Source organism: Paralichthys olivaceus, chromosome 12 (genome assembly GCF_024713975.1).
Source record: "Paralichthys olivaceus isolate ysfri-2021 chromosome 12, ASM2471397v2, whole genome shotgun sequence".
Lineage (NCBI taxonomy): Eukaryota > Metazoa > Chordata > Actinopteri > Pleuronectiformes > Paralichthyidae > Paralichthys > Paralichthys olivaceus.
Window position 1 is genome coordinate 20,282,156 of NC_091104.1, and position 142,723 is coordinate 20,424,878.

General features: G+C 39.9%; 10 protein-coding genes and 1 non-coding gene across 22 annotated transcripts in view; 6 read left to right on the plus strand and 5 right to left on the minus strand.

Annotated features, from left to right (window-relative positions):
• Positions 1-5,485, minus strand: part of mocs1 (molybdenum cofactor synthesis 1) — an 11,333-nt gene extending 5,848 nt beyond the window's left edge. Inside the window, exons 1-4 of one of the 2 annotated variants that reach the window (XM_020085180.2) lie at positions 5,168-5,485; positions 3,749-3,860; positions 2,177-2,344; positions 641-805 (exon numbers count right to left, since the gene is read on the minus strand). In XM_020085180.2, coding sequence (XP_019940739.2) covers positions 641-805; positions 2,177-2,344; positions 3,749-3,860; positions 5,168-5,377 — 655 coding nt within the window. In that variant the 5' untranslated portion in view covers positions 5,378-5,485. The remainder of the gene's footprint in view (positions 1-640; positions 806-2,176; positions 2,345-3,748; positions 3,861-5,167) is intronic. The other variant, XM_020085178.2, reaches the window with a different exon arrangement.
• Positions 5,486-24,334: 18,849 nt separating this feature from the next.
• On the minus strand, positions 24,335-27,594 carry kcnf1b (potassium voltage-gated channel, subfamily F, member 1b). Its single transcript, XM_020084846.2, has one exon. It carries the CDS (start codon positions 27,238-27,240, stop codon positions 25,921-25,923), a length of 1,320 nt encoding a protein of 439 aa, XP_019940405.2. The 5' UTR covers positions 27,241-27,594; the 3' UTR covers positions 24,335-25,920.
• Positions 27,595-28,045: 451 nt separating this feature from the next.
• atp6v1c2 (ATPase H+ transporting V1 subunit C2) lies at positions 28,046-35,244 on the minus strand. Its single transcript, XM_020084851.2, has 13 exons — positions 35,047-35,244; positions 34,205-34,272; positions 33,331-33,416; positions 33,033-33,095; positions 32,704-32,798; positions 32,290-32,381; positions 32,116-32,211; positions 31,967-32,035; positions 30,020-30,112; positions 29,840-29,927; positions 29,657-29,754; positions 29,436-29,565; positions 28,046-28,650 (listed from the first exon to the last, which is right to left on the minus strand). The coding sequence occupies exons 1-13, from the start codon at positions 35,173-35,175 to the stop codon at positions 28,561-28,563; spliced, it is 1,197 nt and encodes a 398-aa protein (XP_019940410.2). The 5' UTR covers positions 35,176-35,244; the 3' UTR covers positions 28,046-28,560.
• Positions 35,245-36,672: 1,428 nt separating this feature from the next.
• Positions 36,673-54,327, plus strand: nol10 (nucleolar protein 10). Its single transcript, XM_020085253.2, has 21 exons — positions 36,673-36,851; positions 37,700-37,745; positions 37,831-37,929; positions 38,023-38,100; positions 38,187-38,224; positions 39,185-39,321; positions 39,439-39,504; positions 39,715-39,775; positions 40,496-40,581; positions 41,762-41,840; positions 41,932-42,081; positions 42,737-42,803; positions 43,641-43,693; positions 45,998-46,124; positions 49,654-49,733; positions 49,894-49,992; positions 50,145-50,237; positions 50,602-50,778; positions 51,219-51,532; positions 51,808-51,910; positions 52,752-54,327. Exons 1-21 carry the CDS (start codon positions 36,786-36,788, stop codon positions 52,917-52,919), a joined length of 2,187 nt encoding a protein of 728 aa, XP_019940812.1. The 5' UTR covers positions 36,673-36,785; the 3' UTR covers positions 52,920-54,327.
• A 7,098-nt stretch (positions 54,328-61,425) lies between these two features.
• Positions 61,426-66,303, plus strand: odc1 (ornithine decarboxylase 1). Its single transcript, XM_020085101.2, has 11 exons — positions 61,426-61,592; positions 62,413-62,556; positions 62,721-62,858; positions 62,968-63,141; positions 63,262-63,434; positions 63,538-63,754; positions 63,838-63,921; positions 64,120-64,282; positions 64,391-64,506; positions 64,619-64,833; positions 64,947-66,303. Exons 3-11 carry the CDS (start codon positions 62,757-62,759, stop codon positions 65,083-65,085), a joined length of 1,383 nt encoding a protein of 460 aa, XP_019940660.2. The 5' UTR covers positions 61,426-61,592; positions 62,413-62,556; positions 62,721-62,756; the 3' UTR covers positions 65,086-66,303.
• Positions 66,304-71,865: 5,562 nt separating this feature from the next.
• LOC109627976 (ornithine decarboxylase-like) lies at positions 71,866-76,087 on the plus strand. The gene is made up of 10 exons (XM_069536236.1): positions 71,866-71,991; positions 72,327-72,461; positions 72,668-72,841; positions 72,923-73,095; positions 73,207-73,423; positions 73,509-73,590; positions 73,744-73,908; positions 74,706-74,833; positions 74,951-75,165; positions 75,243-76,087. The coding sequence occupies exons 2-10, from the start codon at positions 72,360-72,362 to the stop codon at positions 75,283-75,285; spliced, it is 1,299 nt and encodes a 432-aa protein (XP_069392337.1). The 5' UTR covers positions 71,866-71,991; positions 72,327-72,359; the 3' UTR covers positions 75,286-76,087.
• A 2,318-nt stretch (positions 76,088-78,405) lies between these two features.
• LOC109627876 (matrilin-2-like) lies at positions 78,406-94,568 on the plus strand. 4 transcript variants are annotated; one of them, XM_069536095.1, is made up of 23 exons: positions 78,406-78,758; positions 79,479-79,637; positions 80,703-81,392; positions 82,953-83,072; positions 85,467-85,586; positions 85,752-85,871; positions 86,427-86,546; positions 86,701-86,820; positions 87,257-87,376; positions 87,553-87,672; positions 87,836-87,955; positions 88,324-88,443; positions 88,597-88,716; positions 89,136-89,255; positions 89,390-89,509; positions 89,670-89,789; positions 90,303-90,422; positions 90,559-90,678; positions 90,925-91,044; positions 91,450-91,575; positions 91,743-91,862; positions 93,153-93,252; positions 93,533-94,568. In XM_069536095.1, exons 1-23 carry the CDS (start codon positions 78,425-78,427, stop codon positions 93,585-93,587), a joined length of 3,504 nt encoding a protein of 1,167 aa, XP_069392196.1. In that variant the 5' UTR covers positions 78,406-78,424; the 3' UTR covers positions 93,588-94,568. The 4 variants fall into 4 exon arrangements, with proteins under 4 accessions (XP_069392196.1, XP_069392198.1, XP_069392199.1 ...); XM_069536096.1 differs by having other exon boundaries at positions 78,408-78,758; positions 80,703-81,278; XM_069536097.1 differs by lacking the exon at positions 90,559-90,678.
• A 362-nt stretch (positions 94,569-94,930) lies between these two features.
• wdr35 (WD repeat domain 35) lies at positions 94,931-112,014 on the plus strand. 5 transcript variants are annotated; one of them, XM_069535978.1, is made up of 28 exons: positions 94,931-95,282; positions 95,389-95,506; positions 96,919-96,990; positions 97,140-97,232; positions 97,311-97,439; positions 97,607-97,740; positions 97,942-98,107; positions 98,209-98,354; positions 98,904-99,029; positions 99,840-100,025; positions 100,224-100,259; positions 100,366-100,426; positions 101,832-101,976; positions 102,473-102,542; positions 102,775-102,828; positions 103,597-103,706; positions 103,823-104,042; positions 104,132-104,212; positions 104,420-104,556; positions 104,985-105,188; positions 105,358-105,504; positions 105,986-106,118; positions 106,259-106,369; positions 107,771-107,935; positions 108,464-108,604; positions 108,749-108,905; positions 110,112-110,352; positions 111,095-112,014. In XM_069535978.1, the coding sequence occupies exons 1-28, from the start codon at positions 95,259-95,261 to the stop codon at positions 111,243-111,245; spliced, it is 3,558 nt and encodes a 1,185-aa protein (XP_069392079.1). In that variant the 5' UTR covers positions 94,931-95,258; the 3' UTR covers positions 111,246-112,014. The 5 variants fall into 5 exon arrangements, with proteins under 5 accessions (XP_069392079.1, XP_069392077.1, XP_069392076.1 ...); XM_069535976.1 differs by lacking the exon at positions 111,095-112,014 and adding an exon at positions 110,687-110,932 and having other exon boundaries at positions 100,227-100,259; XM_069535975.1 differs by lacking the exon at positions 111,095-112,014 and adding an exon at positions 110,687-110,931.
• Positions 112,015-112,781: 767 nt separating this feature from the next.
• On the plus strand, positions 112,782-120,722 carry kcns3a (potassium voltage-gated channel, delayed-rectifier, subfamily S, member 3a). Its single transcript, XM_020084826.2, has 2 exons — positions 112,782-113,521; positions 115,048-120,722. Exon 2 carries the CDS (start codon positions 115,101-115,103, stop codon positions 116,400-116,402), a length of 1,302 nt encoding a protein of 433 aa, XP_019940385.1. The 5' UTR covers positions 112,782-113,521; positions 115,048-115,100; the 3' UTR covers positions 116,403-120,722.
• Positions 120,723-122,693: 1,971 nt separating this feature from the next.
• fosl2 (FOS like 2, AP-1 transcription factor subunit) lies at positions 122,694-130,841 on the minus strand. 4 transcript variants are annotated; one of them, XM_069536427.1, is made up of 5 exons: positions 130,724-130,841; positions 130,153-130,275; positions 127,515-127,769; positions 127,112-127,219; positions 122,694-125,499 (listed from the first exon to the last, which is right to left on the minus strand). In XM_069536427.1, exons 3-5 carry the CDS (start codon positions 127,752-127,754, stop codon positions 124,921-124,923), a joined length of 927 nt encoding a protein of 308 aa, XP_069392528.1. In that variant the 5' UTR covers positions 127,755-127,769; positions 130,153-130,275; positions 130,724-130,841; the 3' UTR covers positions 122,694-124,920. The 4 variants fall into 4 exon arrangements, with proteins under 4 accessions (XP_069392528.1, XP_069392527.1, XP_069392526.1 ...); XM_069536426.1 differs by having other exon boundaries at positions 130,720-130,838; XM_069536425.1 differs by having other exon boundaries at positions 129,413-130,275; positions 130,720-130,826.
• A 968-nt stretch (positions 130,842-131,809) lies between these two features.
• On the minus strand, positions 131,810-131,883 carry trnai-aau (transfer RNA isoleucine (anticodon AAU)). Its single transcript has one exon. It is a non-coding gene; the product is annotated as a tRNA-Ile (tRNA).
• Between the last annotated feature and the right edge of the window lie 10,840 nt (positions 131,884-142,723).

Here is a 142,723-nt window from a genome sequence, read left to right on the forward strand (position 1 = left end):
GATTTTTTGCAAGTCGGGAAATTTAGTGGTAAGCTTTTTATTTTTGAGCATTGATTTTTTTTTCTTTTTGCTGGAGAAACTCAACCATCCAAACTAGGCAAACACAACTGATAAGCAAAAAAGTATTCCTGACAGTTTAGACAGACAGCTAAATATTATAGATCATGTGAGACATTTCTAGACCAAAAGTTACAAATGTTTATTAAAAGCAACATAAATGTATTTATAATCTCATATAAAGAATTAGCCATTAGCTGAAGTACGAAGAAGAAGTGACATTAAAGACTTCTGGAAAGCAAACTCACTGCATTCACAAATATTGATGGATTTGAATAATAATAATTTGCTTTAGATTTCCTTACTGTGGCTGTGCATTTGTTTCTAGAAAAATAAAAAATCAGGTGTTAGTGAAGAGGACTGGCTCAGAAGCTGCTTATTCTTTTTGCCAGTGTCACTCTGCTCTTTTTTTCTCTCCTTCATGTCCTAATCTCTGCCAGTCCATCTGTGTCTGCCTCCTACAAGCCAACCACCCAGCGCTCTGCCCTGCTGTTACCTCCACACCCTGAGTGTTCAGAGCTCACAGGCTCCTTCTGTAACCTAATGAAACTGAACCACAACTATAGCCACATAGTTTCATCACCTTTCCGCCTGACAATAAACTCAAATTTGGCGGGGACCAGTGAATCCAGGCTGATGTTGATAAGGTCAAGGCCGGCATCTTTCAGCTTAGGCAGAAGTCTGGCCAGGTTCATGCCATTGGTTGTTACTGCTACGGTTTTCAGGCCCTCCAGCTTCTTCAGTTCTGCTGTAGAGGCAAACATGGGAACAAGAAAGAGAGGAACAAGGGAGTGAGTGTGAGATCCAAAGAGAGTAAACTGTGGTGAAGCATGAGTAAAGAATTCCCCAGGTCAAACTTAACCTGATCACAATACAGGTTGAGATGAATGCAAATTGAAAATCACTGAACCATACATGAGAGTTCTGATGGTGTGTTCGGACCAAACGCAAAGCGTGATGAGATTGAATACAAAGTAAATGCAAATTAGATGCATCACTTCCTTGATTCGAAACATTTAGTAAAAGATTCACCTTGAGATTTTCCAGCCGTCACTAACATGTGTATCTGACATCCTTACGTTGTATTAGAAATGGAAGACAAAATTATTGTTGTTGTATGTGGTCAAACTGAGCTGTTAAATACAACCTGCTATTCAAAGGAAAAGAGGGCTTGGTAAAAAATGAGTGTGAAAGTGGGAAAACCTGTTAAGCTCTGAAAATATGTATCTGTTACTATACTCTGTTTTAATACTCTTTGTGTTTGCTAACCGGGAGGAAGAAGGAGAAGAGGAGAAAGAGGGGGTCAGCATCAGGAACAACAAAACAGTGGAAGTACTCATGTGAGTAACAAGAGTAAACACAAATGATCATGTGTGGCAAAACTCATGCGAGGAACGTAACGCGAAAATTTGCGTTACCTTTGGTCTGAACGTACCATTACAATTACCGTTTGCAGTTTAGGACTAACCTCGAAAGGGGTCTTTTTACCCTGAGAAGTTTGTTGTTATGTGGAAAAAGAAAACTTTTCAGAAACCAAACCCTAGCATTGAAAGAATGTCCTGGATGATCTCAAGATTCTCCGCATGGCTCTTTCCTTATTTCCAAGGAACAAAAACTGTGGTAGATGAACAATTGAGATACTGGCTCCACTTAATCAAAATGATCCACTCCACTAAACTTAATGTGGGTTATGTGAGGCCAGTCACATGACGATCATAAATGCTGAGCTCTAGAGGCCATGCTCCTCATTCTACAAACACATTGGCTACTGGTCACACTGCTTTGCTTTGGCTGAGACGTCCTCAATTCCTGCCTAAATCAGCCCGTTACAGCAAAATTAAGCGATAATAGGTCATTCGGCTAATCACATAGCTGTGGTGTGAAAAAGGATTTTCTCCAGCCACTCGTCTTAACACCAAGTCATGCATGGACAAATCGATCTTCTCTCTTGTTCTCTCCTTACGTCACTAAGAAAAGCTCTACTCTTGTCAAGAGACTAAAAATTTAATTGAATCTACAGTCTTGGAAACCAAACGCTGAATCCTGTCTCAAAGGACTTTGTTACTAAATCTGTGTAATGAAAAGTGTAAGTGTAAGAAAAATATTATTTGTTTCTTACCAATGATTTCCAGCACATCAGGTCTGATGAGGGGCTCCCCTCCAGTGAGGCGGATTTTGTCCACCCCCTCCTGGACAAAGAGGCGAGCCAGGGTCAGGACCTCCGAGGTGGACAGCAGCTGGCTCCGTGGTGTAAGCTTCACCCCCTCCTCTGGCATACAGTACTGACCTGAAGATAGGAAGAGGAGTAAAATATATTAACCAATGATGTAATTTCACACTCAACAGATACCTTTAACTCTTAGTATTAACACCATTCAACCAAACGTATTCTCTCATTTGTTGTCTTGCAGATGGTGTTTTAGAGCAATGACTAACAATCTGTCTATTCCCATCGTTTTCATACTCATGAGACAATTCTTTGGAGAATCCCCTCCTACTTCCCCTCCTCTCTCTTACCTGGCCTACTACTTCCTCCTGTGGCTCCACCTACAGAAGCCATATAAGAGGTCAGTTGACCTGTCTCTCTCTTGTTAGTGAACAAAGAGGCCAGGCTGGCCACATGGTGGAGGCCTCATCCTTTCAAGTTTGGACTGTGTACATGACCACTGTGAGTTTGCCTTGTTTGATGGTCCCATAGTGAACAGATTTGATTTGTATTTCTGATAATTGTGCTGATGTTAAAGAAATTGTAAAGTATTTTTAAAATAGTAGTAGAATCGATCACATTTAAGTTGGTATTTACGCTCTTTGTTTGTTAGCTAATTTCACTGAGGATGGATGTATATTGTTTAATATCAAGTTGCATGTTTTCTCCTTTTGTTCTAAAGCATTCCAAACTAATCCCAATAAAAATAATGAATTGGAAACCTTTAGTCCGTGCTCATCTGTTCCTGGAACTAGAATATGATATATATGGACAAAAGTACTCATCCTAAACTTTACATATTCAGTGTCCCCTTGACCCTATGGATGAAAGAAGTGTCCTGCTTCCTCACTTTACCTTTAATTTCTTACCTATCTATATTTTTTATATAGAGTACTAGTTAATCTATGTTAAGTACTTGTGGGATTTTAATGGTTAAAGGTGAAAGACTTCAGAGGTGGATCAACATGATTTGCAGGTAACATGTAGAAAAATATTAAACCAGAAATGTAAATGTTAACCCATCCTTAAAAAACTATTCATTTTCCAGGGTTTTTGTCATCACCATTTGCATTGATATTTGAGTACAAATAGAAAACAATGCAAGAATAGGGATATAAAAAATCTAAAATCAATCAAAGATAAAGATTACGTTGCAGTAATGGTGACATGGTTAATGCTTTAGTCACTCTCATTTCACCATATCTGAGAGGAGTTTCCATATCGGAAAGACGTCCTCTGTCTGTTGAGCAGGACTGAGACAGCAGTGTGTCACTGAATGTACTCTGCACTGTCAGTGTGCTGTGTAGGGGGTGGGCTCTATTGTCCACGATGTGAGGCTGCCACTCACTGAAGAATTTTTGACAACTGACACGTGTCTTCCCATGACAGTTACATGAGATGTGGATGTGGTGGTGGTTGTATAAGTAGCAGCAGCTGTAAAAACATTTGTCCTTTTAATACATCACAGCATGTACATGTACTCACAGCGCAGGTTGCATTTCTCTGTCAGGGAGATACGTAGGTAACTGTGCCTCCGGCCAAAGTTGTCGGTCAAGAATGCTGAGAAGGGAAGGAAATTGTCGTCTCTCAGTCGCTCCTGGAGATGACAACAAGGAAAATATAAAATGATCTGACACAGAAACCAATGGAAATGAGGGTACACTAGCACCACTATGTCTTGCTTTTGTTCTTTTCATCAACCAAAATCATTTTCCTGTTGACACATTAGTATGTTTGAATATCAATGCCTGATGCTGAATAATTTCCCTGCAGGGTAGGAAACACCAGTGCTGTATCGTGTGTGTGTGTTTAACATGGAACAGGGGACGATCCTGATTTTGAGACTTGAGGCTTGAGAGGATCAGCCACATGTGGAGTTGCACATGGCTTTGTGAACTGCTCCAGACCTTGGACCGTCAACAGTGGGCTGCTGTTGTGTAAGACGCACAAAGGCCGGCGTATGACTCAGCAGTAGGTTAGAAATTGTTCAGTGCATCCCTCTTGCTTCATTCCTGTGTGGGAAGCTAGTAGTAACAACAGTTTCATCATTATTTATTCAATTTTGTGTTTCTAAACTTTTAGTGCTGATGTTATATATTTTATCTTAACTTTTTATTATTGATCTTTGGCATGCATTAGTAACTGTATGTTTTTAACTACTTTTCAGTATTATTTTTTTTACATTCAGTGTTTGGCCAATGGAGCTCTGCTGGTTGTTCTATTGAGTTACCTATTGAGATAAGACAAGCTGGCTTCTATGAATGTTTGACATGTGTTTTCTTTTAGTGTGTACCTTTTATTCTTCTGTCTGTTATGAACTGATTACTCAGTTATTCAATTGCGGATATTCTTTTAATTTTCTCTTTCTCTCTCAGTTAAGCACCTTTAAACGTTGGCAGAGATGTGCTATATGAAGAATTATATATTCATCACATCACCCTGAAATGCAAAGGCTGTTATTTGTCATCATTCCTTGCTTGAACATAAAATACTTTTACGGCAATGCCCTGAGATCACATTATAAGAATATAATATAAGAACCACATTGACATTACAGTATCATACAATAGAAGTTAGTGACATCTGGAGGTTTAGTGGCTCTGAAAGAAATGCACACCTCGTTTCCCCACTTGAGTTCCAGGCGTGTGCTAGTGTTTGATATCTAGTTAACCAGCGGATGATCAGGACATGAGTGAAGCTGATGCTTTCACCACTTACAGTACGTCCACACAGGATTCACTTTACGCACTGACCTTTAATGGTGGAGAGAGTGAGCGGGTTGTGTCGCAGTCGTTCTCCTGCTGGTTTACAGAGTTCAGCCTGTGTTGGCCTGGAGACGACCTGAGCCCTGACGTTAGCTCGTGTGTCAAAGCACCGTGTTTAATGGGAGTTCAGCGTGTTTACCTGTCTCCGGTTGGTTTTCACCGCTGGGCTGAAGTTGGCGACAGCAGCAGCTGCTTCATGCGACTCTCCAAGTTCAACTTCGGTCTCCTGGTGCGAGTATGGCCGCCGCGCGCTGCTGCTGCTGCCCGCGAGCTGCAGGTAGAGTTTCCTCAGAGGAGAAGAGTTGTGTGTGTGTAACAAGCGACAGAAGACGCTGCTCGGGGCCGCCATGGTGTTTACCGGCTGTAATGTTCTCCGCAGCTCTGCAGGATCCTTCAGACCACTGAGTTAGCAGCGGAGCAGCCCAGTGTCAGGCGCGTGAGCACGTCAGCCAATAGATCCTGCGCACGCAGTGCCGCTGCATGCTGGGTAGTGTAGGAGGCTAAACGCAGCTTTATCTTCCCACAAGCTGTTTGTTAAGATGTATTTATGCACAGTCCCTTGGTTTTTTCACCTGTATGTTAATAAATATGTAATAATATAACAACTATAATAATTACAGACCAAACATTAAACTCCCTTCAGAGGCACAGACATCCTAGAATTACTTAATATGTAAACACAATAATAGTTCACTAAAGTATATACACGGATTAAGATTATGAAAAAACATTAAATGCAAACACAGGAATAATTTAAGTAAAACCATATGACATAGATTAAGTACAATACATAACAATACTAATAACAATATCATAACAGCTATCATAATTACCGACCAAACATTAAATCAATCCAGAGGCATACACTCTTATATTATTAAGTATTTAATTTAGCTTTTTTAGATCAATAGCCAGCTGCATATATGACACACATCCACAGTTGAATAGAACAATGAATGTTACAGTTTGCATTAATCATGACAAAGTGGGGCATCTGAGGCCTTCAATATGTTCTGATCAGTGGTGTAGTGGTCCCTGGAGAAGTGGGTATACTCTCAGTGTTTGCCCCTGTTTTAGAAACAGTGACATGAAAGACTACTCTATTTAGTTTACCCAAAAATGAATCAGTAGTAATTGTTGTAGTAGCTCATTGTCACATAATTTCTGCTGCTTGATCTCAGGGAGGAAGGATAATGAAATTACTAAACCAATACTGGCCCACAGACTAGTGAGAGACAACTATGCATTTTGAGTGAACTACTGAAACTTATTCTCTCACTTGGCAAGTCAGTAGTTTCTTTTGTAAACTGTCTCTTTGAACAGCTGATTTGCAACAGATAGCGTGGGCCAGAGTGTGCCACTATTATAAAATGAACATGATTTGATCAGGAGCAGCTTGTTGGTATTACTGGTCACACAGGCAGCCTGCATGAATGCAAAATATAGATGAGGCAAACATGGTGTCGACTAACTGTATCTCGGCTTGCGATAGTAAGCGAGTTAAAAAACACATTAGAGGCAGAGTAGCGTGGGTCATGGCTTCACCATCCTAAGAAAAAAATGGGTAAATTGGCTCGCAGATACTACTGTATGGTGCACATCAGGGGGGATTTAGAAGTGGGTATACGCAATGCTTACTGAAAAATAAGTGGGTATACGCCGTATACCCCTGTATACCCTGGACTACACCAGTGGTTCTGATGCTCTTGTGACAGTTGACCCAGTGTCCATCAATATCCTGTATACAACTCTCTGTTATCATGTGACAGATATATTAAGGTCACAGCATCAGCAATATAAAATCTCCCAAAATGCTTATAATTGAATCTTTGGGTTGAGATTGTTGTGACACATATCTTTCCCAAGTCGAAAACCTCACAACACTTTCCTATCCACACAAATCTCCACAAGGGCATTTCAAAAACATCTGCCTACACTGTTTGATGTATACATACAGTAAATCAGCGTTACAGGTGGGTACTTGGAAATACAGGAATCTATTCATCTACTGTTCCTGGTGCTCACTCAGACAACCCATGTGTTTTTTTTACAGAGCCCATCATTCACCTTGTCTAATTTCAGCAGCACAAAACAAGTGGTAACATGATCCTGACATCATGTGAATGAAATGTCACACTTAAGTCACACGTTACATTAAACCATTAACTAAATCATGTGGCTGAAAGCAACAAAAAATCTGCAGTCAACAAAGATTTTTTTTTTTGTCAAACAGCAAAATCAAAGCTCAAACGTCTCCACTCAGTGTGAAAGGGTTTGAAATGATCTCACAATGCATTGCTCTGATAAACAGAAGAAAAATAAGTTCACGTGACTGATTTTGGCCAAGTTTTGAAAGTGATCCATCAAAAATATACAGTGAGGAGAACAGAAAACATGTCTACATCATCACCTAACATTCTTGCCATGAGAGATCCTTATAAACGCTGCTTTCAGATATCTAGCAAAATACTGTGGTGCAGGTTGTATTGTCCTTAAATTGCGTCACTTATTTTAGTGTTGCACAAACTTTGCAATGTGCAGCTATATCAGGAGGGAAATTAAAAAAGATACAATAAAACACATTTCAGTTCAGATTTGGAATCACTGGTGTTTTATATCAAAGGGACATCCTTAATTTGATCGAGCCCTGTCAGTGCATGTCACAGACCAGTATAAAGGTGTTAATCAAACTAGTTTAAACAAACAAAAAATGTGTGATTTATCCATTAGATGGCAGTGTAATCCTGACATTTTGTCGGGAGTCGAAATAAATACAAAAAAGCTCTCTGCATAACCATCATGTATGAAATGACATCAAATGACAAACTGTATCTGTGTCTACGTGAACTAGAGGTGGGGTGAGTGTTTCTTATTCTAAAGTAAGAAATCTCATTTTTGATAATGATAATCTTCTATCCACCTGCAGCCCATGTAGATAAAAAGCAATGATTTCTCCCAAAGCTATAAATAGGACCTACGCGTCAGAGGGCCTGTGTTTTCTGATGAGGGAATTGTGTTCTAATCAACACACCTCTGTGACTGGAACACTGTTTGTCTGTCACGTGTATTTTGCAGCAGCCCTTCTGAGTTCAGCCCTGCCAGTACAGATCTGTTTCTACATTATGTACTTTTTTTTAAACTTACCTTATTTGCAAATAAGTCTGGAAAATGGTGTCTGCAAGCCCTTTAAACCTAAAAGGAGTATGAAAACTACAGAGCCCCTTATGTCTTGGATTGTGGGATATTTCTTGTATCTCCTGTGCATGAGGTGATAACTTGAGCACATGTGATAAAAAACATATCACCTTCCAAGACTGTAGGTGTAAAACATGGCATAGCCTGGAATGATAATCTGCCAAATAAAAAATGTTGCACAAGTACAAAACATTCGGAAAATATTCAGACCCTCCACCTTTTCACATTTTGTTGTGGTGCAGCCATTTGCTAAAACTGTTTACATTTTCTTCCACATTTATTAGAATTTTATCATATTTATTTATTTGAATATCACATTAACATTTGAAGCACATTTTGCATTGATTGAAATTGGGTGTTGACCATCAGTGCACAAACATTTTAAGGTTATTCCAAAGATTGGGTAGCAGATTCATCTTTAAACCTATTTTCTAAATCATATTTTGCTTCACATTTCTCACAGGTTGAAATCATGTTTTACATGCTGCTCAGTTAACTCATCTGTGGCACATTAAGACTTTCTTATGATGGAAAGTAAGGAGGTTCTGTTTTTTTATATAGCTCTCAAAAAATAGAAATAAACTCCACAGGGATTATTATAGATCTCACTGAATCTTTCCTGCTCACTAACACAAGGCCAAAGCACAGTGACCACATATAAGGAAGCTAATATATGGTTCCTTATGACCAGAGGAAACTGCAATAAGCCTTTAATCGCCTTTGTGTATAGGTGCACAGGTTATTGATTATACAGGTTATTGACTACATAGTTATCGACCAGGTTTTGTCTCCACGCTGCACAGCACAGTCACAAATCCTTCTCTTATCACTTATGTCTTTTCTGTTCCCTTTCTCCTCCATAGCTTCTGAAATGCATCCAGCTCCTCCAATCGCTTCAGCTTGGCAAGAAAATCACAGCTAAGAATCTTGTGAAATGTACTCTGTTTACCTTGCTTTCACTTTATTAATTGAATTTATCCATTTAGCATGATTTTATTATATCTCTTTATATCCATGAAACTATCTAATGTCTTTTTGTGTCTTTTCCGATGAGTTGTCAGCCACGTGAGAGCAGCTCTGATGATGTCGATCTTATGAGCTCATGCTGAATGTCACCCTGTCTCAGCAATCACAGTTAAATGCAGGTTTGACACGCTGCATTTCTAATGCGTGCACGGTTGTTGTTTTTAATCTGCAGAGTCTCATGATAGCTGCAGCTGTGTGTTTGCCTCTGTCCACATCATGTAAAAGACTGCAGCTGAATGTCTGAGGCTGGAGTGAGATATTCTCGGTATAAATGAAAGATGATGATACACACTGAGGATTTATGTTGAGTTAAATTATGTTGCACAAGAAGAAAGAAGCCACATGTTAACACAAGTCTGGTTCTGTCTATGGCAGTCAATCATCACTGGTACATCTGTGTTAAAGTGTATTTATAGCCTGTAAACAAGCACACACACCCTTTTAGAAAAAACATTCTGTCCTTGAACACGTCTCACTGCTCACCCAGGAAAGGAAAAGATTCAGTCTTGGGAAGCTACAGTTCATAAAGTCAGAGCTCTACATCAATTAGTGACAATAATCAAAAATAAGTTTTTATTTATTGTTGAAAACATAAGATACAAATGTGTGACATCAATGCAAGACATAACATACAGACAGATATAAAACAAATATAGCAATAAACTACATTGGAACAGAGTAACTGACAGCTATTACCATCAGTGGTGAGGTACTAGAGAACATGGAGGACTTCCCGTATCTCAGCAGCCTAAAGAGCAGTGACAATGGTGCCCGAATGTCATGATTCTGCTCAACTTGAGCACCTTTGTGATACTTTTGTTGTTTCCTTGTGGACTTTGAATAGGCCACGGAGTTGTTCTTTTATTTGTAAAATAATATTTTGTTTAAAATTTGTCTTTGCATATTTTATTATGGGCTTTCTGCAAAAAGCATCAACACAGAGAGTCACAGGGATCTCAGTGTTGATTGAGAACAGCATCTTATATAGGAGAACTAAGGCTGCTTGTCTGAGCCAGTTCAGACTGGTTCTGTAGGCACAGTTTGAAACAGGACGCAGGAAACTTGTTTTTATATGTTTCCCAGAATTCCTTGCACAGTCAAGAGTACTAAAAAGGTCAAAAAGGTTTCAGGTCATAACAGTTACTTTTCAACTACAAAATCGTTAACCACCATACATAGTTTACTTTAGTGGACAGCCTATTTTACCTTCATTGTGACTGTTGAGTAACCTTTTGTAACCCCTCATGTCTCATTTCCTGTTTTATTTTGAAGTCACTCTTACTCTCTTACCTGTATTCAGTTATCTCTGCAGCCTCCCGTGTATAAAGTTCGTCTGCTCACTTCAGGCTCTGTTCAGGTCAATATTTGTTTCCTCGTGATGTTTGTTTTCCCAGTGTTTGTGTTTTTAACCTTGGTTTGGGTTACTAGATTGTTTTCCTGTGTTGATGCACTCAAAAAGTATTTGTGTATAACTGAAGTACCTCTGCTGGTCTTGGCGTCTGCACTTTGATCCGGAAAAGGCCATAAAATATAACACAAGTCAACAGACTCCAAATTAGCATCAAAACAAAGATTTGGCTATATAACAGTGATGGTGAGTCAGTGCTCCTTTAAAGCTCTGATTGGTGGAGAGCGGTGCAGAGAGTCAAAGGCTTCCACAACAGCAGTCTGAGAAAGATCATCTACTGGCCAAACAAAATATCCAATGAGGACCTGCACAATAAGAGATTTTAAGAATATGGTTGTTTCCCCCTATCTTTATTTAAGAGCATGTTCTTTCAATAAGCAAAACTTATTGGTTTCACATTTATAATGCCCTCAAAACCCTGCGTTCACAGGCAAATAGCTCCTGCTTGTGCTTAGATTTGCTCTGCTTGTACTTTTTTTGAGTGCAACACGTCAGTCAAAAACAAGATTGATGCTTCTTTCTTTTTTGCGCTTGTATTTCATGGCAACAGAACCAACAGCAAAAGTAACCAGCTAGACCGTAGAAAACACAAGTGCAACGAAGACACCTTAACGCTAACACATCCACAGGTTGGGACAATATAGTTTGTCAACAGACATACAGTGTGTCCGACGGGGCTCAATAAGTAAGTACATCTATAAACTAAATTTGAGTGTTAGTTTGAAAAGTTTTTTTTTCTGGCCATGGCAGAAGGCAGTTGGAGTGAGGGTGAAGGTTTTAACTCAAACCGAATATGGCAACTGTCAAAATCTGCGTTAAATCCCTGACGTCTGACACATGGATGGTGTTGCTGTGGTCGTGCGAGGTGTGAGGAGGACACATTAGCACAAATGAAAACACATCAACCAGAGGTGGAATTGAAGAGCTTAGAAGTCACACATATCTCCCTCTTCTGATGTTCACACTCACTAATCCTGACACGCACCTTTACTCTTATGTTAATTTCTCTTCTGCTGTTGTCTTGCTGCCAATGAGCCCCCACAATTCCCTGCAGAGCCATGCAAACAGGCGAAGAGCATTGGGTAGTGTGCGGGCGTGTCAGTCCCTGTGAATGGTTGGAATGACAGTGGTAATTATCCCATCATGACACAGCAATTAAGCAGAGGTATTTAAAGTCAGCGCCTGCCGATTGTGAGAGAGATTCCTCAAATGATAGGCTCGCTCCCACTCTTGTCCAGCAGTCCCCTCTCCCTTTCAGAGAGGGGGCGTGATTTACTATTGAAATGAAGGGAACATAAATTTGCATATGGAGAACTCTGTCACACTGTAACAGATCATCTCTGGAGTGGTTCTTCTGTGTAATTAATAGACTAAATATGTTCATCTCATCCTTTGACTCAAAACTTGCTCTTGAAACCTATCCTGCATTATTAATATGCGTCTTCTGTTATTGACATACCCACGTTTTGAGTTATTATTTAGGACAAAAGATGAGCTAGAAGACCATAAGAAGAGCATATAGACTCAATGCATAGAGAGATTTTAGCAATTTGTTCGCCAAAATGAACCAGAAGAACAAAGAGATTGTATTATCATCTACGTTGATGGCCCTAATAATTAAAAATGACCTTACACACACTCCTTTATTTAATATATGGTCTAGTACATTTGGTTAGGTTTAACTAGAATAATAATCAAAAAACTAAATCTCCTCAATAGAGTGCATACCATGGGCGAATCATGGCACATTAGATTCTTATTTATCAATATTCATGCATTCTTCATGGGAAATCAGTGAAAATGTAAAAAAAAAGATCTCACAATGTTGTATCTTTGCCCTGATTTGTGCAAAAATGTTATGTGTTCTTTCTCTGACCGTGGTCCTCCCTTCAAAGTTTTGTCAAATTCTGTTCAGAAGTTTTTTTGCGTAATCTTGTTGGCAAACCAACAAACAAACAGAGAGGCTTGAAAACATAGGATCCTGAGCAGAGGAGGCCTAATAAGTGAGTTTTATTACAGATAAAACATGGATTTGTTCTGTGGAAGCACTGCACTGAAAATTTGTCATGATATATATAGGATCTACAGATCAGGTTTATTCAAATCATTCCTACCCTCATGTGTCGTGTGTCGCTCAATAAGCAGGTTGTGCAGGTCCTTGAGGCTACTTAGTCATTAGTTACTAGCATTTGCCATGCAGTTTGGGATACATGGAACCTCCACGTTTGTTATGTCCCTGTGCTGGTTGTCTATCCGTCCATTCACCTATCGAAACCATTCCTGTGAAAGCGAAATCTCAGGAACACACTCAAGGATGAAGTGATATAATTTCACATTCTAATTCTGACAAAATATCACACCAAGATCTATGATGAAGAGATTTTTGTAGGGTCAAAGGTCAACCTCTCTGTGATATAACAATCTTCGGCAAAAATACTTTTCTCACCATGATTTAACACCACAACTCAGCAACAGAAGCAAAGGATGGGACCATATTTCTTGCAACTTGTCAGGTTGGTGGAGGCGGTGGTTGGGCATCCTCCTGCTCCCCTGCTGAGTGGAACCTCACAGCTTTGTAGTGTTAATGCATTTATCACATGTCTCAGTTATGGAGAATTAGTTTTTTAAAGGTGAGAATGTTGAATAATAATGCACACCTATAATATTGCTGTTCTTTCTGACAGTTTAAAGGACCATAGCTCTTTAACTCACTCTGTCATGGTGAACCAGTTTGATCCAGGGCATTAGGGCCTCTTTGTCTTCAGGTCAAATGCTCAGATGGCTCATGAAAATCCTTTAAATTAAAAATCATGTACTGCAAGATTAGGGGAATTGAGCGTGTAAATGATTTAGTTGAAAAAGTGGAGCGTAGGTTAACTTCATGCTAAATTTCTGGCATCTGTAGAAACTACCGAGAAACAAAATAGGATGTCCTCGCATGAAATCTGCAGAAAAAATCCAAGCCCCTTTGATTCATCATCGCAGTCTCTCTTTTATTATCTGTTTTTCCTGTTCAGAAAAATAGATTTGAAATGGGAAGGAAGATGTTCGGGTCATCATAATAGATGAATGAACCACCTGATGTTTTTGAAACAGTTTTTCTGACTAATGGAATATTGTTGCCTCCATAAACCTTACATGCCACAAAGTGTCTTAAATTCCTGTTTGTTGTGTTTTCTTCAGAGCTGGGAGCGACAACAGTGGACATTCACCATTTGCGGGCAACACCAGGAAAAAAGAGTTATGTATCCTCATTTTGAAGGGACTGACATTCCAACTATACTACTGTATTAACCACATATGAAAGGGACACTTAGGACAAGAGTGCAATGGAGAACCTTCTTAATCTGTACATGCCAAGGTCACTGGGACGGCACATCAGCAGTTGCTTCTGAAATATGTGAGGAGAGACTACAGCTGTAACCATGTGTGCAGTTACATGATATGATATGAATGATTGTTTAGAGATGTGCTGCTGCACAATACCTAGAAGGTGACTTTCATGTTTATGCATCTCAGTTACGTCTCAGGGAAGATGGCTATCACAGATAAAAACGTGGATGGTTCCTGCACTAGATTGGATACCACTCCCATTCTATATTTATTATACTCCTCCACATACTCTCACCTGCTAAGAGGCTATATTGTTAACATCATATCATTCAGATCATAATTATAAGCAGCTGAATGAAAAAAAAACAATCAATCAATTCCAAGACTAAGATATTGTTTGTTATGAATGAATTGTGGCTAAACACAAAGCCCTGGTTGCTGGCAGTGACACTAAAATAAATATTAAATATTAGTTTTAAGTCAGTTCATTAAAATTAGCTATAAATATTAATTTGTTCTTGTTTTCACTTGTTTACTAACTGTAACAAATACGAAGGCCTGACAACAAGGATAGCAATGGTCACCATCAAGAACATGGTACATAGAGAACATCTACATAAGATGAATCTCATCTTCTTCTGTCTAAATAACCTTTTTATTACCTGATAGAAAGCACAAGGTAAAACATGGAGTAACACAAGAGTCGTAAAGACGACTGGTAAAAACCTTTTGTATCAAGGCAGCTCAAGGGCCAGTCAGGAGCCAGTGCCTCATCTCAAACCATCTCTTTCGGTTAGGAAAAACCAAAGGGGCTGGAGACAGGATTATCATGAACAACAAGACCAATGAGAACAACCAAAACATTATGACCCCCATTTTAAAAAAAATACAGCTCGTCCTTTGTAGTCTCCAAAGAAGATTGAAGATTTTTAACTATAAATGTCAAAGCAAAGCATCAGGGGTCCATGGTCACTGTCCACTGTTTCCTGTCGCCACCTGAAGTGCAGACCAAACTGGAGGGAGCTTCATGAACAATGTCTGTGTTCAAGCACATACAACTAGAGACGTGTAGGCATACAGATTTATATACACAGTGACGCAATGACGTGGCTCCAGTCTTTGAGGCCATTGGCTATTGTCTGATGATGAATTAGCCTCTGGGGGCTATGGCCAATATTTTGAGGGCTTCTGGTGTAGACAGTTTGGGCCAAGTCTTCTGTTCACATATACTGTACAATCTGATTAGTTTCTATGATAACACAAGTCGAATGTTTCTTCACACAAAACACAAACTGTGACTTTTTGTAGATGTCTTAGTTCTGCATATTCTCATGCAGAATCTGTTTGTAGAGATTAGGGTGGCTCTAGCCTGTGGAAAAGTAACCTGGTTCTCAAAATGTTTGTAAGTTTAACCAACTCTGAGACGGGCAGCAGGTTCACCTTGGTTGTAAAAAGGCATTGGGGCCATCATGTCTTGGTACTGAAGATGATTCAAGCAGCTTGCCATTGTGTATCTTGATATTCTGCCTTTCTTTTACACTGGGCATTGTCCGCTGGCAAAAGGAATCTTTATTTAGCTTCATGCCTACTTGGTGGATTTTAAGAGCTTGGATAAACAGAACCCTCCAGGGAGATTCACTGACAATAATTAATATCCTCCATAGTGGGTTATCTGACATCCAGCGTCGCTTAGGGACAAAACACTGTCCTTTGTTGACTTCAGGGTTTTAGCTGAGGGACAAAGGGACCCTCCAGCACACGTGCTGCGTCTCTGAAGTTAATCCTCAAGCTGTTATCAATTCTCTTGCAGAATGGATGTTGGTCACAAGAGACTGCTCAGAAAACACTGGGTTAGCGTCAGATGTTCAGCAACAAGAGGAGGACAGCCTAAAAATAACTGAATATCAGATGATAGGAAGAACCTCTGTGGTATGGGACAAAGGATTTTCCCAATGATTCAGCCAGCACATACACATTGATTATAGCCATTGATTCTATAATCACAGTGTACCGATTCCCAGGCAGTGGGGAGGTTAATGAGATCAAGCCAATGAAGCGTTGAGGTCATTAAATATTGGGATTGTCCTCCATGTCAGAGGTGATATGTTCCTTCAGCTTTCCAAGACAATTTGCTCTTATGATGAGCAGCGGCTGTACTAAAACAGGTAACTGGCTTTAATCTATCTATGCAATCGTCAAAATAACTCCTTTTATTTATTTATTTTTCATTCTTTCTTATCCTTAGGCTGCAGTTTTGGTAAAAATAGTTGTAATTGTGTGATTGATGTATAGACTATAAACTTATTTTAGACCTAGTCCTTTTTATAACTTGAAGGGCGTAAGTTATCCACGGTCGGCAAAGAAATAACTTACAAATAAGCATTTCTATAAATTCTATTAAGTTATAATATAAAGAAAGTGAATGACGATTCCCTCAACAGCTCTTTGCACGGCTGAACTGCTGAGGCTTAACAATCTGAAATCCCAGTCCTCACATTATTATAGATTTATGTTTGTGTTCACAGTTGACATATGATCATAATCCTGATTTTTTTTCCTGCAAATTACAGAGTCGTGTCATGAAAATCTCACCAGCAGAATGAAAGATCCTGAGGAGATTTCAGCTGAAGGAGGAGAAAGTGTGAGGTAAAGAGGGCATGTGTCCGAGTTCAGCATGAATGAGGAGGACCAGCCTGAATTATTAATGTGCTGACTACCTTTTCATTAATCTCTGAAAGCCAGAAAGTGCTTCACCTCTGCAGGAAAGTTAATAATAGCTCCATTACACAAGTTAAAGAGAGGGACAAAGAACTGCTGCGGCTCAGGGTAATATCAGGATCAACCTTAAGATACCGCAAATGATCATCTTTGTGTATGAGGTTATTCAGGTGTCTGCTCTTTAAAGGCAATCCTGGTCGAATCACCGAATATCATAGTAGAACATTTTAACATCTTTTCTTCTCTGTGCCTCATCATCTAGATTTAATCTATGATCTTTAATACATTACATACAGAATAACTGTACCACTGGGTTCAAAGCTGTCTGTCCCTGCTGTCTCCTCACAGTCAGCCCTCTAATAAAAGTCATAATAAATACATTTAAAAGATATGTTTATGTATTGCGAGACATTTTCCCAAAAATGCTATTTGCAATTAATGTTGCAGGATTCCATTTTTCAATTATCTGAGAGCGCTTTAAAACTCTGATATGTGCTGATCTGCAACATTAAAACAGGTAACTGGTTTTAATTTTATGGTTTGATGAGTTTTGAGTTTTCTTGGCAGGGTTAGAGCTCCGCTGGATCCTGAGATATCGCTGTAGATACATCCACTCTAAAAACATGTGAATTGCATATTAGAATATATTTATTTATGTTCTCTTACCGAGAATTTGAGTAATCAGCCATTTATCTCTACAAGCTCTGTCCTAGTTATTCCTATTGTCTAAGTGAGACATGACAGAGGGACACCTGTGTTGTATTGAGACATGTCAAAATGTCTTCTGTGAGATAGATTCTATGCTGTGTTGGATTCTGTTAATTCTGTAATTTTAAAACCCTCTCACCTGTAAAATAACGGACAGGCTGAGATAGATGAGGTTTACCAGCCTGAGGACCTTATGTCCGACTACACCGTGTTGCGCGGCCAAACCTGAGTGAGTCAATCATATTACTTCCCAGCCAGTGTAGTCACTCTCAGGAGGGAAACAAGATCCATGTTTGGGCTCTGAGGTAGAAAAGATATTCGGTGGAAGGGAGAATATTATAAATAAGGAAATGAAAATATATTATATGATACGAATACACTCAATGTATGTAATTATATTATCATTTTATATGATTATTATTATTACTACATTGGTACTGAGTAGTTGCCAACTGAGGCTTTATATTCACTCTTATTGAACCTCAAAAGACCTTTAGCAGTAGAGAGGCCAGGATCCCAGGGATGGGGTGGTTGGTGTTCCCTTTTTCTTCTTTGGAAATTTTCCTCTGTTTGTTTTGTATAAGTGTATTTCTTTGTGTTTCTTTGAATGAATGAAAAAAAATTTAAAGAAAAAAGAGTATTAAATAGTCATTATAACATGAGCAATACATGAACACAGACACACACTCACACACACACACACACACACACACACACACACACAAACACACACACAAACAATGTTCTGTCAATACCAGCCATGCTGTCACATCTGGTATTGAAAGACGGTGATGTGACATTCACTCTCTCAGTCCTTCTGTTTTGAAGCACAGTAATGTTGGAAATAGAATATGTTGTATCTCAGTCAAAAAAAACAGCCATCATGTAAAGAACATGCTTCTCTTCTGGTCAGTTTTACATTTAGATGTTTGTCCCCCGGCATTCAGAGTCAGGCTGTCCATCCCTCCCTCCCTGCTGGAGTGAGCCTCTGCAGCCGGTGACATTTTAAAGAGCAAATTGGAAGAAATGAATGTGAATAAGGAGTGAGCTCAACCATATGATTGAGTTTCCCTCGTGTCCTGGATGATATTTACAAAAGCGTGCAGCCCAGAACAGAGTTATGAACACATTATCCCCAACTGAAATTTTTCCCAAGTTGCCCTGGCTGAAGGGAACCGATTTCTTACGGGACAATTAACAGTCTTATTTCATTTGTTTAACTATGTTTGATCAAATCCAAAAGGTTGTATTCGTTTCTAAACTGTATCATTCTGAGGATTACTTGTCAAAGAAATTGCCATGATTTACAAACCAGTTATTGTGTTTTCACTTACTTCTGGTGTCTTATTTTATAATGTGTGCAAGTTTTGACATTGGTGTGCCTCTGTCCAAATTCCTCTCCCATGGCCCTACCCAATATGAAATGCCCTTCAGTGGGAGCGTCCATCTCCAAACGGAGCCACAAGGGAGAGGGCTAGAAAATGTCACCATTCGCTACATCATTATAATAAGAACGGTTTAACAATCAACATTATAACAGTGACACATCTGGACAGGACAGACGGGGCAGATTGATCTATTGATCCATACACATTTCAGTGTAACGTTAGTCTTGTCCATATAACTTCTGCCCCCGATGAAAACTTGATGAATGTCTGTACAAACATTTGTTGCAGCTAAATGGTAAAATTAGTGGACTAGAGCAATACCACAAAAAAGGCTAAGGCCACTGTTAGTGGTCATAGTCCTCATGGGTTTCAGAGGAAGATGTTCCATTCTAATTGTTTCGCTTAATAAAAAAGTATGATATTGCTACAAATTATTTATAAAAAGTTTGACTTTTGACTTCTATTTTACTGGATAAGTTTATTGCCTTAAACACTTGCATATTACAATGTCTTATTATAAACCACCAATTTAATTCAGTATATTTAATTTATTTAGTTGTGTGTTTATATTTAACACACTACTTCATTGCATTTGAATGCATCCAATCAATGGACTATAAGGTCTGATCATATTGCAGCCACTGAGCTCTTATAGTCCGACTCTGTCTCACCTCCTTATACAGTTTGTACCATAAATTAGAACATACACATTGGTCAGTGCCCAACACGCCAAAGAAAACTCAGAACAACCCCCCCCCCCCCCCCTGCCAGTTTAGTGGCCTTTACAGGGGGAACATGCATTATTGACCAAGGAGTGCTTTACAAAACCTAAAAGTGAGACACAAAGAGTCTCCAGCGTTGCCATTTGAAAACACATTCTCTGAAAGAGGCGCGCTGCACTAAAAACCAGACGGGGTAACCAGCTGTGATCGTGTGGGGGCCCAGGAGGAGCACAAAGCAATCATGGAGCGGGCTGAGTGCTCGCCCTGCATCGGAGCGGCAGAATGAAAAAATACAAATGTCTGAAAGGACACCATCCTGCTGCTTTTACAGATTAATTGTCAAGATCAATAATTTAGCTGTCAGAGGGGCTGTCATATCTAAAATGAAGATACAAAAGCGTTTCTCCCTCTGCTCATCAAGATTTCCGTCTCACACTTTTTCAGATAAACTGGAGACTAAGTCTGAAGTGAAGTTGTTCGAGTGTTTTTCAGACACTGATGAGGCTGTGTCGGGTCATACTGAACAAGACGGCGCCAAGATGTCTCCAGCATCAGTCTAATGCAGAAAAAAAGAGAGTTTTTTGGTTTTTTCAATCGCAAAAGTCCAAATGGAAATCACAAAAATAACACACTCAGACTGTGTTTGTCAGACAGGAGCGGGCAGAAATACATTAACAGGCGCTGTCACTGCTCAAATCTTCCTTTGGAGAATCTCTCTCTTTTGCCTTGAAGCACATATCACATGAAAACACCAGATACATAACTTCACTTCACTTTGACAAACACAACTACACAAGTACAAGTACACCCCACAGGAAAAATAAATGTGAATTACAAAAAAGTCTTGACTGTGAACGAAATTGCAATCCAGTTTAAAGATAACATCCATTTCAGTTCAATTCTTTCAACTCAAGAAATTGTCAGAAAACAGGATGTGTTGGTGGGGAGTGTGTCCAAGGAGTGGAAGACTGACCCCTGTACTGTGATTAATATTTTACTCTTGGTGGCTCTAGAAAGTGGTTATGGTAATAATTTAATCTTTCAAAACAACAATGAAGAAATTTGTATTATCCAATTCAAATGAATGAGACAGCTTGTTTTTTTCAAGGAGGGCTTGAGAAAGTTCTGCACACATCCTAATACACCTCTTTATGCAAATCAATTACTCACTCATTAGTATGCATTGAAAAAGTAATGACATTACTCTATAGTCTAGCAGCAAAAGTAATATGTTTCATTACCTGTTGCTTTCATTATTCAGCAATCAGCTCCATGAAAGGTGCCTCTAAAACAATTGGCCTCCTTTGTATTTGACACATGTACCTCTAATGTAAACCCACACACTATTACTTACTGAAAAGGTAATCACATTACTGTAATGCTTTAATAAGTAATGAGTAAAAATGATTTTACATCACAAAACACAGAACTGTAACACTAACAGATCTGCTCTCTCACTTTCATCCTCTATCTGCATATTCAGTCTTTACACACAGCTTGTGCCTGAATGAAGCTGAGAGAAATGTCACTTTAACAGACTGATAAAACCTGTAAATGTATGTAGAAGTCCTAAAGAGGTTAATAAAATATAAAATATTCATCTTTACATGTAAATCAGGAGATAAATCACTCACCACTGTCCACAGTACCAGAGTCTGTGGGCGGAGTGTAAGCATTGCACTGAATCAGAAAATTACACATAAAAGAAATAGGTGTTGCTCTTCAGTCAGAAATCTATCCTCAGTGCACTGCTGATATATGTGGATGGAGTCTTATTACATAGGGATTTGATCAGATATCAGGTAACTCAACTCAGTAACACCTTAAAACATCAGTCATGGCTCTGACGTCTGACTTGCTTCGGATTACAAGAAAATACTGTGTTGCTCTATGAAATCTATTACAGTGAACTACAGCATGCATTCAATGTGGGAGTCCAGACTAACAGCAAAAAGGCTTCGTTGAGGCAGAATAATGAGAGAGACTGTTATTTAAAGACTGGAGCCATGACAACAGAGGACCACTGCTGGTGAGGGACATTAGCTGCATTCATTTGACACAGAATAAAAAGCTGAGCGGGCTATGTTGCTATAATGATACGTAATTCATGACTCTGATAGAGGAGAGATGATCTGACTGCACTTTGACTTACCGATGTTTTACTCTGAGCTATTTGCTGTGAACTCCAGACTGTCACCATTGTCTATTTTGAGAGACGGTTTAGTCTGGTAATGCAAACTGCACATACCTATTGTTTAAATCACATATACCACAGGGCTTAGAGTTTTATCTGTCCCGAGATGGAAACCTGTGCAGAAATATTGTACATTCACATACCGGTGACACGGTCTGACATCTGGGATGTAACTCTGCTGCCAGGAAATGCTTTTGTGCTTTAACTTCGCAAATCAAGAACCTGACAAGAAATTTTTAAGGAGACATGATTTTACTTTATGGAAAAGTTCTGCAAAGTTAAAAAGTCTGTTGTAAAAGGAGTTCCTTTTTTCCACAGATAACTCTGCCCCTGAAGCCCCTGAAACACCTCATCAGTAGTCCAGGGGCATTGTTATGTCATGTGACATCATGTGACACCTTTTGCATAATTCCCACCCAACAGCTACAGGTGGTCTGGCATGATCCCCCCCCTTTTGAACCCATATCTACTCTCCTCCCCGTTCTTCTATATTATTTGGCCACCCTGATTATTGTTATTATAATTATTATTGTTTGTGCTGCTCATTCATTACAAAAAAAGAATTGAATTCCATGTGAGTGATCTTTGTTTATATAAACTATGCGATTTGCAATTTGTCATTCCAGATATACTTTTTTTGTAAGGTATTTGTCTTTGTCATTGTTGTTTTTGTTGTTTTAGGTTCATCATTGCCGTCTTTGAATGTACATGTTTCTGTGCTTCTTTGTGACATTTCTCTGTCTATTAAAAAATAAAATAAAATCCAGTAAAGTTTTATCTCAGCAAAGTTTTATTTCTTTTCTTTACATTATTTATCACAATCATTTTTTTTCTCATTTGTTCTGTGGTGTGTTTACTAAAATAATTACTATTATAATCCAGCTAAAATAAGCCATTACACAAATGAATACCTCATCATCCAAGAGTACAGAGATCAGTCACTTAATCAGTTAGTCACTTAGCAACCACTCTGATTATCCATTACAGTGTTTATGTGATGTTTGAAACAAATACACCACATATTTGATGGTTTCAGCCTCTCAGATGTGACCATTTTAAGCTTTAAATCGTCTTAACACAATCTTAAATTTAATACCTTTTGGTTTGGGACTGTTCAATAGATTGTTAGGTTCGAAATGTCATTGTGTGTTTGCTGCAGAGTTGCTGCATCAGTACTAACGATACATCTCAAAATACCTGAAACAACTAAAGAAAAACAGGCTGAGTGTGTGTGTGTGTGTGTTTGCGTGCGTGTGTGTGTCTGTGTGTTTGCGTGCGCATGTGTGTGTGAAACTTACGTACCTAGACCCAAACCAACCTATTCACACGCCTACGCTACAATATCACTATTACCTGTGGGAACTAATTAAAAATGACTAATCACTAGTTTTAAATCTTCCTTCAATCAAAAGCTATTTACTGTCAAATCCTCTTCTGGGCGCTGATGTGCACTCTGGGACTAAAAGGATTGTGGGAGACGTCTTGTGTGAAGCATCAAAGCACACGTGGGGGAAGCAAGGTATTGACAAAGAGTCTCTTAATGTCTTTGATGCATCGGTTTACAGGTTGTCATTGATCAAACATTAGCAGGAGAGTCACAGAGAGAAGTGAATGGTCCTTTAGAGCGTTCACCTGTTCATACAGTAGCCGCACATTCTGAGCCCAGGTCAGTTGGTCGGTTTGGCTTTAATGTTCAGTACAACCTGTGGTCAGCAACATTTTATTTCAACCTGTGTTAGCCACAGGAGTGAGATTGAGTCATCTGTAATGATTGCTGATGCATAACATATGAAGTGCTATATTTGGTTGAAGTCAGTGTCAGATAATGTCACTCAATCCCCTCCTCATCCTCACACAGATCCGTCTCTCTTCCCTTTTTCTTTTCAGGGTGCTAACACAGTTTTCACATTTGAACATTTATATGTGAAGTTTTGCATCACGACACACCCTTAAAAAAAAAAATGACAGCACCAACGCTTTACATGTCGCTGCGTCTGATTGCTGCTCTCTCAGCTGACAGATCATCATCTGAGACTAGGGGGGCCAAGGAGGGGGAGAAGAGGCGAGGGAGTGAGAATTGAGAGGAGTAGGAACAGCGGGTGGGATGGAGGTGGGGGAGCCAGTGTTTTCTGAGTGTTCAGCGTGTGTGGGTGTGCACATAGCCTCACTTTGAAGTGTTTTCCCAAAGGGGCACAGCTCCACTTCTCACAGACCACCGACTCGGATCGTGTCACACACATGATTCACAGGCCCGGAGAAAACTAAAACTCATACGGCAACATGCAGGTATATACATGAAAATGTGTACAAACACACATACACACACCTCGACCAATTCATAATTCCAATTATATGGTTGAGTACCAACGATGCTGCATGTTTAGAAATAATTATTACAAAACCATTTTCTTTATCTTTGAATATAAATTTTCATTTTCTTGCAAGCACTGAACTGTGCAGCACTGTGGAAATTTGATTGAGGTGACAAAATATATAAAAGAGAATATTAAACAAATGTGTCACTGACATGCCCAGACAAAGACATGACGTAGAACTATAGGACAAGATGGAAAACATACATAAGAGATATTCTCTATGTTGTCCAAGGTTCCAAAATGTTAGGCCAACAATATTTTATTCATTACAGTATATTCATTATGTTTGGAGTCAATTTGACCCCAGACAGTTGTATCTGTCTGTCTGACAAACGTTTGTAAAACTCCAGGCGAACCCAGATGGATTATTTATCTTAGCTTCCCAACCACAAATATAGAGCATAATGGAAATCCATTGTATTTATCTGGCGGAGAACCCTAACTAAGCTAATGCATGTCATCAGTCTATAATCAAGGTAATTCTCAGAAAAATAAGGAAAAGTACACTAAGTGGCTATTTAATTTAACAATATCTACATTTGAACTGTTAAACTCAACCTCAGCTCTAACAATAATCTATCCTGAAGTTTCAAAGCAATTTTTAATGAACAAACAATTTAATGAATTTGAATGAACAATTGAAGCTGTGTCACAAAAAGTGAGGTAAATATCCTCTCTCCATAAGGACTGTAACTCAAGCTGGTCCTCACAAAATCAGTATTAGAACACACACACGCACACACACACGGTTCTGAGTCATACATCTAATAGAATTTCTTACAATTTACACACCCCTCAAAGAAATCATTTGGAATCACTGGAGGAGTGGGAGATGCAGTGTCTTCACTGGGTTAGATGTCTCCAGGGTCATAAAAGTGAGAAAGGTTTCCTCTTGAAAAAAGCTGAGAAAAATATAATGAAAGCACATGTGTTGTCATGGTCTTTGTTTATTTTCAAGCTTGATTTTTTTTTTTGTGGCATGCACATTCTCTGTCTGCCCCAATACGACTCATCAAAGTGCAACATTCCCCTCAAATCAATTCTGGAGTAATCTGATTAAAGACATTTATCTCTTTTATTTACATGCCTTTTTTTCTGGGGGCTGCATCATATGGCTCAGTTTTAGTTGTTCATATAAACAGTGAAATAGGTTTCTTTTGCTGAAATCACCTTTTTCCACATCTCTCTAATGTAAGTGATGAGGGAAAAAATCCACGGCTTTGAACTAATATGAGTCCTGTGTGATCCGAGTCAGAAAGTTATCTTTCAAATTCTGTTTCTCTTTTTACCCCTAACCCTCTATTATGCGGCTCAACAAGAAAAGGCTTCTGTAAACACAAATTAAACATTTTACTCAACATACTGTAGCTTTGGAAAAGCTCTAAAAGTTTATGCATCCATCATTTACCTATAAATACTTGAAATCAATGTTTCTTTACTTTACTCTCGTATGTAAGGACTTTATATGCACATTTCTTTTTTCATGCACAAGTTTTACTCCCATAATAACAGCAGTCTTCACAATGACAAGACATGTTAACTGGAACAGAGGCAGAAGCAGAACATCTCATATTTCCAGATGAAAGCGGAAGCAGAGTAAATACAACAATACAGCTATTTTATCAAGGCTCTATGTACACTGTGTTCGCAGGTCCCAAAGTCTGCATTCCAATTTTTACAGGTGAACTTTATCTTTAGAAGTTTCAAATTTGGTTAATTTGACAATGATTCTCCCTGTTTACTTTGGATATTAACTTGCTCTTACAAATATAAATTCCAGAATGTCTCAGCTTGTTCAAACTGTTGGTGCACACACAGTCTCCTCTTAATCCCTACTTTTCCTGCGCGCCTCCCTGCCAGACTTCAGCTCCATCAGCTCCACCTCATGTTTTGCTGCGGTCTCCAGCACCTTCTGCTTATTATAGAAAACCACAAAGTTATTAATGATGGGGTGGATGGGCAGAGCGATGGCTATCACCCCGCACAGAAAGCTCACGGCTGCGTTGCACTTGCCGAGCGTGGTCTTGGGGTAGATGTCTCCATAGCCCACGGTGGTCATGGTGATGATGGCCCACCAAAAGGACTGAGGGATGCTCTTGAAAAGAGTCTCCGGGTGGCTTTGCTCCATGGTGTAGGCCAGCGCAGAGAACACGAAGATCCCCACGCTCATGTACATGAGGAGCAGCCCCAGCTCTTTGAGGCTCCGCTTCAGCGCGTAGGTCAGAGTCTGCAGTCCGGAGGAGTGGCGCGCCAGCTTGAAAATGCGCGCGATACGCATGATGCGGAGCGCCTGCACAGCCTGCTGCACGTTCCCAAGCTCCATCATGGATGTGGTGCCGAGGTAGGTGAGGGACAGGACCACGTAAAAGGGTATGATGGCCATGAAGTCGATGACGTTCATGAAGGAGAGTGCGAAGTGCAGCTTGTTCGGAGAGGAGGCGAGACGCAGCAGGTACTCCGCCGTGAACCACAGCATGCACACGGTCTCTATCCCCTCAAATGTCGGATGCTCCACGAGTTTTCCCTCGGAGTCCATCACCTGCAGCTCCGGGATGGTTCCCATGCACATCACCACCGCCGACACCAGGATGGAGAGGAAGGATGAGATGGCGATGACGCGCGCCGCCAGCGAGGAACCCGGCTTCTCCATCAGCCGCCACAGGAACCTCTGGCACCGCTGGGCGCGCGTAATGCACTGGTCCACCTCCATATCCTCTAATATTACCTTCACCTTGTTTGAAATCTCCGTCAGCTCATCCTCCTTCTCACTCAGGTAACTTTTACAACACTCATCTAAAACGCTTTGGTCTATCTTCCAGAACTCCATCTCCTTGATGAAGCAGATGGGGCAGATGCCGTTTTTGATGTGGATTTCATCGAAGTAGTAAACGTCGATGATGCACTTGAATGCATCGGGGTCTCGGTCAAAGTAGAACTCCTTTCTACTCGGATCGAAGTCATCACACAGCGAGGAGATAACTTCGTGATTTTGAGTTGAACAGTTCACCAACTCCGCCAGTCTGCTCTCCGGGTAGCGGTTCAAAACATCCCCGAAAAGCACAACCCGGACTCCGCCGATGTTTACAGCAATCTCCCCCTCTGCGCAGAAACCCCTCCTGTAGTTGGGCTTCGGGATTGTCCACATTTTATTTTGTTTTTTTTCCTGCAACAATATCAGTCATTTAATTTTTTTAAAACTAAGCGTTGGCTCTTAACCAGAATGAATGTCCATTATTTCGGTGCGTAAAATGTTTCCTCTCCAGATTGTGCCATGCGCTGAATACCACATACAATTTGAGCGGCCAGCTTTTCTTATCACTTCCCACCCCTCTCTCTCTCTCTCTCTCTCTCTCTCTCTCCCTCTCTCTCTCTCTCTCTCTCGCCCTCTCTCTCTCAAACAGGCTTCTTCTTCGAACCTGACTGGAGCATATTTCCCACAGTACAACTCACTGCCCACACTTCAGATTGAGTTTTAGAGTTTTCAGCTATTTTGACATGTCACAGTAGGGAAGCATGTGTGTAAATGATCAAATGGATGATGATTGGTGGCTCCAGTGGTATACAGATGGATGGATGAATGGATTCCACTTAGCTGCTTCAGCTATTTTACACGCTGGCTCACTGTCACTCAGCCGTGTCTCACTGGGACACTTGAACTGAAGAGGAGACATTGTTTTATCATCTGTGCATTTTCATTTTAACTTGCCTATAGTATCACAGTCTAAGTAGCCTTGAGCAGCTACGCTCCAGCAGAGATGAGGGGCAGGCTAGTAAAGGTCCAGTAAATTCACTGCAATTTGGTGCAGATCCAAATAAAATCCAGATGTATTGGATTCAAGTGGGGTTTCCTAAGGGGACTGTTCAGCCTTAGCTGCAGTGCGCTCTCCTCTTATTTACAGTAACTTATTTAAGTCCTCTTCCTCATCTTCTTTTAATGATGTGCAACAGTGCATGCAGAAATCCACTTTATTACTGTGATGGTTCAAAAAGTTCTTGTGCGCTTACAGTACATGTTTGTCAAGGTAAACACTGACTGACATTTTTGTTCTATATATCCATGAGCAGGACATCACACAGTTTGTAGACTGTGTGTAGACAACACTGTAGCGAGGAGAAGCCAAATCCATCCACTGTTAACCTGACTGGATTATTTACATCTCTGTCTGAAGCAGCCACTTCCTTCTGCCTCAGAAATATTGAAAAAACATTCTTGGATGCATTCTTCACCCGATTAGTTTTATTTTAGTGTTGAGGGCATCCACACTCCTGGCTCTGAGAGTAAATGATTGGTACAAGTGTGTGAGCCACAGGGTCTCCCATTACTCATCATGGGTCCTCTCTTTGCTGTTAGCCAGCTGATATCCAGCACGTCGGTGTTGATGTCGAACTACGGAGCTCCTCCTTCCATGAGCGACGTGGCCCCTCATGTGCCTGGTCACTGTGTGGGACCTCTCTTTGCCAACTGCTAGCTGATCTCCAGCACGCTGGTGTTAATGTCGAAGCAGATGTAGGAGAAGTAGTCCTGCTGACAGAGTCCTGGGATGTCACAGTTCACCTGTTCGTCAGAGTTAGACACAGAAAACACATGAAAGAAAACCCTGCAGCGTTACACTTATCTAGTACAAATTAAAACCCCATTATGGTCCTGTGCTGGAGTGTCTGTGCACCATGCAAATTCTGTTCATTTCACAAGCTGTTCTGTCTTGTATGTTGTGCACCGCAGCTCCAGTGTCCTTATTTGCCTGCAGTGAATGTGTGTGTAGTGCAGCAGCCCACACAAATTCACTTTCCTCCCTGCAGTCTGGCAAGACCGTGGATACATTTGCATGAGACAGATGTCATTTCATGTAGGCCGGACAGCAGATGGCTGACAGTGCTCCTCTCCATTCCGACATTATCACGAAATCCGAATGAGCACTCAACTTGCCTGACTGTCAGTGCTTTTATGACAATGGAAAAACATTGCAACTTAATTATCCACGACAATCAGTTTCTGAAAAAATTTGATTTCAAATCAAACCTTGACATGTGTTTGACTCTGTATGAAATCTAAGCAGTTAATCTTTGAATGTGACAACTGGTCAGAAATTCCCTTAAGGCACATCTGAGATATCATGTTCAACAAACTGAAAAACGTGGTCATCTTGATCAGAGGAGCTGACAGTAAAAAACCATGAACTCCAGAGTGCATATGACCTGAATTGGGGTGACAGGGTCACTTTTCAGTATTACAGTGACAGACAGCGCTGGACTGGTTCAGAGAAAAGTCTCTGACTGTCAATAAGTGGCTCAGTCAAAGCCCCAGAGTGTGAATAAGTGAAGGTTAATGCGGCCTCTTACGTCTGTCTTGCTGGCAGTGGCGGTGGGATCCAGGTGCATGAAGAGTGAGGCGAGTTCTTCTCTGAGTTTCTTTGAGTGCTTGCTGTCGGTCTGCAGCAGAAGAGCCTGATAGTTTACAGGTAGTCCATACCTGGGAGTGGGATATCGTCATGAGTCTACACACACATGCTCCACATGTCAATTGTTCATTATAGTTGAGAGTACATGATATCAGCACTGACCTGAGGACTGATTCCACAAACACCCTCAACGCTTTCAAGTGGATCCAGGCTATAAACACCTCGCTGAAATTAACCTTCAGCCAGCGCACAAAGATTCCCTGTGGAGGAGCAGAGCAGAAATATCTACAAAACACAAACACTAGAATCCAACTCTACAGAAAGAATCCATGATGTTTGACTCACGTATTGTTCCTTCTTGTGAACGCTCAGCTGCTTCCTCTCCTGCTGCTTCTCCTCCTCCTGATCAAAGCTGTACTCACGCACAGTAAACCTGTGGATCAGAGGCTACGCTGTGGTAACTGACACAGACAACACGTCTTTGACCTGATGATGGAATGTTTACTGGATATCCTTCCTGCTTACTTGCTCTCCCGGGCTCTGACTTTAAATTCACTCACGGACCTTTTGAAAAGTGTGACTGAGAAAAGTCCCCCCTCTCCGTCCTCGTGCAGCTTCCTGATAGTCACCCAAAACCATGACAGAGAAAGAGAACGAAGAATTAGCTGTGTGATACTGATGCACTGCAATAATTATACTCTATATCAAGCATTGTGAAGATAATATTGTTTTCTATGATGTATAATAAGGGGAATAAACATCAATTTGTATTAATGATGCATGTTTTTGTTGTTTTTAGCTGTAAACCAGCTAACTGACATTTATTGTTTGTTCCGCTTTGGATGAATTGGAATAATTTGGGTGATCTGTTAATGAGGAAATCTTTCCTCTGGTCCTGAGAGTTTGTTGATCTAAAACATCCTTGAGGTGAGTTAAGAGAGGATGAATCACATGTTCTACTGTATTGCCCTTATTAAGAAGAGTTAAGAAGAATCTATATTACATGAAATGTCATGTTCAATATTCAAAATCCTGAAATGTTCTGATGTGCAGATGATGATAAAGTTGAATTATTGTTTCATTTAAATGTTAATAAGTTTGGAACCTTTTTTTCTAAACCTTGTTAGGTTTTGTTTTTGGTGCTGCTACTCTGCTTTCTTTCTTTCCTATTTTGTTCTTTTTATAAATAATGGACGTCTTGTAGGCTCGTTTTAGGCTGGGCACATAATGGCACGATAAGAAAATTTAATTTCTACGATAAGAAAAACAAAAACAATTTTCATCTTTATCGTTAAAAATCGTAAATGGATAATTATTTCACTTTTTGTCTGAAAGGTGAATGGATTGTTTTCACTGTGAAATGAATTTTTCAAACTCTGAATTTTAAACTCAGTGAGGAGAGGAGTCTTGCTTTTCCAAGTTGGCTCAGCAGAGGGCAGCAGAGATCTACCAATATTAAACCCATAACAGTGTTTCTTTAGTTTTCAAGAGTAGGTGTGATGATTCTTTTCTTCTTGTGAGATGGAGACGGACTGAAAATCGACCAACTGTCCATCACAACTTGGCTTCATCATCAGTGACAGGCTGAAGTGAGCAATGATGGCTTCTCACATCACAGTCTCCTGTGGAGACTGCAAAACATTTATTTTCTTGTATTTCACCCATCAATCCATTCATCAGTTCATTCATCCATCAGCTGTAGTGTTTATCCTTTGAGGGTTGTAGGGAGGCTGAAGACAATCCCAGCTGAAATTGGCAGAGATATTTTTTGTTGTTGTGCCTGGAACAACTCTGCAGTAACACTATAATATGTTATTGTCTTGTTTCTTTCCCAAGTGGAAACCAGCTGCGACGACACCCATTGGTTTGTGAGTTGCCGATTTGAAGCCTCAGGTTTGGCATTTCGATCAGAGCTCAAGAAAACCGCATGTCCACTAACACCTACACTCATTGGACGGTACTGTGAATCTGTCAATCACATAGTATCCATGCCCCAATGGAAATCATGATCTCATTTGTTTTACTCTAAATGGGATAATAATTTACTAAATGGACAAAATGCTGTATTGAAGAAGACTTGAAACATACAACAGACTTCTTTTTGCAACCAATGGAGTCGCCCTCTGCTGGTCATTCGAAACAATATAGGTTTCAGGCACTTCCGTATTGGCTTCACTTTGCCGACCCGAGTCTACGTCGTAATAGTGGCATTGCGATCTTGTTCATTTACTGAAACAGGTTTTTTATGGAAGACATTTTCACCTGTCGCATTAAGAGAAGCCCCTGGTGTAAGTAATAAGACTCGCCACGCAGAACTCTCACTTTCTGCAGGTAATAGAACACCGGTGGTTACTGAGCCTGACCCTGTGGATGTTGAGAGCAGTTACTCAGAGCTTAGCCAGTGCACCTGCACCTGGATCAAGTGGAGTGGTTTTCTCTTTTAAAGGCCAACAGTGTATACAGATGACTCACCTGCTCGACCGGGGAACCACAAACTGTGACAAAGACTCGTAGGTCCTCTCCCACTGCAGGTAGCTCCCTCTGGGACCAAAACACATTCAAACACATCAGGAATATCACAATATACATTTACACACTTACACTTCTGTTATATCACTGACCTGGGCACCACTACCAGTAGAGTGGTGAGGTATTCTGAGACCACCAGGTCTTCTCTCCTCACGATGTCATTCAGACTGCGAGTTTGCAAATTCCCCCTGGAAAGACAGACTTTAACATTTAGATAATATACACAGTCACGTGTTTCTACTTAATCGTAAATGGATGTTACTCACTCCAGTTTGTGCTTAAGGCTTTGCAAGCTCGTGTTCACACTGTTGTACGCCGCAGCTCGACATTTCAATTCCGTCTCCACCTGAGAAACTTCCTGGCACACATGGTGAGGAAGGTGTGAGCAGAAGTGAACAGTCCTATCTCTTTGCTTAGCCCACTTTTGAGAGGCACAATCACATTCGAAGACTATATATAAATTCCAGAAGAAACTTAATTGTTTCACTAAGTAATTTGCTCCATGACTGAAGCTCAAGACAATGTGATTTCTATTTCACTGACTTTCAATGTTTCTTTTCTGTCTTGCAACTTTGTGAAAGTGCAGTTATTCATTGCTGGAGATCTCCTGCAGCTGGTTCTGACTGTAATAAATATATTTATACAACACTTATTAAATCCTCATTTTCAGCAGTCTGTACCTTGTTGATGATATCTGCCAGGCTGGAGAGAGGCAGAGCTGTGGGATACTTGGCTTTGTCCCACTGAAACTTTGTCACATAGCTCATCAGGTCCACTGAGAAACACACACACCACACACCACACACACACACACACACACACGCACGCACACACAGAGTCATAGGTCGTGACCTGATTCCAAAACAAACATTTGCACAGTTGTAAAAAACATCACACCACCACACAGTGAAATGTGTTATTCAGGAAACAAAAGTGCTTTAAAAACATACACTTTGCACAAGAAGGGTCACACATCATTGCACTGCAGCTCAAAGAGCAGATTAAATACCTCTCACAGACTTGAGGTAAGCTTTCAGGGGCGACAGGACGGCTCTCTGAGGCTCCCCGTGGTCTGATGGAGGAATGTGACCGGAGACAGCGGTTAGCCTGGTTTATGTTCTCCTGCTGCCTCAGTGAGTTTGCATATGGAGCATGATTTAAGCAGCTCGTAGTGTCATTTGCAATATACATGAAACCCTGGGGTTTCTATGCACTTACTTGATGAGTTTGTAAACAATGTAATCAGCACCATCAGTGTGTGTGTGTGCGTGTGTGTGTGTGAGAGAGAGAGAGAGAGAGAGACTCACCTCCATTGGCTAAGGCGTTTTCCAGCACTTTGTCAGTAGAGTGCTCCATCACCTCCCTCATACACTGACATGTTTTTTTGATCACACTGAGCCGACAAAGGGAAGAATATACCATATCATATGATATTATATAATATACAATTTTAACAAGAATAGCTCAGGACCAATAATCTTTTTACACACACAGATATCCATGAATCCAAAGATACATTAATCATTTCCTGGGAATGTCGGCAAATCCCCGTATCTGGCAATGTTAAAAAAAGGATTCTTGGATCTGTCCTCTGATCCAGATCTGCACAATAATTTAGTAGGGTTTTCCCTGACCCATATCTCAGCCTACTAACAAGTTTAATGGAAATCTGCCTGTTTTTTTCCGAGTAATCTTCGTTAAAAACAAACTAATGGACAGGGTGAAAACATTACCTCCTTGGTGGAAGTATAATTTACAGCCTTAATCCCAGGAAATCTCATTTTCCCAAATTTGTCTTCTCAACACTCATAAACCTATTGAAATAAAAAAGTGGAACAGGGCTTTAATTTAAGTGAATAAAGACATACAACTGAGGACAGAGACAGAAAACAAATCAAACTTATTTCAAGATATTTTGACTAAACCATTAAATAAATCGGTCCGGTTTGATCTCGTCCGCTCACCAACAATGAATTTAAAATCAGGAGGGAAAACTAACCGTCAGCTGCCCCTGACCATCAATTAATCATGGCACAGACCGCACACAAGCTTAGAGTTACTGGTCTTAATTAAGGACAAACCTGCACATTAAGCTGCAAACGAGCAATGATCACTGGGATAAAACAGGATCCATGCTTGGGCAACATGTACAGTTTGGTTCAATCTTTTGCAGGTTTTTACCTTTCAGTCAGTGTGTCAAGTTTGGAAAGATCCTCTGACATAGTGAGCAGACTGTCCAGTATTCCCACCTGCGGTCACAGCATAGACAGCACAGTTAATGGTGGTAGTGTTACTGGGGCTGACGCATCATCCTTTCAACATCATCCAGAGCTCAAATCACAATACAGAAGCGACGTGAGCTTACTGGCTCCTAAGATGCAGCCTGGAGGTGTCCACATATGACATGAATAATATTAATAATAATCACCTTTTATACACAAGGTACTTTACAAGTTAAAATTACAAATTGAAGGCCAGCAATAGGAAACAGTCAAAAAACAATTTGAAGATCGCACAGGAATACAGAACAGAAATAAAACATGTTACAGATTAGAACAGAGTAAAACAAAATGAATTAAAACACTGCAAAATGATTTAAATAGTTGGTAAGATAAGTACACACAAAAATGTGTCTTTAATAGAGAATTAAAAGAGGATAAGTTTGCCTCACAGATCTACTCTGGGAGATTGTTTCAAAGAGTGGGAGCCCTGACAGAAACAAAACTACACTTCTAATGTGACCCCTGTCAGCTGAGGTGAACAGTGATCACGCTAAGTGAATGGGTCAGATGGAATTTTTGCCTCAAACTGTAGAGAGCAACCTGAGCCTTCATCCCTTCACCTGAGAAGGACACCAAACACCGTCATCCTCCTCAGCAGCGCTATACTGTACTGGAATAAACACATAACTAATACACACATTCTTCTCCTCTTTAGTTCCAACAACTTTCATGTCTGTTTATTTGTTCTGTATATTTTATAATATATAATGACTCCGTCAGGCAGATGACAGGCAGCCTCACCTTGAGATCTGGGATGGAGAACTTGAAGCAGGAGACCCGGCTGGTTTTGGCAATGGTACGCTTCAGTTGCTCTACACTGGTTAAACTGGTCTTATCCAGTGGGACAGAAATCAACCACAAGTCTGTCATGACTCCCCCGTTATTTCACATAGAGACCCTCAGTCAGAATCCTCCCCACCTGAACAGGATTTGGCACCAAACAGCCTGGGACCCAGAGCGAAAAAAAAAAAAACCACAGTAACATTAAAATCAGACAGTCTCTCATGCTAAGATTACATGCAAGTGTATATTTTCATATTTTATCACTTCTTTCACTAGATGACTGAATTATATAATGTCCTATTATCGTATTCATATTTTCTTTGGTTATGGCTACACACAGTTAAACAAAAGTTTTAAAAAAGGAAGCTAAATAAGGTGATAAAGCTTCTTACCGTCAGGTCATCCTCATGACTGTCCTGCGTCAGTCCCTCTGTTAGAATGTGAGCAGCAGCTCCACCTGAGACTGACTGACTCAGACGGTCCCTGACACGTCAAGTTATCAACACTAATTTCACCTGCTACTGTTTCATTTTCACTTTTTAAAACATGTGCATTAAAAGTCTACATGTGATCAATTTAAAATATCTTTTATACTGCCACACTTTGCAGAGTCAGGAAACAACACGTGATGATGTCAACTCCTTCTGGGTTGTTTCTATGCATTTATTAGTATTTATTTTGTAGTTGTATAGAGGTGTGGTCTTGATTTTTTTCCATCCCATTTAAGTGGTATTTTGTTTGAAACTCAAACAGCAACAGAAATACTTGTAGCTAGTTATAAATTACTAATTTATTATCATATTCAAAAGAGTATAAGAGCTTAATTTCAAAATTAATAACTGAGATTAAAAACTTCAAGAGAACTCATCGGACAAAGATTTTACTTTGATCTAAATAACTCTATTTTGTGTGATGAAGAAATCAACAGTACCGATCTTGTGTTTTACCTCGGGCTTTACAGCAACACGCATTGGTGTGACATGAACAATTGGCTGGAACTAAACTCCAATCTCTCTCACTTCACCAGGAATAAAGTCAAATTTAGAATCACAATGGAGGATGAAAATTCGGTTTGCTGTTGAACGCTTAACTTACTATGAAAAAGGTTTGAATCCATTAGTGTAAATGTATAAAAAAACAAAGCCTCTATTTACAGTTTTGTACAACAAATCTTTGATGTATATGAAGAAGAAAAAGGCCAAATTAATTCATAACTTTATAGCAGCCTGTGAATTATTAGAAGTCGCTTATCTATGACAATGCTATTTTATCTTATTTTATTTATCGTCTTGTGTGTATTGAAGTTGTATAGTTGTGTGCTCCATTCTATTTAGAGATCATCACACTATTTAACTTTCATATATTATTGTACAATTTAAATAGAGTTGCTTGGTAACTCGGATGACCTGATCATATAGAAACATAATAAGGCCATATTATTGACTTGTAACTTTCAATTTTGTAGATATATTGTTTGAATTACTGATTGATTATTTGAGAAATCATTTCTTGAACTTTAAACTAAAAATAACAGCGGAGAGGAACAGGACCGTGTGCGGTGAGTGTTGTTTCCACCCGGACACGTGTCACAGAACTCACCTCCACTTCCTGTTTTTGCGCCGTGGAAACAACGTGGATTCACCACAGTGTCGTGAGAGTGTGTGTGTGTGTGTCCGGAGTCTCTGTCACTGTCCACGATGCAGATATCAAGTGTGAACGATGTGAAGATTTATAACTTGAGTCACGGGAAGTCTCTTCCGGAGGTAAGAATCGACCCAACAAGTTTAACTGTAGCTAACAAGCTAACAAGCCCGGCTAACGTGTGAAGAGCAGCCCCAACATTACGTATGGAGAAAAAAAAAACACTCTTAACATGAACTCACCTCGTTAATGTCACATTCCATGTAACTGTAGCTGTACATGTGTTTGGTCATCGTTTAAGATGCCTCAGTTCAGCCTCCATCCCTCATTCTGTTCATTCATATCAGAAAATGCAGCACCAGTAATAGAATTGACCTAAACCAGAATAAACAACACGCATATTAGAGACGAGAGCCTTTCTGTAACCAAGCACTGTTTTATAATGGATCACCTCATTGTTCTCACAGGTGTCATGTCATACAAACTATTAATATCTCTTTATACTAATGCACATACACAGTTCACATCCTCCTCAGTCATCCTGTGCCTCTGCTCTATACAAATGATATCTCCATCTTATCCTGATACTTTGTGAAGTTTCATTACCTTTCTGTGCACAATCCTCTTCACATTGTTTTGTTGGATTGTGTATTTCCTTGTGTTCACAGCTCTCCTGTTTTTATATGTCTATCTTGTATGTTTAAATATTTTGTTCTATTTTCCCCTCTTACTTTTTTCGAGCCCCTTTGCTGCTGTAACATGGCAAATGTCCCCATTGTGTAAGACTAATTATGGAGGATCTTATCTGAATTTCCATATTTTTCTATGTGCAATCATCTTAAAATTTTATATAATATCGCTTTTGCCATGTCCCACATTTCTCCGGTGTTTATATGGTATGTTTACTGATTTATTCCTTTTTCTTAACTGATGCTTCTTTATGAGATTAACAGTGTCTTCTTTAATGCAGTGGCTGTCAGATCGGAAGAAAAGACAGCTACAAAAGAAAGATGCAGGTGAGTTCAGCATTACACAAAGGTTATTTATTTTCCCAAGATGCACATAATTATTTTTGACTTATTATTGTGTTTCTTTTTCCAGACATCCAGCGCAGGATCGAGCTCATCCAGGACTTTGAGATGCCCACAGTGTGCAACTCAATCAAAGTGTCTAGAGATGGGCAGTTCATCCTGGCAGTAGGTGAGATGAGCTGTGGATATAATCTTCCAATGCTCCAATTATGCTGGTGATTTCATATTTTTGACTTTTGACATTTTAATCTGTTAATATCAGGCACTTACAAGCCCAGGGTTCGCTGTTACGACACCTATCATCTGTCCCTGAAGTTTGAACGCTGTCTGGATTCAGAGGGTAAGTCAGTAGACGCACCCACTTGTTCATTGGCCTTCAAATCACTAATGACTAAATTTAACAAGATTCTTTTTTCTCCCTCAAAGTTTTGGCCTTTGACATCTTGTCTGATGACTACTCTAAGGTAAGACATCGGTGACCTGCTGTCCCAACACTTAAAAACAATGATGTTAGACTTGTTGGTTTTTATACATGATCTGTGTATAGCTGCTTTCAGACATGCACTGAACCCCAGGCACTCTCCAAATGGGCTCTATGTATGAGGGTAAATGACCAAGTGAGAGCCTCCGGACTTTCTGCAGAGTTTCTCCGCCCAATCCCCTTGTAAAAACCCAGGAGAATGTCAGAATAAGCCGGTGTGAGAAAACAGCAGATCCTCCGCAGGATTCACCGAGAGCAAGAAGATTTCTAATATGTGGCAGACACAAAAATCACAAAAATGTGTTGACTCACTTGTAACATCGTGAGAAGACATGCATCAAAATCAGCCATGTAACGATCCCTAGTTGTAAAATATCTTATTAAAAGGACAAATGTTTGTCGTTAGCCCCATATTGATTACGTTCATTGGCCACTTTATTAGGTAAAACCTTTGCAATCTAATAATATACATTTTCCATATGTCTACCAAGCACCTATTATGCAGCTTTGGTGACATTGTTGAAAATGAATACATTCAGAAATACATCTATTGCCGGGGTAAAGGTGGTGTTGTGGTGGACGACAATACATTTAGAGGTGTTACACATTTTTTTGTCCTTCCAATGTCTATGCTTACCAGGGAAATTGCTCATAAACATGGACTTCCTGGCAACAGAATACACGTTTACCAAAAAAATCGGATATTAATCTTAACAATGTTGCCAGACCAGTTATATATACTTCCACAGAGAAAACAGTTCCTGCTTACTATGATTCCACAGCATAGAACAGTCAAGGCTTTAATTTACTTATTTATCCTGTTATGTGAATATATTTTTATGTCTGTGTGAGTGTGTGTCACACCAAACTCCCAGATTTCCCTTGTGTTATTCAGCATTTTTGACGACACTCATTCTGTGATGTTTGCTTTGTGTCTGTGCAGTTGGTGTTTTTGCACTGTGACCGCTACGTAGAGATCCACTCTCAGCATGGACACTACTACAAGACGCGTATTCCAAAGTTTGGACGGGACTTTTCTTACCACTACCCTTCCTGTGACCTCTTCTTTGTGGGGACGAGGTGAATAAGTGATTGAATAATGGATGTTGAGGGCCTCTGTCATTCTTCATTCAAAATGCATCCTGAGCATGTCCCATAAACAAGCTTGTTGGGTGACACCGGAATTTTCTTTTACAGTTCAGAGGTTTTCAGGCTAAATCTGGAACAAGGGCGCTTTCTCAACTCACTCCAGACTGATGCTGTGTAAGTATTACCATGGGTAGTATGTGACTGTTGATGTGTGCAATAATATGCATATGATCCATTAATAGCAGTGGTTAAATGTAAATTCATCCGAGTGTAAATAATCAAATTGTTGTTCCACTCTACCACTGGTGCAGTTGGACAGAAACAATTTGCTGTGATTGCTCTCTGATGTTCACAATGCCTCTTTTTTCTTCACTTCTCCACCAGGGAGAACAATGTGTGTGACATCAACCCCGTCCATCATTTGCTTGCCACAGGGACCTCAGAGGTACGTGCCATGGCAGAATGTGTTTGAAGTGAGGCCACAGTTATTAGTAGACTCAAGTGAAACAGTATTTGGCTGTTTGCTGCTAAATGCATTTGAGACTAGGCAGTAGAGCAGCTACCTCTGCCACAGTCCCCTTAAAACCAAACTATCTTTATAGTATACTTATAGGTCACATTATGTTATTGCTGCAACTTGTTTGTGGTGACATACACAGCAGCTGAAACATCCTACCTCCTATGAACCATCTGCTGTTTCCAGATTTTCATTTGGACATGCACCAGATTGCACACAATCCTAAATATATCGCGGTCGAGATGTTTTGGGTTCATTTTACTGTCGTGTTCTCCATCTGTATATAGTCTACGGTCGAGCCTTCCTTGGTTTGCTTGCCCTGACAGCCTGTCTCTTTAAAAACTTTAGACTTCTATTTTATTGTAAAAAATGTTCAATATACGTACTATAAATTTCATATTCAATTCAACAATTTTGAACCATTACCTGGCACTTTTCACCAGGAAAGCAGCTCGTAATGTTCCATCACTTACATAGTGCACTTCTAGGCCTCCGGGGGGCACTGTGGCAATTAAAGACCCACCAGTCTACCTAATATAACTTAGTGCACGATCAAAGTCATATTGAACTGTTGCTTTGAATTGAGGTGTATGTTAAAAACCCACAGTCCCTGTATTTAACTGACTGGTTCATCTGTTGGGTCACCAGGGAAGGGTGGAATGCTGGGACCCTCGTGTGCGGAACAGAGTGGGCATACTGGACTGTGCACTGAGCAGCCTCACTGAGGGAACAGAGTAAGTACCAAACTGAATGGTTTCAGCTGATATCAGCCTGATGGTGCATATGAAGCTACATATCCTCTGTCCACTGTCTGTACAGGGCTCCAGACGGCGATCATATAGTCTCATTTTGCGACTTTTTTGGAGACAAATTTGCCCCCCGTTTATTGTCAAAATCATCATTGTATATACCATCACGCTAAATACCAGGAGCAAATAAAACATTTTGTGTGTGTGCTGGGAGCGAGGTGGAGTCTATACACACACACACACACAGGTCCCAGGGCCCTGCCCCCACTCACTCACACAATGATCAGAGCAGAGGCAGCAGTTGTATTTAAATCATAATCCTCCCATCCTGTTTACCAAGCTGGTTACACATACTCTGCCAAATGTTTAATATTTATCCAAGAGCAATTTCTGTTAACAGAGCCAGAGAGTCAATGTTATTTATTATTTTGGTTGTGTGTGGTTTATTTTATTTATGGTTTATTTATTTATTATGATCTAATATTATTATTTATTCAGGGGTATGAAAGTAATATAATTTATCACAATCATTTCTGGGACATTGGATATCGTCCAACAAAAGTTGTTATCATGACAGGCCTACCTTAATATTTATAAGAATGCACCAAGTGATAGGTTTCCTTTCACAGTTTACAGCTTTAGTTCTCTGATAAATTCTTTCATATCCAAGCAAAATTGGTATTGTAGACTGACATATCCCTAACTGAATCGATATTGATTCGAATGGACACCTTGTGAGTCGTAATCAAATCGATTTGGGAAATCAGTGGCGATACCCAGGCCTAATCAGCAGGTACTTAAAGTAAAAGTGCAAAATAGCCAGTTTCAGAATGATATGTGACAGGATTCTTAGCACAGAAGAGGAGGTGATGTCAGATGGTCCTTGCATGTAGAGACAGTGGAGCACCTCATAAGAATAAGTCTGTGCAGGCTGTACAGATAAAGTTCAAATTTTCAGTAAGGGGCTACATTCTGGAGCCCTGCTGTCTCTGAGCTGCATGAAGTGCAAGCTGTGCATCAGAATAGTGAAGTGTGGAAATATCCACCTCTTCTCAGATCACAGTTGTTTTTTTATTCTGTCTCAGCAAAGCTACAGTCTCTCTGTCATTATGATGTATGTCTCACTTTGACCTTTATTACTCTAATAATGTGTTTTTCTCAACAGAGTTCAAGGTTTGCCTTCAATCAGCGCTCTGAAGTTTAATGGCTCCCTCACCATGGCAGTTGGCACCAGCACAGGACAGGTGAGCTCAAGTTTGGTGGAATCTTGTATTCTCTCAGAATAAAATACATTTCTGAATGACATTGTTATCCACCCTGTGCTGTGTTCTGAAGGTTCTGCTGTACGACCTGCGCTCCAACCAACCGCTGCTGGTTAAAGACCACTTCTACAACCTGCCAATTAAGGCGCTCAACTTCCACGATCAGCTCGACCTGGTTGTGTCTGCTGACTCCAAGATTATAAAATTCTGGAACAAAGACAATGTAAGACCTGCTGCACATGAATGATGATGAAGTATATGAAGTTTGGTTTTCATATTTAAATATTAGCATCTTTAAGCATCCTTCCCCTAACATGAGAATATATGAAATCAGTGAAATCATAGTGTGTTTTGCCGTAACTACGCCATTCAAGTATATCGGCTCAAAGTTCACCAAAGTTAAACTCCACATGATTCCACACTGTGATTTCCTTCACCACAGAAAGCAAATGTTTGATTTGCCTCGGAGGTTGCGCTGATTGGGAGTGAACCAGGAGGAGTGGAAGTTTGCTGCTGATACATTTGCTTATGTGTGACAGGGCCAGATGAGAACGAACCCCCTCTGCCTCACTCTGAAAACGTATTGATAATACTGCATCCACACCGCGGCCAATTAGAAGAAGTTCCAGTTAACCGTCAGCTACCCTCCAAATTATTGATCGATTTAGTTTTGACTGAGATTAGTTAGCTCCATCACAGAGGAAGACATAGGGACTGTATATGCACACTTCAGTATCTGTTCAGAGATTCCTCTTCACGCTTGCTTTGCTCTTTCACAATGTGTTTTCAAAGGTACAACACAAACAGAACTGCCTCTTCATCGGTCTGGACTATTCTGACACCATTCATCTCTTACCTATTCTATCTGTCTTCCACAGGGCAAGGTGTTCTCCTCCATACAGCCTCAGGCCAACATTAATGATGTGTGCATGTATCCTAATTCAGGTGAGAATAACTTCAGCAAGATCACAAGATAAGATAAAGCTAATAGGTCCTATTGTAGAGAAACTACCATTGTCGCTCGCAGCAGCAGAAACATACAGATTAATCGAAACATGACTTTAAAATGAAAATTAAGTCAAATATTTAGATCACAATACTAAAACAAAATGATATTTAGAATCAAATCTAAATCTAAGTTTGCTGGCAGATTCAACATTTAAGTATAAACAAAGTCTAACAATCTTATATAGTGACTGAAAAGGTTCAGACAGGAGACAATGCTTATATATGTCCACCTATATTCTATTCTATATCAAAACAAATTTAAGCTACTCCTGAGTGTTGTAAATCAGTCTTTATGTTTATATTGGCATTCTTTCACAATTTCACTTCAACAATAGAAACACATAATCATTTTTTGGCTTTTACATTCACTGCTCAGATCCTATTTACTCCCCTGTATTGAAAAAATACATCATCATCTTGGAATTATTTTACACTGAAGATTATTGGCATTATTTTGTTATATGGTAAATTATTAAATTTCATAGCCTGGGATTTAAAATGGTCACTGAGAACTATTTCACATTTGCACCCTTGACACAACCTCTAGAATTCCTGCCCCTCTTTTCTACCAACAGGTGGCGCTGTCCCACAGTTGAGTTCACACGTGTTTGACTGCTGATTCCTGATAATACAAATCATTTAGTTTTTTCCTTTTCTGCCTTTCAGTTGCCTCATGGCTATTTTTTTTAAAACCCTCTGCTGTTGCCTGTCTAAATTGAAACTTGATTCGTACTAAATTCAATATTTAAATGTCAAATATCTTGTCATTGACAGGTATGCTCTTCACTGCCAATGAAGATCCCAAGATGAACACCTTCTACATCCCGGTGAGTATGTGGGCTTTTTTTCATCAGGTGCCTGGATCCCAGACTCATATCTAAGAAAAAAAAATGGTGCTCTAAAGGAGATTAGGTGCTGAACAGCTCATTAACAAGCCTCTCAGCCGATCATTTTGGACATGGGCGAGTCGGCAATAGAGGGTGTGGGCCGTCAAGTTTCTCTGTCAGTTATCTGATAATGTCAAAGCTGCCGCATGATGAGTTAAGGCTGTTGTCATCAGCATTTTTTGCACCGACTTTGAACTCAGTATGTCTGCCTGTTATGTGCAATCTGCTCAGTCCACAGAGATGATGACGTCATGCTGTGTTACACTGAGGACAAAGTCAACAGAATCCGACCTCTAGCACCTTTCATTGTTTAGCTTCATCAATGAGCTGATACCTGATACCGCTGAACTTTCCTACGCAGATAGTCTGTTATGTCAGAAGGTGACGTATAAGAGGGCGACTTAAGTGGCAGGGTCTTCAAACATTTCTGAATGTACATCCTGATTAGGGGTTTAATAGGAGGATTAGAAGTTTAGTTACTGGGGTATTATATAAAAAGTAGCTCCCAGAACAGCAAGTGCTCATACAAATCAGGACGTGCTCATTTCACAGCTATACTAAGGCTGCGATTCACCTAAAGTGGAGCCAACATTCACAAAACTGTCAACTTAGATCATGAAAATTTTCTCTAACTCATAAAAGTTTTGTGAAACACATATTTTCCTTCATAAAAATGGTCTTAAACCACTGATCAAAAGCAGGGCTGCTATTAACATTTATTATCATCATCCTTTTTGTTAATAGGAGTTCAGCCTGCTCTTCAAAACTTAAAGTGACCTCACCTGTTGATTCACAGTTTGGTGAAGCTCCACTCGCTTTGCAAAACAACAAACTGGAGAATCATTTGCTGTTGCTTTTGTGGTGATCGAATAATAGAACGGTTTGCGAGATGCACATTCCACATCCAGACAGACAGAGATCTTTTGCAATTAGTAGATGAAGTATAAGTAGATGTAATTAGTAGATGTTGAAGGGATTCATCTCAGACATCCTGATAAGGAACAAATAACACATGGTACTCATGGTATGTAGGTCCTCACTTTATTGTATTGCTTACTCTACCTGGGGTCCCCACGGGTTTATAGAGAATGCTTCAGCAACAGGATACGTTAATACACATCCATATCATTTATACTACTAAATGTCTGTCAACACATTGCAACCAACATCAAACAAAAATCTCACTAATCTAAGAGAATGAATCTACATCATAATATTACCGAGAAAACTCATATATCTTTATAAAACAAAAGAGATCCTACTTTTATGAGTGTGCCAGGCTGAGCATGATAAACAAAAATGCATTACAGCTACTGAGAGTGTTGTGTAGACTTTGATTAAAGGAAAGCCACTGGCACCTGATGTCTCTATGGGTTTTAACCAGCTCAACAATAAACTGATTATACTCCTCAGTATTTTTCATTTGAATGATTTAATAATGGATTAAGATATGAAATTATCCAGTAATTTACACAGATACCAAAGAGAGACAGAGTTGTTTAGTACTCAGTTTTTGGGGTTTTTTCTGCTGTGTGTTTTTGTGCTGATCTTATCCAGACCCCTCAGGTTCTTATTATTGAAAACACATCGGTGTCTGTGTGTTGTAAAGAGAATCACGTGATCTCTGCAGTGGAGTTAATACTTCCTGCCTCTGCCTGCTGCAACCGGCTACTCCACCTCTCTGAACTGTTTCAAATATCAGAAAGTTGTTAATGGCTTATTTGATCCAAACAGAGAGTCAAAAATCCAAAGATATTCTCTTTACTATCACTTACTGCAAAGAATAGAAGCAGATAGTCACAGTGGAGAAGCTGGAATGAGAGAATGCGGGGAATTTTGGAAAGTTTAATGATTAATTGTTTCTCAGAATGTTAAGATTAATTAGCTGTTAATAACTCTGTATGAGATGGTGACAGTGACATACTGAAATTCCTGGTTTGGACATTATATACAACTGTGTGTCTAAGCACAACACTTATGCAGAAGTGAGGATTTCAAGCACACAGTGTAGGGTGGCATGAAACTGTTAACGTGCACACTGTGAAAACGACTGCTCATCAACGATTGCAACACACTTTGCAGTTGCTTCTGCTCTGTCAACAGTTTTGAGTCCACAGAAGCATCTGAGTAATTTCTAACTGAAACATAATCTTTTACAGTAAAGACTATTTTTGTTTCGTCGAATACACAGCAGGTTTAGTACTTACTCAGTATTCTAAATATGAACCATGTGTGTGTGTTTAGGCTCTGGGCCCTGCACCTCGGTGGTGCTCCTTCCTCGACAACCTGACAGAGGAGCTGGAGGAGAGTCCAGAGAGCACAGTGTACGATGACTACAAGTTTGTCACCCGCAAGGACCTGGAAAATCTGGGTGAGACCTTGCTGCCTCCATTTCTCTTCACTCCATGTGCAAATCAATTTGCAAAAACACACAGAATTAGTTTAGTATTTTTCAAAGGCAGTCCATTTGGTTACGGATTTTACCAGCCATCTCGCTTTCACACATACACAATACAGCAGGAGGTTCTCTGCACAGACGCGTTCACGACAGCAACAAATCCTTTACATTATTCAGGCGAGAGTTGGAGCAGCAGGGTGCAGCAGACAGAGACAGGAAGTGACATCTTAACTCCATTGCGGGGATCACATGATTTTTATTTGCACCACAAAGACACTGTTGTCTTCATCTGTGTCTTCGGTCTTCACCGCTTTTTCACTAGGAGATAGTTATCTTTGCATCTGTCGGATGTTACAAGCCCCATCAACCCCCCTACTTGTGATGACTCCAGTGGAGGATCCCCCACTGTGATCACAACTGGATTTCTTAGGACTTAATACCAGGAGGCCAGGCAGAGAAAGTCTGCGGAGACTGTGGAGCATCTCACTTGAAACATTTGCTTTCACACATGCACGTCAGTCTGAACGTTTTTTCAAAGCACATAGCGTTTCAGCTTACATGATGATGTAGACATTACTCCACTAAGACTCAGAAGTTTGGAAACACTGCTTGTCCCATTTTAGTCCGAAAATATCCTGGCTGCATCATGATGACTTAGACATTGCCAACTGCTTGCTAGTTGGGTCTTTTCAGTCACGACGTAGCCATTGCTGATTGGTCTGGGTCCTGAAATGCATAGGATAATCAATAAGAAGCTTTGCTGACCCTGTTGTCTTTGCTAACAGCAGTTTTACATTGATACAACTGCTTACATGTGTAGGAGATGAGCTATTATTTGCAATTGCTGCTTCTCTTTTGCAGGCTAGCTCTTTCTGCAACAAACAAACAAAAGCTCTATGCATGCTTAGTGTACATGAGTGTCCATGTGAATTGCAGTAGACCAAACAGGATGAAACAAAAGCCTGAATAATTGTCTATGGCCCCATTTGTGAAATGGAAAAATCACCTACAGGTCAATGATTTGATATAATGTTCAAAGACCATCACTGATTATATATATCACCAGGATTTCTACGATTAGACTGCACAGGAGAAGAAAATCAACTAATATGTTGCGTAACTGGGGAAGCTGTCTGAATCAATAATGAGGACTAAAGTCTTTTTTGCATTTAGTTTGAAAAAATCTTTTTTCAGCACCCAGTCCATTATAATGAGTTTCATTAGGCTCATTGAGTCTGTGCAGAAATCTGAGAGCTGAAGTTTCACGTATGCACTGGGAGACATTTGTGCTGAAAAAAATATTTCTGATTGCAGAAAAAGCTCTGAAGAGGAATTGAGAAAATGTGTATGTGAGCAGAGGCTGTTTAAGAGGGAGGGGTGTGAGGGAAAGTTTTACAAATATGAAAGTATCAAGAAGTACTGCTCTCAAAATGAAAGTCCATACATACATAGATAGAGACAAAGTCCATTTTCTTATTGACACTGATGGACAGGTCTATTGCCCATGTGTTTGTATGTGTGTGAGAGAAAGAGAGCCCTAGCAGTTAGAAGTAAATCAATTTTTTATGTAAAGCTCGATTTTACTTATGTGAGATATTTATTTTAATGTAGGAAATTAACATGTGGCCCAGTTTTGATATGAAATAAATTAATGGATTGGAATCACTAGGAAGTGTAAAAATATTTTTGGTTCATTATGTAATTGTTGCTGGTCAGAGGACGTCATTTGAGTAGGCGGTCCTTCAATGTGGCCCAGACACAGACAGCTAAAAGAATTTGGCCGCATGTGTCGCAGACCACCTCAGAATGTTTGATCGAAATCTCAAACGTTTCCTCAATGTGTCTCTGGTGCCTTCATACCTGAACTGAAAGCTGTCCACTTGTGATCAGATCAGGACACGTATTAAAAAAACAGTCGTAGACAGTGCTCTAGGGAACGACTGAGAGGCTTTATGTAAGAACAGTAGCTTGTGGGGGTGGGAGAAAGAAGGGTCGGGGGAGTGGACACTTGAAGGGTTGAATGAACATTGGAATGCAGGCTCAGCAGTAAAGAGATCAAATGACAAGAAGCAGAAAGGTGGTTGGCTAATGTGGAATAAATGGAGAGAAGGGGGCAGGCAGGGGGGCAACCGCGGTGTTGATTTACAGGAACTGCATAGCGTGGCCCTGTTATGTAACCTGGAATAAGCCCGGGCTGACTCGTTTTAGGTCCTGGGAAGAGTATCTTACTCGTCACTACAACTGCACACTGCAGTTGTAGTTCACAGAGAGTTTGTGACTTCAGTATCAGTTTTTCTCAGCACTATTTTCTTAGAACTGATCTGTATATTATATAAATTAAAGGTTAATGAAACTGGTTTCCTCTCCCATTTTCATTCACAGACAAAATGCTGCTGAAAAATGAATGACACTAATTCTAGTTTCACATACCTTGGGGGCCATAAGTATTTGGACAGTGACACAATGTAGTTAATTTTGCCTCGTTGCACCACCACAATGGATTGAGTTGTAGATTTAGTTGAGATTTCACTTTGATTCAAGGGGGTTGATCAAAAAGATTGCACTTTTGTTTCAGAATTACAGCCATTTTTGATCATATTCTATTTCAGAGGCTCACAAGCATTTGGACAATTGGTTACATTTCTTGGCCACTTTCGAACTAGGTTCTCATCATTTCATCTTGAATTAAGCAAATAAAAGCTCCCGACGTGATTAGCTGTGTTAAATTTGCATTCAGTAGCTGGTAATGGAAACCTGAAAAATGAGTTCTTAGGAGAAATGATGATTCAAAAATAATTTTGCCTTTGTTCGACTGAAAAAAACTAAATAAACCAATCAGACAAAGTGCAGAAACTTAAGTGTGCAACAATTTCATAATTTTTTTAAAATACATAAAGCACTGGCAAGCTCAGCAAAAACAAAAGGCCTGAAAGAGCATGTAAGGCAAGGAAAGATAATGATTGTCAAGTTCGTTGGGAATAAATTATTTGAGCCATTGAGATTCATCCTCTGGGACCATAAATGTCTAAAAAAGATCTGTCAGTCGTCAAAATCAGAGTTTATACATAGGTTTTTTCTAAAGGTCTCGAAAAAAAAGAGGCAATGAACTCTTTCCTATTGCTATTAGAGGAGTTTGCTTTTGATTTTTTTTCCCTGATGCATCATGTTCGAAGTCACAATTGTAACAAAAACTGAGGGCCTCGCACCTCGCTGTCTCGTTCACCAGGGTATCATGTATCCATCACTGCCAATCTGAGCTGGAGTTGATAAAAACCTGTCAACTGCTGAGTCATTTGACCCAAGAGTGAATGCTGAATGTATTCATTCCCATTGCAGATAAAGGTCAGATGTTAGTGGGTGTTAGTGGGTTCTTGGACCAGTGGAAAATGGGCTTTACAGACCATCATTGCCTTCATAGAGCTATATTGCTTACACAATTAAAAATGATCTATCTCTGCCTCATGTTAATTTACTTTTCTTTCTCTTTACTACTTTGTATCAGGTTTGTCTCATCTGGTGGGGTCATCTCTCCTGAGAGCCTACATGCACGGCTATTTCATGGACATAAGGCTTTATCACAAGGTTTGGTGTTGCTGCTGTATTAATGTTTCTTTTACATATCTTGACTATTTAGCTGAGTTGTAGAGTTCAGGCTGAACTGACAAATCTTACTGTAAAAGTGTTGTTATTGTGGAAGCGGAATGTTCAGATTTCACAGTTTTGCTGTTTGGTTTGGCCGCAGGTCAAAAGCATGGCTAATCCTTTTGCATACGAGGAGTATCGCAAGGATAAGATCCGCCAGAAGATTGAGGAGTCCAGGACTCAGAGAGTGCAGGTTACGGTGAGTGTATCTTTCATTTGAAAAGTAAAAAACAGATAACCAAGTGACTGTTGTTAGTCGTCAGTAAAAACCTAATAATTCAAACTGGTTCGATCATGTTTCCTGCTTCCTGTGTGTTTAATGAAATATTCTACTGGCTCTGACCGAGACAGAAGCTGCCCAAGGTGAACAAGGAGCTGGCTCTCAAGCTTATGGAGGAGGGTGATGACGAAGCAGAGCTGGCTTCTAGGAAAAAGAAGGGCAAGGTAAGATAACAGAGGTTACAACTATAGCAAATAATGGTGTTTATGTGTTTGTTTCTATTTGTGCTTTATTGTTAAGATGCTGTCTCCAATGCTGGAATGCATTTTTGTTTATCGTGCTCAGTCTGGCACCCTCATAAACGTGTGATCTTTCTTATTTTATAAAATGGGACTCAGTTGAAAGTTTTATCAAGCAAATTGACTGAAATTAAGATAACGTTTTTTTTGTTTCAATCTGTACCTCATGAGCTGGATTTATTTCCCACCACAGCATCTTTTAAAAACACTTTGTATTCTCTGAATCTTTTTGCTCTTCTTATGCATTGGTCCTAACCAGTTCCACCATCTCAACTTTTCAAAACTGCAGGCTATCCCAAGCATCCTGGGCGACGACCGCTTCAAGATGATGTTCGAAAACCCAGAATACCAGGTAGACGAGCAGAGCGAGGAGTACCGCCTGCTCAACCCCATCGTCTCCAAGGTCGGACAGAAGAGGAAGAAGAAGCTGCGTCTACTGGCTCAGCAGGCTGCAGCTTCTGAACAGGTAATATTTTTAACACTGGTACAACTCCTGCTGTTTGACTCCAGGATTTTTAGGTAAGTATGAGTAAAGAACACTGGTGTTGAACTACTGCTTTTTAAACTGCTTCTATGTAACAAAGGAAGGAAGTCTTGTGAGGGGTTTTAATTAGTTTGAGCCAGAGGGAAGTGGCATAATAACTAAATCGTGGCTTTCCACATTCACTTCTTGTACTGGAAGTAGAGTATTAAGTGTGATACCAGCTTGCGGTGCTCCATAATCCTTCCAGACACGGTCATCTGTTTCCATCTCGTTCACAAGCCTCTGGGAGCATGCTATGTTTAGTCAAACTGTGTTTTCTAGACACGATTCGGGATGAATAGTCAGACCTGTGTCCAGAGCCCTGAAAGAATATTACAATATCTATATTAAATGTTTAAAAACTTTTCAATTTCTTTGTCCAGGCGGCTGATAATGAGGAGGAGCCTGAGGGGCGAGCCAGCTCCGAGGAGGAGAGCTCAGACGACGACAAGAGCTGGGTGGAGGAGGTGAGGGAACAGCGGAGGTTGCTGTGGCAGGAGGGCCGAGACCGCCGGCGGCAGGAGAGGAAGGATGCTGACCGCAACACCGTCTTGCTTGAAAGGGAACAGAACGGAGGAGAGAAAACCTCAAAGATGGCCGAGAGCAAGAAGACAAGTCAGCCTCAGTTTTATCAAATCAAAGCCGGGGAGGAGTTCAGAAGTTTTAACGACATGGCCCGCAAGCAGAAACTACAGAAGTACGTCTTTGGAAATGTATTAAATGGAACTCTTACACAAGTGCTGGTTTTTTTGTTTACTTTAGGGTTTGTAGCTGTTGATGGCAGATGTTCACTTTATTTTGTATCATGTAATAGAAGCATTGAGCTGCAGGTTTTTCTGAATGAATACATTTACAAACTTTAAGAAATAATACTAACAGCTGTAGGTCAGCTCATTGTAGAGCCTATTTCTGACGGTTCTCGTGGATGTATACTGTGTGTTATGTGGCATCAACATGTGCATGTTCTTGCAGGGCTTCTCTGGAGGACCGTCTGAAGCTGGAGGAAAATTCTGGAACTAGCAATGTGACCGACACTGCAGTTGGCAGCAAACAATTAACCTTTACTCTCAAAAAGGTAAACTGCTCAAATGATTTACTGTCCTGTGTAGATCATCCCTGTCGCTTTATTGTTCAAAGCAAAGGACAAAATATGTGAACAACACGCTCACATCCAGTAAAAAAAAATTCCATTGGTGCCGGATCAATGAAAAAAAATCTGCACAAGTAGAAGCTCATCCGTAGGGATGTTTTGAGCACAAGGCTCTTCCTCATACTCATCCTGAGACAAAGGAAGTCAAATAAATCCCTTAACGGATGGATTTTCTCCTTTATCCAAAGCAGTGAACACCAAAAAAATCAAGTTACTATCTGCTGTAAACCAACTGATGCCACAATTGTCCAAGGCAACACTATTTGTCATCCATGATAAATTTAATGAAAAGTCAAGCCTTGGCCAAAGCAGCCTTTATCAAGCATTTCCCACAACAAGTCAGCGTGGCATAGCATGATGAAAATATTCCTAAGTAGAGTCATGTCAGCAATTCCCAAGGAAGAGTAGACTATGATTACATTAACTGCTGAAATAGATAGGCACACAAATCTAATTCAAGTGTAGGGAATAAGTTATCACTTCAGTTTAGAGACGGAATAATAAAGAGCATTAAATCTGCACTGAGAACACAATATGTGAATTTAATTTTGGAATCATAATAAATAGGTAAATAAGTGAATTAGGGCCCGAGCCCTGACGGTGCAAGGAGCCTATTGTTTTTGCTTCAGTTATACTTGACTGTTGACTTGAGTATGTTATTGCTTATCCACCTGAATGTGCCTCTTCCTCTGATTCTGTCTGGAAGTCATCAGTCATCTACAGCAAATGTAACATCAAGTATAAATAATTCTGTCCTCCTCTGCAGTCGGAGCAGCAGAGGAAGCAGCTGCAGGCAGAGCGGGAGCACCACGAGGAGAGGAAGAAGCTGCGGCGCTCGGCAGGACACCTGAGCAGCGGCCGGGGAAGAGGCTGGGGCGGCGGCAGGGGAAGAGGTGGGGGAAGAGGAGGGGGAAGAGGAAGAGGCCGCTACTGAGGAGGGAAACAGTCCACTGTCAGAGGCTTCATCCTGGATGGACAACAGAGGCATTCCTTGCAAAAGTCCTCTCATTAAAATCAAAGTTTAGTAGTTTCAGCTCTGTTGTGTTGTGTTCAAGTGTTATGCTCTATGGACATTTTGGAGACATTGTGCACAGAGCAGAGATAGACAATGATGAACGGGTGAGGTTGTCCTGCTCCTGGGTGGTCTGAGCCATGTGTTTAGCTGCTCTCTGCAAATTCACAGCACATTTAAAAAGATTAGTGATGTGTCTGTCTTTGTACATGTAATTCTTATGCCATTATCCAAAAGTACCTCGACTGCATATTTTTTGAGCAGGGTGGACCCCGGAGGAATTAAAGACACAAGAGCTGATAGGACTTGACATGACCTGCCTTTTCTCAGGCATCTAGTTTCTTACTTCTGCTCCTCAGTGGAGCCTATTATTTCATTTAATGGACTGGAGAAAAGATGTGTGTGTAAAATTACAATTTTCTTATTGTATATTGTTGAGCCAACAATGAATTAGCAATTGGCACATTGCTCTTCTGCTTTTTTAATTGTTGAAAATCAAATTGTGCCAATTTCTAAAAAGTGCTAAAATTATGTAGAATGTTTTAATACTCAGTCAAAGTAGAAAATGCTTACTTTGCGGCCGATTACAACCGACTTGCATCAGAAGTAAAGGAGAGATGGAAAAAATGTGAAAGAGTTAAGGGTTTTTTTTTCTTTTTCCTTCCCCAAGCCAGCAACTGCAGTTCTTGGAAGTCGGACTTCCCATCCCCCAATGTGCTGATGGTGTGCAAACCCCCTCTTCTCCTACATTGGCGCGTTTCAAATGGGAGGGAGGTGCGTTTCAGCGCTCAGCATGCTAAACCGGCCCCCATGCTCATTTGAGCTAATGTGATGTCCCCTTGCTATTTCACCATGTCCCATCAGTCAGTTTTAGTGACAGTATGAATAACTCATCTCTGAAGAGGAATATAACGTAATTTAACAGATTGGACACAAATATCTTCATTGTCGTTTGCTGCAAGAGTCTAGCATGCTATCAGCACTGTAAGCCTTAAAATGAAAGTTCATTGTTTTGGGGAAAAAAATTATTTTCTTAATCTGTATGGTAAATTTGAAGCTTGAGCTAGCAGCCTCTTAGCTTAGCATTAAAACTGGAAATGGGAATAAAGCTAGGGTCATTCAGTTCTTATCAGTGACTGTATATAAAGGTGACAACATGACTGCTCCCCAAAAGTGATGCCAAAGCGTGTCGCTATCTGGTGGCTGGCTGCATATTGCGTCATTAATCTTGCCTCCTCCATGATTGTGGATGGGACATTGACCAAACTAAAAAGTCATTCCATTTTTCTCTAAGATCGTTTCTTGTTATTTTAAATACGTCTTATGACAATGATGTTTGTTTGTGTGCTAATTTCTCTAGTATTTTTAGTTTTAATTAGTTATTTGATAATATAAAAACAAGGTAAAACCTTGTGATTGACAGTTTACATTGACTTGCGATTAGTTGAGCATGTCTTAGTGGGACCGCACTAATGGGGCTAATCTACTGCACAGTCTTAATGTCCAGTTTTGCAAAATTGCGGCGTTCATATCCAGGATATTTTGGATATTTGGCTCCATTTCTGGATAGTAGGAGGCAGTTTCCATAAAATGTTTTGAATAATGAGCTTTAGAGGTGTTGGTTTAGTGAATCTGTCTATTTGGACTGAGTCGGTTACCTGGCTTTATGCTAAGCTATAAGCTAACTATCTGCCAGCTAGTCTCCAGCTGCATATTTACCCATTTATCATACAGATAAAAGAGGTGATAATAATCATCTCATCGAAATGTTAAAACAAATTCATGCAATTCCACCAACTTAAACCTTGTTTATTTAAGGGCTTTACCTCCTCTCCCCCTGTCACTTTGTACTGAATAGATCAGGGTCATCATTGTTGAAAAGAGGAAGTCCATTGGTACAAAGACTTGCTGGTATGAACAGGGAGCTTTTTACCCAAGTATCTAAAGAGAGATTTCTATCGGAAGTAAATGTGTTGGCTTGATGACAAAGCTCCATCCTAGTTTAGTCCTTTGTGTTTAGAAACCAGTGACGCAGTTCCACTGTAAGAAGAAAAACATCATTTAGCAAAGTGTCATCTGGTATAGTTGTTTAATCCTGGTTCCAGGCAATTTGGCCTGTTTTCCTCTCACAGTGCTTTGACTTCACCATGACAACTGGCAATCAGGCCACAGGAAGTGGGTCAACCAGGGCCGTCACAAAGAATAAGGAAAGAAACTGAATTTCCACAGACACAAGGATGTGCTATTTGATATACCATGTAAGATGAACCGTAGGCCTACAGTATGCCTTGTGAATTTCTGTCTCGTGGACTTTATCAACACATGTTCTTACTTGTAATAAAATCATCGAAGTAATTATTTACCCCAATCAGTGCAAATCGGAGCACAGTTGCAGTGGGATACAAGGACAGAGCATAATTGAGAATCGTACTTGTTTCATATTGAACTTTAAACAAAGTAAGACACTAGCATCCTTTAATGCGACGTATGTAAAGTATGTTATGAAGCTTTGTGGTTCCACATTATAGCTATTTCCTCGAGGTAGAAAGTGGCTCCATTGGAAACTGTTCATTGTACGAATGATCCAGAGTAACTAGCACATTGTCTCAGGAAAAGTGCTTAACTAAATTTTTTCTGTCTTGTACTTCAGTTTCCTGTTATACTTGCAGCTGTATTTTATGTCAACGTTAATGAGCGAATATTAACATTACCAGCACACAGTTAATGTGTTGGTTTTAGCAAGTAAATGCATAAAAATCCAGCCACTGAGCCTGGCCAGCATGGCTGTGAGGTCTACTGTAAAATTTAGCGGCCAAAGAAATGGCTGAATTTATCTTGAAAGTTTATATGAATGTGCTTGAACACTATGAACTCAACTCAGTTCCTCGAGCAAATATTAACAATCCTTGCTAAATCTACTTAAAAAAAATTGGACAAATAATAAATGTTTTTAATTTGGATTTTTAGATGAATGTGCTTGTACATTATCTGAACTCCTGTGAGATAACTTGTGTGTATAAAAGAGCATCAAACTCGGAACATCTCAGCCAAAATAGAAATTCCTCCGAGGTTATCAAGTCCTCTAACTTTGATTATGTCAACAATGTCACTTTTCCTGGACTGTTTTGCATGCAAACTTGCTACCACTGTGCAGGCGTCCATGGGAAGGTATAGATACATGTATATACAGTGGCATGCCCTTTCGCTTCTACTCCGTTCATTCTAAATTTCATAGATCCAATAAGATTAAGTAAAGGCTAGAACCATGACACACACACATTAGAGGCGGAGAAGCCTTCTCTTCAGTCTCTTTTTTTTTTTCACCAAAAGGATCAAAAGAGTGAAATGTGCTGATGCAGCCCTGTCCTGCTTCAGGCCAATCCAGGAAAGCACAAAAGAACTTCTAGTGAAAATATGATCACACTTTTTTTTTTTTCGCCGAGGTCTCTGGACTAACTCTGGGCAACTCAACCTTGAAAGAAGAAGAAGTGATGAGTCAGCGCAGAGCTAGATTAAACAAACCCTGTTCTCATCACTTCAGGGACATAGCTGTCAAGTGCATGGAGTAACTAGACTAGACTTTTTGCTATCATTTGGATTGTGATAGACTTAATTTATGTGATCTATTTTAATCCAATATAGCATTCAGATCATTTAATTTGCAAATGTCATAATATTTGAGCATTTTTGTGCAAATTTCTGTGTGTTAAACTTCAAAGCAACACTGCAGGCTTTCATCATTTGTTAGGTTGTTGACAACTTCTGTAACATTTACTTCTTGTTTCTGAGCGTGTGCAGATTGTTGCACAGATGACCGTGCTTTTGGCATTTTAGCCTGATGCACCACATCTTTGCCATTTGCATTGTTTTCAATGTGTATGGTCTAAAATGATCATATTGCACTGCACAGTGGGATTTATTTTATTACATCACAAAAGAACAGTACTCCAAATGTTATTTTGATTTATTTGTTAACTTTATTGAAAAAATGATCAAATAGTTTCTTTGGAAGCTGGAACAAGCATTTTAACTTTCAGAGATATTTGAAATGCAGGCCCTAGTTTCAACCCTGTGGTTTACATGGGCCACCGCTGCCACTGGGGACTGTGTCTTTTTTGAATAAGAAGTAATACATTCTTCCTTTTACAAATTGAGTTCATTAATAACTGATCATTAACCCCAAATTACCACTTGTGGCTTCGCTTGACGCTGTTAAACAAAGGATACATTGACAAGCCTTAAAGAGTGCAAAGTTATGAGTACAGTTCAAACAGAGTAATTTCTTTATGGTAAAGACACTGTCTGTACATGGTTCTAAAAATAGATTACCTCGACAGAATGTCAAGGAGTCGGAGTAGTGTGGCTTCCTTCTTATGAATGAACTTAGTATGGATGAACCCAGTCAGCCGAGTTGACTTTTTCTTGAAGGTATTGTGGTAATGTGCCAGACACCAGAGCAGGACCTAAAACAAGCCACCCATTGTCTGTGTATTTAATGAGAATACTGAACTTGACACTTTCCTTGGAACATCTTTGTCACTGTCTCATTCCTGTTTGATGTGTTACATCTCCCTCTCGTTTCCTGCCCACCTGCACTGCCATACTGACACCAACATCAGATTTGTACCCAAGTTTAAGGATTGCCATACAATGTACAACATTGCACTTCATGCCTGAGACTGGCTAATCGTGGATCGGTGTCTGTGTTGTGCAGTTGTTTTAACGCTATACCCAGCCGTGTGGGTGGAGTCAGTGGTGTCGTCACAGTTTTAAGTTGATTAGGCTGTGTGTGTCAACTTGCTGCTGGGAGGGGGGACAAATGAACTATAGTTAGGAATGTAAGGAAACGCCCCCGGTGCCATCTGCTCATATGGGCCTAAGGCCATGCAGAGTAACATTGAGATTTCCGGTGTCATAAGTAGCTGTCTGGGCCAGACAGAAATGCTCCGGTATGTTGAGGTCAAGCCTTCTTGTGAAGACTAAACACTTGCAATCCCACAGTGCTGAAAAATGTAGTTCTTTGAATCAAAGACTGTGTGAACATTAGTGAAAGAATCGCCTGCTGTTTATGGGCAACAGGTTCATGCAGACTACTTTGTGTGTGTGACTGTGTTATGTAACTGCCAGGCACTTTTTACAAGCAGTATATATATCGTCACATGATATATAATAAGTGCCACTGAAACGGTTATCATAGCTCAGTAAATGGAACCATTTAAATCATGATGTTTCACCAAAACACTGCATGAAGCAGAACCAATGTGTTTAGAAGAATCTCCCTTGAGTGTTGAAGTTATTTGTTCCAAACATCAGTTTTTTGTCTTCATCTTGATACAAATGAAATAAAGTTCAGTTTATCCTCTTCAGAAGTGTCAAGGGAAATTTTGGTTTGTTTCATTTGCCTATTGTCACAAGATATGTTATGCAGCTGGATAGTGCAGGAACATAAAGTTGATAAAGTAGTGAAAAAAGAAGTGAAGAGAAACACAAAGCCATGCACGGCAGATACACAAGTCACATCAAGGGTCACAGAGGCCCATACACTGCACTATATGTTTTGGGTGGCCACTTGAACACGTCATCCTTGTCTTTTGTGAAGCCTTTTAAATGTGGGGGTCACAGTAATGATAACGGAAAGTCCACACAGAGCGAGAGACAGACATAACAAGAGGAGGTGAAGGAGATGGTGGAAACACAGACGATTAGAGGCAGAGAGACAAAAACAGAAACAAAGGGAAATGACTGGAGGGAGGAGAAACTGTTTATTTGGTTTCCTCTGTAATATATTTTAAGCATTTAGTGATCTTGTGATTTTGAACTTTGAAAACGAGTTAGTCCCCTTGTGTGTGAGCCCACTTCCTGCCTCAGAGGCACAGGAGGCCTGCTAGAACAAGTTCAGATTCAGGGCAGGGCTATAGGGAAAGCTGGAATGGATAAGAGTGATTGCAGATTTTTATCAATTATTTTCATTTCAACTCTTCAATCAATTTAGAAAGACGTGTTTTTTTAAAAACGTTTTTCAATGAATCAAAACTGCTTGGAAAAAAGTGAGTTAATTCACTAACCCTGCAGAAGATCTTACTGGAAACAGTTGTGCAAAAAGTAAAATGCCATGTTGATGGTGGCCTCGAGACCTGGAAAAGATATTAAGCTAAGCCCACAGATATGTGGTCCTCACGACGCCCAAAAGTTTCCTGCTAGTGTCCTGGAACTGATGCCTGTGCAACATTTCCACATGTACTGCTGGGCCGTATTGACCAGATTCTTCATTTTCCTCCGTTTGGTAATGTCTGCTTGCAAACCAAATGTCTATCAAAGCAACATTTGGACTGATTAGTCTGTGCAGTAAGGATGGAAGGTATCGAGGTCAGGAATTTAATAATGCTGTTAGCAAAAGCATTTCATTTCTCTAAAGTAAGACAAGTTAATTTGCTATAGCACCTTTCTCAAAGCAAGTTGCAAAGTGCTTCACAAAAGGGCAGTTGTGAAAATCCAACAATAAATGAGTCAGACAAAGCATTTGCACACACATTAAAAAAAACCCAGGCCATAGCCAATTTGAATACATTTGTTTTTTCAGAGACAGCAGATATTATGTTAATAGGAAGGGCAGTCCATAGTGTCAGGGCCATGGCTTCAGATGCATGATCACCATTTATTTTTAATCGTGTGCAAGGGACAACTATTAAACCCTGGTCAGAAGACCTTGGTGACCTGTTGGTATGCAGAGTAGCAAAAGGTCAGAGATGTACCTTGGTGCCTCGTCATGGAGTTCTTTGTATCTTAGGCTAAGAGGCGTAAACAAAATTAGTTTGAAGAAAACGTCAGAATATATAATGATTGTGATCTCGTTGGAACCTGTCAGTAGCCCTGCAGCAGTGTTCTGGATGATTTGCTGAGGCAAGTGAAAAGGGAATTACACTTGACTCCAGAAAATTGAGTGTGAATTATTATCTCCAGTTCAGGTTTTTGATACAATAGGCCTCAGTTTGGCAATATTTCTGAAATGGAATAGACCAGAACAGGTTAAAGATTGGATGTGGTGCTTGAAATGCACAGTCTGATTAAAAATGAGACCAAGATTTCTGACAATGGATTTTTTAGTTGGAGAAAAAGACCCAGACACTGAGAAACCTTTGAAGTGATATTGGTTGGAGAACCTTAGTTCTGTCTACATGTAAAAAATGTGCTTGCCATCCAGTCCTTAATGTCAGTCAGGCAGTTGAGCAAGACACTAGGTTTGTTAGTTTAATCCGGCTTGAATGAGATATACAGTTGGATATCATTGGCATATGCATTATGAAAAAGACACATTTATATTGACTAATAATAGGACCCAGGGAAATATATACAGAGCAAATAAAATTGGGAAGCAATACAGAACCCTGAGGCACACCACAGGAGAAAGCAGTAGCTTCTGACTAAAAGTATTCACAGCACCATGACAGGCCTTTTGATTTTATATTCATAGAAACATTTGTTTTTAGAAACGTAATAAATAAAGCTACTGTGCCACTTCCTGAAGAAATATTCAGGAGTGCATTCATTTTGACTTTGCTTAGCTGTTGAGACATATGTGCTCGTGTTGATACTCTCGTGTCACAATGCAATCCCCTTTAATCTCATCAAGCAGGTCAAAAACTCAGAGAGAGACTGAGGAGACGGATGTCAGGCCCGGCCGGTCAGAGGCCAGCACACTGTTGTGTACGGTCTGCCAGCGTGTGAGAGCCTCTCTGGGATTAACACGTAGCGCAGGTTTCTTCCATCGCAGCTGGCCTTGTATACATGTTTTGATCATCATGAAGTCAGATTAAAGCAGAAATATGCTCATGGGGGCTGCAACTCATGATTATTCTCATTATCAAATATGACCAGTCAGTTCTTTTTTTTTCTTAAAACTGACCTAAAAAAAACAATTAAAATAAAGAAAGTGATTTAATTTACTATCATAAACAGGGTGACAAAGAGGGTTGAGTTTATTCAACAGCTTTTTTATTATTATTGAATGCTTCACTCATTTCCTGCATATTTTGGTGTGCCTGGCCTGACACACCTGGGGAGCATGTCTGTGGACAGGTTCATTTCAAGTCATGAATCTGGTGAGAATAAAACTGAAAGGACACATTTTGATTTTAGATGTTTACATACAAGGACTCTCGTGAAGTAAGACCAGTTGGAGAACAGAGACATTACAGAGACAGTGTTTGTTCTGTGTGTGCAGTTGGGACGGGTCAGAACTGTCCTGTGACTAGTCTCTGTCTGGTGTCCTGACCACGTTAGCGTTGACACAGACGAGAGCTGTGTTACCATTAGTAATCCACGGCGATGGAAGCCTCCTCTGTCTTTCCCACCATGTGGTGACGAGACTAAACCGGTTCCTACGTGGACTGGAGGCCGGTTTTAGCTGGCTGCGTTGCCGTGGTAACGAGCTCTCTATAAATACCGCCGGGATCCCTCGCCGGCTCTTACTCCACTTTCAGTTCGAGTCAGAGAAGCCACACCTCCAGCAGCGGGCTCCATTCAGAGGGACAACTGCTTCTTTTTAATCCCGGCGGTCGTGTCTAATGGACAAACTCTTTGTAAATGCTTTTTAAGGTAAGCGGGGAAGTTTCTTTTCGACGCCATTACGCTAAGGGCGTCACGTTTTAGCTTCAATGCTAGTCACGTAATATTAGCAGAGGCCGGCGAACGGACCGGCTCGGTTATGGCGGCCTAAACGGCACAATGAAGCGGGGTTAAGGGTGGGCCAGTAACGTCAGTTTGATTCAAATGTGGAGAGAGAAAAGAGAGTGTTTCCGAACATTTCGACATGGCCGCTATGCAGGACGGCTGGTTGGTTAGAAACCATCTTATTTCTGTTAACTGCGCACGTAACTGTCCTGGACCTCAGACTTTGATGTGTTGAGGTTTGCTGCGTGTTCGATTTGCTCATGTTCGTTTCGGATGAAGGACGTTTAGGGAAACGTCGCAAGTCAAGACTGCCTCATGGCAAGAAACGCTCCAAGCGGAACCGGCATATGTACGTCGGCGTCATTTGGAAGTCGCTGATTGGTCCGCTTTCGTGCCAGTCCTTTACGCAAGGCGATCCTCTCTGCGATTGGAGGGGATCTCGACGGGGCGGGACTTAAGCGTCCAGCCGTTTCATTGATTTTCTACAAGTGTCAAGTTGACGTGACATAAAATGGAGCGTTGCTGAGGACTGAGCTGATTGTGTGTCTCTTAACATACGCGAGCTTTCGCAGGTTGTAATGGTTTTAACAGAATAAAAATAAACTTATTAGAATTTATATTTTAGTTTGATCGTGAGCCTTGAACTCACTAAAGTATGGTCTATAAATAGTTGTGTGACTTATTTACCGCTTTTTGCCACCAGAGGAAGAAGTATTTTTAAAAAAACATTTTGTCTTGTCCACAGAACTTTAACTCTAGGAGATCACACACTGGCTACTCAACAGGCCCTGGCCTTGAGTCTTATCTGAAGGGGTTTAACTTCACTGGTGAGCCACCTTGGCTTCTCTGCACCTGAGGAACAGCAGCACTTAATTCCATCTCTTTTCAAGTAAGTGAACCATTCTCTTATCTTGTATATATAAAATAAAATCCACATCCGTTCAGTTACACTGTTTTTTAGACTTGAGTGACCATGAGTGTAATCAAGGACACAAAAGAAACTGTTGTGAAAATGAAATGTAATCTCAATGTGCCTCTCCCTCCCTCTTCTAGTTTACTTTTGAGTAAACAAAAGGACTTGTTGTTACCATGAACACTGCAACTCCCACCGATTTTGAATTCCCTTTCCTGGAGGAGGGTTTCACTGCCCGTGATGTTGTTGAGCAGAAGATCAATGAATCATCTATGACGGTATGGGTCTGGTGCTGGTTTTGTTTGGGGGACACACAGTGCCCCATTTGTTAAGTGATGGTTGGACAGGACTGCTTTCATTTAATGCATATGTCCCTTTCTTCTACAGGATGATAGAGATGCCTTCTATGTCTGCGACTTGGGGGATGTTCTTAAGAAACACCTGCGCTGGATGAGGGCCCTGCCTCGCATCACTCCTTTCTATGCTGTCAAGTGCAATGACAGTCGGGCAGTCGTTACAACACTGGCATCCCTAGGCACTGGATTTGACTGTGCGAGCAAGGTGCGTTTTGGAAGTGTCCATATCACAAAATGCAAAACACTAGAATTCAAAGATCAATTGATAACTTGTGTAAATTGAGTTTTTGAATGAGCATTTTCGTTGTTGACTGTTATTATCTAGACGGAGATCCAGCTGGTTCAGTCTCTGGGAGTGGATCCAAGCAGAATCATCTATGCCAACCCCTGCAAGCAAGTTTCGCAGATCAAGTATGCGTCTGCCCATGGGGTCCAGATGATGACCTTTGATAGTGAAGTGGAACTCATGAAAGTGGCCCGTTGTCATGACAATGCCAAGTGAGAAAACATCCACAAAACAAAAGCTTTGATATTCAATTCTTTGTCTGTCTGCAATCTTCTTTGAATGTTTTCAATAACTTGGTTTCTGTTGTATGCCCAGGCTGGTGCTGCGTATCGCCACAGATGACTCAAAGGCAGTGTGTCGTCTGAGTGTGAAGTTTGGGGCCCCGCTCAAAGCTTGTCGAGGTCTTCTGGAGCGGGCTAAAGAACTGGGACTGAACGTGATCGGTGTCAGCTTCCATGTTGGCAGTGGCTGTACTGATTCCAAGACCTACATGCAGGCCATCGCTGATGCTCGCTGTGTTTTCCATATGGGGGTGAGTTGTAATTGAAATGCATATACAGCTGATTTATGAGGGTTTTTTCCACCAAAGTCAATACTTAATCTTGTTCCCTCTAGGATGAGCTCGGCTTCAACATGGATCTCTTGGACATTGGCGGTGGTTTCCCTGGTTCAGACAATGTTGAACTCAAATTTGAGGAGGTAAATAAAAGAAAATTTCAAATATATACTGTATATTGGCTGCTGTATCACAGGGTTAAACTGATTATTTGAGTTTATTTTACTATATTGGAAAAAAAAGCAAGTACAGCATGAATTTAGCTGGAGCATCAGTAGTACTAACATAAGAAAAGTTCTCTTCCAGTATTATTTACATATGGACATTTTTGTTTTTTCTAGATCACAGCTGTAATCAACTCTGCCCTGGACAAGTATTTCCCTGCTGACTCTGGTGTTAAGATCATTGCTGAGCCAGGACGCTTTTATGTAGCTTCAGCTTACACACTAGTTGTCAACATTATTGCCAAGAAGGTCATCATGGACGAGGACTCAGTCTCTGACGGTAACGGCCTTAATTTAGAAAAATTACTATGATTTACTAAAACTGTTTAGTCTGGGAGAAAGTTTGCTCCATTACTCAGCAGTAAAGTTTGTTTTTTTTTCTCTTCAGATGAAGATGAAGGGACCAATGACAGGACTCTGATGTACTATGTCAATGATGGAGTGTACGGATCTTTCAACTGTATACTCTATGACCACGCTCATTGTATGCCAATACTGCACAAGGTAACGTAAGATACTAACAAGATACTCATCATTCATGGTCAATGAAAGGTGAAATGCATTCTCATGATAAATGTCTTCTCTCTTTCTCCTCCCCACCTCTTACTACTAAAAGAAACCAAAGCCAGATGAGATCATGTACCCCTGCAGCATCTGGGGCCCAACTTGTGATGGTCTTGATCGCATTGTTGAGCAGTGTTACTTGCCTGACATGCAGGTGGGCGACTGGCTGGTCTTTGAAAACATGGGTGCCTACACTGTGGCTGCCTCTTCCACCTTCAATGGTTTCCAAAGACCTGACCTTCACTATGTCATTTCCCGTCCTGCTTGGTGAGTGATGTCACTGTAGCCAAATTAGTTTGTTAATGTATTACTTGAGGAGCAAATTTTAAGTGCATCTTGTGTTTCAAAATTCTAACTTTCATCTGCACTTTCTTCTGTAGGCAACACGTGCAGCAGATTTGTTTGCAGGGCATGCCAGCCCCTGCGGAGGAGTCTCGCTTGTTCGAAGTGTCTGCATGCTGCGGCCAAGAGAGCAGCTTGGAGATGCCTACCAAGCCTTGCCAGGCCCGTGTGGTTTAAACCGAGACATTTCTACATATCTAGCATCCTTTGTTTTCAAATATTGGAGAAGATTCTATTGGGTTTTTTCCCCCTGCTTTCTCCCCAAATGTATGTGAACATTTAAGGCCAGTTACTTGACAGGAGAATGAGAGGGGTATGTTTTGCACAAAATTTCTCTGTTCTGTATGGAAGCTGGAGATCAACCTTCAATGAAATGAGGCTAAATCACACTCTGAATGTCTCTATGAGTGTAACAAGGCAACGCTGCACTTGAATGTGTTAGTGCAGCCTTCTTGCCCTAGTCAGGGGAAATGACTGTGGGAATTAGATCTTGAAGAATCTGTTTGCTGAATTGATAGTCAATTGCTAAATACATCACAAAACCACTTTGATGAAGGTTCCTCATCACATTGGTCTTTACATTTGGACAAACTCTTTTTGATTGTCCTAGAGGTGAAGAGTTACTAATGCTATTCACATATGTTAAAGAATAATTGCAAATTGCTTATCAGCTGAAGTCACATCCCTTGCTAGTAACTCACAAAGAGGTGATTAGAGGGGTGATTTAATTCCTTAAATGGCTGCTATGTTATTATCTTTTCCATGATCTCCACTTTTGTACAGAACTCCAAGTGTTAATCCTCAAGATGTTAATGCATAAAGAAACGCCATATTATTATTTTAGTCTCATTCTATATTTCATTAAGTATTTGATGTGTGTTCTTTAAATACTTTCCTGCTGCTCATTGCCAGAATTACTCCAAATGCTAAATTTAAATGTGTACACTCACAGGAAATACCTGTAAATATGTGCATAAATCCTGTTCTGTATGTAAAAACACCACATGTCGCAACTGGGCCAATACAGCTGCAGCAAATGAGACAACTTGTCACACAACAATATAGATACTTACAGTTCATTGACATCTCAGCTACCCATGATCCTCATGTTTGTCCTGCTTAGTGGACACAACATGAATCTTTAAGATTAACACTTAAAACACAGGGACTCAAGAAGCAGACTGCACCCCTTCTCTTCTCTTCCTTATATTATTCTCTTTTTATGTTTTGTAACTTTTAAAAGGCAAGAAATCTATTTGTGATATTAATAACATGTTTAACTACACATATGACATAGACACAAAAGAGATGGGATTGCGATTTCATTGAGCTTTCCTGTGGAAACGATTAGAAGTTTTGTATTTTTTTAATAAATAAAATGTGTGTTTGGTGCAACTACGACCACATACAGTTTTTTTATTACTTACACAGGCTCTATTGATCTTTAAAAACTTGTGTCCAAAGACCATCTAGTGGTTGCAGAAGGAAATTACAGTTACTACTTTGTCGCTCAGATTTCAATAATAGCTGCAAAACAAATTGTCTGCTTCCTGCTCACAACTGTGTCTTTGACACACAATTGATTCTTCATACCAGTTTAGAATCAACACTCACTGCAAACCCCTTGTCTCAAGAAGCACTAGATCTGATGGTCTGTGTGAAGAATAATTATACTCAAGTCAGGTCAGTTCTGACCTTAACAGATTTTACTTATTTTAATGCAACAGCTCATTTGTATTAAATAGCCAGCCAGCTTTAATCTACATAAGCGCTATTTCTCAACAAAGTTTTATTTAAAATTGTCACCTGTTGTCTTTAATCATGAGAGGGAATGCATTTTGTTCGTGTTTTATTTGGGTAATGGGACTATTTATATCGGGTTGGTTACCCTGTAGTAAGCCTCATGTTGATACTTAGTAGTCATATGCACAAAGCAGTACAGAAGAGAAATGAAACGTTCAATACAAGAAACTTTGATTTCATGCCATTGAAATTAACTTGGTACAGAGGTAAATTCTCAAAGTGGTAGACAATTAGCAGGTGAAAGTATAAAATAAAAATCTGGGAATAAAATTAGTGCAATTATATAGTATAAAAAATATTAATAAATTAAAATAAAATACATTTGGAGATATTAATATAATATAGGCCAATACATTTCACTTCAGACAGAGTATAGATAGAGAAAGTATTAGAACAAAGTTATGTGGCATAGGATAATATTGTACAATATTATAATTGCACATGTTTAATGGATATGAATATAAACAGATAAAGTGTGCAGAAGACAGTTCACTATATAGTTTGTATGTGCGTATATATAAACGCTCAACGGCCACTTTATTAGGTACACTTTGCTAGTACCAGGTTGGACCCCCTTTTGACTTCAGAACTGCCTTAATTCTTTGTAGCATAGATTCAACAAGGTGTTGGAAACATTCCTTAGAGCTTTTGGTCCATATTGACGCGATAGCATCACGCAGTTGCTGCAGATTTGGCGGCTGCACATCCATGATGCAAATCTCCTTTTCCACCACATCCCAAAGGGGCTCTATTGGATTGAGATCCTATGACTGTGGGGTCATTGGAGTACAGTGAACTCATTTTCATGTTCAGGAAACCAGTTTCAGATGATGTGAGCTTTGTGACATCGTGCTTTATCCTGCTGGAAGTAGCCATCAGAAGAGGGATACACTGTGGTCATAAAGGGATGGACATGGTCAGCAACAATACTCAGGTATAGGCCATGGCGTTTAAACAATGCTCAATTGGTACTTAGTGGCCCAAAGTGTGCCAAGAAAACATCCCCCACACCATTACACAACCACCACTAGCCTGAACCGTTGATACAAGGCAGGATGGATCCATGCTTTCATATGAAGACTCATCAGACCAGGCAATGTTTTTCCAACCTACTATTGTCCAATTTTGGTGAGCCTGTGTGAATTGTAGCCTCAGTTTCCTGTTTTTAGCTGACACATTGTTGAGCAGTGTTCCCTCCCTGACCTACAGGTGGGAGACTGGCTGGTCTTTGAAAACATGGGTGCCTACACCGTGGCTACTGTTTCCAACTTCAATGGTTTCCAAAGACCTGACCTACACTATGTCATGTCCCGTCCTGCTTGGTGAGTGGTAGTTAATTGGTTACTCTTTGATAGCTTTACATTGACCATCTACATTTCTAAGTTTTGAGTGCATGTTTCGCTTCAAGAATCTAACCTTTATGTGCATCGTCTTCTCTAGGGATCACATGCAGCAGATATGTTTGCAGAGACAGCCAGCCGAGGACTCTCGCCTGAGCCTGCTGTGGCTGAGAGAGCAGCTTGGAGATGCTCTGAAGGCACCTTCCAAGCTATACTCACTGGAGACTGAAGCCCTGCTCCTTTTTCAGTTATTTTATTTTATCTTATTGTTAATGTTTTATTGTTTTTTAACTTGTAGTTGGCGATAAATATTGGAGTAATAAATGTAAATTTGATCTAGCTTGTACTGTACCCAAAAATTTATCACATTTACTGCATAATTAATTACTCCAACAGCCTTTCAGCACATTACATATTGTGATTAATCAACTCTGTGCCAGATCTGCTGTAAGTCTGAGAAAGCTGAGGTATCACTGTATTCAGGTTCACTTTCATGTGTGTAAAAGTCTCTACAAGTCACTGAGCTCTGATATTTAATGTTCCATTTTCTAATTGTGTTAATCTTTGTTCTTTTACACTGAGATTATATTGTAATTGCCAGTTGAATTGACCGTCTATGAAAAGAACATAAAAGATTTATTAGGATAGCTTGTGATTTTACTCTGGCTTATGTGATGTGGTCAGGTTGAAAATGGATGTAACTATACACTGTAAAGAATTTCACTGTGAAATAACAGTAAAATACTGGCAGCAGGGACGCAGTATTTTACTGTTATTTTACAGTGCAACTACCGTTATTTATTTTAACAGTATATTACCGTATTTTGGATTACAGTATATGACCGTAGAATAACGGTGGGTGTTTGGTGGTTATTTTACAGCACATCTACCGTAATTTATTTAACAGTATATTACCGTTTTTTTGGATTACAGTAAATGATGGTAGGATAACTGTGTTTTAGTAATTTTACAGCGCATATAGTGTAATTTATTTAACAGTATATTACCGTTTTTTGGATTACAGTACATGACAGTAGGAGAACTGTGGGTTATGGTAATTGTAATTCCCTCAAGGCACGGACAACACAAGTGGCTTTCTTGGGACTGATTTATTTGAAGCTTCCTCCAAATCCACCGTGAAAACTATAACATACATATACACAAAGTGTTAGCGATAGCATTACAACATCAAAATGAAACACGTGCAAAGTAAAATACAGACAAACACATTAATTACCTCGTTACCTCGTTAGACTGGTTCTTAATTTTATTGTATTAGCTAAAGCACTTCTTCACCTTCGTAGGTTTACTGCTCACTCTCCGGAGCAGCGCAGCGAACACAGCATGTCAAAATAAAAGTCATACTTTCAAAATAAAGGTTGACAGCCCTCTCAAACAACAAAAACACCTGAAATGTGCACCAATTGACAATAATTACATAATCAATGATAAATTATGAACATCAGCTACAGTCATTTTACAGTAGATGCCAGTGTGTTATAAAATCTGCTATTTTTGCATATTATAAATCCTCACCCATTTAAAACCAAAGTATGCAGGGCCTTTTAAATACCCAGCCCTACACTCTAGAACAGTGTAACAGTGCATTAAAGTACCATCTAGAACAGTGTAACAGTGCATTAAAGTACCATCTAGAAAAGTGTAACAGTGCATTAAAGTACCATCTAGAACAGTGTAACAGTGCATTAAAGTACCATCTAGAACAGTGTAACAGTGCATTAAAGTACCATCTAGAACAGTGTAACAGTGCATTAAAGTACCATCTAGAACAGTGTAACAGTGCATTAAAGTACCATCTAGAACAGTGTAACAGTGCATTAAAGTACCATCTAGAACAGTGTAACACTGCATTAAAGTACCATCTAGAACAGTGTAACAGTGCATTAAAGTACCATCTAGAACAGTGTAACAGTGCATTAAAGTACCATCTAGAACAGTGTAACACTGCATTAAAGTACCATCTAGAAGAGTGTAACTGAACATTCTAGCTTGAAAACAAATCTTTTGCATGTGAACTATAACAGTGGGAGTGGAGAAAGAAAAGGGGGAGAAAGAAAGAGTGAGTACTTTACAGCAGCGTTTGGCTGGTCTCCTCAGTCACCAATGACAAGTGCCTGTAAAAAAAAAAAAAAAAAATAGAATTAGCAACACAACTTCTTGCAGAAAAGACCAGATAGAGAGAGAGAGGCAAAATATCAGACATCTTTGTCCTATATATATATATATATATATATTGATTTAGTTAAATGTCTGTCTTTGACAACAAAAATGTGTTTTCAGCTTTAGTGTGATAAAAGAATAACTTCTGGCATTTAAGAAAAACAAAGTAGGCTACTGTATGTTCGCATAACACAGCAATACCTGGCTAATATGACAATATCATGCAGTTTAAATGTGCAGACTTGCCTATATGATGAAATGATTAAGCAAAGTTAAGGAAGCGGATTTTTTTCCTTCTTCAATTTCACTGATTGAGAAAGACAGACATTACTACAATGGAGTACATAATAAAACGTGTGTGATGTTTTGAATGTTGCTCCTGGCAGGAACACACTGACACACCTTACTTCTCCACTTGGTGAGAGACTGTAGGTCCTAACTCACTCCCTTTGGAAAATCCTCCGTTCCTTCCTGCTTGTGTTTGCACAGTCAGCTCTATAAAAGCACAAGTTAACACAAGTTAGTTATATCTTCACAAAATTGGTGATTAACTTTAATAACGTAGCAATCTCTGAGATCTTAATGACATACATTTTACAATTAAAAAAAACTTTATGAAGGTCAGCAACACCTACAGCTAATTGAGCTCAAGCTATACAGAGCTAGCTTACACTTAGCCAGGCAACCTGAACTAATGAAACAGACCTAATAAAACATCTGAAATGTCAACAGTTCAATAATCATGCAGACAAAGCAACACTGGACACTACCAATTTCAGGAGATAAACATAACTTTACTTTACCTGCTCTGATGAACTCCACATGGACTTCTCGAATGATATGATGGAGCTGTGCTCTCCAAAGTCGAGTTCGGGAATAGCCAGTTAGTATAGTGTCACTCAAAAATGAGGAGTTTGAGGAGTTTGATCAGTAAAGAAGTGCTATCATGAAAATAGGAACATAAGACTGCAATCATCAGTAAGATGCTGATGGATAATGACTGGACTTAAGAAGGGATGTTTCCACTGCTTGACAGAAAATACTGTAATATGCTGTTAAATTACAGTTTAACTGAAATTGTAACTGTAGTTTAACTGTAACTGTCATTTAACTGAGCATTAACTGTTAATTTACATGTAAGCATGAATATTTAACAGTATTTTACAGTTATTTTAAAATACAGTAAGATACTGTTGTAATCCACCGTAAATTTACAGCAATTCATTACAAATACTGTTTTATGCTGTTAAATTACAGTTATCTACTGGTATTGTTAAATTACTGATTTAACTGTTAATTTACATGTGAGGGATGAATATTTAACAGTATTTTACAATTATTATAAAATACAGTAGGATACTGTCGAAAATCCACCGTAAATATACAGCAATTCGTTACAGTGTACAATGAAATTTATGATGATTAAAACTATCCTCTCTCCATCATATGATATATGTATTCATTATTTACCATTTAGAGGTTTCCTGCCCTCTATGTTCCCAGTATATGTGTTGCTGTAGTAGTTGTTAGGTCATTTGTGTGTGTGCATTTGTTTTAGCGATTAATGTGTGCATTTGTTTGCGTGAGAGAGACTGGGAGGGTGAGTCTTATCTTAGCCTCGCCTCCCCAGCACTGTGAAGTTACACTTTAGAATCATCCTTTCAGTTATAGTGTGTCTATATCAACTCCTGTGTCCACACACCTTTTCTGAAACAGATGAACTAACCTTCATAACTTTCACCTGACATTGTAGAAAGTGGTAAGTGACATTTATTTTATACAAAATTAAACGTTTCACAATATTGTGTCGTTGGGTCTTAGTTTTCCATGCATTGATATACAATATTCCTTTTATTATTAATAAATAATTTGTATGTGCTTCCAGAGGGATGTCAGGTTCTAACTTAGGATATTACCACAACCAAATAAACCAGACCAACCATAAATGATAAGACATAACTACCCCCCGATTTTTGTACATTTTTACTAGTGCTGGTTGCACTAAGTATTCAGGAGAAAGTTACTGAGTCACACAAAATAAATAGTTGTAAAAGCCAAATGTAATTTAAATATGACTCTGCCTCTCTCTTATAGTTTACAAATAAGACATCAAAAGGACTTGTGACCATGAACAATGCCTCTTCTCCTGCGTTTGAGTTCCCTTTCCTAGAGGAGTGTTTCTCTTTCCGTGATACTGTTGGGCAGAAGATCATTGAATCATCTAGGACGGTAAGGGTCCAGTGCTAGTTTTAGCAGACTTACAAACAACCCTATTTATTAAGTGATGGGTGCAAACAGGATGCTGTCATTGTCGGGTTACAGGTATTGTGTGGAATTTTCTCATGTGGCTCTCAAGTCCTTGATGGTACAAATGATTGTCAATATTGTAAAATTACAAATATAAATATTGAATGCATATGTCCCATTATCCACAGGATGATAGAGATGCCTTCTATGTCTGTGACTTGGGGGATGTTCTTAAGAAACACCTGCGCTGGATGAGTGCCCTGCCTCAAGTCAGTCCTTTCTATGCTGTCAAGTGCAATGACAGTCGGGCAGTCGTTACAACACTGGCATCCCTAGGCACTGGATTTGACTGTGCGAGCAAGGTGCGTTTATAACATGTTCATAGAGGAAATTGTTTTAAAAGTTTGGGCTTTTTTTTTACTGGTGTAATTGTTCCCATTTAGACAGAGCTTGAGCTGGTTCTGTCTCTGGGAGTGGATCCAAGCAGAATCATCTATGCCAACCCCTGTAAGCAAATTTCTCACATCAAATATGCGTCTGCCCATGGGGTCCAGATGATGACCTTTGATAGTGAAGAAGAACTCATAAAAGTGGCCCGTTGTCATGACAAAGCTAGGTAAGAAACCATCCACAAAACAAAAGCTTTGATATTCTATTTTTTGTCTGTCTGCAATCTTCTTTGAATGTTTGCCCTTTTTCATTAACTTGGTTTCTCTTGTATGCCCAGGCTGGTGCTGCGTATCGCCACAGATGACTCAAAGGCAGTGTGTCGTCTGAGTGTGAAGTTCGGGTCCCCGCTCAAAGCTTGTCGAGGTCTTCTGGAGCGGGCTAAAGAACTGGGACTGAACGTGATCGGTGTCAGCTTCCATGTTGGCAGTGGCTGTACTGATCCGAAGGCCTACATGCAGGCCATCGCTGATGCTCACTGTGTTTTCAAAATTGGGGTTTGTGACTGAAATTAATATACAGCTGTTTTATGAATGTTTTCTTCCAGCAAAGTTAACAAAATCTTAACCTTGTTCCCTCTAGGATGAGCTCGGCTGCAACATGGATCTCTTGGACATTGGTGGTGGTTTCCCTGGTTCTGATGATGCTGAAACTAAATTTGACGAGGAAAGATGCCATGTTAATTAAAAAATATATATATATATATTAAAGACTCACCATATTACACGTTTTTAAAAATGTTTATTGAATATGTGAGTACTAGCACAAGACAAGCTTTAACAGTCTTATTTACATGTCAACCCCTTTTGCCCTTTCTAGATGATGGATGTAATCAACTCTGCAGTGCACAAGTATTTCCCTGCTGACTCTGGCGTTAAGATCATTGCTGAGCCAGGACGCTTTTATGTAGCTTCTGCTTTCACACTGGTTGTCAACATCATTGCCAAGAAGGTCATCATGGGCAAAGACTCAAGCTCTGATGGTAAAAGCTGATTTAGAAAACATTACTAAATATTTGCCTGTTGAAAATGGACAACAGAAAGTCAACAGAAGTCAGATTGATACATCTATATATCTATATATCTATATATATATCTATATATATAGATATATATGTCCAGGTGAAAAAGTGGTGAGAAACACATAGAAGACACCAACGAAGATGTCAAGAGAGTTTTTGGTGATAAAAGCTGATGACAACATCTGAGGCAGAGAAAAATCAAACCAGCTATATTTTTTGATCTAACAGGAAGAACTTTGTACTTTAAATGTCTGGTAAGAGTCTTGGCCTGAAGATCTACATGGAAATATTCAGTCTTAGTCACAGCTCTATCCCATGAAAACTGGAAATGACTGCTTGTCCACTTTGATGTCCTCCTCATAGCAGGTTGACCATACCCACTTCAAATTTGACACCTGATTGATGCTTCATTGAGAATATTGTGAGTTTTCACCAAACAGACTCACCAAGGTCGTGTGGCAGAGCTTGATCCTTCACGATCAACATTTTGAGCCATAGTCTGTAAAGTCACATCTTTGCTAAATTTAACATGTATGATGAGAGCTCCTACTCTGAAGTCATCATCATGATGATGCATATTCACCATGAAACAGGAAGCTGTTTTGGAGGGGCCTAGAATGTCTAGCATAGGTTTTGACACACACTTCAGAAGCCCTATGATGATGGCACTTTCTATCTGCATCAGCCCTGATGTGCATAAAGGTGTAAGGGCCCATAAGTATTGCTTGCAGCTATAATTATTTATGCTTTCTTCGCAGAGGAAGATGAAGGGGCCAAAGAAAAAAACAATGGCAGGACTATGATGTACTATGTCAATGATGGATTGTATGGATCTTTCTTTTGTTCAGCCTTGGAATGTTCTACATATTTACCAACACTGTATAAGGTGATAGAAAATCAATGTTATAAATTGCACTCATCGTAGATATTAGTCATAGAAAGAAACACATTGCCAAGATAAATGTCTTCTCTCTTTCTCCTCCCCACCTCTTACTACTAAAAGAAACCAAAGCCAGATGAGATCATGTACCCCTGCAGCATCTGGGGCCCAACTTGTGATGGTCTTGATCGCATTGTTGAGCAGTGTTACTTGCCTGACATGCAGGTGGGCGACTGGCTGGTCTTTGAAAACATGGGTGCCTACACTGTGGCTGCCTCTTCCACCTTCAATGGTTTCAAAAGACCTGACCTTCACTATGTCATATCCCGTCCTGCTTGGTGAGTGATGTCACTGTAGCCAAATGTGGTCGACAGTTGATGAAGAATCTGACTTTGATCTGCTTTGTCTTCTCCAGGCAACACATGCAGCAGATTGGTCTGCAGGGAATGCCAGCTTAGTTTAAAATCTCCTTCCAGTGGTTTACTTCAAGAGCAATTAGATCTTGGTTCACCTAATTTATAGCTGTGCTTGTTTGTAGTTTCTGTAATAGAGAGCACCCGGTATCCATGTTGTGATGTGTTCAGCAGACCTCTCATGCAGTTTCAAGTGGGCTGCAAGATTTTTCCAGGTATTACCCATCCCCATTTAGCTGAGTGTTTTTTTCTCAGTCTTCAAACAGAGGGCAACAAAAGTACATTACAATGTCCATTTTTTCACTGTAAACAAGCCAGGACCTGGTTATTTCTTCTATATTCCTAATTTTTAAGGGAGAAAGGGTCCTTTACCTGAACTGCTCCTCTCTACACTATTGAGCAGGGCTCTTTGTCTGTTGGCCCTTTGGCCCAGGGTGTTGGGTCATCTTCAAGTTAACCTATAAAACATTGGTTAGTAGGGGGACTGCTACTCACTAGCTGTTGATTGCCATCTACGTCAGTTTGTTGATTAGGAATATCTGTATCAGCATTGCTTGAGCAACCAGCAACAAATCTGTCATTAATTAGACAATGATCCTAATTTATCAATGTATGTTTGTGATGTATTCAAGCAGTAAAATATGCATTGAGTTGTTTAAAAATCATTTTGGTTTGGTTTATTCATAATGCTTTTAAAAAATGTGTAATATTGAGCTTGACAATGCATAAAGCAAGGTGATTTGGGCCTTTTTTTAAACTTTGAACAGATTACAAAGTTACCTGTCACAGATTATCAAATTCAGGCAGGATTTTATTTTTTACGTACAAAGAACAATAAAAGCTGTGCCATATTGCCGCTGAGTATGATATCGCTATTTTTTAGTCAGGTGTGGTTGGAAAACATCTTAAGGAATATCAAAGGGTATAATATATGGATCTAATGTCTAAAACTGATATTGGAATAAGTAACAGAAATCAAAATTGAAAAAATTCACCTCACATAATTATTTTAAGAGTGCACTGCACTGGCTGCACCTTCCTCGTGTCACTCTTTTATATGCTAACATTTGTGTAGTAATGTCAACACTGGGAACTGGTTTTGATCATGTAGGTCATGTGTGTTTTGGAAAATGCTTGAGGCTGAAATAGTTTTGGAAGATTGTTTTGTAAGGATGACTGAAAGCAGAGCTGTAGTCAATGAAGAGCATCCTGTTGTAGGTGTCTCTGTTTTCCAGAACGGAGAGGGCTATGTAAATGGCTGCAGAGATGGTGTCCGAAGTACTTATGTTTGGTATTGTACTCTGAATGTGGGCCAGAAACATCAGAATGATCAGTCAATGATCATCATGAGAAAACATCAGAAAAAAAACAGAAAATGCCTCTATTTGGCTCCTGTGGGGTCATTCAAATGTGTGTAAGTCCCGACATTCAAATTCGACTCAAAACGGCATCATTTAGACTGTGTTTAAAGCCTGAAATACTATTGAATTGTACGTTCTTTATTTTATTTGACAGTCAGTTTTTTACTTCAAACAGACAATGATACAACTACTAGGCTACTTCAAAATATATTGCACTGAATCATAACACATGTTAGACATTCAGAGCAGAGAGAGCAGTCCGAGACAAGAATTTGTCAGTTTTATTGTAGAAACATTGGTTTTTCAACATGTGTTACTAACATGTCTTCACTTATTGTACCAAAATGTACAACAACAACTATAATTATATTATTTCAATTGTAAACCAATGAACCTTACGGATATTTAAAACAAAAACAATGTTACATGTGCTGGCTGCCCTCGGGAGTAACTTTAGGGACAACACTTGAGCTAGAGGTGCTTGGGGGAAGTGCATGAGAAAGACCGGCACTGGCTGCACCTTCCTTGTGTCACTCTTTTATATGCTTACAATTGTGCAGTAATATCACCACCATGTGAGCAATGTCTGTTTTGGAAAATGCTCAAAGCTGAAATAGTTTTGGAAGATTGTTCTAATTTGTTTGATGTTTTTTGTTTTTGTTTTAAACATCAGTAAGGTTCATCGGTTTACAACTGAAATAATATAATTAGAATTGTTGTTGTAAATGTAAATTTACATTTGGTACAATAAGTGAAGACATGTTAGTAACACCCAGGGGTGTGAAAAACCAATGTTTCTATAATATAACTGATAAATTCTTGTCTTGGACTGCTCTCTACTTAGGTTATTGACTTTGTAAAATCCCAGTCAGTGCCCTACAAGCCACGAGAGGGCAGCATACTACAAAGAAATTGCACTCACATTGTATTTATCTGCCAAAAAATCGAAATTGTTTTTTTTAAAGCAATTATTTCCCAATGAATTTCCACATAAAAGGTTGATCAATTGACCAGAAGTCTGAAATTAGATGAGAAGTTTGAGAACTGAACAAAGAAAATGTGATGTGATCAAAAACTACAGAACAAGTTAAGTTGCCCTTGGTTTCGATATTATTTTTTGTGCTGCTGTTTCACAAAGTCATTAATTGTTTATCTACCTCAAATCCATGTCTTTAATATTTATAGCTTATTATGTCAGTAGAGGTCAGACTTATAAAACTGTTTATCTTCCTCAAAATGATTCTGATAATTAAACATTAACAGGAAAAGTGATTGAGTCAGTGGTGGAAAAGAACTGACATGTGGAACTTTACTAAATAATAATAAAACAAATTTTATTTTAAGACACCTTTCAATACACCAAAGAACACTTTACAATTTATCATAAATAAGGATGAGACAAGTCTTTTGACATCATCAGCAAAATGCATCAAAAGAAAAGGTATACGTACTGTATGTGAAGAAGCAAACTGTATTTTGAAGCTTTATCTAAATGTTTTTCTTTAATATTTCAATGCTTGAGGAGATAATTTTAGCTAATTTAGTGCATACTTATTTATAGCAGTGCATTATATAAATATAGTTTTTAAAAAGTGCAGTTTACTTAAGTAAACGTAGCCACCTTAGTTACATTACACCACTAAATATAGCCATTACAGAAAAGTAATGCAATAGTTGCTGCAGTTAAACCAGCCTCACTTGAGCAACTCCTTCCTCTGTGGATTGGGCCTCTTGCTCCCCACGCCTTGTGGGCAGTGGAGCAGAGCCTATAAGTAGGCTGCATTCAACAGTGTAGTGTTGGAGACCTAGAGGGCACCCAGAGGATGAAACTGTGTACAGGCAACATGACTTCATTAATGTGGGGACTGATCTGCTTCATTGCCTCTCTGGCATCAGGGGCTCTGGGAGTTTTCCCACAGCTTCGGGCCCAGCAGCGACAGATCCAGTCCGCTAGTCCTCTTATCCCACGAGCGTCCCTGCAAGTCAACAAAAGGGTTTCTCAGTGGTTTGACGATATAAGATCTGTTGAGCAAATCTCTGACGAAGCACTAAGCGCTGAAAGTGATTACGGTGACCGAGGCTTCCAGCAGCAGCAGAGTGTCCGGCCAGGTGTCAGCAGCCTCCAGCCACAGGAGAGATGGAGGAGTGACAGGGCAGGTTAGTAGATCCACCTGAATGAATGATGTTGAGATGTTAATCTGTTTTATGAATTTGTTCTGGCTTGGGTAAATTTACTGTGTTTCACCCATTATCATTAGTATGTAGATTCAAATAAACTGTAATATTATCTACTATACCAAGGGATCTCCCTGCTCATTTTGTACCTGACAAGAAATGTGTTATTTTGTTAAAAAGTTGAAAATATAATGTAATATCATGACACAACCTAATACATAACTAATCAGAAAACTTTGAGCAGACTGTAATTTCAATGTGATTTTAGAATAATAAATGCAGTTCTACATTTTATGTTTTATCATTGATGAAACAAAAGATGGAATTGTGTCATTTCTGGAAATATTTTTAGAACAGCAGCAGTCTAGAATTTGGCGAAAATATATGAATAGATACATGTATATCTATTTGTGTGTGTTCTTGCTCCTATATCTTTGTGAGGATCATTTTAAGGATAGACCTTTCAGAGTGAGGACATTTTTGGAAAGTTGGTTTTAGTGTCAGGGTTAGAATTAGGTTTAGGTTAAGATCGAGTGTTCTTACTAAGATAGTAGAAGTTCAAACATGTGTGTGTGTGAACTCTTACAGCACACTCCTTTCCCTCCATCAACAATGTTATTAAGCAAATGATCATTCATGCATGTCTGCCAGTGGGCTCTTAAGCCTCTGCTCTAATGCTTGTTTTCCTTCCCCCTGGCAAAGCTGGCAGCAGTAATTCCAGGTCTCGCTATCAGCCTGCCCATCACCTGCTGCCAAAGAGCGAGCTGCCCTCACCGTTGCAACTCAATCCTGCACCATTCACACCCCGGCAGCCTGCTAAAGACTCGAGTGTCTCTGGTGCATCCATCAGAACTGCTGGAGGTAGCTCTACAACTAAAGCTGTGTTATGTCACTCCCCATATTACTCCTGTGGAATTGTAGATTGTGCTCCTGGTACATATGATTAGATATAATGATTTTCCAAAAAAGAATTGGTTGGCTAACTTTTTGTCTGATATGATAAAAGTCCACTGGTCCACTTTTGATATCATGATGATGCCAATGCTTTCTGGTTAATCTCCACTATAATCTATAATACACAACCATTCAATTTGAAGGTCTATTTAAGATGCTTGACCTCGCTGCTGCGTCAGTATTCCGGACAGTTGATTCAGCCCCTCCGCCACCCCAGCATCCACCTGTAGGCTGCAACAGGGGGTTAGAAATATTTACTCATCACTCCCATCATATCTATGTAATCATATCTGGGGCAGTGATGAAGTCGGAGCCTAGATGCCAAACACTAACATGTTCAAATACAAATATTATTTATTTTCAAGCTTTATTTTATTGATGTTTTAAAATGAGGCTTAAAGGTGAATTCTCAAATGACAAAATGTTTCAGTTCAAGGAGAATTTAAGGTGACTAACACTGAGCTGGTAAAAAATCTACATTTGGACCCCTTAACCTTAATATATTCAGAGATTGTATTTTACAGCTCTATCTTCTGAAGGGCCAGTCAAATCATAAGCGATTTTTATCATTGCTCATGTTATTTTAGCATTTAGTAAAATCAATTTGAACTTTTTTTATTAACTATCAGCATGTATTTCCGATATGCAGAAATTAGAATTTTCTTTTCACCAAGCAACATGCTGAAAAAGTTCATTATGTAATTAAGAAATTATGAAATATATATATCTATTATTTTTTAAACAAAGAGTCATCGTTTTTACAGTCCTTATTTGGTGCAGTATCTCTGTAGCAACTATAGTTAGGTAAATGTTTGCAGCACACTTCAGCTATGGAGCAGCTTCAGAGCTGAAGAAACTATTGTAGGAACAATTTAGGAACCTCAGGATATCAGGAAATTTTGTAACATGCCTTGCAAAAACACTGAAAAATACATGTTTGCATCCATTTAAAACATTGGTTATATTTTACAGTGACGAGATCCAACTGCAGAAATCGGCCCATAGACCTGGTCTTTATCATAGACAGCTCCCGCAGTGTACGTCCAGCTGAGTTTGAGAAGGCCAAGGACTTCTTGCAAGACATGGTGGACAGCTTGGAGATCGGGTCTGATGCCACCAGAGTTGGCCTCGTCAATTATGCCAGCACAGTGCAGATCGAGTTCCTGCTGAAGACATATTTTGACAAGTTTTCGCTGAAGCAGGCACTGGCCCGAGTTGAGCCCCTCGCCTCAGGCACCATGACAGGCATGGCCATAAAGACTGCTATGGAAAAAGCATTCACTGTGGAGGCGGGAGCCCGGGCTAGTTCCTTGAACATTGCCAAAGTGGCCTTCATAGTGACGGACGGGAGGCCCCAGGACAAGGTGGACGAAGTGTCAGCTGCAGCTCGTGCATCTGGGATTGAGATCTACGCAGTTGGAGTGGACAGAGCTGATATGATGTCCCTGCGCCTCATGGCCAGCCCCCCACATGATGACCATGTCTTCTATGTGGAGACCTATGGCGTCATAGAGAAGCTAACTTCCAAATTTAGGGAAACCTTGTGTGGTAAGGATGATGATAACGGAAGTGCAGACATTCCATTAAATGGTGGAATTGATGATTATGGCAGCAAAGACCTTAATGGGATAAATAATGAAAGTGACGATAAAGGAAACAACGGTATGTCAGACCCATCTTTTTAAATTAACCTGTGATTATATGGGTGGCACCATAGAGGGAATCTCCATTCCAAAGTTAACAATCTTCTTCTTTGGTCTTATAGAAAACAGACATTGTAGATATTATTTACTGCCACTGTCTGTGTGTGCATTTCCCAAAAAATGGTTTCTACTTACTGTTGCCATACAGACAGTGGAAAAAAAATATTTTTCAATGCAGTTATCATTAAAAATGTACAATAGTTGAAGTGGATGTACTAACCAACCCAAAGAAGAAGACAACCCTCTGATCACTGGTAGACTCTGACTCAGAGCAAAATCTTCAATACGAAAATACTTTAGAATGGTAGAAACCTAAAATGATGCTGCCTGTTCTTTTCACAGGAAGCGCGCTGCTCTTTGCACTCTGCGCTGTATCTTCTGCCTCATGCCGTGCGCCCCGCTTAGTTACCTGAAAATATGCTTAGCTGCCAAGGTCCACTTCGGTCAACATTAACAGCCACTTATCCTGCAAGGCAAAAACTAATTCAGCTCGAATTAGTTAGAACTGAAATATAGGCTAATTGAGTGGGAAATTTTACTTTAAGTAATTTTTCAGAAAACATTCTATTATATAATTTGATACATTTTAGCTTTACCAAACACCAAGAAAAAAAGAAAGAAAGAACAGCTCATTCAAATCAGGAAGGTTAAGAACAAGCAGTGCGCTATTTAAAATGAAACAAAGCAGCCACACAAAGCTTTGCTGCAGGAAATTGAAATGAGAAAAATGTCCGTCCATTCAATACGAAGCCGTAGAAAATAGCCAGTTAGCTTGGCTTAGCATAGACACTGGAAATGAGGGGGGCAGAACTAACACGGATCTGCCTGACGGTAAGAAAATCTGCCTACCAGCACATTTAAAGCTCAACACAAAAAAACATTATCAGCTTCAAAACAAATTCCCACCATTACTTTCCTGGGCCCTGTACTTTCATTCAGTAAGACTGGATTTAAATTATCATTGTTTACATTTCATCTAACAACTTTCATGTAACCTTCTCGCTGGTGTCAAACTCACTACACACCATTTTAAAATCATGACTAGACTCCTGTTAAATTCAAAACTTTGCTTTTGAATAACAGCTTGAGCCTGAAGAATGAGCTCAACTGACCTCTGTGTTTCACTTCTGTCATCCACAAAAGTGACGTCACTACTAAAGACGTTTCTGTGTCATCGTGAAAGAATGTTACCTGCATTCAATTTTGTACTTGCATGGTCTGTGTTGCATGAACATTAAGATGGATGTATATATTCAGGTGAGGCCTGTTTAACATTTCAAGGTGACAAATGACTTAATCTCTTCCTTCACAAACAATGCAGGAATTGAAAAAAACAACCTAAGATCATAATTACATTGCAATAGTTGAAGCACAGAGATCAAGCAAACTAATCTGCATGTGGCTACGTCAAATTAAAAAATGCACAATTAATGAATATTTACTTACAACTTACTAACCTGTAACAACAATGATTTTGCTAGACAATAAGCCAATCAGACACTTGAATGTATCTTTTCAGGTTTGGATGCATGTGCTCAGGGACACAATTGCCAGCACATTTGTGTCAACAATGGCAACTCATACAACTGCAAGTGTCGCTCGGGCTACGTCTTGAACCCGGACAAGAAAACATGCTCACGTAAGAGTCTTTATCTTTGTCTTATCTTTTTGTCCAGTGTTGCAGTGTCCCCAAATCCCTATTTGTTGATCTGAAAAACCATGGTTGAAAAAGTTTATCTGTCTAAAAGTTGTATTTTGACTGAATTGTCCAGAAGCATTGCTTTGGAAATAAGATGGGAAAAGCTTGATTAGAGGTAGAAGTGTCTAATTTGTGAAACATTTATATTAAAATTTGAAGTGAGAAATCGAACTTCATATGCTTTTGAACATCAGTTAGTGAAGCATTTCATGGTCAGACTGCATAACGTCTCTTGTAAGCAATGATTTTTGTCCAGCTTAATAGATTAAGGCACACTATTGAGTACAAGTTAAATAAGCAAGACGTGATGAAAGCCTGGGTTGATGAGAGGCCCAAATTATAAAAGTAATGGGCGATCAAAAGCCTCCACAACCCTTACCTCTAGAAAACTGTATCTGTCAGATGTGGAGAGATGTAAGTATCTCCTTTCAGGCTCTGATCCATGTGCCCATGGACATGACTGCCAGCACATTTGTCTAAACAGTGATGACTCGTACATCTGCAAGTGTCAAGTGGGATATGTGTTGAATGCAGACCAGAAAACATGCTCACGTAAGAACACAATATTTCTGATGAAATTTGCTTTTTGCCTGTTTTTGTTTTGGGGCCAGTTCCACAGATACTGTTTATGTGTTTTGTATGATGCTTTAAAAAGATTTTTTTATGGCTTCAAAGTTTAAAATAATTTTAGTTTCAAATTTTTCAGCACAGCTGCAACCTTCATATAGCCTATAAAGCAAGCACTGGTCAGTCACCTTATCCTGTTGCTTGACTACGACCTGGAACATTGACAACTTCTAATCAAAAGCTCCAGAATAAGAGCATGATGAGAGCTTCCTCTCATGGAATTTCTTCTCGTCATGTTTAGATATGTGTTCCCAGGAACATGGCCGCCAGCACAGTTGTGTTAGCACAATGATTCATACATCTGGGTGAATGTGGAATGGGATGGCTTGTACAAACCAAATATCTTAACCTTATAAGAAGCTGGACCTTTCTTGTAGAAATGTGGTGCCATAGAAGCCACTGAAGGATTATTCTAGAAAGTGGGAAGTGGACCGGGTCAGGCACAGTTCAGCTTATATGACTATTTTTCAGATCTTACCTTGAAAAGAGTGCCATAGCTTGTTGTTGAGCTCAGTTACAATCAGTTTCATGTAGGTGTGTCTCATGTATCCAAGGAGTGTTTTGTGTCAAAAATGGTGATGCTTACCTCTGCATGTGTCATGAGCGATATATGTTGAATGCAGACAAGAAAACATGTTCACATTATAAGAACCTTTACCAATAGATTTGTGAGGATTTGAAAAAATATTGTTAGTGGTTGAGCAACAGTAGAATCCAGTCTCTGGAGCTCAGATGAGCTACAGTTTTGTGTGCTAGAACAGCTTCAAACTTTTTCCTGAGTTGTTGAGAGAATGATTGTGCATAAGAAACTAGAATTTCTGCATCTTGAGAAAAAGGTCATGAGTTATTTTTGAAATAATCAATGGCTCATTAATGTCTTGGCTTTAATCTGCTTGACTGATGTAGTTTGACTGAATGAGTTACATGTGCCCAGGGCCACGATTGTCAGCATATTTGCATAAACACTGATGATTCGTACTTCTGTAAATGTCATTGGGGATATTCACTGAATGATGATGAGAAAACATGCTCACGTAGCCTTTATCTTCTCAGATTTATTGTAAAACCACATGCAGACAACAACACAGGTCTAATGAGATTTGATATGTCTTAGAGCCATATCGTATTATTTACATCCGTCATGACTACTGTGGTTTGTTAAATACAAAATCCACAGGGTTTACTGAATAAGTAAATACTGTTATTGTGAATAACCTAGAATTGAAAGCTGTTTTGGACAGAAAAACTTTCCTCATGTGACTAATAATACGGTTTATTTTCACACTTTCACACAGTCAGTTGCTGAACCCAGCCTGAACAATAATAGCAGTCAGTAGAGTGCATACCAATAGACAAATTGTAAATATCAGCAGTTTTTTCTCATTAAGATCCATGCATCATTTCCCAGGGAAATGGAGACATCATTCAATGATCCAATTCAGATCCACACCAAAATTTCATGGGCTCGTCCCTGACCCACACCATGTCCTTCCACCAAGTTTCACTGAAATCCGTTTTGTGTAATCTTGTTCATAAACAAGTCAACGAACAAAACAGACAGTGGTGAAAACATAACCTTCCTTGGCAGAGGGAATAACTCATAGACTATGGAGGCTGATTCATACAAAAAGAGGAATGGAGCTTGGAACAGCCCAAGGTCACCTTGACTGAGATATTAGTTTCATGTGGATCTGTCTCTTTTTGTAGGTTTTGATCAATGTGCCCATGGACATGACTGTCAGCACATTTGTGAAAGCAATGAGGACTCTTTTATCTGCAAGTGTCGAGTGGGTTATGTGTTGAATGCAGACCAGAAAACATGCTCACGTAAGAACCTGAATTGTATACCTGCTCTACATATACATTTATACAGTATGTATGTCAATTATTTAGAATGAGCAGGAAGTTGGGAGTAAAACCCAGCAGACTACGTGCTTCCTAACAAATACTAATACTGTTAAGTCATTTATGAATAGGGGTGTCTCTTTTCAGGATCAGCTCAATGTGCCCAGGGACATGATTGCCAACATATCTGTGTCACCAATGACAACTCATACATCTGCAAGTGTCAAGAAGGACATGTGTTGAATGCAGACCAGAAAACATGCTCACGTAAGAACTTAGGCTAACACATCGGCTTGGCTGATTATTTTTTACACTGCACATGTCTGTAATTAGGATAGACAAGAATTAACCATGGTTGTCAGTGACAGGGTTACACAAACTCAGTGCAGTTTACATTAATCCTACTCCAGTCAGGTTTGGATACAAAAACAGAATGCCTGTCAGGTTCAGGTTCAGGTTTTGGCAATTAGTTTTCTCTCAGGATCTGACCGGCAGACAGAACAAATGTGGCCCAAGCTGCATTTTATTTTTAATGCATCCCATGCATTCCCAGGCGCTTCATTAAACTTGTCATACTCCTCCATTTAGATGAAATTATTTTCAAACATTTGCTGCAGTGTCTCTTTTCAGAATTATATATACTACCTGGCTGATGAATATACATGTAACTGCCAGCAAATTTGTGCTAATCTAAATAAATTGGACACTTGGAAGACAGATTAATTAATTTGTAAAGGGAGCAAAGGCTTGACGGGCAACAGTCCAATCTCTGCATGTATGTCATAACACATGTGGACATATGATGTCCATGTCTTTTTTCAGGTTCTGATCCATGTGTCCGTGGAAATGATTGCCAGCACATTTGCATAAACAATGATGACTCATACATCTGTGAGTGTCGAGAGGGATATGTGTTAAATCCAGATCAGAAAACATGCTCACGTAAGAATTCATTGACCTTTCTTTGAATTATATTGAAGGATTTGCTTCACAATTCTTTATCAGTGCTTTAACATGATTAGACATCATAAGTTTTGTTACCTAGTAAAGGTTCTTTGACTGATTGTCAGTTAGATGTTGGAATTGTTCTTTTCAGGTTTAGATCCATGTGCCCAGGGACATGACTGCCAACATATTTGTGTCAGTACTGATGACTCTTACATCTGCAAGTGTGAAATGGGATATGTGTTGAATCCAGATAAGAAAACATGCTCACGTGAGAACTTGAACCTTTCTAACAGATTTCTTTGGGATCTCATTATTTTGTTGTAGCCTGAAACAGTAAAGGAAAATAATGCTTGATTTGTTCGATTGAATTTGTTAAGCAAGTTGAGCTTGTTCTAATCAACCGGATGTGATGCATTAAGAGAAACTGAGCAAACGGCAATAGTCATAGGTCAACAATAGATAAAAGGATCCTTGAGATGATAGATTAAGTCAGTTTGATGAGGAAGTGTTTCTTTTAAGGTTTAGATGCATGTACCCATGAACAAGACTGTCAACACATTTGTGTTAGCCCAAAAGAGACACCTGGAAGACAGAATGCATTAATAACAAAAGGAATTGTCAGACAGGGGCTCTTACAGTCCAATCTCTGCATATATGACATCATAACCTATGTGGACATTTAATGTCCATGTCTCTCTTCTTAGGTTCTGATCCATGTACCAATGGACATAATTGCCAGCACATTTGTATAAACAATGATGGCATATACACCTGCAAGTGTTGGGAGGGATATGTGTTGAATCCAGATGAGAAAACATGCTCACGTAAGAACACAATATTTCTGATGAAATTTGCTTAGACCTTTCTTTGAAATATGCTGAAGGTATTTCTTCAACATTCATTATCATTGCTTGACTATGATACCTCATTATTTCTTGTAATACTTACTAAGGGTTCCATGACTGATTGTCAAGTTAGATGTTGGAATGTGTCTATTCAGCTTCAGATACGTGCGCCCAGGGAAATGAGTGCCAACATGTTTGTGTCAGTACTGATGACTCGTACATCTGCACGTGTCGAATGGGATATGTTTTGAATCCAGATAAGAAAACATGCTCACGTAAGAACTTGGACATTTCTTTAAGATGTGTAGAATTGTTCAGAGTTTGCTTCAAAATTCATAACTACCAGTGCTTGCTCACTATCCTCCATCATAGGTTCTATTACTTATTACAGGCATCTTTGACTGATTGTCAGTTAGATGTTGGAGTGTTTCTTTTCAGGTTCAGATACATGTGCTCAGGGACATGACTGCCAACATATTTGTGTGAGAACTGATGACTCGTACATCTGCAAGTGTCGAACTGGATATGTGTTGAATCCAGATAAGAAAACATGCTCACGTAAGAACTCAAACTTTTAAAAGGGATTTATTAAGAATAACACTGTTATTTCATAGAGTGGAACAGTAATATGTAATTTGTTTGATTAAATTTGCCAGGTAAATTGACTCATATCAACCTCAGTTGGATGCATTAAGAGAAATGGAGCAAGTTGCAATACTCATAGTGTTCACAATAGATAAAGATGACTTTAAGATTATAGACTTAGTTAGTCAAATGTCAAAGTGTTTCTTTTGAGACAGTCCCCATGAGCAAGACAGCATCTACTGTCAAAGGAGGAGTGGCAAAATTGAGGCTCCAACAGTCCAATCTCTGTATCTATAATGTTATAACTCATGTGGACTTTTGATGTCCATGTCTCTCTTCAGGTTCAGATCCATGTGCCTATGGGAATGACTGCCAGCACATTTGTATAAGCAATGATGAGTATTACATCTGCAAGTGTCAAGTGGGATATGTTTTGAATCCAGATAAGAAAACATGCTCACGTGAGAACTTATAGACCTTTCTTTGAAATGTGCTGAAGGGTTTGCTGCAAGATTTCTTATCAGTGCTTTACCACAACCCCCCATCATAGGTTTTGTGACTTACTGAGGATTTGACTGACTGTCCTAGTTAGATGTGGGGGTGTTTCTTTTCAGGTTCTCATACATGTGACCAGGAACATGACTGCCAACATATTTGTGTCAGTTCTGATGACTCGTATACCTGCAAGTGTCGAATGGGATATGTGTTGAATGCAGACCAGAAAACTTGTTCACGTAAGAACTTGGACTTTCCTAATAATTTTTCTTGGGATCTCAATGTTATTTTGTAGACTGAGACATTATAAAGAAAGTACTGTCTGACCCGTTTGATTAGATTTGCTTGAAAAGTATAGGGCAATAACCTCAGTCTCAGCAAATGACAACAGTCATAGGGTTTGGAACTGATAAAATGGTCCTTGAGACTATACATTAAGTCAGTTAGATGTGGGTGTGTTTCTTTTAAGGTTCAGATGCACCTAACCATGAGCGAGACTCCAAGCAACTTTGTGTTTGCCTGAATAATTTAGATTTTGGAAGGCAGTTTGCATCAACTGTTAAAGGAGCAATGGCCAGAATGAGGCTATAACAATCCAATCTCTGCATGTATGATGTCATAACTCATGTGGACTTTTGATGTCCATGTCTCTTTTCAGGTTCTGATCCATGTGCCCATGGAAATGACTGCCAGCACATTTGTATAGACAATGATGACACTTACATCTGTGATTGTCGAGAGGGATATGTGTTGAATCCAGATCAGAAAACATGCTCACGTAAGAACTTGAAATGTGCTGAAGCTTTAAGATTCATTAGCAGTGCTTGACCACAATACCCCATCATAGGTTTTATGAATTACTAAAGGTTATTTGATTGATTGTCAGTTAGATGTTGGAGTATTTCTCTTCAGGTTCAAATACGTGCACCCAGGGACATGACTGCCAACATGTTTGTGTCAGCACTGATGACTCGTACATCTGCAAATGTCGAATGGGATATGTGTTGAATGCAGATAACAAAACATGCTCACGTAAGAACTCAGACATTTCTTTGAGATATGTTAAAGTGTTCAGGGTTTGCTTTAAAATCATTATCAGTGATTGATCACGATCCCCCATCACAGGGTCTATTATTTACTAAGGTCCTCTTTGACTGATTGTCTAGTTAGATATGGGAGTATCTCTTTTCAGTTTCAGATACGTGTACCCGGGGACATGACTGCCAACATATATGTGTCAGTACTGATGACTGGTACATCTGCAAGTGTCAAATGGGATATGTGTTGAATCCAGATAAGAAAACATGCTCACGTAAGAACTTGGACCTTTCTAACCGATTTTCTTGGGATCTCACTGTTATTTTGTTGCCTGAAATAGAAGAGAAGGGAAAGTGGTGTCTGACCTCTGTATTTAAATTTGCTTGGTAAATTGAGCTAATTCTAATCAACCTTGAAAGAAATTGAGCAAATAGCAATACTCATAGTGTTCACGATAGATGAGGGGTCTTAGAGATTATAGACTAAGCCAGTCAGATGTGAAAGTGTTTCTTTTTATAGTCATATGATTCACAATGGATAAAGGGGTCCCTGATATGAGAGATTAAGTCAGACAGATGTGGATGGTTTCTTTTTTAGGTATAGATTCATGTACCCTTGGAAATGACTGCCAGCAATTTTTTCTTTACCTGATTAAGTCAGACACATAGGAGACAGGTGTCATCAATTATAAAAGGAGCAAAGGCCAGACAGAGGCTCTGACAGTCCAATCTCTGCATGTATGATGTTGTAACAAGTAGACATATGATGTCCATGTCTCTTTTTTTAGTTTCTGACCTATGTGCCCGTGGAAATGATTGCCAGCACATTTGTATAAACAATGATGACTCTTACACCTGCAAGTGTCGAGTGGGATATGTGTTGAATCCAGATAAGAAAACATGCTCACGTAAGAACTTAAACCTTTCTTTGCAATGTGCTGAAGGTTTGAGACTGAAAGGGGAAGCCTGACAGCTCATCATAGGTTTTATTACTTATGAAAGTTTCTTTGATTGATAGTTAGATGTGGGGGTGCTTCTCTCCAGGTTCAGATATATGTGCCAAGGGACATGACTGCCAACAAATTTGTGTCAGCACTGATGACTCGTACATCTGCAAGTGTCAAATGGGATATGTGTTGAATCCAGACAAGAAAACATGCTCAAGTAAGGAATTGGAGCTTCCTAATCAATTTTCATGGGATGTCTCTGTTATTTCCTAGACTGGAAAAATAAAAAGTCATTCCTAAATCTTTTGGTTTTTTTGTAAGTTAAGCCCAGTGCCTGATCAACCTCAGCGTGATACATTTAGAGAAATTAAGCAAATGGCAATAGTCAGAGGGTTCATAAGAGATAAAAGGGTCATTGACTGATAGAATAAGTCAGTTAGATCCGTAAGTTTTTTCTTTTCAGGTTCAGATGCATGTGCCTATGGACATGACTGCCAGCACATTTGTGTCAACAATGATGATTCGTATATCTGCAAGTGTCGATTGGGATATGTATTGAATGCAGACCAGAAAACATGCTCACGTAAGAATCTGAATTGTTTCATTTTGCATATTTGATGTCTTGGTATCATCCATCCTCTCAGATAGTCCACATAGCCTCACTTTTGGGGTTTCAAAGTATCTAAGGAGGTCTGGTTCAATCAAACATTAGATCTTCCATCTAGACAGTAGGAGTCTGTGTTGGAGGTAAAGGCAATCTCTCTTATGGACACACTGAACATTCTTCAATCTAAAATTAGTTGAGCTGTTCAAAACTTAGGTAAGTGTAAGTGAGACATGGGAGACTGGGTATGTTTGACTGTATGGGTGACATGGTGGTAGGATCCGTCTCTTTTCAAGGGAACTTTGACTGAATACTCCCCAAAAAGCCAAGTGAATGTTTTGATGTCAAAGACTAAGTCACTGAGGTGTGAGCTTTTCTTTTCAGTTCCAGGCTTGGATGCATGTGCCCAGGGACATGATTGCCAGCACATTTGTGCCAACAAGGGGAACTCATTCATTTGCAAGTGTCGAGTGGGATATATCCTTAACATGGATAGGAAAACATGCTCACGTAAGAAAATTCTTTCTTTCAACATTTTTTAAATAATAACTCAAGATATGTTTGTGTTATTCTATCACATTTCCAAGAACTACAGAGGCACGTGTATTATACACATGTATGGTTAGTTTGTTGAATGAGTTACAAGGTCTTTTAGATGTGGCAGTGTCTCTTTTCAGGCTCGGATGCATGTGCACAAGGACATAACTGCCAACACATTTGTATCAACAATGGGGATTCCTACAACTGCAAGTGTCATATGGGATATGTGTTGAATGAAGACCAGAGAACATGCTCACGTAAGAATTTGCTTTTATTAACATATATAATAATGCAAGTGTGCTGAATTGTAGGTTGTCTGTGTTAGGTTTCCATTGTTAAGCTTTTCTAATGGAACCCTGAGCTTCAAAGCATTAATATCTACTGCAACAAGCATTGAGCTCAGCCTGACTGAGCAAATGTGCCAGACTGGTACTGACCTACCAAGAGCTGTGACATACATGGACATGATTTCCGTGAGTCACCCAAACAACTGTATCAGCTAAAGATGCAACAGCTGCCCAGGGACTCCTTAAACTCTATTCCTATGATACTTGAAGAGCAGTTGTTCCAAGTGCCTCATTGGACAAAAGCAATTCTGAAACCATGCTAAACTACTACTACTACAAGATGATTTAAGGTGAGGTCCCTGTTTTCTAATGATCCATTATCCAATATAGATTTCATACATATCACATCATATTTTACACAAACAAAATGGTTTGTTGACTTTTTAGACCATTTTGTACTGACTTTTGCAAGAAATCAGGACAAGCTTTACTTTTTATCTGAACGTTTATACTCCTTTTAACAATGATAGAGTGATTTGCCTTTGTATAAAGATAGGTTTGTAATGTAAAATTTAATGTATAACAGTTATGATACCTTTTATGTCTTTGTTTTTGCATTCTCCAGTTGTGGGAAAATTGACAGTAACCAGAGCTACAGTGTCCAGCAATAAGAGATAGAGCACATCTCCTGGTTCCAGGCTTTCACAGCACAGTTTGTGAACTGTGCTTGTGAAAGAAATGACACAAGGGCATTGGAAGTTGTGGGATGACCTCACGCAAACTTTGGTCCAAAAGGAGCCAAAAAATGTTGTAACTGATTTGCCTGTTGTCTGTTATGATTGTATATTGTCAGTGATTTTGTATATCACACATATGTGAGTAGTTAAAGCTGATGGCACCTGACCTAATACATCTTCCTAGATTTTGATTTACTAGTTGACATGACTAAAATATTTTTAAAATATTTTCTAATCAATCAATTACAAAAGTAAACAGTGATTGCAATATCTCAGCTCTACTGTTGAATCAATGTCAATTGTATGATTTTTTTTGTTTGAAACAACAAATACATTGTATAAGAAAAGGGTCATATTGAAAATCAACAAAAATGTCCATTGCTACTGCCAAATCTGCAAAGACATTGATGAGTTGTGTTATTTCTGTTAATACCGAGCAGCCATTTTAAGTATTATACACTAAACATAGTGAAACCTCACTCACATGCTTTGACCTTCTCCATATGTGTTCTCACTTTTTCAGAGGAAATGAGAGGTGAAATAACCCAAGATGCCTGCATGTGTGAAGCTCAGATTGTGTTCCAGAAAAAAGTACAGTCAGCTATTCAGGAGCTGAGCAGAAAACATATCCTTTTTGAATCTCAGAAGCTGAGGCCTGTGATGATCTACAGTTTTATTATGATTATTGTGAATATTATGTGATAAAAGTATTTGACTTTCATTAAAAAAATTTAATATAGGCAGTTTACACAGTTACAATGATTTTGTATTAACATTTGTACTTTTGATTACACTAAGTTGAGTTTCAGATCTACAGTTGTCTTTTTCTATAATTTCCTGCTGTCGTAATGAACTGTTAATTACTGTAATTTTGAAAATGACGATTTCCTTGACTGTCTGTCCACTAGATGAACTTTCAAATAAAGTGAATCTGATTGAAGATCAACAGCAGTATTAAGAGCAGCGGGGCCTGTGGAAGACATGTTAAGGAATTGCAATGAATTCACTTTTCCTGACTGTAACCCTCAAAATCTCTTGTCTGGTATATGGTATAAGATTTGATAGAGATCTGCATGGTAGCTTTCTGATGCAGTATATTGGTAGCATTATGTTTTATATCATAAAGTTGCATTTTTGCATTAATAACTATTATTACTTTGACAGTCTGGTATATCAGGTGTAAATGTCTACATATACCTGGGTATTAATAAGCATATAAACCATTATGTTCAGAATCACACACTGTAAGAGGAAATCAGTATCAATTTCTTAAAGAAAATGTTGTACCACATTCTTGTTGTATTCACTGATCTAAGAGCATTTCTTGGTCAGTGTTTTTGTGAAGTGCTCTTGGCTGAACACAAAGACTCCATCCATAACCATAATGCAACAACTAATCTCTTATGCAACAATAGCTGTGTTGCTATCCCTCTATTGTAGCATTATTACCAGAAAAAAGACCAAAATAAAATCTGATCCATTTGGCCCCTGGTAGTGTTAAATCAAAGAATTACTATAATCCCTTTCTAACTGAAATATCTATCAGCTTTATTGCACAACATTGATTGGTAATTGTTTTGGGGGGATTTTGTAACAAAAGGGTCTTTTTAGGGCGGGCGGTACAGTTCAGAAAGCTTGGAGCATGTCACTGATGGTCTTGGAAGTCTTGACGTTTCTGGCAGCATTCATGGACATTAAACACTAATTTCATTGCAAAGTTAAGAATTCAGTTTCTTACATGCACAGTTATTTCCTTGCACTGTATTTTCCACTGTGTCATGTCTGTGAAACACTTGAGAAAATGTGGTGCAAGCCTCTATGTGTAAACTGACAGCTAAGGTGCATTATCATGTTTTGGTGCTTCTGTGGCTGATAAGAACTTGACTGTGGATTTTCTATTGGGACATTGAACATGGAAAATAAACACTCTGAAACAATGGCTCTGTTATATCTGCTGTGTTGTGTTATACTTGTTACCAAGCCACATTTTACTTGATTTAAACTATTATATGAAACTTTAGTAGCATGGTTATGATTCCTTTTTTTGACATTGTTGTGTATTGGCAAACAAAATTAAATGCATTATTACGATTTGTTTAGTGTTGGTTTTTAAGACTTCTCCACACGTTTTTCTGTAGGCTAAAAAAAATAACTCAACAAAGATAAATAGTGTTCACTTTTCCACATAACTGATTCTATGGAGCAGCCAAATCAAAGACTACAACTCCCAGACAGACACCAACCCAGGACTTCCGGTTTGCGGTTACCACGGGAGACCGAGGGAAGCTCCAGCCTCTGGATCTGCTGGACTCTGCTAACACCGAGAATGAAACGTCGCATTTAAACTCTTCTTTTCCAACACTTCTGCTAACGTGATTCACTACATTGCATTCAACCCTTGAATTGGTTTGGCTAAATTGAGCTATCATGGGAACTAAATAACTGTCGTGTCGCATTTGGCTGCTAGCTGCTTAGCAAAGCTAACGGCGGAGGCTAACATTACAGTTAGCCTCAGCAGTGTTAGCTCACGTTGCTTTCTGCTCTGCTAACTGAGGTTAGCTTCTTCATTATGTCAACTCGCATAACTGCGCAGGAAGCAGTTCATTTCTAAGTGATAGAAACCACCACCATGTTTATCTATCTCAGCAAGAAGGTGAGTGCCCCTCGCCCCCCTCTTGTGCTCAGCCATCAACCCCAACACTTATCAATATGTTAGGTAACGTTGTTAACTCGTGGCTACAACTCCCCGTGTCTTGTAGATCGCCATCCCCAACAATATCCATCTAAAATGTGTCTCCTGGAACAAAGATCAAGGCTTCATTGCCTGCGGAGGGGACGACGGTCTCCTCAGGGTGCTCAAGCTTGAAACTCAGACAGGTAAGGTAGACGGGGTATGAAGCTAACAACCTGCACGTCGTGATTTACATGTCATCTCTTGCTTCACCTGAGCTCACATGGTAAACAAAACATATTCTTGGACATAGATGAAAGCCTGGATAGTCAACACAAGTTATACACTTACTAAAAAGTGTAATACACAATGCAATTCGACTTTAGAAATCATTAATAGTGTGTAACTGTGTTGAATGTACTCAACAAAAACGGACCCTGACTGAAATACTGTCACAATGTCCAAATGTCACTCGTGTCTGTAGACTAACTTGTTGAGGTTTTTTAAAAGCCTTTATCTAGTTTCTAGATGACATTCTAATAATACTTATATGACATATATGCAGCCCTAAGTTATAATGATTATGTGTAAAAATTGTTATTTAGTCCAATATTTATATATAAGTCCTATACTTAAACACACTGATACAACATGCTGATGTTAGCTGGGCCTGGTTTTAGGAATCTTCCACCGCTTACCTGTGTGTTCACATTAAACATTCTACTTATTTGTTTATGTTTGCTGTTATTTTATTTTATAGATGAATAAAAGTGATCAACTAGACTTTCACTCAGTGTATCACTTAATGCTGCCAAGGCCCATTGACCCCTGATAAAATCACATTTAATGTCATTAGATCTGGATTTTGTTTGGATCTTCACCAAATTGCACAATTCCCTAAAAATTTCAGATTTTTTTTCATGAAGATCCATGGATTACACTCAAGGTAAATGTTGGAAAAAAAAACAACTCTATTTCGCAATGTTAAAGAAAGTGAAAAAAAACCCTCTGGATCTGATCTGATCTGAATCCACACCAAAATTGAACAGGTTCTTCCCTGATGAATGCCACATACTTCCACCTTCGTATGTTTTAATCTGTCCAGTATTTCGTACGTAATGTTGATTAGTAACATACAGAAGAAACAAAAAACTAACAAGCCAACATCAAACAGGACAGGGGTGAAAACATAACCTCCTTGGTCGAGGTAATTTAATGACACTGGAGAAACCCTTTTCATTTACAACATGTACTGTCATGCTCATTCAGCATCATGTGTTGAAGTTCATTTGTCTAAGTCCAAGCTGTTATCTAATACCCATGTGATTGAGATTTGAGGGCTATTGACAACAGCTCCAACAGCGTGTAAGTAATCTTTCATAAGCTTTTTGGCTCTGTTTTGGTACCCATACGTCCAGTCACTGAAAGTAGAAATGCTTCTACGTTGCCCTCTCAGTCTGTTGGACTGACCTTATGTTTATCAAATGACGATAAAAACTCAGCCAATATTTACCTACACCCCACAGTTCGAGTGTCTGCCTTATAAACGTTTTTTAGACGGTTCTTGCTTGCAAATAACTTGTTATTAATACTCTTTTTCATTATGGTTTCTCAAAAGATGATGCCAAACTTAAAGGTCTTGCCGCACCCAGTAATCTGTCAATGAATCAGACACTAGAGGGACATAGTGGTAAGTTATTATCTGCTGTTGACAAAAATGTTAACATTATAACGTGTTTAAAACAATCAGTGTCCACAAAAGGATAGACGGCACGAATTGATGCACAGACCTTAAGTGAACCATAAAAAATGATCAGACTTTTATTATTTCGCTTACAGGTGCAGTGCAAGTGGTAACATGGAATGAACAGTATGAAAAGCTGACAACCAGTGACCAGAATGGACTCATCATTGTATGGATGCTGTACAAAGGTTAGTGCTTCTGCAAACTAGAAATGTTGTCTCGAAATAAATTTCAGAATTATATAATTGTTGTTGTCTCTCCCTCAGGAGCGTGGTACGAGGAGATGATCAACAACAGGAACAAGTCAGTGGTGAGGAGCATGAGCTGGAACGCGGATGGTCAAAAGATCTGCATTGTGTATGAGGATGGAGCCGTCATTGTTGGATCTGTAGATGGTAAATAGCTTCAGGGCATGATTACTTAAAATCTAACACATGGCAATAAATCACAGTAGTCTTCCAGGCAGATTTAGCTTTAAAAAAACACAAAGGCTCCCTTGACAAGGACTACTTTGTTTACATACTTGGCAAGTGAGTGGCTCATGAAGGCTTTTTTTTTCTAGGTAACCGGATTTGGGGAAAGGAGCTAAAAGGAAATCAACTTGCACATGTGGCATGGTCACCAGACAGCAAGATCCTCCTCTTTGGCATGGCTAATGGGGAAGTGCAAATCTATGATAATCAAGGAAACTTCATAGTAAGTGTATAATTTTCGAGAAAAAAACCATAAAATTGTATTATCATAGAGTATCATAGATATTGTCTTGTGTAGAATCAGAAATAATTGCATGTGCTGTAAAGCATCTATATGTAGGATATGAACATTTAAGACAACATCTTGCTTAACTGATGAAATAGTATTACATGTTGACTTTTAAAACTCTTTATAATGTTTCAGATGAAAATGACCATAAGCTGCCTCATTAATTCACCTGGAGGTGTCAGTATCGCAGGTATTCACTGGTATGCAGGAACTGGGGGCTATGTTGAGGCAGACTGCCCATGTCTCGCCATCTGTTTCGACAATGGAAGATGCCAGATAATGCGCTATGAGAATGATGAAAGTAAGGAAAATGCCTTTAGAGATGTTTTCTCCAGGTTACACTTAATTCAAAATGTTTACCTGTAATGATGGTCTGTGCTGCGCTGCTGCCCTGTTCTGCAGACCCAGTGTGTATCGACACTCTGATGAATGTGGTCAGTATCCAGTGGAATCACTGTGGTAGTGTTCTGGCAGTGGCTGGTTCTCTCAAAGCCTCAAATATGGAGAAAGAATTCAATGTTGTGCAGTTCTACACACCATTTGGAGAGGTGAGAATAAATATTCTGTTCCCTTACCTACACAATGTTTTATACAAGTGAATTTGGCATATGCACCACTTAACCATGCAATGTATATTTAATTGTATTTCTGTCGTGCTTTAAAATTAAGCTAATTGTTTTTGCAGCTTGCATAGTTTGCAATGTCTCTGTGAGTTGTAATTCTTTCTCAGAAATATAGATATTATTACACAGTAATAAAACTATAAACAAGACCAATATGGCACTGATAACTGAGTCTACAACATAGGTCTTGAATTGTATTTATTTTATTACTTTTAAGGTCTTAAAAAGTCTTAAATGTAACTTGGTGAAACTGACTTGATAGAGGCTTAAGTCCTTTACTGCAGGTTGCAGCTCTTTGCTTGTGTCAACCCTTCTTCTCTCCCTATTTCATTCTTAATCTGTTCTACCAAATAAAGGCAAAATAAGAGGACATAACTTTAATAATTAATACATTTTTAACACACCAGTTTCCACCGTGTTGAGCTAACACAGTAAAAATGTTTACACTTGAAATGCTGTTTGTTGTTTTAACAGCATCTGAGAACTCTCAAAGTTCCTGGGAAGCAGATGACAGGAGTTTCCTGGGAAGGAGGAGGGCTACGTATTGGCCTGGCTGTGGACTCCTACATCTACTTTGCAAACATAAGACCAGATTACAAGGTAAATGCCAAATACCATTGTTTTTCTTTTAAAATCTTTTTGATGGAAACAATTCTTCACAATCTTAGTACATAAAAAACTTTCACTTAATCTTTCATGAGTACGGGTAAAAAGCTGACCAGTTCCAAACTGAGGGTATTTATCAGGGTAGAGGTAACAAAACCACATCAAGTAAAACAAATTGAGATAAACAGTATGTCACATTAATATTAATTTAACCCATCTGTCTATATGTCAGTTCATTTTAAAAATATATTTAGATGGTGTCCTAATGTATGTAGATTCTTTTCAACATCAATTTTCTCTTTTACATGGTAGGTGTTCTTCCTTAAATATATACCAGCCCTCTTGTTTTGCTCCTTCCTAACAAAATGTCTGTTAAATCGAGAGGGATAAATTAGTCACATGAGAGTAATTGCTGTTGTTTGTGGAGACAGACAGAGAAGACTAAACAATAGTTCGGCCAGATGAGCCATGGTTTAGATATATTTGTCTGATAATGCTGCTCAACTTGAAGACTAAAGGTATGTGGCCACTGTGACTTGCTGATTTTAATACATCTTTTTACAAAGACAGCCCAGATTTTGTGATGGCAATACAACTTGTTTGCATTGAAACTTTGCGCATCAACCTGGTCTCCCTGATGCATCCAGTACAAAGGTTATTTTTAATTAACATGATGAAAGGAGAGAGACGTACTGTTGATCTAAGGGGATGCCAATATAAAACAACATTGTCTGACACTCACCAGGGTTGAGAATCCCCACACCGAAGGTGAATCTCACCAGCTCTTTTCTTGTTTCCTAACAGTGGGGCTACTGTTGCAGCACAGTAGTGTATGCCTACACAAAGCCAGAGCGACAGGAGTACTGCGTGGTGTTCTGGGAAACCAAAAACAATGAGAAGTTTGTTAAATATGTCAAGAGCCTTATGTCCATCACAACTTCAGGGGACTTCTGTATCCTGGCCAGCAAGGCGGATGACACCCAGCCTCAGGTACAAACACAAACATCACAGTTCAAAAACAGGATCTGTAATAATCTATAAAAGTTTACAGGCTAACTCGATATTCTTACTCTACTTGGTAGACTAAAGATAAATACTATAGGGAAGATATACACAGTAGATGTAGAGTGAGCTAAGGATGTTTCTCTGTTGTCTTGCCCCCTGTTTTTCTAATCGATTGCAACACAGGAGGATGCTGAGTTAGAGTCTGGGACTCATGCAAGGGTAATGTACACATTAAAACCACATTACCAAAATGAGGAGTAATTGTTTTGATATAGAATCATATATTGAGCTGTAAAATAATGTGGCTCTGCTATGTGTTTTCCAGTATGTCCTGATTCTGTGCAACTCCATTGGGACTCCATTGGACTCAAAATACATCGACATTGGTGAGCACATTCAGTACATTTAGATTACACTCCCTTGTAGTCAACACATCTTTAAAAGATATTATCTACCTAACAAGTTGTTGGTCCTCCAACTTTGCACGCAGTGAGTTTGAACTCTATAACAAACTTCTTCTGGAAAAACAGTGGGTTGATAAAAGTCCTGATTTACTGTAAAGCTGGCTAAACTGAAGCTGGCTCTTCTAGACAATGTGAGAGATCACACCCTGTGTATAGATACTGTAGATGTGAAATGGTGGTTGGCACTCTGCCTGCTGCTGCCCACAGGGACATCTTTCATCTATCATAGGCCCACAGCATCCTATAGCAAATAGACAGTGAGCACAGGGCGTCTTTATACCTCACAAATATTCAGAATTCCATTTCTGCTACAGAAATGGACAAATGTTTGCTGAGGAGCTCACACCAGGATAGTTCAAAGTCTCAGTGGTCTGAATGGGTTTGAGGTATCCCACCGTGGTAAATAATCAGAGAATGTGTTCAAATGTATGTCTTTTGGTCGATTCTCCTCTTGTGCCCTCTGGATTATTTTTTCATCAGTGAAAACACAGTTTTATCTCCTCAGAACTTGTTGGTATGTTGGAATTTAGCCACAAAGAAAATGTGCAAATATGTTAAGTATATTCACTGGTCAAATAAAATTTTAATTTAAACAACAAATTCTGCATGTGAATGTACAGATTCAGAATCTGTCTGTGAGGGACAAGATTTTGGGGCTGAAAGCCCTCTGGTTTCTGTTTTAGTTTGACCAATCACATTCTAGCAGGCTTTGGTTTCCCATGGATAAACAGTCTGTGTGGGGGCAAAAGAGGCAGGACTTATTCACAAAACGGTTAAGTTATCAGCTTTTTAACTTATCTGCATTGATATGCTGATAGCTGTTAATAGAGATTCACATCATCTGGACCTAAAAGACCTACAAAAAGTAACAGCAATTAGGCCATAGGCAGAAACTACTTGGACTGTTAGCAGTGTAGGTCGAAGACAGTGTAGAGTCTTGGACTGGATATCTGCTGTCTACACTGGAAGCCAAATTGTTGGTTGTTGCCCCCAGAGCCTAATTAATTGTATGAGGATAGCTAATGAGCACCAAGATTGAATATAATATAAATGACTTGTAGTTACTGTTAGTGTTTATGTACTGCAGCTCAACAACAACAAACAAAATACACAAAGTCTCTTGAATGATGAAGTTCCAAGCACAGTCCTCTGTATTTGAACCCTGAGGTCAAAAGTGAAACACAAACAAACACAAGATCCCCCAAATGACAAAAGACAATAGTTAATAAAGATACATTTTCTCCCAAATTACACAAGGGAATATTCCCTCACAGGTATTCATTTGATGTGTTTTGTACTTAAGTCTGTTTCTTGTTTATTTATTTAGAACCATTGTTTGTCACCATGACGAAGACACATGTGATTGCTGCATCCAAAGAGGCTTTCTACATGTGGCAGTACAGAGTGGCAAAGAAACTGACTGCCCTTGAGATCAACCAAGTGACCAGAACTAAGAAGGAAGGAAGAGAGAGGTGAGAGAATTTGGCACATGGGTGCATTTCCACCACAGGATGCTTTGCAGGAACTCTACATATTTTCATCACAGGGACCAGGGACTAAATAAAGTTGTGGGGAAAATCTTTTTATCCTAAAACAAGTCATTTCATTCAATCCGAATGAAAAAAACTGTTTCTAAGGTACAGGTGGGTGGGGACAGAACATATATCAAGCAGATTATGAAAAGTTGCAGGGAAGCCTGATAACCACAAGACTAGATTTTGTGAGGCAGTCAGGGAAACGTTGAGAATACTGGCTCACTGTAACAGTGTGGAGTTTTGGTACTGACAGCACTGTGAAAAGGATCCATTCATCTGAATAAAATACCACTGAGGTCCCAGACAGGCTGGTTATGAGCTAATGTTCTGCCAGGACTATGCTCGCCTTGAAACCACAATACACCTCAGTAGAACGGGTAACTGTTTGTCTGCCTGGCTCTCTCTCATGTGTTTACACTTCCTGCCTCTTTAGGGTCTATCACATTGACAGTTCTCCATCTGGAGCCAATGACAGCAGTCCAGATTTTGCAAAAGCCTTCACAGTAAGTGACAAAATATTTCCAAGGCATTTTTTCATACACATTATGGTAATTTCAGTAATGTGAAAGAAATCAGTTTTACTGAAACAGTCTGAAGCATTACTGTCAAATTGTTTATCTATAATACTAATACATTAACCTTTACAAAGTCCTTGTAGTGTAAATCCCATTAATTGTTTTTTCTTACTCAGAAGATAAGTTGTCATGGTTCAAATATCTTTCTCGTCTGTTTCAGGCAACTCGAGACCCCATCTGTTGTATTACAGCCACAGATAAGACCCTGATTGTGGTATGTACATTTTTATTGATTCTACAATTTTAGTTTAGTTTATTTTGTTCATTTCAGTGTAAACAAACAATACACTTATACACAATCCATGAAAGAAAAAAGGAGGGAGAAAAAACTAATATTAGCTGCCCCTGTCATATATAATATAAAACAAATACAGACCACAATCACTTTTTGTGATTACCTTCAATTCACAAATCACCTTACTAATCAATTAGTCAATAGTCATCATCATAACATAAATATTACTCAGTTCATAGCGTTTGATTACTTTTCTTTTATAGACTTTCTTAAATTGAATAATATTTGAGCAAGATTTAAATCATTGTCCAGAGACAGTCCAGAGGCTTTTAGCTAACAGGCCATTTCTGACTTTACACATAATCAACAATATTCTAAAGTCAACAAAATCTTTAAAGTTTCAACACATGTGACTTGATTAACAGTCTATTGGTACATTCTCTTAGATTGACCTTGTTCATAAGTTTTATTGCTTTTTTTCTGTAAAACATACAAGTGTGTAATGTTAGTTTTGTATGTATTTCAAGTGCAATAGCCACAATATTGAAGAATAATGATAACATTGCAAAGTATATAGATTAGCAACATCTAAAGTGTCCTTTACTCTGTACAGCACTGCAATACCTTTATTCAATTTCCTCTTTATATTTTCTATGTAAGGTTTCTATGTAAGTTTGTCATCTCTGAATATTTTCAATAAATTGAAAAGTAAAATTCAAGTAAAAAAATGAGTATTTGTGCCCACAGGGCCGGGAGTCTGGCATCATCCACAGATACAGTCTCCCAAATGTTGGTATCATCCAGAAATACACTTTGAACAACAGAGCCCACTATCTGTCCATTAACTGCAACTCCAGGTAAGGACAATAAATCAGAGAGGGAGCTCATGGCCATTATTAGCAACAGTTAATAAAATTTAATGTTGAATTATGGAACAGTATTGTCACAGGGGATCTTTTTCTTTTGTCTTCAGTCGTCTGGCAATAATCGACATCGCAGGCGTGCTGACTCTGTTGGACCTGGACGTTCGTGCCTCCACTGACAACATCACTGGGAACCAGGTATCTGTGGGAGATCCGTCCAAGTTTGAGCGCAAGGATGTCTGGGACATGAAATGGGCGAATGACAACCCTGATCTGTTCGCCATGATGGAAAAGACCAGGATGTATGTCTTCAGGAACCTAGACCCAGAGGTGAGTGCTTGTGTGAGTATCATATCATATTTTTTTCAAAGCTGTAACCTGATCTACACTTTTGCATTTATTTTATCTGAACCAAACAGGAGCCCATCCAAACATCTGGATACATTTGCAACTTTGAAGACCTGGAAATCAAATCTGTCCTGCTTGATGAAATCATGAAGGTAAACCTTTTAAACAAGTGGCACTTAGGTTGTCTTACTTACCAAGGCTATTACAGATGTGTAGCCAAGCATATATTCTTTATAACTTAAAGAAACATCACAATAGGAATATGAACAGAATCCAAGTATTCTTCAAATTCTTTATCAACATCTTGATGATAAGTTATTATTGAAAGAAACACTCAGTTCTGGGAGGTTCTCTTACAGGATCCAGAGAGGCCGAACAAAGACAACCTCATCAACTTTGAAATCCGCTCCCTGAGAGACAGTCGAGCTCTGATTGAAAAAGTTGGGATTGAAGATGCCTCACAGTTCATTGAAGACAACCCTCACCCAAGACTCTGGTAAGTTTAAAGTGTAATTGTATAAATTAAAATTATATTTTAGTTTTTGTGAATGATCACACAGTGATTATTCAGTTCAGTTAAGGCTAATGCAGTTATGTTGACAGTGTGTGAATAAAAGACAAACCTCTCTGAATATAGCCACACAGTTCAAAAGCAGCCAACATATCAGCTTCCAGAATAAATACAGCAGAATCAAGACCTCTTTAACATGGTATCAACAAAAAATAACTATTGATTTATAGTTAGAAGTAACAGTCTTAGAAATTGATTTGAAAATGACTTCATACAGCTCTGATACTAGCGCTATTCCATTATGATGGAATTAACCACTTATTAACTAATGCATATATATATATATATATATATATATATATGCTGTCCTGGTAATAATAACTAACCACCCCTGTTCTCTGACAACCTGTCAGGCGTCTGCTAGCTGAGGCAGCTCTTCAGAAGCTGGATCTGAAGACGGCTGAGCAGGCCTTTGTCCGTTGTAAAGACTACCAGGGCATTGAGTTTGTCAAGCGCCTGGGCAACCTGCAGAGCGAGCCTATGAAACAGGCCGAGGTGGCAGCATACTTCGGCAGGTTTGAGGAAGCTGAGCGGATGTATCTGGATATGGATCGCAGGTACGTTTATCCACAATTTCATGATAATAACAGAATTTGTCCTTGGACTATTTCATTCAGGTCACATTCTTGTTTATTTGTGTGTGATATATTTAATGGCAACCTTATATGATGAGCTGTCAGCAGGTATGAAGGTGAGGGTGGATAACGGACGTGTTGTTCTCTGTAGGGACCTCGCCATTAGCCTCAGGATCAAGCTGGGCGACTGGTTCAGGGTTCTTCAGCTGCTTAAAACTGGCTCTGGGGACTGTGATGATACTCTGCTGGAACAGGCGTACAATGCCATCGGAGACTACTTTGCTGACAGACAGAAGTGGTACTGGGTTTTTCTTTTTTGTAATTATATCATTAGTGCTTAATTACTGAATAATACTTCAAATATGAAATATTTTGCATTTTCAGTAACATTTATCCTATTTATCATTTATGCAGTAAACACTTGAAATATGGCTTCTTATACTGTAATGTAGCTGTAAGAACATATGTGGACATTTTGAAGTGTTAATTGGAGCATAAAGCAGAGACAGAATGAAAAGAGTTCATTTCGTTGTTTTTGCAGGGGATTTGCTTTATTTGAGAGCATAGAGCAACAGATGAATATACAGAAAATACAACTATTCAAACTCAAGTTTTGGTCTCAATATCATTTAATATAATTATTAATATTCAGTTGTTTATATAAATATATATATATATATATTCTTAATAACTAGAATGCAAATAATCAGATGTGGTAATGTGATTGTTGCTAAAACACAGTTTCCGTTATCGTGACCAAACATGTCTTCTGTTTGCAGGGTTAATGCAGTGCAGTACTACCTTCAGGGCCGTAACCAGGAGAGGCTGGCAGAATGCTACTACATGCTAGAGGACTATGACGGCCTTGAGAGACTGACCACTGTGCTGCCAGAGAATCATAAACTTTTACCGGTAAGCCAAGTGTTAAAGATGAAGTAATAATAATTCTTAAATATTTTTGTTAAGATTTAAAAGTAAAAATCTCAGTGACTCTGAAATATAAACCGACTCCACAGTGTCTCATCGATAACTGTTCTATCTCTGTGTTGTAGGAGATTGGGCAGATGTTTGCCACCGTGGGCATGTGTGAACAAGCTGTGAACGCCTACCTAAAGTGCAACCAGCCCAAAGCTGCCGTTGACGCATGTGTTCATCTGAACCAGGTGAGAGAGAGACGGTAAACTAATGGCGCCAGAGTTTCTGTGTGAAACTCTGAGGAACATATGGCAGTGCCTCAGCGACCTTCAGATTCATCACACTGTTTGACGGCTTTGCACCACAGCAGTCACTGTGGCACCTGCTGTCCTCCCACTCCTGTCCTCGTCCTGAGTGATATTTAGCTCCGGAGTGTGAATGCTGCTCTCAAACCACTGTACACTGCTCCAGTGTAAATTTCCGCATTTGGCTCAAGGAAAACAGATTCTGGATGGAAATGACATAAAACAGGAAAATATTAACAAGATTTGTTTGACAATAGTTCAGAATCAAACTCTTCTATGGAAACTGCAGTGTGGTCCTTTATACAATACATTATACTGCTGAGCCACAGTTGGCTTTACTTCAATGGACTTACAATTTGTTTCGAAATTGACCCTGTTCACCTAAAAGGAGAAGTGACGAGCTATATCCCTCCTCCCTCTCTTCCTGGCAGTTCCTCCTGCTGCGTTAATACTGCGTTGCTACTACTGTTACTGACAGTGAAATGAATGGTCTGTCACTTTAATTGTCTCCACTAAACCTCCATTTTACCACAGATGGTTTTAAAAATACACTGTCTTCTAATGTTCAGCTCTTATTGATAGTAAGATATGTACAGCAACTACAGTAATGACAGTGTGGCTTGTTTTCAAGTTGTTAGTCTGTGTGTCATTGTGATCTTGAAGACAGATACTATTGTGGGAACTGCCACTGAGCTTGTTTTAAGTCAGTTTTGTCACCATGATAGCGTCACTACCAGTATTACAGGTTCAAACTGTGTACATCATTATTTTAAGATTGAAAGAACAACGCATCCCATTAATACTGTTTTCCTCACCTCTAAAAAAAGGCAGAAAGGGGAATTGTGGAGGCTCTGTGGTAAACGTCATGAAATGCTGAACCTTCCTATTGTTTTGTAAAAATATCCATTCGAGGTCCACCGGTCAGAGATGTCGCTAGTACACCTGAAGATTGTAGGTGGTGTACTTCTCTTTGACAGTATGAATAAAACTATTTATTACAATGCAGTTGATATCATACAGACTTCAACAGCAAAGTACAGCAATATTTCACAATTTCATAGCTGGAGGAAAGTCTACATTGGATGGTTAAAATAATATGATGATATAATCAAAATCAAAATGTTTACTTCTGGTACTCATGGATACCATAGTTGGTATGCTCCCACAGCAACATGGTCACTAGTTGTAGTGTTTCACTTTATTTAATTACAGTTAGATTAGACTAATTAGATTCATTTCAAGTAATGCAGCAGTAAAAAATAAACACTGTTTTAATATCATGTTCAAAAATCTACTGCTTAAAATGTTGTTTTGTTTTTGGATGAACGTTGTTATTTCTTTTAGTGGAACAAAGCAGTGGAACTTGCCAGGACCCACAACATGAAGGAGATTAAATCTCTTCTGTCTAAATACGCCTCACATCTTCTTGAGAAGAACAAAACTCTGGAAGCAGTGGAACTGTATCGGAAAGCCCACCATTTTCTTGATGCAGCCAAACTCATGTTTAAGGTAGGCTTGCTTTTTTATGCTGTTTCAGTAGAACATAATTGGCGTCTTCATTTATATGAACACGTCCCTTTCAAAATAAATCACCTGATATACACTGTAACTGGTCCCATTTTCAACTTTCATCCGCACCTTTAGAGCAGCCTGGGTGATAGAGCTTTTGGTTCAATCTCAAGCTACATGTCCTGCAGACAGTATTGAGTGTATTGTAAGCAATGGAATTGGAGCGCACTCTGCTGGACAGGTTATGTCATGACACAATTTCTAAAGCTTTTCTTTCTTCATTATGTTTTGTAAAATAAAGTTTTTACATAGATGTATCATGTATTCTGTTAACAATATATTTCTAATAGGACGATATATTGGTCAGGCTCTAGTTTTCAACAGGGTTGATATTATGACTAAAGGTAAATCACATTGGGGACCTAACAGACAACTTTTCATGATATGTAATGAAATTTGGAGGTATGATAAGTGTTGGATCAGCCTGTTTGTAGCACATGCAGTGAAATGAATGGCTACTGTTTGCAGATAGCAGATGAGGAGGCAAAGAAAAGGACACGACCACTGCGGGTGAAGAAACTCTATGTGCTGGCAGCGTGTCTTGTTGAAAATTACCACGAGCAGGTGAAAACGTCACAGCAGAGCAAAACCAAAGGGAAGCAGTCTGAGGTAACAAATGTATATATAAATATAATATGTTTTATATCATTTTCAAGTGTTAATGATCATTTAAAAAAAAAAAAAAAATCATCCATTATATTCTAATAACTGTATTGCATGTGATAAAATTTTTCCTCCATTTGTTGTAATTAGGCAAAATTTGCACTCGCTGGGCTGCTTGAGGAAGATGCAACCTCTTCAGACAATCACATTGTGGACAACGCGTGGCGTGGAGCTGAGGCGTATCACTTCTTCCTGCTCGCTCAAAGGCAGCTCTATGGAGGCTATATGGAGAATGCCATGCGCACAGGTACCAAATCACACACCACACATCCCCATAGTAACAAGTAAATAACAGTATTCTCTTGGGTGGAAACAAGCAGTCAGATCATTGATTAGTCCATGTTTCCATCATCAAACAATTAAATATAAGTCATTTTATTCAAGGAATTCTTTGTTTTAGACGGTTAGTCAATGTCACGTTTGATAAGATTGGGCTCTGGGAAACTGTGATGAGTACATTTCAAAATTTCAAAAGGCTAAACAATAACAATTTTAGTCATAAAAGAATAATAGAATAGTTAACCAGTAATAAAACAAATTACTCCTCAGTTGCAGCCCAAGTATTTCCTCATTTACTAATATGTAGGACTTAAAGTTACAGTGTGTAGAATTTTGTGATATCTAGTGTTGAACTTGCATGTTGCAGCTGAACACCCCTCACCTCACCCTCCCCTTTCAAACATGAAAAAGAACCTGTGGTAGGTAGCCTTTGGTTTTTCCAGTCTGGACTAATGTAAAAAACATGGCAGCCTCTGTAGAGAGGACCCCCTCAATGTAAATATAGAGGATTTAAATATAAAGGGCCTTTTCTGGGGTAAAGAAAACTACAATTCATACAATTTAGATGAAACGATTTAGTGAAAACAACATGAGGAATATTCTACATTAAATTTCTGCCAATAGATCCCTTTCACCTAAGTCTTACACACTGGGCCTTTAAGTAAATGGGTTATTTTCTACTAATACATTTTTTTGACATGACTCTGTCAGAGCTCATATGTCTCTGTCATTTTTCATGGAAGCCAGGTGAATGTTATTATTACCCAGACAGCTAAGTATTCAGTCACATGTGTAGCATTTGTAAACAACAAAACATCATTATCACTTACGTTAGATACTTTCACATATTTACTATAAATAAATTAGTCAATACTCGGTCATCAGATCAGTCTCCTTAATTGTTACAAAGGTTATGAAAATACAGAAAGTACTAGTTCACATCTAAGAAAATGACTCTTGATTTACTATAGCAAGACTCATTAGTAACTCATAGCTTTAGTTTGTCTTGATCTGTATTTATCCACTTATCCACTCATGCAAGGTCACACTTTGTATTCCCTCAGCCCTTACCAGAAATGTGATGTCAGACAGAAGTTTGGAAGTTGTCATTAATAGTCTGCAGTTATGTCACATGGAGTTTTAACTCTTCACTGTTTACCTCCACTTTTTAAAGCCATGCACCTGCGTGAGTATGAGGACATCATTCCAGCAGTAGAAATCTACTCTCTGTTGGCCATTTGCTCAGCATCCCATCGGGCATTCGGCACATGCTCGCAGGCTTTCATCAAATTGGAATCCCTGGAGAGTGTAGAGCCTGAGCAGCGGCAGCTGTACGAGGATCTGGCCCTGGAGATCTTCACCAAGCACAACCCTAAGGACAGTCGCATAATGGAGCGGGAACGATCATCAGAGGGGTGAGGGCACCGATGAGTTCAGATAAAACACTGACGGGAGGAACAGCTGCCTGATCTGTACATCTGCAAAACCATTTATCATGTTATTAAGAAAGTTTGCTATTTTGACGAATATTTCACCATTAGTTTAGCTAAACTCTGGAGATCAAGTTAATGGTCTGTTCAACATAATGTCAAACTGCACAGGACATTTATAATGACACTGACATTAAATGACAACAGAAGTAACCCTGAATCACTGTCACTCACTCAAATGGACAAATAATTGTAATGGATGATAATAATGGACAAATAAGTAAAACAAGACTAATTTTATAGCACTTATGTTTTGTAGGAAGTCCTCATGCTTCATATCACAAACTGGAGATAAAGATGGTCGATGTGTCTTTCGAAGATTCAAAAGCTTCCATCTTGTGCCAAAGATGTCATACACAGCAGCCAGCCACCAGGGGGTGATCAAGGCTTCACTCTTTGGGACACATCACATCATCCATCTTTATATACAGTCTATGCTTCACATAAACTCGAGCATATAATATGTCATATTTTAACAGGCTTCATGCACACACTTGTTATTTAATACAAATAGTCTGCAATGAAGAGTATGAAGCACCCGAAATAGGGTCGAGGTACATATGAATAACTTTGGTGTTTTAAGTCTTTTACTCTGTTTCTGCTGTGTTACTTTCTGTCAGAGTAAACCATGAAATTACTGCTATTCATTTTATTTTTCTCTTTTCAGGGCAGAGGGAAAGTTACCCACGTGCATCGTGACCGGTCTGCCTATCCAGGAGTACCAGTTCTGGATGTGCAGTGTGTGTAAACACTGCGCTCTGGAGCAGGAGATCGGCAAATACAACTGCTGTCCTCTGTGCCACAGTCCTGTAGCATGAGGCTCAATACCTGAAGTTTGTTTTCCATACATAAAACCACATTTCAAAGCTTTGTGATTTGCTCACATTAGTTTCTGATCATCGTGGTAAGTTCTTGAATAGGCAGAGATGAACCCAACAGCACAAGCACAGAAACTGATAACAAGTAATAACTGAGTAAAATATTTTTTCCTTTACTTGAAATGTTGTAAAATACTTAAATGAATATAGTGTCAATGCTTTGTTAAATATTTTCATACATTTTAAACAGTCACATACAACTCTATAAATACTAAAATCTATTTTGATCATTAATATTTTGCAATGATTTTCACCAGCTAGTCCTTTTGGAAACAAATCAATACCATTGGCAACCAGCACTTCACACGTGTCATGAACAGACTATTTATAAGGATCTCTTAATTATGTTCAACCTCTGAAGTGCCTCTCCCACTTATGTGTGCTGTCCAGATGTTACTTTAGTCGACAAACAGGACAGGGATCGATGAGAAACTGCTTTACTGATGGATATAACCACGTTTCGACTTTGTCCTTAACGTGTGGAGACATTAACATTTACCTAAAAGTGGTGGTTCAACTAAGTACTTGCTCATTTACATTTATTACATGGTAAATAATTCATACAACACTAATGGTCTCAGAAAGTGACGTTAATGATGCAAATGTAAAACCATGTCCTAATGGTCTGACTCTGGACTGTCTACATTCTTCTTCTGCCACCTGCTGCCAGTAAACGGTATCACTCTCTGAATAAATTAGTCCCACATCAGTCACTCCTCTGTTTCATGTAATTTGAAGTAGTTCTGTATTTTGGTATGAAGTGCACCAGGAGATCCTACTGCTGATGTACGTTATATTAAAGACTTAATTATAGGTGACGCTGATGAATGACTCTTTAACTAGGCTTTAATGCTGAGTGGCAGTGTTTCATTGAGCCTGAATCACACTGGGGTCCTTCACTTTAATTTTAGTCATTCACTTATGAAGGAGCAGCTTGTGTCACTGCCTCCTTTCATCTGAGAGGAAGTTTTTTAATGATTTTTCAAACTGTTAAAATGTATTTAACACACATTTCTGTACTGTGTAAATAGATCATATTTTACTAAGTGCTTTAACTTACCTCTGACTGTAAGAACAAAGAGAAATAGTCTTGATCGTGTGCTGTCTCCAGGTATATCATCTACTTAAGTAGCATGTTTATACTGTTTGACACGTCATCTGCCCTCTGCTGCTGCTGTGAGGTCATCACACAGTGCTAATCTTGCATCGGCAACACTGTGATGCACTTTCAAAAGTTGATGCTATAGGTCTTCTGCTATATTTGATTTATTTTAACTTTTATTTTTCACTTTTATTCGTCCTTTATTGAATCAGGAAAGTCCCATGGAGTTATACAATCTCTTCTGCCAGGGAGTCCTGCTGAAGAAGGGCAGCAAATGAAATAAAATATAAAAAAAATCACATATAAATTCAAGCAGGCAGACACACACACACACACACACATATACACAAATGTATAGGCTACTAAAAAACAGAACATACATAGAAACATGCAATTTATTTTTCCAAAAAGGTTTTATCTTATCTGGGATTAGACAGAAATTGTTAGTTACCACCAAGATGGAAACAAATTACAAATAACAAGCAGCTTTTAAAGTACAGGACGCCAACTTTTTATGTAAAATATGTTAAAGATAACGTCAATGTTAAATCTAAATATTGAATCTTAACAATTAACATTTATTTTAACTTTGAGATTTTACAGTTAACATTCAGATTCAGATTTTAACATTTGACATTTAGACTTAACATTGATATTATCTTTTACATATTTTACATAAAAAGTACATTTTGACAAAGTGCACAAATATTGTTGTGAATGTGGTAAAATAAAGAAGACTTGTTAAACACATACCACTTTTAAAAAAGCTAAACATGAAGTATTGTTGTGTTACAGGGTGCACCACTTGCACATCGCCCTATACTTTAAAGTACAATGTGAAGAACCATGATAATAATATCAATGAGTGTAAACGTGGCTCGCCCTGACCACTGCTGCCACTCTGCACATGGTCACAGTGTGGGGGTGTTTCACGTAACAGCCTGTTGGTGGATTGATGTCCCAGTGTGCCTGTGGTCACATCAGTCCTGTGCCCTGGAGGCTGGACTCGGACACCACACCACCGCTGCGCACTGCGCACGGAGCAGCTGCCGGAGTCGGGACATGATCCTCGCATGATCCACGCATGATCCACGCATGATCCACGCATGGACAGGTGAGCTACTTTCATCCTTCCCTCCTCTGTCTGTGTCTGTGACGAGATGTTTGAAACGTTGTTCTTCTGCAGAGAATCGGTTTAGATACTTTGCTCCATGTGTGCTGCGCAAAAGTCCGTTTTCTCCTTTTGGTTTTTCACCGTCTCCTCATCGATTCCTTTTAAAAGACAACAACAATAGTATCGGCTGTACACACGAGTCAAATCTGACCTTTGCTTTCAAGTTTCTGCAATTTGAACCTCTACAGTACAGACCACATTACCGTGCGTAACACAATCCATCAGCGCTGCAGTCAGCAGGTGTATGTGACTGTTGTGGCAAGTCACTGTTTGCATGTGAACAATATCTGCTGCTAGTTCTCAGAGCTGTGTTTAAAATACACAAATGGTGCGATAAGTAAAAGTAAATCAAATGAATTATTTATTTGAACTGAACCATGTGAGCAATGTGTTCATCAGTGGCGGAAGGAGGGATTTTTAAAAATCAGGGGCCATAAAGGGGCCACAGTTTACACAGAGGGGCCAATTATGCATTCAACATCCATGCAGAATTTCCGATTCACTGAGGTGCATGTTTAAGTCATTCCTTCTCTACTCGCTCTGTATTGAGCAAAGCTGCACATCATTACATATGCTGGTGCAGTGCGTCTGTTTGGAATGGGTAATGACCTGTGGTAACTACTTCAGAGTTATTCCTTGTCTTTAGTGAGTCATCACCATGATGTTAAGACTCATGATTACATCTTTTCAAAGTAAAAGCTCTGTAATTCAGCTCAATTAAAAGCGTTACAGCAACAAAATGACAAATAAGCGGCATTAGTGATTCTATCAGTGTTGTTGCCATGATGGAAATCAACACCACGAAACCGGGGATTGTCTGTGTCAGTCTGTGTCAGTCTGTGTCAGGGCGATATGGTGAAATTAACTTAATAATTATTGCCAGTTGCGTACCGCTGCTATAGTTCATCCAAGGACGTAGAAGAGGACATGCTCAGCTCAGTCTGCAGACTGTTTGCACACTGCGCTGCCCCCACTGACATCAAACAAACTTGACACTTATGAAACTGATAAGAGGAAAAGTTTGCAAGATGTTATCACAAACAGACGGACAGAAAGATATTTTTGAAACAGTAGGTACGCTTTTAAAATTATCTCTTGTTTAAGCACATTATGTACTTCAATTAAATTAAATTTACTGTTAGCATTGTTCATCATTGCAACCAAACATACCGTACACTTATGCATGCAGGCATTAGACATTACTGTCACATTGTGTAACTTGGCAAGCAAATAGAAACTCAAAATATTTGTAGCATGTGATGAAAGCTGTTTATCTCCAGGTTGTAAAATAAAATATAAAACCATGCAGAGGAAGTGATACATCATTTCCAACATTCTCATTCCAGGGCGTCACAGAAACCTAGATGCTACTTGATCCTGGATGGCTCTGATGTCCGGCCCCTCAGCCGATCAAATGACATACAACAAAGTGTGATGTGCACTAATTCCACTGTGTTTCTGTGCAGGCCACTAAAGATTTCCTGCAGGGACATCTAATGAGTGTCTGAGCTGCTCCACCATGGTGTATGGACAGGTGTTTCACCGGCACAGCTCTGGTGACTGCTTCATCAATGTTAATGTCGGAGGTTTCAAACAGCAGATGGAGCACACGGTGCTGCAACGCTTCCCACAGACGCGTCTTGGGCGTCTTCTGTGCTGCAGCTCCAAAGAAGCCATCCTGGAGCTCTGCGACGACTTCAGTCCCTCTGAGATGGAGTTCTACTTTGATCGCAGTCCTCGTTTCTTCTGTTACATTCTCAACTTTTACCTCACGGGTAAAATCCACCTGGCAGACGGATTATGTGTGGTTTCATTCGTCCAGGAGATTGAGTACTGGGGCATCAAGGAGCGTCATCTGGACTTCTGCTGCAGCAACAAATTCTACGAGCTGATGGAGGTCGCTGGGGACAAGCAGTGGGATGAGATGAGCGATGAAGTGCAGCTCCACAGCTCGGCCTCTTCCACTGAGGAGCTGTCAGCCTCGGAGGAGAACATAGAAATGTTTGAAGGCTCCTGGTGCGCAGATGTCCGCAGCAATATTTGGATTCGACTTGAGAATCCAGGTCACTCCACTTCAGCCAAAGCAATCGCTGTGGCCTCCCTAAGCATGGTTATCATCTCCATTGTAGCCATGTGCATTAACAGCATGCCAGACTTCCACCAGTTGGATGTCAACGACAAAGTGGTTGAAAACCGAGTGCTGAATTTCTTTGAGAACTTCTGTGTCCTGTTCTTCTCTGCAGAGTTCATCCTGCGTTTGGCTGTTGCACCGTCAGCGAGAAGGTTCTTGTGCCGTCCTCTCAATATCATTGACTTAATAACAGTAATGCCCTTTTATGTCACTATAGCCTGTGACATAATGAATGAAGGCGAGAGCACAGAGCTGGAGAACGTTGGTAAAGTGGTGCAGATCTTGAGGTTGATGCGAGTGTTTCGCATCCTGAAACTGGCTCGCCACTCGGCCGGCCTTCGCTCCCTTGGTGCCACGCTGCGACACAGCTCCAGCGAAGTCGGCCAGCTGGTGCTTTTCTTGTCCGTGGGCATCTCCTTGTTCTCTACTCTTATTTATTTTGTGGAAAGAGAATCTAAAGAGTCGGAGCTGGAGACCATCCCTATTTGCTGGTGGTGGGCCACCATCAGCATGACGACGGTGGGCTACGGGGACACCTTCCCCGTTACGCCTGCTGGGAAGGTGATAGGATCCCTATGCATCATCTGTGGACTGCTGATTGTAGCTCTGCCCATAACAAACATCTTCAACAAGTTCTCTAAGTTCTACGAGAAGAAAAAGCAGATAGATCTCAGACAGAACAATAAATGAATCCTCTCAAGCAGGAATTCCACCGAGACTTGTGAATTAGTAAAATGGCATTTAAAGGAGACATATTCTGCTCATATTCAGGCTCATCATTTTAATTTGGGTTACTTGAAAAGGTTTTCATGCTCTAATGTTCAGAAAACACATCACTCTGCTGCAGCTCCTCTTTTCAGTCTCTGTCTGAAACACAAGGGCCCCCCTCCCGATACAGCCCAGTCCGCTCTGATTGGCCAGATGACCCTCTCTGTTGTGATTGGTCAATCACTTCCTGCATATGTGGGAGATGTCGGCCTATGTTCTCATTTTAAATATGCCAGGATCCATTATTTCCAGGCAGAAAGATGAAAAGGTTGAAAAACTCCCTTCCTCTCAGTGTTAAAGAAAGAAGAGAAAAACCTTCCATCCACCCTCTGATCCTGAAATCCAAAATTGAATGGGTTCTTCCCTGACCCACATTCTTCCAACACATTTCATGTAAATCCTTTCAGATTTTTTTTGTAATCATGCTGATAAACAAACAAATAGGGTGAAAACATAACCTCCTAACCCTTAGAACACCAGAGGAAAGAAACCCTGAAAAGGCATTATATGTTTCTTTTAATATCAGTTTGGTTCAACGTATTCTATGAGTGGAGAGAAAGGCTTGATTACAAAATAAACTGCATGAAAGAAAATTAAATAAATGGTGCTTGATGATAGAGCGAGGATTATTCTTTCCAGTGAATCAAATGTTTGTTTTGGTTTAGAAAATGACAGAAAATGGTCAAAGATGCTTCGGAAACCAGGTTAATATTTCTGTTTTGCTTTGTCCAGCAGTTCAAATCCTGAAGATCCTCGGCTGCAACATGCAATTTCAACACTAGATATCACAAAATTCTACGCACTGTACCTTTAAGTCTTTTCCGACATTTTACAAATTTTACAATTTACAGCTCTTTGGCACCTGTGAAAAGCCATCCCATAATGAGGCTCCCCTACATCCTGTTGAAAACTGATTTATCAATCAATCAATCAATCCAATTTTATTTGTATAGCCCTTATTCTCACGCTAGCTAAGTCTCAAAGGGCTTAACAAGGTACAACATCGTCTGTTCTTAACCCTCAACAAGAGGAAGAAAAATCTTAGAAACCTCAGTGAGCCACATGTGAGGGATCTCTCATGATAAGTTTGAGAAACCTTCTTAGACATGACGCAGCGTTGTGAACGTCCAGTCTCCTGTGACGTTTCACTCCCATCAGCTCTGCTGGATTCTGTTTCAACGGGCTCGGCTCAGTCCGGTGAGGGGCCTCTTTCTGTTCACTGGGTCGTCAGTGTAATGAGTTCTTAATCGATGGGCCTCAGTCAACAACTTTGACAGTCAATAAAGAATCCTCTCGAGGTGCTGAATTCACAGTTTCTCCCACGGTGAGGATTGTTTGATGGTTAAACAGGATAAACCTGTCAGTGATGTTATCATGTGTTTATGTTAATATAATGAGCAGGATTTATTTAGCTGTTAACAGGGTATATTCACATCTGTGCTGGATCCATATGAGCGTTTACACCCAGTCGTGCTGAGGTTAAGCTGTTGCCGCAGTCTCCTTCATCGACAGTATCTGTTTGTGTTTATCTGTTATCGCTGCCCTCAAAGGAAAAAACCCAATACTGTAGATAATGGAAACTTCTGTTGCATCTGCATTGATTTGAATGTAAATCCCAGCTAATACATTGGTGAGGTGGCGATCCTCAGTCTCACCAGCAGCTGATGACCAACATCATTTATAATATTTTACCTGTCCTTAAATGAACGTCTACATCAGCACCCAGGGGGCGCGGTCCCCTTAAGTGCCCGGGTGCTGCTGTTGTCTCACTTCATGCTCAAAGTCACGCAGTAGCGCACTCTGTCTGAGTTCATTGCTTTGAAAAGTGAACGTCATCGTCAGCGATATCAGTGGTCATCTCTGTGCTGAAGGACGGCCAGGTGGTGTGTGCACTGGAACAAAGAGATGGAATCTGCTGCTGCAGCTGTCTGATCGCTCAGAGAACTAAACTTAAAGCCCGGACGGAGCAGTGGCTAAGTACATTTACCCAAGTACTGCACTAAGGCACATATTTGAGATACTTGTACTTTACATTGCTATTTAAGGAAATAATGTACTTTTGACTCCACTTCATTTGTCTGACGGTAAACTGTTACACTGCACTTTAGGAACTTTTACTTTTCATATACATTTGGGTGATAAATAAGATTTTGAATGCAGGAAAGGTTTAATATGTTAAAAGTGTGAAAACAATATATTTACTTCAGTAAAGGATCTGAACACTGTTAATGTCAATATATGGAAGTGATGACTTGCAAAACAAAACAATTGTACCTGAGGTGACGTGAGCCCCTTGTCAGGTTATTGATTCATTCATGAATCACTCTGTGTTAGTTTAGTAAACATTATAAAGACTTTAGTTTTAATCAAGTACACAAATTCATTCACTCTGATTTACATTTGCTTCTGTCCCTTTATACTGTGTTTGTTAAAGTCCATCGCAGTACTTCTCAATACATATACTATGTATAACAGATATTTGTACGTATGTAATTAATGTGTTCACAACTGGTCATTGTTGAAAATACAGACCAGATTTACAGCAAAGTCCACTGAAGTGACAAACAAGTCCATGTGTTGGATTTAGAGGTGGATTGTGATAATGTGATGCTGATCTGCTTTAAAAAAACATTGTCACCTCGGTTCTCCGAGTGAAGCGACTCTGTACATATGGAATATAAGACATAGTCCCGATACAATAGAGAACATTGGCCTTCTTTTCTTCTGAAAGTCATAAATATATAAGTAAATACAAATGTCTGTGTAAATGCTCTGTATTTATATACAGCTTGTCTGCTCTTGATCACCACTTAAAGGGATAGCTCAACCAAAAATGAAGATTCACTGATAATCAACTCTCTACTATGCAGATGGAGGGGTGGAGTGTTTGGAGCCACCGAAGAGTGAAGTGTTTGTGGACTCAGAGTGTTTTCTTTACGTTTGAAGAAGTGGTCGCCATTTACTTCAATTGGAATTGATTTTGCTCCAAAAGTGTTTAGTGGACTCAAACTCTTCACCCACCCCTCCATCTGCACAGTGGTGAGTAGATAATGAGGGAATTTTCATTTCACAGTATTTGCCATTCACCCACACACACACAGTCATTCAGTGCATCTCTGTGCAGCCCTTTCTCTATGAGGATGTTCAGTTTATTGCTCAAGGGCACTTCAGCATGCAGAATATAATAACCTCTTGATCATGTCACTGAATATCACATGTACCAGCTTCTTCAAGCAGGACATCACGTGACATCTTAGAACCTTTTTTGCTGCCTCATCTCTTCGCATCTCTTCGCAGCAAATACACACACTACACATCTGTTGTGTAGTGTGTGTATTTGGTCTGATTATAGGATTTCAGCCATGTGCCCCAGTATATATATCTTCATCAGTAATGTGTGTTAGCATTGTTGTCAGGCCTCCTTTGTTATCTTCACAAGGCTGAAATCAATTTCCTCTTTACTGTGATTATCCTTGTGTGTTTATCAGCGGCTCTGCTTACTCAGCACAAACACTCACAGGGAGCATGTTGCATTCAGGTGGAGTCCGTGCATGTGAACGCTCAGTTCCATTTTAACCTTGTTTCTCTGAGTGAAGAGACTATCTCTCCAACTCCATACATGTGGAATATGCTTTCAGTGGGGGGATCGCCCCGAAAAAGAAAAGGCAAAAGTCCGAGCCACGTTTATTATGTCTTAAATTCACTGTGAGCTGTAATCAGAACGTGGAAACAGAGAGGACAGTCTACTGCTGTTTGACTTTCTGAGCTCTCACTGTTCTACTGTAGATTATTTCTATATTGAAAAAACACAATCTATATTAATCTATAACATGTTCTCCGTCATCACGGCTGATTTTAGAAAACATGCAAATTCATTTTTTAATGATCAACTGTCCTCTGCTTCTCTCTCTCTGCCAAAGAGCTTTCTGCTGAACACAACTGCACCGACGCTTCTCTGAGGTTGGGATCAAATTTTCTGTTTTGCATGGGAATTGATTTTGGGTGTTTTTGTGTGTGTTGATGGGAAAGAAGAAAAGAAGAGGAATGAAATTGAAATGCAAATGAAATAGAAAAAGCTGATGTGAAATAAAGGAGCCCAGAGGACACAGAGTGTTAAAGTCATCCTCCTCTGCTGCTGGTTTCAGTTCAACGTCTTGTTTGTTTGCTTCATCTCATCCTGAGCATCTCTTCAAACATGAAACCAGACACAACATGGCAGAGTAAACATGTGAGGAAGACAGAGCTGGTGGAGTTCATGTTTTCACCCGGCCATCGTCAGCAGCCGTGCTCATCACTTGTGTCTAACGTCAGAAGAAGCTGCCATGAGATTTAGAGGAAAAACTCTCACTCACTCATCATCGTTTTAATTCTGACAGACTGCTGTGATTTCTGCAGAAGTCTTGTTTCCCTGCTCCATTTTAGAAGAGTGTTTACATCATATGAACTGATAAAGATGAAGCATCAATAAATCAATTTATCCTCCCTAATTTAAGGACTACAATGACCAGAGAGGAGCAGTTCGGGATTTGAATTGTGAGTATAAACACTGCACTCTTCAGCAGGAGCTCAATAAATACAACTTATTACATTACATTATATTATATATAATATTATATTATATATGTATGTAGATTCAGGTCTGTACGTGAACTACAGCTTCACCATGTCATGTTTTCTCTGTTTTCTCTCTCCCTTTGACCACACTGCCGCTTTGTGGTAGTTTTTTGCAACTACATCTCAGGAAGGTGTAAGTCTTTTATTTTGACAAACGGAAGTGGTCGTATAATGTGAATATTTCTGACTTGATTCATGTGATGACACGAGACGACAAAAGGTGATTCGTACAAATACACGTTTTTATATTTCAATTACTGAGTAGTTCAAAGTGTAATGAAGTACAACACTTTGTGAACAACCTTCTAAAAATAAATCTGTTGTACACTGATCTGAGTATTACCGCTGACTGGCGCTAGTAGCATTAGCCAGGTTAGCCAGGTTAGCCAGAAGCTAACACACGTTAACATCAGACACGTGTCTACATGTGAACGTTCGAACTCGATGCTTCCTCCAGGGGAAGTTACCAGCGCAGCTAACAGTTGCTATCATGCCACCTAGTGGTCACAGTGAGCAACTGTGAAAATAAATCGAACGACCTGGAAGTGGAGACATTCCTACAGATGTAGTTGTAGTTACTTATTATGTCCACGAGAGGGAGATGTGTTACAATGAGCAAGTACAGGCGCTAACTATTATAAAACTTGATTTTTTTAAATGTGCAGACAAACACGTGTAATAAAATAAACACTTGAATATCATGAACTCATTATATTTAATTATATTATATATAGAGTGAATGTGATTATTCATTCAGTTTAAAAACACCTTCATCTCAACCTTCTGAAAGAAAAAGAGAATAAGAGACCGTGCACACTTCCGGCGTTCACTTTCAAAGTAAATCAATTCAAGTGTCTCACATGAACATTGTGTCTCATGTTTCAGATATTAACCATCCTCAGCGACAGCACCGGGAGTTTCTATTACATTTCATTTGTTGTCAGTTCGCTCGGGTAAATGACAAAAATGTTGTCATATTACTTTATTGCAGTAAGATAAAATTATAATATCACACTTTATTTGTGGATTAAGTCTGGGAATGTAATTTTATTTTCAGTCTATATTCTAATTCAGGTTGGTGCATAAGAATGATAGTCCTACTGTATTTCACTAAACAAAATACTGACATAATATAACATGACCATCACATTAGATTTTAAATACTGAATATGCAGTAGACTAAAGGCTGTTTCCTCTGTTTGTTAAATTATAAATATATAAGCTGTATGTCTATATTCTGGGAGAAACACCATTACATTATTTGACATTTAGAGAAATATTTCTTTGTATAATATTTCTGCACCAGAAAGAATTATTTGATTTTTCTTTGACTAATTTGAAAAGTTAAGCCGATGAACACGATGAACATTATCACTGGACCAAAAGGTTTTATTTTCTCTTACCAATCAAAGAATGTGTCAAATTATTTTTCATCTCTTTTTCCTTGAATGATAATAATAACAATAATAACAACAATAATAATTATAATAAATGATGATATGGTGATGATATTTTTAATATTAGAGTTCATCTCAAACATTTCTAGAACCTACAGTTAGTGAAATGAATTACATTCAGCACATAAACGAAAAAGCACAATTCCAAGTTGAAAATCATTTTATTATTATTATTATTCATTTAAATTAACAAACACTGCTATACATATTGCTGTTTTTTTATTAATTTTGAATCATTTTCAACAGTTAAAGCATTTGGAAAAGAAGAAATAGAAGCTGAAAACAGACGACAGACAGTAGATGACATGTACAGTAGAAGATCTACAGTCAATGGCTTTCCTATGTGTGTCGAGGGGCTTCAGAATGTTTCAACATAGAGACGCATCAGACTCGCCCACAGTTAAGTGTTTTTGGTTTTCGTTTCACCTCCACAGGATCCCAGACGTCCTGCTGCATCACACGATATCACAGCCGGTGATGATAAACCCAACATCAGTGAAATATAAATAGCCGACATGTTTTTTTCCAAACAAGTAGCAGCAGCTCGAATATTGAATTTCAAAAGTCTGTTTTTCTGCATCCAGCGCAACAAACCACACCTCCTCCTCCTCTGATAACAGAAAGGGTTCGAACAAAGATGACACCCCCCACTTTCACCCCTGACAATTTATATTCATTAGGAATGTTTGAAGTAAACATTTAAAAAATCCCAAATATCGCTGTTGTGTCCTTCTCAGTGCACGCTATTTAAAATCCCTCATCCCTTTAAGATACACACATGTAAAAAAAAAAATGAAAAAGAAGTGCTTCGTAGAACTTCGGAAATATTACGTCTTGTCAAGATGTCTCCTCTTTCATGTCAGGCCAGCTGGGGAGAGAGTTCTTCTGATTTCTTCCTCAAAAAAGTGAACCGTGTCCGGCCCTCGTTCGAAGCCAACTCACCGAGTACCTCTGTGTCGGCCTATATTCATACACACCCATAAATTAGCACATCTGATTTGAATTCAAACATCGTTTCTTTACTAAAAGTGACAGATTTACAAACACAGTATAAACAGGGTTGACATCATTGGCAGCTGGCGACAGTCTAGACCACAGTGGCTTTTTCTTTTTCTTTTTAAATTTTAGCAAAAATTCCTCCTTTGAGACAAACACGGATGAATCACGAACCTTTTTTGGCTTTTTGAAACCTGACCTGCTGCAGCGGCAGTGTTGAGAAAAAAAAAGAACTTATTTAGAGAATATAGGAGACAAACAACAGACTCTTGAGGAGGAGGGTTCTGTTCGGTTCTGTTGTGTCACAATGAAGCGATGAAGTTTGTCGCCCCCTGCACATAAAGTACCAACTCTGCAACACTCCGGCTCGACCATTCAGCAGCCGCCAGTCCTGCCACGCTCCTCGCGACGGGGTTCTACTACACCAGAGAAATGATCCCTGACATCAATGTAAATCACATACACTTTGTCATAAACAGGTTGTAAAGTTCAGGTACAGAACCACTGAGGAAAAGCACAACAATACTACTATAAAGTCAAGCCACTATGGCAAAAATAGAAGGTATAGAGTATTGAGGAACTAGTCATTGATTGAGAGTTGGCTCATATCGTTTGCAACACGGAGGAGTGCTCGAGTCACCCTGCAGATGACGACTTTGCTTTTTCTACAGGCGGATTAAGGAGAGGGGCAGTGTCTCAACAAATCACTTTGCAAAACGGAATCGGCACAGTCCATAAATACAATTAAAGAGATGGAGATCACGCCGGAAATGTGCGAACACTCTCGGTAGCGATTCCAGAAGCGAGGTCCAGAGACGAGAACAAAAAAAGACGAGGAAGTCTTTGCTCCTTGTCTCTTTTTCTCCTAAGAAGTGCCAGTAAGACGCTGACCTCGTAGAAGTGATTTATTGATTCGTCTTGGCAGAGTGCAAGTGTCCACATGGCTTTTTCAACAGGTTCCAAAAATATATATATCAGGTAAGAACACACTCTCTAGTTTTAGTCACGTCAACTCACGGTTGCCACATGGAGGCGAGTCTCTCTTCAGGATTGTCTGCCCAGTAAACAAGTTGACACTCGAGTTGAAATGGCAAAGGGATGACTCTCTTTAGGTTTGGTGCACGCAGTTTTACAAATAGAATTAAATTTTTTTACACTGAAGCAGAACAAGAGGAAACACGTGGCGTAGCCCTTGTGGGTCTCCCTGCGGAGGGGAAACGGCTCACATGGTCAGCTTGGTCTGGACTTTTCAATGTGCTCTTGGGTCTTCATTAAAAGACACTGGAGAGAGGGGAGGGGGCGTGCAGTCGGTGCTCATGCTCGCCCTCAGCCACAGTGTTTGTTTCTCAGCTGTGCCAAGCTGATGGCCTCGCTCAGAGCGCCAGCAGGGTGGGCGAGTTGAGGGAGTCTGAGGACTGGTCGCCGCTGCTGCTGCTGCGCCGGTGGGCCTTGGAGCAGGACTCGGAGGAGGACGACGGGCTATCGGGCTCCAGCATGCTCGGGTAGGTGAATATGAGACTCGGGGCGTTGGGCGTGGCAGCAGGGGTGGACGCCGCCACCACCGGCGTGTTCAGGCTGTCTCCATCTGTGCAGTACATCCCGCCGCTGACGACACCGCCGCCACCCAGGCAGATAGGCTTGATGACGGAGCGCTGAAGCTTGCCCAGGTCTCCCACATCTTCATCAGGCTCCTGTTTCACCACCACCTGGTTGATCTGACTGCGGGGCACCATGTTGGGGCGCATGGTCAGGGGGAGAGGGGCGCACTGCTGCTGCTGATGCTGGTGCTGCTGCTGGTGCTGATGCCCCGACGACTGTTGGCGATCCTCAACGGGCAGCTTACACACTGGATTGTGGGCGACCAGCATGAACTCCAGCTTGTCCTTCTCCTTCTGTAGGTTCTCGATCTCTTTCTGCAGGTCGGATTTCTCCTCCTCCAACTTCTCAGTCTCCTGTTGACACAGAAACAAGATAAAACGGTGAGAACTTGAGCACAAGTATGGAGACGTTTATTTTTGTTTCATTTATCTTGGACATTTTTTGGACAGAAAAGAGATGATGACGAATGGAGTGAACAACATACAAAAAAGATCTTGAGTCAGATGTGAATCAGGCAAGACGCCTCAAATGTATTATTTTTAATTTGATGAAAAGAAATACTGAAAAGAGATTTTCATGGATATTCAGTAAGAAAATGCTCAACTGTAGAAAAGCTTTCTGAAGCATGTGATGAGAGTTTCCCCCACAGTCAGGTAGCCTGACTGCGTGGGTGTGTTCCTCCAAAGCGCCAAAAGAGGGCACTGTTTGTTTGCTGTGGTTTCTCAAAGGCAGACAGTAGCACAGGCAACATATTAAATCTAGAATTCATCACGGACCATTTAAATTTACAACATGTAATCTCGGGGCCCTCCGCTCGAATTAGAGCGCTGCATAATGACTGCATTGTTTGTGTCTCGGAGATACGGGATCTGCATCAACAATGTGTCATTAATGTGTCACATAAAAAACAGACAAAGGCAGATCCCACGAAAAGCTGTTTGTCAGGCCCAGACACCACGGGCTGATAATGATAAGCTGACAAGCTGTCTGAGAACTTTGACTCGTGGGCAAAGGTATGAGGAAGTTGTGCACAAGAGGCCCGGGAAGGAGATGGTGGTGCCCAGTGTGAGGCTTACGAATGTGACCGATATCAGTAAATCAGAGGAGATTAATGTCAGGATATTGCTCCGTCTTTTCTTTGCAGTTGAAAGCGATCATAACATCCTTATTTGGAATAAAGAAAACAGGCATGTGAAGAAGGAAGGGCTTTTTCTTTCCTTCCAGGAAGCATTTGCTCTAATGTGTAATGTGTGTGTGTGTGTGTGTGTGTGTGTGTGTGTGTGTGTGTGTGTGTGTGTGTGTGTGTGTGTGTGTGTGTGTGCAAGTAGCATGCCTTTATGTGAGATTGTGAAACAAGCAATTTGCCCCTTTTATAAAAATGTCCTGCATTCATGGAGACAGCTGCCTACAGCAAATTCCATTCCTGCATGGGGGTTTTTAAGGCCTGACAAGCTCAACCTCGCTGTAATTCGGCTAATTAGTCCATTTAGATGCCGTTACTGTCTGCCAGGCAGGGCCACGAGACAGCCCTACCTCTGTCTACAGCTGCCCGAGACAAAAAGCTTTTCATCGCCTGTCATCTCCTCACTCAGACCTTGCACTCAGAGGCACAGTGAGAGTCGAAACCAGTATTGCGAGGTTGTAAATTTAGGTGTGGAGTTCAATCACTCACCAGAAAACTGGATTTCTGCCAGACGTCTGAACAAAGTGCGACCCCCCCCCAGCCTCCCTATTGTGTCCTGTGTATTCTCTGTGCAAAAATGATTTCTCTTGTTGCTCTTTAGTCATTTTCCAAATTTTCTGCAACATCAATAAACATGGCAAAGCTTGGTGTTTATCAACTCGAGCTCTTTCCCACATGAGAGGACTGAGATGCTCTGATTTTGTTGTTTTACACGATATCAGCGGAGCGCGCATGAGACGATCTGCTCTGGTGACTCTGGTTGTCAGATCTCTGCCACTCACCCCTTGCAGCATCTCGGTGAGCTCTCTTCTCCGGTTGCGGCACTTGGCGGCGGCCAACTTATTCCTCTCACGCCTCACCCTCCTCTTTTCCTCTTCCTCCGGAGTGAGCTGAGGGCGAGAAAAGAAGAAGCACAACAAGTTAAAATAGGCTGTTTGAAAAAATATTTAAGTGAGGAGCAAGAATGTAAACAAGAGCTGGGTGATTCTATGGCAGACTGTGAGCAGAATAACAATCAAAGAAAGAGTTTAATGGTAAAGTAAAATGGACATAATGATAAACATGTTTATTCTCTGATTTTAAATGATTATTAAAGGTGTTTTGCTTTGTTCTCAGAGCAAACACTCTTCAGCAAAAGCTAAAGGAATAAATTCACATCAAATTCTGTCATCCCAGGTCTCTCACCTGCTCGTCCCGCTTACGCCGGCCTCTGGCATCCCCGATGGAGCGGATGACCCCGGGCCGAGCCAGTGTGTTGTGCCCCAGGAGCCCCGGCCCGTTGGTCAGGTGATGGCCGTACGGGTGGGTGCGGGAATAAGGATTGGACATGGAGGTGATGACGGTGGGCTGCACCATCCACTGCAGGTCCTGGCTGGTTGTGATTGCATTGATGGTGGGTATGAAGGCACTGTTGGAGCCGGGCATGTCAACCCTGTACTTCTGCAACGAGAAGGGACGAGGCAAACAGGATGAAGAATGATGAAAGAACATTTTCCAGAGAAGTGGGTTGGCAGCCACATCGAGAGGAGCAAGCCTATTATGCTGGCAAGGTGTCAGTGGATACAAGGACAACTACCTCACTATAAGCACTGTAGTTTGTATATGTGAAGCCCTGCTCCACTTCACTGGCAGCACAATCGCACACACACACCCACCATTATTAAATTCACACTTTCTCCACATTTCAAGCAAATAGTCGTGATTCAATCCACGCAGGCCAAATGCTGTGTTTGTCTCTGTGTGTACCCATAGAGTGGAACAGTGACACATGCTGTGAATCATGGGAAAGCCCAAGGTGTCCATTGCATCTCACTTTACTAACATAACGGGAGACAAATCAAATGAACGGGGGAAGTCATGTCTGAACTGTGAGGGGGGGACAATTTAATATTATTTTAATGAAATAAGATTTTAAAAAAAAAATCTATTGTTGCATCACAAGGATGCACAATGGTTGCTGCTCATCCAGAAACATGCATGTGAATCCAGCACTAACCCCTAATATAGAAAGATTCATGATCTTTTTCAAATAATAAGAAATGTGAATGTATAATAATCTACAGCCTGTAAGTACGTGGGTGAAACATGTTTGCATAATAATCAGCAGTGTGAGCAGCGGTGTCAGGTCAGTATTACTTCATGTCTCTGGACTCCACAAACAGTCTGCATTCCTGTGCGCGTAATTTACGCGCACCCCCATATCCCCCGTTATTCCCGATTTTCCGTCGGACATCCTGGAGGTCCGTTGGAACTTTGTTTATCTGGTGAGTCATTGTGTACGGGATTCGTCAAGCACATGCGGAACGCAGTCAGTTCCAGTAAAGAGGGAAAACAGCCAGCTGTAACAAGCCAGCCAGAGTTATGTGAGCGGTTTTTTTAGGAGAGAGCTTGGCTTGAAATGTCCCTGTAAGTGAAAACAACGCGTTGATACATTTTACGCAGTGAAGAGTAAAGGACATAAACATTCAGAACAATCGATGAGGAACTTCTTGGTCTCATAAAAACCCTGTGGGTGCAATAAAACAAAAGGATAAAAAAAGGCTTGATATGTCTCCATAAAGCGCACAGAGAGGCCAGGCCTGCCTCCCGCTGTAATGGGAAACAGCCAGTGTGTGATTACAGGGAACCAGAGAGATACGGGCCAAAAGTCGTTTTACCGTAATGTTGCGTGAGCCTGGTGGGGCTTTTCCACAGAACTGTGCTCTCTACGCAAGACTTGGCTGCGGGTTAATACACTACTTCCTGGATTCAGATCCTATAATTTGTGAATACAAGGACACGGCGCGCTCATAACCTCACACTGACATAGCGACTGTATGTGTAGTGTAAATCTCACAGGGTGTATAAAAGCACATTTTGATGGAATCGACGAGATGAATAGCAGGGATTAGCGTTTAAAGCGCAAATGTTCGCATTTCCTCGGTTACAGGAGGCTTCAGATGGCCCCGAGCTCCTTGTGCGTGCGCGCAGCCCGCCGAAGGTGACGAGCCAAGCGCAACCCGAGACCCGACTGATCAAATTTTATCTATAACCAAGTTATTCCCTATAGCCCAATAAGAGAAATGTCTGACACAAATACCAACTTTATCTGAACTCTGCAGCGACGCATGCCTCCGGTGGATGTCCAGAACACCTGGCCAAGAAAATGTAGACATCTCCAAATCCGTGCGTTGCATCTTCACCATATAAGCTTCAGCTCTGCCCAGTTTAAGTGCAGGTCAGTGTGTCGTATGTGCAGTATCTACTCTAGAGATTTATAGTCGTTGTCATGTGTGCGCGTAAAATGCGCCTCCGGTGGTGCCAGAGACGAGATGATATGGTTTTACGCACGGATTGGAAAGATGGCAGGCATTCTAGGCTTTTCAGTGTGTCCACACATCATCTAACATGTGCCAGTGTGGTTTATGACATACACACTGTTGCCACATTCGGGACAGATTCAAGAATACATGTTTTCATCAACTGATACACGCATGGGTTCGTCATTTACTTTACGTACCAGCTTGTGTATACATTTCTGATCTGACTGTGTTGGAGATAACTCATGACATAATTCAAATGGTGTGAGTCCAAAATACTTGTGTTCAGATCCAGAGTATTGCGTTTGTTCTGAGTCACCGTTTCTATCTGTGTCAATGAGTTCATGCGTATTTTTCTCCCCAAACGACCTGGAGTAGTCAGAATTAGTGAAAGCTCTGACGCACGATTGAATAAATATTTAGGTTAAAACTTCATGTATTTCTCAGAGGTTCCGCAACTCAAGTTCATTTCAAAACATCAAAATATTACCTCCACCGCGCTTGCTTGATTTTTTTTTTTTTACCTGGTAGTTTGAGGTAGAGATCGGACTTCCGATCGTGCTGCTGCCGCTCGTGAATGACTCTGGCTGGGCCGGAGAGGTGCTGCTGCTGCCGCGGGACGAGGTGTCGTAGTTCCCGGAGTAGTCCTGGTACATGATCCAGGAAAGAGGAAGATTTCAGTAGACGATCTGAACTGCGAAACTTTTTTCCTTTCTTAAAATCCTCGCAGATTTTTTTTTTTTAAAAAGGCACCAGCAGAAAAATTTAAAAAAAATCTTGTTATTTGAGGAAATCCAGAGAAGAGTTGGCAAAGTGCAATAATGCTCCGATAAACTAGAACCTATAACATCTTATAGAGAGTGCAGCTCAGAATAGGTATTGTCTGTTATACTTCTTCTTGTTATTGTGCTTGAGCCGCAGGTAAACCTACACTAAAGATCCTCTCAGGTGCGCAAACTTCAGCCTGAAGTCAGTAGCTCAGCCTCAGCTGTCAGATCCAAGTGAACCTGGAGTTACAGCAGTGACTCACATTAACCTTCGCTTTAAAGCCTATAGCCTGTCTGACCTCTGAGGGTTTTCCGTCCTCTTACCTACTTCTTTCTATCTATCTGCCGCTCACGGAACACTTCGAAGTTTTTTTTTCTCTCTCTCTCTCTCTCTCTCCTTCTTTTCCTTTTCACCGCACTGCCCAGAGATGACTCACTTCAATGGCACTATGAAGAACTGCAACGGCTTTTCAACACCAACGACACAGCCTACGTCACGCCTGGGCGTTGCGACTCCGACCGAGGGAGGGGTCGCGTCTGGATAAGGCAGCGAAAAGGAGAGATCCGCCGCGTCCGCGCGTCCCGAGGAGCGCACCGGGGATGTAAAAGGGAAAAGTGAGGATTCGGTGAAAGTGTCAGGAGCGCGTCTGGAGATGTGCGGGTGTGTGTTGTGCACGGAGCTGTGCGCGGTGCTCGCTGTTTGTCTCACTTGCTTCGGTCCATTGACGCATGTTTCCTGAAATGGGCAGTTGCGTCAGAGCGCGCGTGTGGGTTTCCTTGGTAAAAAAAGGAGCGTCACACACGGGAGGGATTCCCTCCCCTCACAGCGAGCACTGGTCCCGGTCCGGTTCTCTGATCAGCTGCAGGAAAACAGAGGAAGGTATAGAGAGATATAGATAACACACACACACACGTTTGCACGACTTCAGAGGACATACATTGCTTTCCTCTAACCATAACCATATATTTGCCTAATCTTAAAATCAACCTAAACATAACTCTAAACCTTAACCTAAACATAAACCTTAACCTAAACATAAACCTTAACCTAAACATAAACCTTAACCTAAACATAACTCTAAACCTTAACCTAAACATAACTCTAAACCTTAACCTAAACATAAACATAAACCTTAACCTAAACATAACCCTAATCCTAAAGGATATTACACAGGTATTATTTGTTGTGATGGCCTTATTAATCAATCAATCAGTAGTTAATAAACACTGACCCCAATGTGCCAATGCCCTTATAGCATCTATTTACATCTATGGGGACTTTATTTATTTTACTTCATTTTTTGTCTCCATAAAGAAGACACGTCCCCATGTATGAACCATAGACTGTATAAAGAGGTATGAACGCATGTAACTCCCTCAACATGAGAACCACCGACATCAAAAACAAAAAACGTGGCCAGTACGGGGATCGAACCCGCGACCTTGGCGTTATTAGCACCACGCTCTAACCAACTGAGCTAACCGGCCGTGTAGAACTTTATTGTGTATTTGACCCAATACTAACCTTTAACAACCATAACAAACTCATTGTTAGTAATACAGATCTGTACATAAAAAGCGTTCATGGTTGGACCCGCGCTGTTTCTGCACAATTAGTCTTATTGTCATTTTGCGCATTATTTGGACAATGGGATTCTCAAAACGCGGAGTTCTCCTGAGCTAATGGTCAAACGAGCGTGGCCGCGGTTGTTCCAGCGCCGCGTGGCTGCTTCAAAGGCCCCTCACTGAAATGTGGGCTAATTGAGATTCGGACGCAGCTCACGAACAAGGGCGCAGCGCCCAGAAAGTGACACGTTACACGATATGAATTGGCGTATTAAGTATAATCCAATCGACCACGGTTCCTATTTTAATCTGTATCACCATAACCGGTTAATGCTGAGCTCTCCTAAAGCTGTTTGCCTTGCGTATCTGTGCCAGAGCCAGTGTCTCCCGTCAAAAAGTTTCCTCCACCGTGTGTGTGTGTGTGTGTGTGTATGCAGTCAGAGGAAGTTGTGCAGGGAGGGATCATGATCAGTCTGCAGGGATGGAGAGGAGGGGTTGTCTGAGGTGACCATGCAGTTTCTGTGCTCGCTCATATCTCCTATCAGTTATACAGCAGGTCCATGCAGCCTCTCTGGAGAAAGACAAAAAAAAACATTATTCTGCCTTCATAAAAGTGAGAAGCCTAATATTTGCAAAAGTTTGAGCAAATGAAAATGTGATATCATCAGGTTTAAAAAAGATTTTAATAAATGACAAAGGCAAAGCGATGCATGTGCCCCTTATCATGACACACTGTCCACAATCACATAAGTTGTGACTGGAAGTCTGAGTGAATTTACTCATTTACTTTTAAAATATTTGCTTTACATTATGCACACAATGTCAACTCAACATGATCTTTATATTTGCAGTACGAATATTGCGGTTTGCAATCGCATAGATGACAGTCAAGACGTAAAATCACACTGTAGCCGATCTGCACTAATGTGTCATCTAACACTAACATGGGGGTGCATTGGCAATGGCCCCTCAAAATGTCCGTTCACGTCCCTGCTCTCCACTGGTAGGTGTCATGTTCTCTGACCTGTGCAGCGATCTGTCTGCAGAAGCTTCTTTGAGCTCTGAGCTCCTGCTTCCCCCCCCGAAAAAGGCGACATGCAGAAAGCACACAGATGTTCAATAAATCTTTATTTGAATGACATTAATTAATGATTAATGTTTATCATCTGCCAGCGGCACAGCTTTTCAACGGTGACGGTGTTGCTAAGCGACACAGTTTCTCCCCAAATTGCCTGAGGAAATCTAATATGCCATAGTCCTATAATTAATGCAGTAATGTCATTTTTGAGATGCACCCATCGGCATCAATTTGGGCAAAGCAAGGTATGGCACTGTGACAGGTTCTGTTCCTATAGGAGTCCAATTTTGATCTGTAAGTACATAATGAGATATCAAAGCAAAACACTTGGAATGCACAACAAACAGCATTATAGGCCCATGTGACGCCTGTCACTCACACGCTGGTGCTCCACTCATTGGTTTCATAGAAGATGTTAAATCACAGACTCATCTGCAGACGTGATGGTGAGACTCTGCAGAGGCCAGCTCAGGACAGGCTGTGGGTCAGTGTGCATACTGCTCCTACATCACACATCATAAGGAATCAGTTGCATATAGAACATCTCATCCAGCCTGTTGTCCACACACGTGTTATGTCCACTTGCAGACTATAAGCAAGAGGCTTACCTGACAGTAATATTGCTGCTCTGACGCAAGAGTACCCATGGGCCTAATGCTGCCTTCACGGACCTTTAGATCAATCAGGGCCGGGAGTTATTAAATAAAGTTGGTTGGGAGCGACAGAAATAAAAATTCATTATGAATATTATTTTTCATTTTAAATAAAGTTGGTGGGAAATGCAACATGCAAATTGTTAATTATATTATTAGAAAATGCTAATGTTTTGTTGTTGGTTACATGTAACGCTACATTATAAATTTGATTTTAAGAAATTAAGGACTATATCTATGGATATGTTATTGTTTAATAGTTTTTCATGGTCTGTATTTTTATTTAATACATTTTTAATAATAAAGGCCGACATCACTCATCCTGCTTGGGCTACCCAGTGATGGAAAGTGCGTATACTCAACTAATGTGGTACAAGTAAAGGATAATGGAGCAACAAAGTAGTTTCCAAAAATACCCCCCAAAAGATCCACTCATACCAAACATAACAGTTCAACACACAGACATCAGTATCAGTAATCCTATAATATAGAAACCTAAATGCAACATCTACAATACTTTGGCATTTTTAATGAGGTAATATTTTAAATGTACGACTTTTACTTGTAATGCTGAATTTGTATATATGATAAAATAGCCTACTTTTAAGAATCAAATACGTATTCCACAGAAATGATTATTAAGATAACAGTTTGTGTACAGTACTGTTGTTTGCTGCCTGAACATTAAATTCAGATGAGATAATCAGCTGCAGTTTCTGACAATAGGAAAAGTCTTCCCTCCAACTGGAGAAATTGATTCAGATGAACTATATATCTATTTATAATTGCACTCAATCATTGACAGTATCACTGAGTCACCAATGATAAGCATGTAAACAGTTTGATGGAACAGAGAGGGGGAGACTGTTTCCTCTGAACTGAAACTCTGCCTCACCTTGGCACATTTCAAGCTCACAGTTTCATTTCAGTTTTTGTGCCCTTGCCTTCCTTTGTTTCCTCTCTGTGGCGTCACTCACCTGTCTTGCTGTAAGACCTTAACCTGGATAACAGCTCGACGCGATCAGCAAGGCTAATCTCATGGCTCAAGTGCTGGCAGCAGGACACACGTAGGCAGCAAAGTGCTGACTAGCAGGGTAGAGAGAGCGGGTTAAACAGCAATCAGTGTCACCGACAGTGGGATTTACAGTTGTGCTCGTGGCCTGTTAACACACTAATGTTTAGCTGTGTTTCGTGATGCAACACAGCAAACGAGCAGCGATGCACGGCCACTGCATGATTCACAAGCAGGGTGAGCAACACATGCCCTTGTCTGTTGAATCCTGTGACTTGGTTTGCTCTGACAATGCAGCGGGAGACACGTGCGCTCTCGTGACAGTGTATCGTGCAAATTGGATTTTTTTTAAAAAGAAAAGAAATCTAATCAGTGGTTTCATCAGGATGCCCACTGTGCAAGAACATGGCTTTAAAACGAGGCTGGATTGCCAGACGGGCAGACAGCTCCTGTGAATTAAAGTAACCATCCTTCAGTGATTTCTTTTACCGGTTGCCTTGGTGACTCTTCTACAGCAGTCAGGCACAACAGCGCACAGGGATAATTTGATCGTTCTTGACCTCTGGAGTGTGGGATTGTGCAGAGAAGAATATGAATTCATGTCCTCCAATAAGGCCAATTGGATGTAGGTATGCAAAAAAAGAAAAAAGAATCTATAGCTGCTTGACATGTTCCTGTTCATATACAAGCCAGGGAGACTGCATATGTAGACATATGCATTTATGTCATATCAACCTTCTTCTGTGGCTTTAAAATGAATGTCAGATCCAATTTGCTACAGGAAATGGATGAATCTACAAAACAGTGGTGGGCTTATGTGATCCAAGACTGTCTGTATTTGGATGCCACCTAATTAAAGGGCCACTCCAACAATGTTACACAAGAAGATGGTTTTACTGGTGCCGAGGAGCACCACTCAGACTGGAGAAAGAGTTGTATAAGGTCTCCTGTGGCTCTGGAGGGAGCTGTGTGGGCCATCTCAGCTTTTGATTACATTTTAGAGGGAAGGGTTGAGCTCTGAATCAAACATACGTTTTACTTTACTTCAGTTTTGCATCCGTTGCGTGTTCGAAACATCATCAATGCGCCCACAACTTAATTGAACATTTGCATTCTCACTTAAAGCAGTACTGACGAGATATAATCAATAATGAGCAGTGTTTTAATAATCAGGGTACAAATGGTGAAACATGTTTAAGTATGTGGAGGACTGAGTGAGTTTTAGTGTGAAGTAAACAATAGAATGAGAAAGGAGGTGATTACATGTGTGTGTATGTGTGTGTGTTTGCAGGTGCACACTGAAGAGAGGAGGAGGAGGAGGAGGAGGAGAACTTCTGTGCGAGGTGAGAATGAGAGTGTAGGCTGTGAACCAGGAAGTTCACCTGGGGCGAGATAAACAAAGGATCTCCAACTTGAGGGCGAGTCCCAACTCGACCTTTACCCACTGAGCTACAACCTCAGACTAACACTGAAGTCCTAATGTCGAGGTGTGTGATAAGATTAAGACCAATGGCGTTAGAGCAAGGGAGACAAACAGAGCATGTAGCCATTTATAGAGGTAGATACAAAGGAAAGAAAACCAATTTTACGTGGAACACAGTGTACACATCCAAATCACAAATTCATTCAAACATCAGCTTTTGACTCATATTACTGAATATACTACTCTCTCTGCTCAGATACCAGTTTTATCTGAAAACAGGTTCAGGTCAGAGGAAGAACAATTCATCAGCTGAAGAGCATCACTGGTCCAAAGGTTGAGTGATGATCTCAAAAGGGTTATCTTATCTTGAAGTTTGTTGAAATTTAAGAAATGAAAATGGATGGCCAGAACAAATACTTAATGGACTGATTTTAAGGCAAAAGCTCACAATATCACTGAGCATCTGATTCCTTGTTATGTCCAAGGTAATATAGATTCTCACAACAAATCCTTTCAGCCAAAGGTGACCGAGCTTTTCTGTTGCTGCTCCAAGGCTGAGGAACAGTTTCCCATCCCACATCAAATCCTGTCACATCACTGACATGATTTAATCAAACTTAAAAAGCTCCATAGTCAGGATTTTAGCTCTGATGTTGCTGCTTATTGGTTTTATTTATTATTACGCTAGCTAGCCATAGACGTGTTGGAACAACATCTGGCCCCTTTAAAGCTAGGGTTGGAAATCCTGGAAAAGCTAGCAAGAGCAGGCTACACCTTAAAAAGATAGAACCGACACATCCCGCCCCCTCCAATGACGAACAACTTATGACCATCCCCTCTGCTTCAGCCATATTTATCCCAGCAAGGGCCACAGACACTGGCTTTTTTATTTTATTCCCAAAGGACTTTCTTTATTGATGGCCACCGTGACGTTGATAGGATTCAAACAAATAAGATAAAAAGTGGTTCAGAAACAAATTACCAATCCTAACTTTAAACCGAGCCAGACTGGCCATTTCTTCTTGTATCCAGTCTTTATGCTAAGCTAAGAGAGGTTGTCACTAACCTCAAGAAAGAGGATTTGCATATTTCCAAAGGACTGTAGCCTTCTTTTCCTAAAAGCATAAAACTAGAGGAGATAGATTTATTTTCCTGAAAGGAGAAGAGAAGGTTTTCTTATGCTAATTACTTAGCTGGATGCTAAAAATGTCCTGTTGCTGGGTATTGATTATGTTAAGAGGTTCTCCTGATTTAAATATCAGTCAACAGGGTTAAAAGACAAGGTGGCAATCGTTTACTTTCCTGCAGGGCTCCAGTGTTGTAACCTGAAACCTGCCCACACATGAACGCTTCTGGATATGAAACTGGATCTCTTTTTAAAGAAATGCATCTCAACTATCCGAGTCTAAATCAAATGCTTGACTTGAATTGTTTGCTGGACCTCAAATTAAAAGAAGGGAAGCACTGAAATTGTTGTGAGACGGGAATTAGAGGGTGGAAGCATCTTATTAAATGGCATCACATAGCAACCAAATGTTTTCTTGCTTGTTTGCCGCTGCCGCATTAAACCAAATGACCTCACCTGATTCAGCTTCAGCTATACAACTGGTTTTCACGTCACTGTGCACGAGCCAGCAAATCTAAAATATGTTATTTCACAGGAGGTAATAGTGAAGCGAGGTGCTCTAGTCTGAAATCAACTGAAATACTTAATTCTGAAATTCACAGAGTATAACGGCCAAGGGCACATAAAAACCTGTAGCTTTACAAGCATGAAAAGCATCAGTTCCTGATACAATGGAAGGAAGTGCGTCACCGACACGCTGTAGCTCGAGACAAAGAAGAATGGAACACTGCTCGAAAACAGCGGAGAGAGAAGGGGAAACGTTGGAGCATGTGGTGGAAGAAGTGAACAAATAACAGGGACTGAGAGAAGAGAAAAAAAACGTGCGAGCGGTCGGGGGACTTCTGAGCAGGCACGGAGCGACCAACACAACCACCTGCAGACCGCAAATAAACAGGACCCCAGTGTTCCTTCCACTTTTACTGGACAGCTTGTTTTCAGTGGAAGAAAACAAAAGTCTCTGACGCGATAATAGAAACCGAGTAAAAGAAAAATGCTGGCTGCCTGACAAAATCTGCGCCACAAATTATTTTGTTTTGGTCCTTTTGTGTGTTGTTTTCCTCATCGCTGGTCCAAAACAGTCAAATCAAAAAGTGTTTTTGAGAGATGCAGCTCTGTGCAGCCACGGTGAACACACAATGGACAAGTTTATCTCACTCCGTCAACAAGGTTGTCAGTATAATTTATGAGTATGCTGGTCTGAGAGCAGGCTGAGGGCTGTACAGCTTGGAATGTTAATGGGTTTTGGTTGAGGAACCAAGTCCGTGTTTGACCTCTGCTGAAAAACCATCACCCTCCTCTCTACAGATAATTATCTGAGCTGAGCAAATGAGACATTTAAAGCGAAAACCACCTTGAAATCTTACAGACTTAATAAGTGAGGTTGTTTTTTTTTCTTTTCATTTCTTCACTTCCCAGAACCTGTCAGAGTAAAAACGTGGGTGGCACAGTGACATCATCTTTCCTTTGTGTTATTGTCGATGATGCTTGAGTTTCATGGCTTCTTTTCATGTTAAGACATCTAACTAACTACCCGTTTCTTCTGGAAGTCAGGAAACACAAACACATCACTTCCTGTGCACCAAAAGATTTTTTCCCAGGAAGTGGTAAAAGTGTTTACTGCAAGTTCAGAAGTGTTTTTGCTTTGGAGTTTCAGAGGTAAACTTTGTTGCCACAGTCCACAGGAAGTGGCTAAGCTGACGTCTATAGCCACACGATGAGGGTCTGTGAATGCACCAGGTAGGAAGATGTCAGCGAACATTTAGGCTTAAAACATGATATAAATGATGCTGTTTCGAGTTGATAATAAATGTCAGGGCTCGGATACTCGGATGACACCACACAAGCAGCATGGAGGCATGTTATGTTTTTGTTTAATTACATCTGAAGAAGGACTCACCATTCAATTTTATTGGATTCTGCTGCAACACTGTTTACCCCTGAAACTCCAGAAATATTTTGTTGACTCAAACACTTAACCCACCCCTCCATCGGCATAGTGGTGAGTAGTTAATGAGTGAATTTTCATTTTTCGGTGAACTATCCCTTTAAGCTTCTTTCAGACATGTCCTGAACTCCATTTTTGCTGACATTCTCTCGAGAGGCTGTAAGTGAGAATGCAAATGTCTGGACTCTATCCGGAATTTCTCCTTCCAGAGAATGTCCGAATCAGCCAAAACTACAGCAGAGAGAGATCCTCTGTAGGAGTCACTGTGAGCGAGTGGGTGTGTTATTGTCTTTTCTGTGACAGATGCAAAAATGAAAAAACAAATATGTAAGGATAAAAAAAAGCAGTGCCATTCACGTAGAAGACACAGATAAAGATGACAAGAGAGTTTGTGGTGATTAAGGTCGGAGTCGATGTGCTGTAAACAAAAACATGTGATTTGTGAAGCAGAATCTATATGGTACATCCTGTCCCATCCTGCTGCACCACGCTTCACCTGAACGCTCCAGATATGTCTGTGTGGTTGTGAACGTGTCTGAGATGAAACCAGGCAAATGTGGTAAGAACGCATGAGGCTCTCATTGTGGAGTCAAGGTTCCCCTTGAACTCACTAAAGTCACTACTTCATAAAAAAAAATTTTTTCACTGTTTAAAGATTTCATAAAACCATAGTTTTCTTTGGGTCACAATAGAACCAAGAATCTGTTTCAATAGAAACAGATCAAATTTGACCTGGAACAGCTTCAATGTAGAAAAAGGGGTGGCAAAATATAGTTTGTTTAAATATTCATGATTACTTTACTTTAGATTAAGTCATCAATCAATCAAAATGTATTAATAAACTCAAAGAGTGCATGTGAATAAATAATATGATAAAGGAGGAAAAATCAATAAACTCTACCTACTTCTAGCACAATGACAAACAAAACCAGGTCGTCTAAACTCAAAGTACAAGAAGAGGAGGATAATTAAATATTTACTGTGCTTCTCAGTAATTCAGCTCAACCTTTCAGCTTTTTAACCATCATCAAATTACAGGCTGTGGTTCTGTAATAGATCCCATTTAGTCTGTAATCTATAATAGCTTCTGCAGAAAACTAGTATCTACATGCAACATTACATCAGATGTTTCCATGAGCTTTTATAGAGTCTCACTCTCTTGATGGCTTTAATTCATGTCACTGTTGGTTCCCGGATAGGTCTGTATGTCACTAGTAACTCTCTCTGTGAACCTGTAACGTTTAAAATCATCTGTAACAAACATCATTGAAATCCATATAGATGTCAAAACATGTCAATAAAAAAACTCAAATGTTAGAAGTCAGAGGATCATCAAAATCATGAGCGTCTTCCTCTGGGGGCCATGTCTGTGAAACATTTTCTGCAAGATGATAAATTGTACAAAGCTGCCATGACAGCACACCGCTAGTATGGCTAGAACATTTGATTGAAATAAAGTTATTCCTAAAGTTGGAGTGAATCAATTTATTTCATAATCTATGGAAATGAGATGAAATAGTCTGTAGGAATTTTACATTTTATTTATCTGACTTTTACGTTTTTCATCATCACAGCTGAGCTCTTTAATAAAAATAATAATGAAAAAGGTCAAAAATATATGAAAAGAAGACAAAAGTTCAGTATAAATGTATATATAAACCTTTTTTTTTAACACAACCTTTGAGTAATGGAATCTATTTGTCATTTTAAACCGAACTGAATTTATGTGTGGACTCATTTTAATGAAGACTTCTATGTGTCGTGGGACACGACATATTTCCAGGCCTGCTTTGTCGGCCAAGTGGAGGCAGAGTCGACCAACCTTTTTGTTTGTCTGTGTTGCGGTGGACAAAGACTGCAGAAAGAAACGTGGCCATAGAGTCAGTGACATTACCATTGGGTTTGTGATGGGATGTTTTGAAGCTTGCTGGCATCTTGTCAGGTTGTTTGGAGCAAAAAAAAAAAAAAGAGAATTTCAGCAGCAGGGTGGAGCCTGGGCTGAGCTGAAGCGAGTAAGCAGCGGCCGTCGCTGAATGACTGATACACAGAGACACCTGTCAATCAAGATACACAGTGAAACATACGGTGCCTCTCTTTACACCTTAAAATCTCCACAAAACAAACGGTTCATGAATTATGTTGAAGTGAGTGAAGTCATCAGTGGAGACGTCTTGTGTGAAATCGGTCAATAATCAAACAGAGATGTGGAATTGCGTGGAAGAATGGGAGGGGAGGAGGCGGGGGTGCTGGGCCATCTTCTTCCTGGGGTCGACTCCTCCGGTGCGTCCATTCCTTCCGGCTCGATGGAGGCTTAATGTGAGTGTGGAAAAGTGGAAAATTTAATTAGGCTGCCAAGGGGGGTTTGTGTCACTTGGCACGAGCCATCCCCCACCCTCCTACTACCACCACTGCTGTAGCCCCCCCCCCCCCCTCATCTCCCTCCCCCCACCCTCACTCACCCTTTGCTCCTACCTCATTCGTTGCATCGATGCGGGTTCATGTAACTCTTTTTTTGTATTTTTACCCATAGTCCTTCTGGACATGACCCGCTGGGGCCAAAAGGAGCAGACAGAGGTCAACATGTGTTTACAGATGCGCAGATGTTGTGATGCGGGTGAGAGCTGATGTGGTGGAGCTGTCACTGAGCACTGATGTGTGGATGCACTTAAAGAGAGAGGCTGCTGCACGGAGAGCAGGGCACACCACAGACTGTACCACCACCATTCAGTGCTTGGATTCAGACTGATAATCTTATCTAGCTTTATATCTGATCACAGTGGTTTACCAATGTGACACCGACAGGACAAGAGGTGTGTTTTGGCTTTAATTTTGTTAAATAAAGTTGGATAGTTTGCTAAACTTTCTTTAATGCTTTTTTCATGCAACATCAATATGATCTTACCTATGATATGATTCATCTGTTAGTGGAACCAGGACTTTCCAAACCACTGTTACAGATTGTATTCATAGACTGTATATATGTATATACAGCATGTACTGTCACCTCCAAGTGCACATTGCACACAATGCACACAGTACATCTATGCTGGATTACCTGGCTCTACCTGGCTCAGATGTGTTTGTTTTTCGGTTTTTCATTTGATTAAACTCAATTTGGCGAAATGCATCATGCAAGCAAAACATAATCTTTCTGGAAAAAAGGATGACAAAGAGCAGCTGTCCTGTTTTCAGGATTGTGTCACGCAAACTATTCATACATCCATCATAAAATAATTACATTTGTCGAATTCAAAGTTCTAAATAACTTCCTGATAATATCAAATTCAGTATCAACAATAAAACTTGTCTCAGCTGGTGTGGACTCACGTAATGTGTAAATGCAATATGAGAATATCTGAAGTGCAAAATCAACACAGTAAGCACACAGTCAATGTAGCTGCAAGTTTACTTTTGACAGTAACAAATATCATTTATTTAGTTTTATTTATAAATGTTCTTTTAAAGGGGTTCAGTGACTTTTACTCTAAATCACACATGAAAGTCCGACCCAAGGTCTGATCCAAA

Excerpts from the sequence above, each read along its gene's own strand:
- nol10 (XM_020085253.2), top strand. The coding sequence starts at position 36,786 with ATGCAGATATCAAGTGTGAACGATGTGAAGATTTATAACTTGAGTCAC. Across the intron at positions 38,101-38,186 it reads ACGCTGTCTGGATTCAGAGG|TTTTGGCCTTTGACATCTTG; the intron begins GTAAGTCAGTAG and ends TCTCCCTCAAAG. Across the intron at positions 51,911-52,751 it reads TAACCTTTACTCTCAAAAAG|TCGGAGCAGCAGAGGAAGCA; the intron begins GTAAACTGCTCA and ends CCTCCTCTGCAG.
- kcns3a (XM_020084826.2), top strand. The coding sequence starts at position 115,101 with ATGGTGTATGGACAGGTGTTTCACCGGCACAGCTCTGGTGACTGCTTC.
- LOC109627976 (XM_069536236.1), top strand. The coding sequence starts at position 72,360 with ATGAACAATGCCTCTTCTCCTGCGTTTGAGTTCCCTTTCCTAGAGGAG. Across the intron at positions 73,096-73,206 it reads CGTTGTCATGACAAAGCTAG|GCTGGTGCTGCGTATCGCCA; the intron begins GTAAGAAACCAT and ends TTGTATGCCCAG. Across the intron at positions 75,166-75,242 it reads GTCATATCCCGTCCTGCTTG|GCAACACATGCAGCAGATTG; the intron begins GTGAGTGATGTC and ends TGTCTTCTCCAG.
- odc1 (XM_020085101.2), top strand. The coding sequence starts at position 62,757 with ATGAACACTGCAACTCCCACCGATTTTGAATTCCCTTTCCTGGAGGAG. Across the intron at positions 63,922-64,119 it reads TTGAACTCAAATTTGAGGAG|ATCACAGCTGTAATCAACTC; the intron begins GTAAATAAAAGA and ends TGTTTTTTCTAG. Across the intron at positions 64,283-64,390 it reads CGAGGACTCAGTCTCTGACG|ATGAAGATGAAGGGACCAAT; the intron begins GTAACGGCCTTA and ends TTTTCTCTTCAG.
- LOC109627876 (XM_069536095.1), top strand. The coding sequence starts at position 78,425 with ATGAAACTGTGTACAGGCAACATGACTTCATTAATGTGGGGACTGATC. Across the intron at positions 79,638-80,702 it reads ATCCATCAGAACTGCTGGAG|TGACGAGATCCAACTGCAGA; the intron begins GTAGCTCTACAA and ends TATATTTTACAG. Across the intron at positions 88,717-89,135 it reads AGACCAGAAAACTTGTTCAC|GTTCTGATCCATGTGCCCAT; the intron begins GTAAGAACTTGG and ends GTCTCTTTTCAG.
- wdr35 (XM_069535975.1), top strand. The coding sequence starts at position 95,259 with ATGTTTATCTATCTCAGCAAGAAG. Across the intron at positions 108,605-108,748 it reads CCAAAGGGAAGCAGTCTGAG|GCAAAATTTGCACTCGCTGG; the intron begins GTAACAAATGTA and ends TGTTGTAATTAG. Across the intron at positions 110,353-110,686 it reads CGGGAACGATCATCAGAGGG|GAAGTCCTCATGCTTCATAT; the intron begins GTGAGGGCACCG and ends TATGTTTTGTAG.
- kcnf1b (XM_020084846.2), bottom strand. The coding sequence starts at position 27,240 with ATGTGGACAATCCCGAAGCCCAACTACAGGAGGGGTTTCTGCGCAGAG.
- atp6v1c2 (XM_020084851.2), bottom strand. The coding sequence starts at position 35,175 with ATGACAGACTTGTGGTTGATTTCTGTCCCACTGGATAAGACCAGTTTA. Across the intron at positions 33,096-33,330 it reads AAACGCCTTAGCCAATGGAG|ACCACGGGGAGCCTCAGAGA; the intron begins GTGAGTCTCTCT and ends TTCCTCCATCAG. Across the intron at positions 30,113-31,966 it reads GTGGTTCCCCGGTCGAGCAG|GAAGCTGCACGAGGACGGAG; the intron begins GTGAGTCATCTG and ends GGTGACTATCAG.
- fosl2 (XM_069536424.1), bottom strand. The coding sequence starts at position 130,284 with ATGTACCAGGACTACTCCGGGAACTACGACACCTCGTCCCGCGGCAGC. Across the intron at positions 127,770-130,152 it reads TCTCTACCTCAAACTACCAG|AAGTACAGGGTTGACATGCC; the intron begins GTAAAAAAAAAA and ends TTCTCGTTGCAG. Across the intron at positions 125,500-127,111 it reads TCACCGAGATGCTGCAAGGG|GAGACTGAGAAGTTGGAGGA; the intron begins GTGAGTGGCAGA and ends CTGTGTCAACAG.